The sequence below is a fragment of the Bacillus rossius genome, chromosome 2 (genome assembly GCF_032445375.1).
Source record: "Bacillus rossius redtenbacheri isolate Brsri chromosome 2, Brsri_v3, whole genome shotgun sequence".
NCBI lineage: Eukaryota > Metazoa > Arthropoda > Insecta > Phasmatodea > Bacillidae > Bacillus > Bacillus rossius.
Genome location: NC_086331.1, coordinates 121,483,791 through 121,625,134, shown reverse-complemented (window position 1 = coordinate 121,625,134; position 141,344 = coordinate 121,483,791). Strand labels below are relative to the sequence as shown.

The following is a 141,344-nucleotide window of genomic DNA, read 5'->3' as shown; positions in this document are numbered from 1 at the left end:
CAAACTAAAAGTTGGGTTGTTGGGTGCGAATGCCCCTGTGTGGCCTGCTAGGACCGTCGGCGGTGGTTGCGGTTGGAGGGGTCCCTGGCTACTAACACGTTACAGGCCCTGCGCAGCAGAACACGCTGATTCCTGGCTGGGTTAGGGAGACTCACACAATAACACACACGGATTCGGATTTGTACTGCCGGTAACACGTCGCGTATGGAGTGTGCGGATTGGACATTTAATTGGTTCGAACAGTTACAGTTGCGGTTTACATTACACGATGAACATTGAATTACCCTACAAAAGTACATAAAATTAACAGTGGGTGTTCTGACACATCGTCACTAATCTTAAACCCTCACGCCAGTCGAGGTTAAGGGGGAGGTCGATTGGAGGCGGCCAATCCCGAAAATTGCAAAAGTGGCGGTACCCGGGTCCACCTGTGTGGACCGTGGTTCGCAGTTAAATTAATTACAAGTCTTATGCGTCGTTGTTGCCAGTGCCTGTGCGCTCGACGATTATCTGAACTGTCCCGCATAATGCTTTGTGCGGGGAGTTTACATCTAAGCGGCTGAGTTAGGCCATACACCATAAAAAGGACCGGGTACGCACGGGGAGTTTAAGCAACGAAAAGGATTTGAAGAATGACTATAGTTACCAGTAGTGAATTTCGGTGGAGACAAAGGATGAAGACTCCCCGTAGGACGCACGTCCACCCCGATCCGTGAGTCGCTCGGTACTGGCCTCTGGCCTTGGCGCGAGGGGAGGCCTCAGCGTTCTCTCGCGCCAAATTTTCTAAAGTTCCGTTATTTGGAAATTATTTAATTAACAAGAGATTGAAAGTGGCTCTAAATTCGTACATTAAATAATAAATATTAACCTAATTTGCAAATACTCTCTAAGAATTAGATTTAACAAGTTTACATAAATTAAGTTTGAATAATACGAGTCACACCGGAGACTGTTTGTGACTTGTTGACTGCTCCAGTGGCGAGTTATACACAAAAAAAGGGGAGATCATAATTCCATTACACAATACTCTAATTAATTTAGGCTGAAGGCCGCAAGGGGAGCACTCACAAATGTATTAACGTAAATTCACACGTGAGTGACCCGGGCACTCCTACGTCGCACTGTTCTTGGGCGGGTATTTAATAAAAAGTGGCATTACTATTAATCTGTGTCTGATTTGTAATGAACTGGGGCTCGAGGTGGCTGATTAATTAGGTCATGGTTTTTAATTCTACCTAATGCTCCGGTGCTCGCCTGACTCGGGTGGGCCATGTCTAGGGGTGCGTTCCGTTAGCGGAATCGGATACTGGCAGTTGCAGGTCGGGCTTTGGGGTGGCCTTCGGACGGACGATGTCAGTCTTGTTATGACAATTAAATATTTTAATAGGACAATATAGGAAACTCTACTCAATTAGTATTGGCGAAGCACGAGACAATTTACAACATGACATTTTAGCTATTTTGCACTGTTATGTTGCAAGATGCCACTATTGTAACTAGTTTCATGCACTTAAAAACGTATGTACACAACAGGCTTCCAGGTTCGCTGAAATCACTTGTCTCGTGTATTTCTTAACAGTTTCCTATATTGTCCGTATTACGATATTTTTGAGTAATCAAGTTTACAAAATGTATTCTCGGATAGTATCGTAGATGCTGACAGACATGCACAAGGTACAGGCTCGGCCACCACACCTATGGGTGCACACTAAGTATAGGCCGGGCCACTACACTAATGGGTGCACACCAGGTATAGTCCCAGCCACCACACTGATGGGCGTGCACCATGTGTAACATCAGCCATCATTTTTCGTTTAAAAAGTACCTTTAGAATTTTTTTATACTCGCCATTATTTAAATGCAATCTTTATTAATTATCTTGTTCGAGTTTCGTATTATCAGTTTATTTGCAATATAAAAACACGTGAATTTGCTCTTTACTGTGGTTAGATGTTTACACATTCTGTTGAGTACTGAAGGACACACTCCTTTTTTTATTTAGTTAAATGCATTGGTTTTGATTTTAATACTGCATAAATATGACGCCAACCGCCGGTGCTCCCTCTGGTTCGCACAGGCCGTTATGTCACAAAAAAACTTACTCTGAAGTGCATCGAACACGCCCGAGCGTGATGTCCGCCGAGTGAGTGAAAGTGCACCGCGACGAACACCAAGGCGACGACAGCGCCCGGCCGGGTGTGGCAATGCGCTAAATTAAATCAGTAATTTTTCTTTTAAAACAAAAACAACCAAATTAATAACAATTAAAAGTTAATTAATTTAAGTAAACATTATGTCCAATTGTTCAATAATAATGTATTGTCAAATATGTTATTTAAGTCCAAAACTGGTCGGAGCTGTTTTCCCGCGCTTCACGTGTCTTGGAGCGAGGTCGCGCGGTGCCCTCGCGCGCAGTTGCCGTCGGGAGCTCACAGGGGTCGTTCGCGCCACGAACGCAGAGCCTACAGATTTCGCGCCACATCCAAGTCATCGCAATAGTGTAAGTTTATTAAATCCTCTTTGCAGCTCTGCGCCCGACCCCACTCAGTCGTACATCATTTCGTGCGACTCATAACTTAACGCTTTTATCGCCAACAGGGAGATTTCCATTTACTATGTAATTTTCATGTTCTGAGCATACGGACAGCGTAAATGAGTCTTGCGCAGTTTTCAGGCTTTGAAGCCAGTTAATCATTTTTGTCATAGGCTCTTAGCCAGCCTCGTGTGTCGAGCTCTAACTCTTTAATCTACGTATTTACGATTTATCTTATTCAACTGTGTAACATATAACTTGCAATCTAACCACGTAATAATTGTTTCCAGCTGTAATAAATGACTGTGAATTTTATTTTCTTATCTAGCCGGGCCTACATACATTTCGGGACATTAACGTGTTGTTACAGGTTAGATTGGAAATATCTTTAGAGCATTAAATTGTGTAGTAGCAAACCACGGTCTGATTACCATTTTCGTTTTGCTGGGTGGATCTTTAGGTTTCACAATGTTATTAGTAATGAACAGAAACAAGGTGTGATTCCGTCTGAGTATAATCACGTCAAATTTATTAAAGGAAAATTTATAACAGATAGAAGAAAATATTAATGTACAATATTAATTACATTCTTAAACAGCTCTCAGGTATATTCAGAAAAAAAATTATGGGCCGGCCGTACATGAAATTATCAAAAGTTTCATTTACTAAAAATACATAAACCAATAAAAAAAATACAAATATATTTAAACTATCCCAGTTGAAGTATGTACTTAAAGTCCAGAAATTATGTTTGTAATATTAACTTTGTTTGACGGCGTAATTTAGGAAAGTTTAAAAAAGTTGAACAATACAGTGGCGCCGGATGTCGGAGCTTCGTTTCCCGTAGCTCACGCGGGAACATGATGCCAGGGCGCTTGTGTCCTGTTGAGTAAGGGAGATGAAAATGCCAATTCGGCATCCGGCTCTCGGACTCTGTCTGGAACAGTCAGAATCAAAACTGATCAGAACTTGTACACAGACAGTATACGGGGCAAAATGCCCGGAAAAGTTAAGGGGAGGTTGAGGAAAGTCGCGGATCGTCACTCACCAGACAGGGGAGTTGGCTTCTATTTACCGATGCGTCGCCCGCCAGGAACTGGATCCTGCGAAAACGCGGCTGGGCGCGGTCATTTTCATCATTTCAAAATAAATAATTTAAAAGAAAAATAACTATTACACTTTGTACTACGCAGACGGACTAAACTACTTGAAAAAGATTATAGGGATAGCATCCCTTATTTAGGCGACTACATAGTCGGTTGCGGCCGGATGGAAGTATTGCAGTGTCTCGTCGACTCGCCGATAATCGCAAAATGGTTCGTCTGCAGTCGCGACGCGAAGTGTCTCGTGAAGAACCGCGTCTAATAATTAAAAGTAACTGTTCTATAAAAAGTGGAGGGGGAGGGGACTGGGAGTCCGGACTGAAAGGTTCCGAAGTTCCCCGAGTGGGCGTCATAAAAAAACTGTGACTGATGTCTCGAAGTTGGTAGTACTGGTCGACTTTAGTGCTACCTGTTGAGGGGTGTCTGAAATAAAAATAAGAATTGACTCGCCCAAGGCATCTGCTTAAACCAAGGGTTAAAGGGGCAGTCAGGTGCAACACTCTGGCGGCCTACAGGATAAGTTGGCTGGGAGGTTCGCGAATTTGCCGCTAGGTGTCGTGGGGTGGTCCATCTTGGCACACACATTTTTTATGCAAGGCGTCCTTGGAGACGGTCGCTGTCTGCTGGAGTTTCTGACTGGTAATTGGTCTTAGGCGAATTCCTAGAACCGAGGGAAGGGGGGTGGACAAAAAGTGCAACGATGCTGAGAATGACCGTCCATGACGTGCTTTTCGAGGAGAAAACCTAATACGTATTCGTGACGGTAAAGGCTATGGTCAGCTCGTCTCTGAGAAATGGTAACAGCTCGTCCAGAGCTGCTGTATGCAGTTTTAGTCATGAAGTGAAGTAACGTTACAGGCCTGGGACGTGCCTGTAAGCGAGGGAAATGTCAAACTGGCTGCCAGCAAAGTAATAGATCTGCAAAAGATCCTATAGGTCTCTGGGAAAGGTGCTTCAGACTACTGGCACAAAGTTTAACATAGGGGAGTACACCAGCCTAACAAAGTGTAAATCGCCCTTTACTAACCAAATTATAGAGCAAATAAAATTTCCAAAAATAATTTTAAAATTATAGTAAAATTTAAAAAAAAAAACGTGACGAAATACCAAATTTCCGGCACAATTGTATGTGCTGTTTTACATGTTAACGTCATTGATTGCATAAGCCGTTGCAGCATAGCAGCTCCGCAATTATTTGCCGCATCCTTCACATCGATAACGGCCACAGTATAAGTCCGCACATACCGTTTTGCCATCTATCCTGGTCGCGCGCATCGTCTACATATAGAGACTCGCGTGCAGCGACGGTCAGACAACAGACGCGGCCAGTCCTTGGACAAGCGTGTGTAACGGTTTTTAATAAAGTGCAGTGTCGTGTCAATCAGTTTACCATTTATTTATAAGGCGTCCTGGGTGGCCTGAACAGCCCGGGTAGTTTTCAAACCGCGACACGCTCCTGCCTGCAGCCACGAGGCCAATTCCCCCCGTTTTTGCCCCCTAAGATCATTTTCAACTTAATAATTACTCAAAAAACTTAAACAGGCAGCGGGAGTTGCGTCAAATATGACGTCGTCCGACCGAAGGCCACCCTAAAGCCCGACCTGCAACCGCCAGTATTCGGCCCCGCTAACGGAACGCGCCCCTAGCCATGGCCCACCCGAGTCAGGCGAGCCACCAGCAGACAAGGTAGAACCCGGCCCCATAATAAACAGACCGACATTACAGCCGACCACGTTGCTATAACACACACAGAATATAAACAATATTACGTATGAATTAAAAGTTGCTTAACGAAAGTGCGACGTAGAAGTGCCCGGACACTCACGTGTGTAAATGCGTCTATACGTGTGTGAGTGTTCCCCTGGCAGCCTTCTGCCTAGATTAGTTAAGTAATTCATGTGACATAATTATTAACCCCTTGTGTTTCATTATTACCCCCCACCGGAGCAGTCCAGCAAGAGACGAACAGTCTCTGGTGTGACGTATAATTTAAAGAACATAATTCGTAAACATACTAACTCTAAATTGTAGAAGGGGTGAGTAATGTTAATTTAGCCTTAATAATTAATGTAGGAATTTAGCGCCCTTAAAATCTCTTGTGAACTTGTCAAATTGGAAAATAACGTAATGAGGTCAACCCTGGCGCGAGGGACACCGAGCCTCAGCCGGACGCCATGACATCACGGCAGTACAGCGCGACTCGTGGACCGGGGCGGACGCACGTCCCACGGAGAGACATCATCCATTGTCTGCATTGAACTCACTTCTGGTAATTATAGTCACTTCCTCGAAACCTCTTTTTACTAATCTCTCCAGGCGTACCCGGTCCAATTTTCGGTCCAGGACTTAATCCGGCCGCATAAATTTTAAAACCCCCTGCACCACACTTGGTCAGCAGAGTAGTTTTCAGTATACGAGTGTTATTATTACCTAAAATATGTGTGTTTTCGTGGAAGTTGTATCCAGGGGTGCCCACAAGGGGGGGGTAACGACGCAGACTGCGTCATTAAAATTTCAGGGGGGGGGGGTTGTCAAAAGACGAGAATATATATATATAATTTACATACTTATAGCTTCTAATGTGAAAATACGTTTCTGGTGCTTTGATAATTGAAAGGGATCTTGTATATCAAATTGGCAACCCCGCACTTTCCTCAACAAAAGCAGTTTGGCATCTGTCGGTTCAGGATGGTCCCTATCCCCGCTTCGACAATAAGCGCACACACGCATATGACCAAAATTATTATTATTAGAAAATTAGTTTTAATTAATGCAAAATGTGACAAAATATAATACTAATAAAGTATAATATTAGAAAATCATTGAGAAAATGGCACAAAAAATTTCTGGCGGGGGGGGGGGGGGCTCATTAGGTAATTGGGGGGGGGGGGGGGGGTGGGCACCTCTGTTGTATCTGTGAATTTTTATTCGTAATACAGTGGACATATGCCAGGAATGAAATACACTTCATACAACTTCAGACGTGGTTCTAATTCAATGAATACAATTGAATGTGAAAATAAATGTTACCCAATTATCCATTCCCTATCTTACAAACCTTTAGGTACCTACTTATTATATACCTGCCACGCAAGTGCAAAACGAAAACAGCACTGGAATTATTTTGTTTCCCGTATCCAAGTTCATCCCTTGATCCTATCCGCATGACCCTTTATATGTTGGTCTTGTTTTACATTATACTTGCTGTTTTAATTTAGAATGTTGAAAAATCCTGTAAATAACACAAAATACCTAACATATCACGATACAAACAAATTATGTCAGGTCTTGTAAAAATGTATTTCTTTCGTATACATATTACAATCATAATTATTTCACCAGTGAATATGTCTAGCATCTCTCGACCTATTAAATTAAAACAGCAAGCATCCTATACCACAAACTAATTCCATCAGGATTGGATTAATTTGGATACGTGATACGAAACTATTAGTACAAAAATGAAACCTACACCAGTGAAATGAAAATCGACAAGTATTTTCCCGAAACAGGGCCTATATTATTTGATTATGAAATAAATTTATGAAAGAAATAAGTGTTCTCTAGCAAAAATGTCTTATCCCTATTTATTTGTTTGTATAGGATTACTTCATTTAGTTTTGGCTTAATATATAGGCCTAACCTAACAAAATCATGAGTTTAAAAACAAGAGTTAAGTTAAAAACACACGGTTTTGAATCTTAAATTGTAATTTTATATTTAATACAAAGCAGGTTTGACGTCGAAGTAGTTTTTGGTTAATTTAATTATATCTGTTGCAAGGTAAAGTTCGCGGCATTATTTATTTACTGCAGCTGTAAACATTACGATTGACAATACAAACAAACAGCTGACTAACATTCTACCAGAAAAAAAAACTATCTCGCAACAAAAGTTACCAAATTCTGGTTTATTTCATTACCAACACACCCATTATTACACCACACGCTTTGTCAGGTTTCGGTTAGCCAACTGCAGGCTAAGTATGGGTCATAATACACCCCTCGTTCGTTAACCGGAGGCTAGCCTAACCTGATTGCTAGCTAACCTGAAGATTTAGCTTGGGGTCATAAAATCGGCCCTAACTTGATAATATAAATTTTTCTGTTCTTTAGCTACATACACAGTAACCAGAAGCAAAAACATAACTACGGAAAATAATTTTATATTTAATGGAACACTAAACAAATATTTTTGAAAATGTAATATGTTTCCAATATTAGATGACTAATAGTATTTGGGAGAAAGTTAACTAATTTTAACATTTTATACTTTCTTGCCATCATCACCAAGATGGAACCTCCATCCCTTCATAATTAATGTAAGAAAAACACTTTCACTCTTGCCTCTATAAAAATATCTCGTTTTTACAAGGGATGTTTTTTTTTTAATAAAGTCCATTTGGAATGAGAGTGATAATGATGCGCGATCCCCGCAGTCCGCCTTATGTCTGTTTCCAGAATGCTTTGCATGCATTTAGAAACCAATTTTAGCCATATCATTTGTGTATTTGCTGAGCTGTAGAGGTTTATAATGTTTAAGAAAATTGAATCACCTGCTTACTGTGAGATATGGCCTTTAATCCGTATCTCGAGTGCAAGTTTAAGGTGATAATGCTATGAGTGACAGTAAAGTTCAAACGTTGGTGAGAATGTTGAAGGATGGGCGGGTTAATATGCATGAAGAGCCACATCTTGGCTGACCTCTGGTTTCTGACGATTTGGTTCGTGATGTGGACAACAAAATTCTACAGGACTAAAAATCACGATTCCAACATTACCAAGTAAATTTCCACGAGTTTCGAAGTTCTTTTTGTACACCAAAGTTTCATAGACACTGAATTATGGAAAATTGTGCTTATGGTGGATTGCAAGACTGCTATCTAATGATCTCAAAACAAAAAGAAGTACCTGTGTTTTGTCGTTTTTGACTCGATACTATCAGGAAGGAGATGAATTATTAGACCATATTATTACAGATGAGACTTTGGTGTCTCACATGACTCCTGAGTTCAAACTACACTCAATAGAATTGCGACGCATATCGTCGCCAACCTAAGTGAAAGCCAAATGGAAAATTACAGCATAAAAGATAACGGTAACATTTTTCTGGGACAGGAAAGTGTTTTTGTTAGTAAATTTTATGCCGAGAGGTACAACCATAAATTCAGATGTGTATTGTGTGACCTTGAGAAAACTCCGGCGTGCCACACAAAACAAGCAGCATTGCGTACTGTCTTTTGGTGTGATGTTGCTTTAAGATAATGCAAGGTCTATGTTTCTGCTAAACCACAGGGTCTAATCAGGTCTTTTGGATGGGAACAACTACTTATATAAACCACTTTACAGTTCAGACTCTGTACCCAGTGATTTTCACTTATTTCGGTACTTAAATGAGTTCTTTGGTGGTCAATGGTTCAAAGACAACAAAGAAGTGAACACTGTGGTCAGTGATTGGTTTTATTCACAAGCAGTAGATTACTTTGATGTCTCAATTCTAAAACCTGTGGAGGGGTATGACATTGGTTTGAATAATATTGTAAATTTTGTTTAAAAATAAATAAACATATTAAGACTATGGAACAAATTGCAATGATATTTACAATAATTTATTCTTATTAAAAATGGACCTTATTTAAAAACAAACTTCATATATGTTTTCTTAGCTTGCTTTCTCCCACTTTTTGCACTTACATAAACTGATTTACCCTCAGGGTTGTCACTGTCACTAACAGTTGCAATTTTACAACTTAATAAGGCACACTATGAAGGTCACCAAATCTGTAGAAACTTACAAGAATGTGACATAAGGGTTTTCTGCTCAAATAAATACATTAAAAAAACAACATAAATAAATTACTGTCTCATATCCACCATTTTGGCCTCAGCCAGTGCTTTATTACATTATATATTCACATGTTAATCACAGTCCTTATCCTAAATAACAACAGATTGACCCCAACCACGGGTGCTCTCTCTGGTTCGCACAGGCCGTTACGTCCCAACAACACCTACTCTTAAGTTCATCGAACACGCCCGAGCGTGATGTCCGCCGAGTGAGCGAAAGTGCACCGCGACGAACACCAAGCAGACTACAGCGCCCGGCCGGGTGTGGCAATGCACTAAATTAAATCAGTAATTATTCTTTTTTAAAAGATCCAAATTAATAACAATTAAACGATACTGTAATAATGGGAAATTATGTACAATTGTTAAATTATCATGTAGTGTCAAATATATCATTTAAATCCAAAACTGGTCGGAGCTGTTTTCCCGTGCTTCACGTGTCTTGGCGCGAGGTCGCACAGCGTCCTCACGCCGGTTGCCGTCGGTCGCTCCGCGAATGCAGAGCCTACCGTTTTCGCGCCACATTTAGGTCATCGCAATAGTGTAAGTTTTCGCATCCTTTCATTCAGCTCTGCGCTCGACCCCACTCAGACGTACGTCTTTATGCGCGGCTCTTAACTTAATTCTTTTAAGCGTGATGCCATCCCCGCTGCCTGTCCTGAAATTATGCTAATTAGAATGGTAGAAAGGAAATTTAGTCTCAAGGGCGGGGTTCTTTGCCTCGTGGCTGCAGGCAGGGACGCGTCGATAAAGGGCCCCCCGGGCTGTTATGGCCTCCCAGGATGCCGTATTAGTAAAATACACACGTGAACTTGATTATTTTATTACGGAAACACACGTTACAGAACTTCTAGTCGCACCAGGCACTTTCACGCGACTGGCCGTATCGTCGTCAACCTTCATCCCGCCCACACGGCCCTCGTATGGCGGCACTGATTCACGTCTCATGGTGTTCCGAAGACTACCCCAGTGAGGGGTGCAGGCTAACCTGTGTTACGGTGACGGCGGGTCGTGACGTGGCAAGACTGGTGCCTGACACGTGATAGTCCGTAATACACTTGAGATGTGGATCCGCTAATGTTTATGCGGGTTTACAAATAACACTAAATTATGCACGGATGAATGATGATGGTACACACTGATCTTAACATGGCAATTAACACAAAATAATAATGAGCGCATCCCGGGCTCGGAATGGATTCGGCTCCTAGACTTCTGATGGTCACGTGACGCGAGACTGGTTCTCGCAGTGGTGTGTGCCACGTTTAAACTGGGAACGGGCGCGATGGGACCCGGTGTGGTCTCTCGTTCACGTCCGTTGCACGTCCCAGGGATTGAGGCGTTCGTAAATTGAGTTACGCGTTTGGCACATTCTTTTGTGCGTGTTGTGTGCTTCACCAAGAAATTACAAAATGCTTGGTACTCACCGTACAGCACGTACCAAAGGCATCTGTATCAAAATAATTACACCAAAATGCAGTACTACAACATTCAAATATTTTTTTAACTTTAACTAAACGCTGTAAGGATAGAGCTGATATGTCATTCTTTTGTGCGTGTTGTGTGCTTCACCAAGAAATTACAAAATGCTTGGTACTCACCGTACAGCACGTACCAAAGGCATCTATATCAAAAAAATTACACCAATATGAAGTACTACAACAATCAAATATTTACAAGTTCCAAGCATTTTGTAATTTCTTATGAAGCACACAACACGCACAAAAGAATGACATATCAGCTCTATCCTTACAGCGTTTAGTTAAAGTTTAAAAAATATTTGAATGTTGTAGTACTGCATATTGGTGTAATTTTTTTGATTCAGATGCCTTTGGTACGTGCTGTACGGTGAGTACCAAGCATTTTGTAATTTCTTGGTGAAGCACACAACACGCACAAAAGAATGACATATCAGCTCTATCCTTACAGCGTTTAGTTAAAGTTAAAAAAATATTTGAATGTTGTAGTACTGCATATTGGTGTAATTTTTTTGATTCAGATGCCTTTGGTACGTGCTGTACGGTGGAACCACATATTTATAATTTTTTTGAATTAGCAGACCATGCGCACAAAAGAAGAGCCCAACAGCTCTATTGTTGCAACCTTTATTAATAACGGTACTGTACAGAGATGTTTATGCTGTACATTCATGTTTTTCTTTTAATGTTGCATTTTGTTTGGGTTTGGCTGTACTTCTTTACAACTACAATAGAGTTAACTCAATTGCAGTGTTGCACTTTATATGTTCTGAAAGGTATTCGCATTTCCTTTCTTGTTGCATTTTGTATGTGTAGTGTTGTACTTTTTGTTGAATTTTGTATGGGTAGTCAAGCACTTGTTGCACATTTTATGTGTTGTGCTGTACAAAAAAGTGTTGCATTTTGTATGTGTAGTACTGTACCATTGCACAATTTTTTTTATTTCCGTGTTGCATTTTGTATGTGTAGTGCTGTACACAAGAACGTGTTGTATTTTGTATGTTCAGTGCTGTACCGCTTGGCTCCGCCCACATCTTCGGGTTGGGGAAATGAGGGGAAGGAAAATAATTCTGGAATAAATCCAACTTCAGCCTAGTCTTTTTTTGTCGGTATGCTTATTATGCTCAAACATTCCCGTGCCATATTTATATGTGCGCTGTTTTCAGTCTGATTTTTTAATTTATGTGATGCATTAACAGGATATTCGCGATTTAATAAAATTGCTAAAGCATCTAACAAGTTTTCTACTTACTGTAGCTATATATGGTCGTTGACTGAAGAACACGAATGCTAATGTATGGGTTATTTATTATCTTTAGTTAAAAATCACACAAATATAGGCTTATAGGTTCCTAAATATTTTGGTTTTAATAGCATTTGATTAAACCAATTTATTTTATTCAGTTATCACCTTCGGGCTTTTATAATATACTTAAGTAAATATATTTTATAACCTATAATGTGTAGTTAAGGGTAATTAATGTTTATTTACTGTGCACAACACACAAGTTAATTATGTTGTGTTTATTTTAATATAAATATTGAAGTGTTTAATTTGAAATAATTTACAATTCTACTGGTTAAGTAATTATTTTTATTATGTTATGTTCTGCACTCTTTAGTACTTACATTGTATGTTGTAGGCCTACGTATTACTATTAACGGAAATTTAATAAAGCCTGCTATTATATCTGGCTTGTCATAAATGTAATTTATTGTAAGTGAATGCACTAGGCCTACACATATAATTAGACAGCGGTTTCATTAATTGCCATTTCGCTTAACAAAGTTATTTCTGCAATCTGGCCTTCATTTTATTGGTGGGCTGGAATTGCAGCGCAAAATAATTGAAATAAATTTTGTCCTTTACCGCAGAGAAGGTACAAGTCTTCGAGTTGTGTTGTACTAAGCATAAGCATCATTGGTTTTTCTATTTAAATTAGTTTTTCTTATGCTAAATTATGGTAGTAACCAAGTATGTTTGATTTGGAGAGTTTGACAAAACCTAATTCCATCCATTATATGACAATAAAGGAAACACATTAAATGATGATTTATTAGATTACATGTGTATAGTTATGTAGTGGTAGCAATTTAAATAATGAAAATAAACATTAAATGTGCACTACAAAGGATAATATTGAGAATCTGCTCAAAAAATTACTAGAAATTTTAGAGTATTATTGCACAAAAACATGGGCTGAATTGTAATGATATAACATCACAGGCACTGTTCACACAGACACTTATTAGGAAATCATTAGGATTTAAATTTAAGTTTTCTTTTAAAACTTTGCTTAAAATGTGTTATTATACAATGTCATGGGCCTCTTTGCATTAACCAGACACCATTAAATTGATTATTAGGAATGTAAATAGCATGTTAAGAAATTCCCAGTGAAGAAGTATTCCTGCTTAGTAAGTTTGAAAAAAAAAATGCATAGGTTGCAATACCAATTTGTCCCTTTTAAGATGCTTTCAGTTTTGAAATTTATCATTGGCATCAGAAACTTTTTTTTTCTGTTTGCATGGTAATTTAAAAATAAATAATGTAACAACTTAGTGTCTACATGTTTAAAAATCTCACATACATGTCATAATTGACCTGAAACAAGTTAAAAATAATTGTTTTTTCTTCTTTTTTTTTCAGCAAAAATCTCCAAGAACATCTGCATAGAGAGTCAGTTAAAAGTTTCATGTATTGTATATATTATTTATATATATATATAAATATATTAAAGTCTACTTCTCAGACTACGTTGTTATTTGTTATTGAAAATACCCCTTTGCATCTTTGCCTCTATTGTTAAGTATTCAAATGGAAAGAACCTGGTTTGACCTGGTGTGGCTTTCTGATTATGGTTATACATGGTTCTTAACTTACTTCAGGTGCATTCTTGGCTGGTTTCATAACATAGATCATAGAAGTTACAATCCAAAACCCTATTGTCTGTTTGAATAAGTTTCTCTATCTCTAATGACTTCATTGTTGACGAGTTAGGCCAAACTAGCTACCTTATATTTTGTACAAAGTATAACTCGCCATGCATATTATTTTAAAATTTTGTACTGCATATTACAAAATTATTTATATTATTTGTTTACAATAAATTTGTCATCTCATTTGAATATAGTTTGTGTGGAAGTACTGTTGTGGTAATATTATTTTGTGTATTTACTTTGAAAATTTGAATTTTAGAGACCCTATATACTATTGCCATATTGTATTTGTTGTTTTATCCTTAGGCTATTTAGTCAATTTGGTAGTATTAAAATACAAATATAAAACCTAGCTTAATCCACGAACTTTAGGTAGATTAACATGCTATCTATAGAAAAAATTAAGGAAACCAGATTTTTTATGGACTGCCACTATTGTACCTTCAGCAAGTCACTGGCCACTCAATGTTAGGGAAGCTGGATCAATTTGAGCTCTTGTCTGATACACTAAGTCTTTCAATTAGGGAAAGTGACATTGCAATGTTAAAGAGTATTTCTCATTGCACATTTGTTTCATTCCCATTTATATTCCACTACTACACCACCATCTCACTTCATTTAGGCTGGTCAGACAAGTTTTTTGTTTAGTGAGGACAGCCGATTCTAGTCCAGTCTCATTTATGTTGAGCTTGTGTGAAATGGAAAACAATATGTCGATTATAAAGCTATATGATGAATTTGTATTAAGACTGCTATGTTTCATATTTAGACCCTCTGTAAATTAGTATATGTGTGTTTAAGAAGAAAAAGACATTAATTATAAACATAAAATTGTTACATGTCTTTTGAGGGTTTTCAAGCACACATTTTTTTCTTGCAAATGTCCAAAAAACAAGCACCAGCCATATATACTTACTATAGCATTAAATAAGGAGAAAAGTACATCACAATACGAGCACAGGTCAAGTCTCATGGCTGTTCATTATGTTAATACCGGTTTCCTGTGCAACATACAAGTAGGAATTTTCTATTATAATATGTTAGTGTATTGTATATAGGTATATTAGTTTTTTATTTCTATAACATTTGTTTGAGGTTGAATGTGATTTTTTTTCTTGTGTGTATCAAGTATTTTAAGTTAATGTAATACCACATGATTATCTAGACCACTGATACCGTACACAATAACAGTGTCGTGATTTTTGAGAATGTCAACATCTGGAATGCAATAGAAAACCATACCCAAATTCTCAAGACATTGTTCAAATACAGATAAAGACATCGATGGACAAGTGCTCATTTATGATACTCAAAAACAAACTTGAAGTGGCCATAACACATTGGGTTGTGAAAATTATATTTTAAAATGCTCAGTAATCATGTCTCCTATGCAAGTGGGGTTTGGTTGTTATGGATTAAGTAAATATTAGCATACTTTCTGTGCTGAGCATAAGGAGATCACATCCAGATAGCTTGGGGAGCCTCAATTTAATTTATTCATTACAAGATGACATTGTCATTGTATTTAATAATGGAACCTTTGTGCATTAGCTTTCCCTTTTTCCCCATGTACTGATGTAGATGCATGCCTGCCTGCCACTATATCACATTCAAATTCCCCATTAAAATAAAATGCAATGGACAGGAACCATGGACACCAGTGCTGGGCTTCCTATTACATTCATGTAAGTTTCATTCACTTTGCAAGCATACTGAAGACTTATTTAAATTTTACTTTTATAACCATAATTTGTTTTTAGAATAATAAAATAGTTTGTAAAATTAATGTTAGGCAAGTCTGGTACGCTGACCTGGGAAAACATCTGATGTCTAATTAGATTAATTAAATTATTTCTTTAACTTGGTTCAAACACACACACACACACATTATATATATATATATAAATATATATATAAATTTAGCTCAGTAGGGTGGAGAATATGGTTTCATTAATTTACCTGAATTGTTGGATTTTGTCGGCAGGCCTTTTTAATCTTACATTAGAAATTATAAGTAAATTTTAAATTGGTTTTTCACCAATTGTACAAGCCAAATTATTAAGTAATATAATCAATTATCATTACATTAAAAACGACAAAAATTTACATTCTATGTCCTACCAGAGCACATCTTTAAAATAATTTCAAACAAAATAATATTACAATATCTATTTTTTTATATAATCAAAAAATGACACATTACTATGGACAAGCAAAACTTGACGAAAACAAGAAGATACGAACAAGATCATATCAATCCACCGATTAACACTTTCTAAGGGTGTGGTCAAGGGGCATTATGCAAAAAGTGATCAAGAGGAAGTGTACGAGGGAATGCTGTGATGAATTGGAACACAGTCACTGCAATTCACTGCAACTAGCTGACCAATGCAGCTGTAACATTATGGTATCTGTTAAAGTGCAATACTCTTTTAAATTATAAATATACCCTCAGTCATCCTAATTTACAGAGGTATTTTGGGTCGCATGATACATTTTATATGTATTTCAGAACATTTATGGAAATATTTCGGTTAAATGTTTCAGAAATATTGATGGGAAATTAGTGGAAACATTTCAGAAACATTACCATTTGATGTTGCAGGGAGGTTTCATTGAAATATTTCACAGGGCGGACATTTTGACGTTTCTGAAATATATCCGAGATGTTTCAGGTAGGTTGCGAAATGTTTCAAACATGTTAAAATGTTTCAAAAGTTATATTTCTGAAACATATCTGTAACATTTTGTGCTGTATGGGATGGTAAGCCCATTACTACTAGGAGAAACAGCTATATGGTGGAATACCCATGAAGGGCTGTATGACAACTGGGAAGATTTTACCAGGAGTTTCCTGAACTACTTTTGTAACTAATCAAGGATGGCATAGCTGAGTATGTTGAAAGTTTCTTGCTACATGAAAGGAAAAAACTCTTGAAATGCTTCAGCCAGGAAGAGATGCAAACGAGTTTCTCCCTACCTTACTGGAGCTGGTGCGACTCAACTTACAATCATTTTTGAGGTATCCACCTCCCAAGGATATATCAGAACTCCTTATGTGAGCCACTGCAGTTAAGTGAGATCATATCGAAGCTCAGAGCACCATAGCAAGTAAACCAGGCCCACAATTGAACCAATTAAATAAAAATACGACCCCAAACAGAAGCTTGTCATATTGTTGGCACTGCCTTGAACAACACTTCCAACAAGACTGTAGAGTGTTCCGCCGAAAATATGCTGAAAGGCGAAGACTTGACCTGGAAGGCTCCTGGGGGAAATATGTTGCCACTGGCACAACCTTTGAGTCCAATATAAACGACTCCCATACCCAAGCTCCAGCCAAAAGTAACCCTACCCACAGTATTATGTGCATACAGCACAACCTAAAACAAGAACTGTGATGAGTTGAGGTGCAACTGAACCCACAGCCCATTCATGCCCTTTTATACTCAGCAACCACCACCAGTTACATGCATGAAAGTTTCATTCTCGCAACAGGGAGACATGAATTCCCAACCCCAAACTGCACAAATGGCCAATCAGGGAACCACCCTCACCTTACAAAGAAACCCACAGTGCAATGCTGTATAGCAGACATAGAAATGAAGATTACCTGCCTAGTCGCAGAGGATGTCAAAAAAAGGTCTCATAATGAGCCAAAATTGGCTCATGCAGCAGCAGGCGATACTAGATTTTGAATCTGCCGCAACCCCACTGAACCTAATTAGCTCAGGCAGCGGTATTCAGTGGCACAATGAAGGAGTAATCCCAAAGGTGATATCACCTATGCAGCATGGAGACAGCTGCCAAATATCACATCTCTCAACCGAAGATTCAACTGAACAAAGAGCCCTACCACCACCAAGGAACATAAGCCTGCCAGGAAATGGTTCGCTATCACCCATGTAGGCAGAAAATGGATCTTACCAAGAACTCCAAACCCCATGACCTCAAGCGACCTGCGAGTAAATAGTGCAGTGCAATGGCCTGTGTAGAAGGTCCTGATGGCAACATGGTCAAAAGTGTTGCTCCATGATTTTTTAACTTGAAGGTAGTGTGTTCAAAGACACCGAAAATTTTTAAGTTATTCAAAAGTTTTAGCAATCTAACATAAAACTATATTTACAACAGTAGTATCAAACAACGAAAAGAAATATAAAATGTGGTTGTAGACGACGGTAGTGTGCCTCGCAGGCGACACTAGCTAGCATACTTCAGTTTACAGGCAACAAAATATCGGTCAGGAATGCAGATTTACAAACTGAATGTTACCGAAGATGACCGATGATATCTCGATAAGCATCGAGTGGTAGACCGGCTCGAACATGGCTTTATCGTCACGAATGGCAAGTCACCCCTGAGCAAGGGAAGCCTAAGATGCACATAAAGTTCTACCATTCCCGATTACACCCGAACAATTCACCTTCGGCCAACCTCGGGTTTATTTATATATATTTATATTTCTCTGTTTATTTTAATGTAGCTATACTAACCTAACTAACCGTCCATAGTGTTTTAAAGTGTTTTAATGTAGCCAACCTGACCGACCACTTTTAATATTTGAATTCATTTTCCTGCGCAATTTAATCCTAACCTAACTAAAACTAAGTGTATTTTGGAGGGGTCCGGGTTAGGGAGGGACCTAGGTGCGTCTCAGGCCCAAGCCTATACGCCTAGTCATGCTGGGATTAGCCATGCAGGGAGGTCACATGCATCATGTGCTAGGAGGGGATTGGCCAGCCATGGCAGCGATTTGCACCATGACTAACTCCCCTCTCTCTTAAATCTAGACTATAACTAGAGATAGGTTGGGCCCAGGTAAAACCTGCATAGACACAGGGAAAACCCTGGGCACATTCATGTGGGATGCAAATTGGCATGCATTACGTGTAGGAATATACAGGAGACAGAGGATAGTCTGGATGAAGTGTTGGACAGAGTAGAAAAGAGTCTACCATGCGGGGGTTGGGCACTTGGACTCGTGGTCCGCCTTGCCATTTGTCCAGCACTGGATTTAGTGACCAGGGACGCAAGCGCCCCTGGTGGTGAGTGGTTGCACTGACCACTCACTCCGCCGCCAGTCAGCACCTAAAAAACTAAGAAACTAAGACAGAAACAGATAAATGACTTACAAACTAGGCATTTCGTTACGAAATATGCAAACACCCAACTCAGGGATGGACGTGCAGTGCTTAAGATAAAACTAAAATAATAACTATAAATATATTTTTTTTAGTTTTTTTTAGTTTTTTTTTTTAGTTTTTTATTATTATTTTAGAAATATATATTTTTGATGACTATTACTTAGTATCTAGGACTTATTACTAATTTACAAATCTCTAATATCTACTACTATACTACTAGTAGTGTAGGTGTATAAAGTTACAGGTGAATTAAGTCAAGACCTATTCACATTTTGGTATTTGTTGCAAGCTTGCAATTCAAAATCCCATGTCTTTCAGAAACACAACCGGCACTGGAGGTGAAGCCTGCCAGGCGGGCCATGCCCCATCGGACATAGGGAGTCAGCCCTAACAGCACAGGCAGTGGAACTCCCGGGAGCCAAACCTACACCTGCATGCTTCGGACCATTTTGAATTAGCAAATTATTTCATTAATGTCTATAATTTAAGTTTCAACTCGCGGGAGACTGATTGGCCGATCGCTCAGCCAGCCACAGCACACTACGGAGGTCTGTGAGCCAAGATTGAATTTGGCATTTTATATTTTCCATGCAACTCTGGATCTTGTTCGCCCAGTGATGAAATATATGGGTTTCTGCTTATGGCACATTTATCATAGAATTTTTGCGCAGTTCGGAAATAATAATGTTTTAAAAGTTCGAGTTTAAGCTTTCTGTGCATAGTCCTTACGGGGCAGTACACAGGCGCATCTGTTGCAATACGAATACTCTTATTCTGAATTCTCTGTAGCTTGATTAAGTGAGTTTCCGCTGCTGTTGCCCACACCGGCGCTGCATACGTGATTATTGGTTTTATTAGTGCGTTATAAATTATTGTTCCGTTTTTAACAGAGCTACCTAAACGTCTGCTCATGACGGGGTAGAGGGCCATGAGCCTAGTGAAAGCTGTTTTTCTTTTCGCCTCTATGTGATCGCGCCATAGTAGTTTCCTATCCATGTGCACGCCTAAATATTTAACCACATTTTTGTGAGGAATTTGCTCATTGAAAAGTGTTAGTCGTGGTCTATCTTCGAGTGGCGGGAGATGTTTACGCGTAAAAACTATAGCTTCTGATTTAGTAGGGTTTACCTTAATTCGCCATTTTGATTTCCTGCGCAAAAATAAAACAAATCCCGAAGTTGGCCGAAGGTGAATTGTTCGGGTGTAATCGGGAATGGCAGAACTTAATGTCCATCTTAGGTCTCCCCCCCCTGAGCGAGCTACCAAATCGTAGTTCCATAAAAGAACACATTAGGACTGTATCGGCTACTACACAGCACGTACCTGAATCTGCGGCATAAGAATAGTTTATAATTTATTTTCCACGTATAGTGAATTATTTCCCTTAAATCCGTATTTATGTAAAGGTTTGATCAATATGTTTGCATTATACAGATCTATTTACAAATACATAAACCGTTACATACGTACGTATGTAAACATAAACACACACACACGTGCACATGCACACATATATATACATACACACACACACACACATACATACATATATATATATATATATATATATATAATGTTTACATCGCCAAAAAGGCTGTGCTGAAGTAATTCTTCAACTGAGGAAATGTTTTTTTATATCGTGTTCTGGACTTGAATATGTAGGACTGAAGTATAGAACACAATACCACGGGAAAAATTAATTCGATATCGTGTCCCATATCGGAATTGGTAGGACTGTGGTATAGAATACAATACCCAAAAGTTAGTTGGATAGAGAAATGTGGTTTGTACAATACAAGTGTGTGAATGTTGCCCGCCCAAAATCGCCATATTACCGCGCTTGTCCCGTGAGAATGTAGAGGTTGTAATGACATCAGCGCCACAATCAGTGGCGTAGCCAGGATTTCAATTCGTGGAAGGGGGGGGGGGGGGGGGGGGTCATCCCGAAAATTCATCCGTTCATCCATCCCCACTTTTAGAGCGGGGAGTCGGGGGGTCCTCCCCCAGAAAAATTTGGATATTAAGGTGCTACTTGGTGCTATTTAAGGCCATTTTCGGTAGTTTTGCAGAGGTTTTGAAAATGTTATTTTATAAGCAAAATAATATCGACATTAAAGAATCTACATGATTTTGTCAGATATATTGTTACCACCACGGGTTCGTAAAGAATAGCCCAATTAAAGCTTTTACTACACTACACAGTTTTATTTATTGCCACTACTTATGTCACAAAAATCTTCTAAAATGGCAAATAATTAATTACACTTAAAGAAAGGCCTATTCCCCAGTCACTCGTTCCACACACCTCGCTGGGCCACACATCTGGCGCAACTCTCGCCGCAGCACCCCTCGTGGGTCTCCAAGGACTTCGCCAATCTGCTGCAACTGCGGTACTATCGCCCGGAAACTCCGCCGCGGGAGAACTCCCGACTGAACACTCCAAACTGACTCCCTCTCCGACTGCCATCCTCGGGCATATATATAGGCCCCAGCGCAATTCCAGAACTCACGAGAGCGGCCGGGGCCTGTCGCGTCATCGCGAGCCGTCCCGACGGCAGAAATTTCTCGAAAACACGTGTTGGCGGCTCGCGCAACTCCCAGCTGTCCGGTGTCAGTTACATGTCAAAGGATGGGTGCCTTGCGGGGGGGGGGGGGGAGGGGGGGGGAGCGGAGGGCTGGAGGGAGATAAAGCGGTGACCCAGGTGCGCACGGCACACCTCATGTTACGGCATGCACCTGCGCGTGACGCGGCCTTGCTAACGTTCGTAACAATATTATCATAATTTGAACCATTTCCATATATATTACAGTCTTACTACACTACATTGTATGGGAATCACACCATCACTTTCAATTTTTCGTTCGTAGTCTGCACATTTACTGAAGTACAAATTGAAGTCGCCTAGGTTTTTTTGTTAGTTCATTCAAAATTTCATCCGTAGATATTTGTACACTGCGGTGAATTGAAAGCATTGCCAACCCATTCAATCTGTCCTGAAATGAGGAATCAGAAATGTGATTAACTTTGTAAAAGATACATATTAAAGTCAAACCATAAACAAAGTATTTTTCGCATAGTTATTCTATACTTGAGTTGAGAGTTCATATACTTGGGTGTCTCTTAACATCCAATTTTTTAAGCTGACGAAGATGACATGAACTGATGAGGTGTATATGAAGCAATGATGGAATGCTGGGGTTGGAGGAAATGGAAGATTCCCTAGAAAACCCACTGTACCAGAACGAGTTGAAAAATACACACAAAAATTTTTTTAGCTGAATTGTTTGAGCTTCACAGCAATGGTTACTACACCATGTTATAAAAAAAAGTGTTAAAATACAACTCTTACCTGAGAAACTGTGTTTCGGAGATACATCTTGATCCTTTTAAGGGTAGAGAAGGACCTCTCCACAGAAGCTGTTGATATCGGCAGTGTGGCTAATAACTGAAGTAGCCGGAACACATTCGGAAACGCCTCACGATTGCACTGCACTAATGCAGCCATGGCATTCTGAGGCTTCTTCTCGATATGTTGCCCCTTTATATACCAGAGTCTGATTTCTGCCATGATGGTCGAATTTGGGGCATTCAGATCCCACTGATGGAAACTAAGAAGTTTCTCAATATCTTCCTCAGAGTGGGGATGCAGAATACTCTTGGGGATGTGGTCTGTGGTTTTGACGGCCCGTGGTTCTCGGTAGATTCAACAACACTCCACTTTTATCTGCGATGGTTTTCGCTTCTTCGAAAATGATATGAAAATGGTTTTCTGCTTCATCCCTCAAAACTTGGATTTCTTGAAGAGTCAGCTGAGCCATATCTACTGCTTCTCTCAGGTCAATATCCTTTGTCTGTAAATACTTACTGAATGGCAAACCAATGCTGAATACTTTTTTCAATATCATCAGAGATATCAAAAAATTGGACTTTTGAATGGCACTTTTAAGAATTGCTGCTTGCTGTGATGTATCGGATGAGCCTTGCAAGTGAGTAATTTGATCAAGTGATTCTATTACTGGTTCCAGGAGCTCACAGAAATCACTCACAGCATGATAACATTCAATCCAACGTGTTGCACAATTTCTCTTAAGTGTTCGAGCATGATGGTCAGAATCCATTTCTTGTATGGCATTAGTGAGAACAGCTTTCCTCTTTTGGTGAATAAAAAAGTCATGTGTCTTTCCAATAATCCTGATAAAATTTCTAATATCCTGGACTTCGCAACATTTTGAAATTACAATATTGAAGGAGTGAGCTGCACAATGAATATATATAGCTGTAGGGTGATTGGTCTTCACATGTGCTTGAACTCCATTAAACCATCCTGACATTGCAGCTGCTCCATCATATCCTTGCCCTCGAAGATATTGTAAATCAATTCGAAATGATGTGAGACTTGATAAAATCAGTTCTGAAAGTCCTTTACCTGTGAAATCTGATGTACTGACAAATTGCAGGAAGTCCTCTTTTAACATCATTTCTTTTAGGTCTACATATCTAACACAGAGGGACACTTGCTCCACACCAGAAATATCAGCTGTCTCATCAGCCAATACAGCAAAGCATTTTGCTTCATTGTCCAAGTCAACTATCTTTGCAAAAAGCACAGAATTACACGAATCAATTATCTCGTTCTGAATTGTTTGACTGATGTATTTGTTATTTTCTCCGGGGTTGCTAGGAAAACTTCTTAAGCTGTCGTCTCCTCTGGCTCTAAATCGAAGAAGTGCACGAAAATTGCCCTCATTACCTTCAGGCTCTTCTCCAAAAACGATTTTCCCCGAATCTCCGTGACCACAGAGAGATATTTATTGTCTTCCGCAGAATGTGACTGCTTCAATTACCGGGACTATAACTTTCCTGTTTGCCTCAATCTGCTTGGCACGCTGTTTGTCAATTTGGTTTTGTACCGAAAATTCTGTAGGACTGGTTGAAACAGCCAGAAAGTGCTCCGCATCAGCAACACAGCCAATGTGATACTGGAGAGGTTCATGTTTTGAGAAGGATTCAGTAGCTTTCCTCCAACAATCAAATTTTTTTTTTGCCAAAATCCCAAGTTCTTGTGAGTTGATTCCAGCTCCTGATTTTGAAAAAAGGACACAAAACTTACAAAATGCCCCATTTTCTTTACCTGAATAACATCGCCATGGCAACCGAGTTAACCAATTATGCTGGAATTTCAGAAAATGCTTTTTCTCTGTACAGGTTCCTTTTCTACGTTCCGTTGCAGGAAATTTGTAGGTTTGTGGAGGCACCCAAATATTTTTCAAAACTTCCTCTCTCTCATAATCATTCAACGGTCTGTTCAGGTAATGTGAAATATCTTTTGCATCTACGCTCTGAGTTGCAGTAACATTCGTATTTCTATCATGCATAACATCTGTATCTGAAGCTACTGCATTTGTATGGTGTTCTGTATCATGAGATGTTGATGCGCATTGTTTTTTGGCAAAGAAATTTGAAATAGAAACCTGGCATTTACGCTATTCTTTATCCATAACGAAATGTCCAAAATTTGTTTCTGAAAAAAATTAAGAAAAACTGAATTTGTAGAAGTTTTGAACCTATTCAGTTTATATATTTAAATAAAACAATTGAAATAAACAATATAATCCTACTGTAGTGTGTTATAAATCTTATGTTGAACCAGAAAAAATAATTTAAAGCATAATAGTTAGAAGAATCGCATTACTGCAATACTAGGTCTCATTTTACTTTTTTAAATCAAGAACATTCCTTGTACTCGATTCATAAGCGAAAAAAATTTCTAACTAACCTAGGTAGATTCTGTCAAAGGATGAAATTTACAGAAAGGAAAAACTATATTAATAGTCAGTCGTGTATTTTCAGTTTGCACAGCATATTGCAGTCCAGCAAGTAGCCAGTTTCTCCGCGATAAATCACCACCTCTACAAATAACATTTATTCGAGTGGCATATTGCATGCATGCAATACTTTCATCATTGAATGGTGGCACGAACATCGAACAATTAAAATTATTTTGAATTACTGTAAAAATTACATTCAGAATGGGAATATTGTGAAAGTTCGTAATCAGGGCCTTGGTGTAAGCTGTTTTTAACTAACATGGTCAAGTACGAGCGAATGTGAAGTCCACGGATAAGGCGGACCGACTGAACAAGCAGAGAAGACTGGTTTACAAAGAAATATCTTAATTATATTTATGTTACAGCAAAGGAACTATACCCGAGTCATTCACAAATCATTGTGGCTGAAAAAATTCCGGACAATGGAAGGCACCATACAGATTACAACTGCAGCAGACAAACGCACCCAACACACACTGGCACTGTACTGTTACCATCAAGTCCTTGGCAACAACTGTGTGCTGTGTGAATGAAGGAAAGGAGCAGGTATGCTCTGTCAAACGCACGTCAGGTAGTGGGTGTGTATACTTATCCCGTGACGTCACGGCCGCATCGTCTACCATTAGCAGGCTCCAGGCGTGTAAGTTTTAGGGCAACCTTTTGTGTCACGTTGGGGGGGGGGGGGGAGACATGTCACCCGTGTCCCCCCCGTGCCTACGCCACTGGCCGCAATGTTGGTGACGTCATCAATATTCTTATGGTATCGGGATCTAGACTACTCCCGAAAGTTAAAGAATTACCTAAAGTGTATTCTTATATTAAAGAAAACAATTTATCAAGCACTTTTCCCAATCTTGAAAATACAATTAGAATGCTTTTGACCTTACCAATAACAAACTGTACAGCAAAAAGAGATTTTTCAGTTTTAAGCAGTCAAAAATGCTAAGCGGGCAACCCTTCTAAATGATAAATTCTTTAGTTGTAATGTGCACTGAAATATATGTAACTTTAAAAACTAACTTTTAGACATTGTAAATGATTTTGCTAAGAAAAAATCAAATGAAAAATCGTTTTTGTAAATCACAGAATTGCTGCTACATGTATAGATTTCCAAATTACGTTTTAGGCACTGAACTGGTCCTAAAATATTGTCACGTGGTTAAAAATTGTTACCATTAATTTATTATTTTATTTGTCGGAAACAAAATTTAAATTTTTTCTCTAGTTCGGGACTTGGTTTCCCTCAAGCTCAGATTTTGTAACACCTTTAATGTAATTTGGGTCTCCGCGGGGCTGGAAGAGTGCAAGCCTTGCACGTGTTTGTCTGGGGACGCAGGCGTGACCGCGTTTCAGCCAGGCCAGCTTACGCGTTGTTGTGCTGCGAGTCTGGAGAAATTCGGAGTAAGCTTGTTTACCGTTCTTTTGAGGCCAGCTGAGAGCGTAGATTGTGCGCAGTTGCAGTGCGCAGGCGAGTGTTGCAATCTAGCGGCCGGTTTTCTGACTACGTGGACATCACAGCGCGTGGCCGCGTGGCCGGCTTGTTTTAATAACTTTACGTGTTTGGAAAACACAGGAAAACTTCCCGTCAGGATGTTTTTCCCGTAGGAGTTTTGGGGCCAAGTAATTTGGTTAAAAGGGACATGAAATGTTTCTTCGTGGCTGTAATCCTGTGAAAGGCTGTTATGCTGCCCGGCCGTGCGTCGTAGGAGTGAGGGTTAGGTGAGTGAAATGGCGTCTGGATGATGCCTGGGTCATGGTCTTCCGCAACTTATGTTTCTTCGTAGTTAACGTTAAAATTCACTTTTGGCGTGGTAGTTGCTCTTAAATAATTTTTGAACAATGTTTTACTAAATTTTAATGAGGTCAGAACTAAAGTTTGCTTTTATTTTCCATTTTAAACTCTGTAATTCGTTTGTATCACGATCCTTTTCTTACATGTTTATGATGACGTTATCGAACTAAACTGAGTAATTATGAAAGTCTTTTTCTTGTTGGTGAATGTTTTTGATAATTGTAATACTGAAGTTGCAGAATAACTAATGACGTTTGGCATCACTAGGTGGCATGGAAACTTATGATAAGAATAAATTAAAAATGTTTGTGGGTAGAATAATGTAATCATAATAACTCCTGGTTTACTTTACAGTGACCAAGCGGCTTATTCCTTTTATTATTGTTTTTTTTTTGTTTAGGAGTATTTTCCTATCCTGTTGAAAGGAAAGCTTGACTGTGTTTATTAATTTATTAATTATTTGTTTGTATTTATTTATTGTAGAGGACATGGAAAGTTTCACCTCATTTGTTATCACTATTTATTTTCTTAATAAATTTTATGTGTTCTATTGTTTTAGGGTTATCTTATTTTTCTCAGTATCCTGATTCTTCAGTTCTTGTACAAGGATAAACCTTCTAAAATGATTCTAGTGCCAAGAAGCTCTATGGCTATTTAAAGTTTTTATTTTATTATATATCTGAGCTACACTTTTAAGAAGTGACCCCCCCCCCCCCCTTCCTTCAGAAAGTGAGACGTGACAACATTTTCATTGATAACTTAGAGACTTTTACTAATAAATCTAAACATTCCAAGTTAGATTCAAATCAACATTCCTATGTTACTTGAAGTATTTGCGGTTAAAATATTATTTACTTTTTCTCCACATATTTTTAAAACAATTATAATACTTTATTTTATATTTTACTGCTATACCATACATTACCTTTTTCATAGTTCTATATTTTTTTTACATGCAAATCTGGTTCTTTTTTCAATGGTGTTTAGAATTAATAATAATAAAAAACTTTAATGTCTTTGTTTTTGAAAACCTTTACATAAAACAAAATAGTTTCTTGGCGATTATTTTTTTCATTTTGTTGTTTATATTTTTCGTAAAAAATATAATTTGTTACCCTATAACAGCCCATGTCTTTGAAAAACCATAGTATTTAGTTGTAAAATATGATTATTTAAAACTTATAATAAATAAGCTTAAATTTGTAAAATTGTATGATATTTCGAGGTAACTGGAAAGGAAGGGGGTGGCTAAACGTCATCTGCCCAGAGCGCTGGCTACTTGGAATCGGGGCCTGTACGCGTATTCTATTATTTACTCGTTTAGGTAAGTATAAATAGGTTGTATCCAAGCAACACTATTTATTGGGTCAAAACCTACATATTATTTTTCAAGTGCACAGTTAATGGAATTTTCAGATTATTTTAGCCATTGATATTTTTCTTATTAAGTCAAAGGAAATCCGCTGTAGTTTCAAACTAAACAATAAATAACTCTACAAACTCCGTTGTCTTTTTTTTCTTTTCCTTATCCTTGTAACCAATACAATCAAAATTATATTTTATACTTCAGCCATTGGAATGTGAACTATTGTTTCTTTCAAAAAATTATTAATTTTTACTAAGTGAAATTCATTCGGTCTCAAATGTAATTTTCGATTTTTTTTTTAATTGCCTTGGCATTGTTATTATTTAAAGTCGATTAGAGTTAATTTATAACAATATGTATATATCTTGCAATAAATGCCTTGTTTAGAAATATTTTTCAACAGTTTTTTTAAACTGCTTTGTTATAGAAGTAATAATTCATGCAAGTTTTAATTAATATGATTAATTGCATTAAATTTTACAGTTTGCCAATTATGTTTTGTAAATATTTGGCGATAGAGTCTGCTACCAAACAAAATGCAAGATACCAATCGTAATAAATTCAAAAAATAGCATAAAATAATAATAAGAAAATTAAATGCCCAACACTGTGCGTAAGACCGAGCTTTAAAAAGTGTCAGCAGGGCATTAAACGCATAAGTTTGGCGCTGTCAATGCACCACTGTGTCGCGCTGCAAATACGGTTACTGTGAACGCAGTCTTAGGGAAAGAAATGACATGGGGAAAAAAGATTTCCTCTTTATCATATAAATTTTGTAAACATAATAGAGGTAAGGGATACAGATTTTAAAACTTTACTTTTAAAATTGTTATCCTTGACTTATTACAAATTGCAGATAGGCTACATATGTGTAAAAACACATAAAATTTACAACAAAATAAAACAATAATAATAAATAAGAAAACAACAATTAATTAATTTTATCTACCAGCAAAATAAAAAGTTAGGAAATGAAAGTGCATTAGTATCTAATTTTCTCCCAAAAAATAACTAGGCACTGTTATGTCAGTATTTTTTATACATTGTTAAATAAAAATTGATAACTAAATGTTTGTTCCAAAAAATTAAATCACAATTTTAAAATAATAAAAGTGACTTGCGTAGCTGTAATTTACACTCGATGTGCAAATATAAGTTCACAAATATTTATTGAAGCATTCAGAATTATATACACATAAATGGTAGGACAAATATTTAATGGAGGTTTAATATAAATATTATAAATAATTCACAATTTTCAGTACTTCCGGTGAGAAATAAAAGTAAAACATTTTGTTGTGTTGTAAAACATATTTTTAATAAAAAAATGCACTTTGAATTATTATATAATTAAAGATCTGTGATATCTATTTTAAAACTATTTCACATGTCATAGTTCCGAAATGACATTATTACATCATGAAAATACAAAGGTTTAAGTTAACACTTGTGGTTGCAGTGAGTCAAGAAATGCTTCCAACCTTTCCAGCAAATCAGTCGCGACTCCAGAAAAATCTTCCCATGCTTGAAATCTCACCATAGTTTTCACCGATTCATTTGCCTCGCAACCTTCTTTTATGCCAAACAGTCGTTCCTCATCTAAGAACAAAAGAAACACATCATCAAAAACATTCGGTAACAAAACACAATGACAAGAGATAAAATGTAAAGAAACTAAAAACAGCATGATGATGCTACACCATGTGACATGCTGGCCTCTTTGGATTAAAGGTTCTGTGTACTTGAAATAGGATTCCGGATATGATTTTCGCCATGTTGGTTTAACTTACGCCATCCCAACCTCCCACTTAGCCTCTTGGTATAACGTGGAGACTTTATAATCTTTGTAAATAACATGTAATTTTGCTCGTGCAACATGGATTATTAATTATGCTCACACTGACATAAACAACTATTTAGGGTTTAGAACCACAGCACGGCCATCCAGAGGCTAAGTGGGAAATAGCTACGCCATTTCACTGCAGTCTGGGAGACACTAACTGACAGATGGGTCGAAGAGAACTCCGAACATCCGAACACTCAAGCGCGAACATGTTCCAGATATCCCTTGTCCCGATCCCCATGGTCCGGTCGGGGAGATTCCAACCCTTGCTAGCTACGGAGAAGTGACGCCTCTCACAATGTTGGCCTCCACAGGGGAGGGGATATCTCAGGTCTACTGCCACTACTGAGTGCCCGAGCAAAGCCCCATTTGACAAACACCCTTGGCGCCACAATGAGGTTGAGGTGAACCTGTTGAACTGTGTCTCGGATATTAGACAACTCAAATGACAGACACCTTATCTTGAAAAAATCATACCCACTCCCTCTTAGAACAATATGAACCTGAAATATGAATAAATTTTTTAAAAATCTTAGTTTTGGTTCCCGTGTAGTTCAAATCACACATGCCATTTTAAGCTTATTAGAGCATGACCCTGAGTCGGTTTGATTAACCTTTACAGTGGATACTTTCTAAACATATACAGCACAGACAAAATAATTTCAACTTATTTCTTAATTGATTAACCTCTCTGAATTTGACTCATGTCTTAATAAGATAACAGCTTGAGAAAATTAAAACTGAAAACACCCATGTCAATGACAGGACTTGAACCACTGTACCTGACAGAAAAGAAAAATGAATTTACTCCTACGTTAGAGTTGGTGGTAGTTCTACCTTGCAAATTTCCCGAACAAAATAACTGCATGAAATTACCTTACTGTCTGTGTGAGAGAAGTTTAGTATATGTATGTGATTACAATATGTCTGTAAATTGTTTATAATTTTTTTTTTTACCTTGAGTCTTGAATTAAATATTACACATAAGCTTTGGTTATGATCATTTTAATTAATACTGTTCTCATTTATTGAAATATATATATAGTCTTATCCCTGGTTTCGGGACAAGGCAGTGGTGAGTCTCAAGTGGGGGTAAAACACCCTCTGGGCGCTGCGCTCACACGTCGTCGCCGAACAGCTCCTTGTCTCTCTTGGGGTGCCTCTTGCCTGACCTCTAGCTGGGCATGGTGAAGAGGAGGGGAGGGGTCTGGTAAAGTGTGTGGAAGGGGGGAGGGTAAAGGATTCTAGAACGAGCTCCCGAAGGCCGCTCCAGAGGAAGGGGGAAGGGGAAAGGATTCTAGAACAATCTCCCGAAGGCCGCTCCAGAGGAAGGGGGAAGGGGAAAGGATTCTAGAGCGAGCTCCCGAAGGCCGCTCCAGAGGAAGGGGGAAGGGGAAAGAATTCTAGAGCGATCTCCCGAAGGCCGCTCCAGAGGAAGGGGGAAGGGGAAAGGATTCTAGAACGAGCTCCCGAAGGCCGCTCCAGAGGAAGGGGGGAGGGGAAAGGATTCTAGAGCGAGCTCTCGAAGGCCGCTCCAGAGGAAGGGGGGAGGGTAAAGGATTCTAGAGCGAGCTCCCGAAGGCCGCTCCAGAGGAAGGGGGGAGGGGAAAGGATTCTAGAGCGAGCTCCCGAAGGCCGCTCCAGAGGAAGGGGGGAGGGGAAAGGATTCTAGAGCGAGCTCTCGAAGGCCGCTCCAGAGGAAGGGGGGAGGGTAAAGGATTCTAGAGCGAGCTCCCGAAGGCCGCTCCAGAGGAAGGGGGGAGGGGAAAGGATTCTAGAGCGAGCTCCCGAAGGCCGCTCCAGAGGAAGGGGGGAGGGGAAAGGATTCTAGAGCGAGCTCCCGAAGGCCGCTCCAGAGGAAGGGGGGAGGGGAAAGGATTCTAGAGCGAGCTCCCGAAGGCCGCTCCAGAGGAAGGGGGGAGGGGAAAGGATTCTAGAGCGAGCTCCCGAAGGCCGCTCCAGAGGAAGGGGGGAGGGGAAAGGATTCTAGAGCGAGCTCCCGAAGGCCGCTCCAGAGGAAGGGGGGAGGGTAAAGGATTCTAGAGCGAGCTCCCGAAGGCCACTCCAGAGGAAGGGGGGAGGGGAAAGGATTCTAGAGCGAGCTCCCGAAGGCCGCTCCAGAGGAAGGGGGGAGGGGAAAGGATTCTAGAGCGAGCTCCCGAAGGCCGCTCCAGAGGAAGAGGGAAGGGGAAAGGATTCTAGAGCGAGCTCCCGAAGGCCGCTCCAGAGGAAGGGGGGAGGGGAAAGGATTCTAGAGCGAGCTCCCGAAGGCCGCTCCAGAGGAAGGGGGGAGGGTAAAGGATTCTAGAGCGAGCTCCCGAAGGCCGCTCCAGAGGAAGGGGGGAGGGTAAAGGATTCTAGAACGAGCTCCCGAAGGCCGCTCCAGAGGAAGGGGGGAGGGGAAAGGATTCTAGAGCGAGCTCCCGAAGGCCGCTCCAGAGGAAGGAGAAGAGAGAGAGAGAGAGAGAGAGAGAGAGAGAGAGGATAAGAGTGCAATAACTTTTCCACTGCAGTATTGCTTTCCAAGTTTATTAAACTATTTCACTTGGTGGGGAGCTCTGGCTAGGTAAGTTTATACCAAGCTTATAAACAATTCCCCCATACAATGATTACTGATACAAGAGGGACACATTACAAAAACAGGCCATCATCTGTCACCCAGCAACCAGCAATCAAGGTCATTATTTAACAATTCAGACACATAGCCCTGTCAAGCATTTAACATCGTACATAAACTATACAATATATACACACCGTAACAAATGGCAATAACGATTGGTGCCATCTAGGTTTGGTTGTGGTACCAATCGTCACCTAGACCACAAGGCTTTCGTAGAGAAGCCTGTGGGACACTGCTTGCTTTGGAGAGGCGACCATGTTGGTATCAAAATTGTTTCTCTGCCTTGAATGTCGGCCGAGGCCATAATGATGGACGTGACAATATATATATATATATATATATATATATATATATATATATATATATATATATATATATATATATATGCGTGACAAGCTCATGATAGACTGTAGGGATTCTGATTTTAATTAATTTGAGTTATTTATTTGATTTCACTTTTGTATAGATAATCATGTAAAAATTATTCTTTTGTTTTAATTTCTCAGGGTAATACACTGCAATCTAAGTTTATATTTATGATAGGAGAAAGGACTGCCAAATAATTTTTGCAAGTTATGAAATTTTTTTAATAAAAAAATGTTACAGAAAAATAAATAAAATAATCAGGAAATTTAGTAAGCCCTTGGATAGAGCACGACGAAGTAGAGTCGCTGTTTAACTGATTAAATAAGCGGAATATTATATAGTTCAACGAACATTCATAATCAAAAAAGTACTGGTGAAAGTGATGTGATCTTCAAGATAATATTAACCATATTAGTACAAAAATTTTCTACAACATTTAAGGTTCGTGAATGCATTTGATACATAGGAATGCTTCGACGGGTACTTCAAAAAGTAAATTGTTCAGAGAAAAGATAGTCTACATTCTATTACATCTAAGAACTGATGTCCTGCGGAGATCCTGCGATGATTCCTCGGTTATGACAGCTGTAGTTGACGATGAATAAATGATGATGTCAACTTCAGCAAAATTAAGGTATCAGTCCCATTGTATATGTTGGTATTGTTTGTAAATTGTTAGTTGTAAAAATACTACTTCCAAATTGAATTTTTTGGCCCTTTAAAGTATGTCATGTGTTGACAATATTATTGGCTTTATCAAGGCATTAATCTATTTGAAATATTTTGATGCTTTATTATGATTAATTACCTAACCAGTAGTCCTGTATAATATGCTCTGTTGTCATAATATATTCTCATGTGTTTTTGCTCGGGAATTTAATTTTATGAAGATATTTAAGTTGTATGTTTTGACTTAATGACATCTTACTAACATTCAAGAATTTTATCAGTAATACTATAAATTCAAATTAGTCAATGAATCAATCTTAAATATAATTATGGTTGAACATCAATAAATTTTCACAGAATATGACAATAAATAATCTATACTAATATTATAAAGCTGAAGAGTTTGTTTGTTTGTTTGAATGCGCTAATCTCAGGAACCACTGGTCCGATTTGAAAAATTATTTCAGTGTTGGATAGTACATTTATCGAGGAAGGCTATAGGCTATATTATATTATCAATAACATTAGGGATCCACTAAAAGTCCAATTTAGAATCAAATGCATTGGAGGGGGTTAGATACAACATGCAGTACACGTACGAAGTGTATGTTGACAATGCCGCAGGCGCTAAAAGTTTATTTCCTATTGCCTATTAACATGGTTGCCACACACTAGATGCCTTATCATTCTTAATTTTCCCATACAAGTAAAAAACACCCGCGTGATATTAACAACAAAGCAATCAGTACCCTCATAAGAGTTCAATTAGTATCTATTTAAATACTTTTTATCACTTTAAATCACAAACCTAAACTATTGTTTTTTTCCCTCTCTCTGTGCTTAATTTGTTTTTTTATTGCCCTTTTTTTCAAGTATACATATTTTACACACTTTAAACTTCACAGTAATGTTCCTTATGTTACGCAGGATGACATTTTCCGAAAATTAGATCCCATGGGTGGTTAAAACCAGGCAACAGTGGGTACTTTGTCTGCATGAGAACAGGATTTTGCATTGTTCAAGCCTTCTGCGTCTCCACGGCAACGGGTATCGCGCGGCAGTGGCGTACACTTGAGGAGGGGCATGTATAATGAGCGGCGCAAGAGTGATCTGCCTGTAGATTGCCGTAGCAAAGTACGGGTACATCAGTTGTACGTTGCGTGCACGAGTCGGGAAACCATCGGTACTATTCATTTTCTCTCCGGTACATAATACAGCATTGTAATAAATTATCACTGAATTTTTTTTTTATTTACCATTACTGTAAATGGGAGATGTGGCTTAATTTTTTTCCATTAGTATAGCCGTGCGAAGCCGGGTCGGACAGCTAGTGCTATATATATAGTTTAATTGGAGTAAAACATTTGATAGATTAACCATTCTTGATATGATTTTATTCTGGAAGTCCTTTAATCATAGAGATTTTTAAATGCAAACATTAAATTTGTTATCAAATTTATATATATCATAATACTTTGGTTGTCTTCAACCATTTATTTCGAGAAAAAGTATAGGATATTAACTTCACTAAGACGGGTATCACATATATATTTTGGTTCCCAACTCTAAAGCGTTAACGAATGCTAGGAAGTTATATATTATTGAAGAGAGACACTAGATTTTGCCAACCAATATTTAGTTAATATTTAAATACTCATTTAACTTCAAAAAGGGCCTTATGCTGTCTGTATGCCAACGTATAGTTGCAAGAAATGTTATCTGAGGAACCAAGAGAATACTGTAAAAGACATGGAAACCGGAGCAGATAATACGACAAACGAAAGGAAGATTCTTTCAGGGTCGAGTTACTGTACGCAAAAATGCAATTGAACCGCCATCACTTTCAGATCATTTTTCAGAGTCGAAGTGGAGTGGCTGGAGTCAACCACTAACCAACTAACCATGCATTAAACTGTAGCAACATACTTAGGTAACATCAACACACAAAATACTTAACCATTTATATTTTCGAAATGCCCAGAATATAGCAACAGTCATTAGACGAAATGTTTACCAAACAAGAGAGTTCAATAAGTTCACTGAAAAACGAACTAACAGTTCGTAACAAAGTAATAGAATGTAACATCACCACAAAGGTCACCATAGCTACAGTATAATGTCTCAAATAAACGATGTTAGTAACTGACTAGTTGAAACTACACTAGATTTTAGGCGAGAATTAGAAATTACATGCGAGGATGTTGCACTACAACTGTCTAGTACAGCTACAAAAACAAATAATGTAAAAGAACGGGTAACACAAACAGAAGCAGTGTGCAATGTTATTGCTAAGCAACTTTACAAAGAGAGAATCAATAAGTGCGTAAAAACAGTACAGGAAAGGTTTGAGCGTACTTCTCTGTTACAAAATTGATTGTAAAAAAAAAAATAACGTACAAGAACGTGAGGTAGAAACCAGAGTACATAATGAAGAGGATAAAATGCAACAAATGCAGTCCCGAGAAACTACGCGAGCCGATGTACCGTCAACCACAGAATATACTACAACTTCATCCCCAAATACAGTACGAGAAAGTCCGAGTTGGCATCCCGAACAGAACTCGTCGGCAACTCAACCGTTGATGTATTTCAACTCAATGGCTAATCCGCAACACTGGGTTGAATAACTCCCGACGTTTGCTGGAAAAAGTTTCAAGAATCCAATAAAGTTTCTAATAAAGCTAAGGAATATTCAAGTTTATTCACATTAAGTGACAATGATAAATCTCGCTGTTTATCATGATGTTTGAAAACAACTGCTGATTATTGGGTAAAGGCCTGTCAGATTTTACTGAATTTCTATCTTTATATATATTTATATTGGTTTGAGATGACATTAGAGAGGAAACATTTTGCCATGAATAAATGCAAATACCGATTGAGATTTGTTTGTAAAAGCAAAGCTAAATAACATGTTGCTATGTTGTAATATAATTGTGATTTATTTTGATGATTATTATTTATTGTGTTTTGTTTACGTGAGCGTTTTAATTAATGTATTGTATTGTTTTACCAGATACGTCCATTGTAACTCAATAAGGTTAATTTTAATCAATTTTGTTCAAGGGTACATATTTTTTTGTAAGGCGTCTAGCAATGGCTCTCGCGAGCAGTCCTATGAATTTGGAGGAAGGGGTCAGGTTTGAGTCCCACGATACCTACACTTTACTGCCCTGGCAGGATATTGCCCTAAGGAACCATTTTTTCAATAGTATAGTGGACTATAGGATGAGCAATGATGCTGAAACTGTCGATCAGAATATGGACCAGTTTTTAAAGAGATGTAGGGTTCCTTTCTGCGGCTTTAGTAAGCAATAATTTTTGCCGTTTTGAAATATATATTTCACTGGTGGCATCATTGTCAAGAAAATGGCGGTCATCATACTCACACCCTCCTCAGGACGATTAAATGGAATACCTTCTTGCCCCCTCCTCACCAAAACTATTTATTTTTTCTGTAAGCTTTTCCCTCCGTGCATCCCCTTGTCTTTGTCATTAGGGTTGCAATGCGGCACCAATTTCAATCCGGCATGATCCGACCGGATTGGTCACATCCAAACGATTTTTTTTGTTCCAAAATCAACTGAACAAAGATGTTTAAGTGCGTGTATCGTAAAGTTTGTAAAAAAAAAATTGTGTTTCTTAGGAAATTAGCTCTATTTACTCTGTTATAATACTTATAATTAAGAAATAATTACGAATAAAAACAACTGAACATGTAGGCATGGTATGGTGGCTGGTGGCAGTTTAACATTTTGACTTCATCCACGAATTATTTTCTTTGCCCAATTCTTTGTTTATTTTTTTTAACACGTATGTATGTACAAGTTTTTACAAAATATTCAATGATTTCTAAAGGAAATTCTACGCGTCTGCTTAAAAACTTTGCCTGTAACTTTCACGAAGATTTCTGTTTCTCAACTTAAAAAAAAATATCGCAATGAAATTCTATAAAATTATTTTTAGAGAATTTTACTGCATTCATAAAATTTTTACTTGAAACGTTATCTGTCCATGTGAATCAAATTCAGTCCATGTTTCTTTTCGTTACTCATCTATGTAGAAACACAAAAGATTATAATATTTAGCTCTAAGATGATGCACTACAAATCCAACCACATTTGCCAAAAATTTGTTTGTTAGTGTATACGTGAATTAATTTTTCTCTCTGTTAAAATACGAATGTGTTGTTAAATCAAGAGACGGCACATCGAAATCAGGAACTTCCGTTCCTTAGTCCTCAACAATGGCGTGTAAGAGCTGTAGCTCTCAGTATCAGTTTCCTCGTTGATTTCTGTGATTTTATTCATTACTATAATCCTAGATGAATGTTTTCCTAGTACATGTGATCTCAGACGGTACTTAAAATACAATGGCGTAGGATGATCATACGTATGACTTATGCCAAAGTAGCTTATTTAATATTTATTACACGTCAATAAGTAACTGACACTACTTTTCTTTCAAATGTGAAAACAAATTTTGAAAAGGTAGTTTGGATTTGCCAATAGCCGCTGGAATTTTTTCTACTACAGTAGAGCACCCCTCAACCGGAATCATTGGGGGGAGGTCTATTCCGGTTATAGGAAAATTCCGGGTAAGGGGAGTTGCGGTAGGGCCGGCCTCCGGGACGGTTGAATGACCTTCATTCAAGCAAGCTGGCAGGCACGTGTTTCTTATCACTGTAGGCGGGTGCGTGCGTGAGCGAAGAGGACAAGAAGAGGGATCGGGGGAGGTAGTATGACTACAGCTGCAGTGTTGTGTTACTTCTGTGTTGACGTGCTAGTGATTAACACTTCCGGAGAGTGTATAGTCACTGCCACGCACAGTTTACATTTCACTAGAGGTGTAAAAGTAACGAAAAAAAAGCGTACCCGTATGTATTCGTTATTATAACAATTAGTACTAGTTACTATCGTATCGTTACGTTACTCGTTACTTCTGATACCGCATAACATGCTATGTTATGTTGCAGCAACGAATCGAGTCTTTTGCGTACGCGTACAGTATGACGTCGCGTAAATAATAACAAATAGAATATAAACAATTAACAATATTTGATAATTAAAAGTTTTTGTTAACCAAGAAACAATTATAACTCATTAAAGCGGCTTTATTATATTATCTCTTTTAAGATAACAAAAAAAAAAACGTGAAAATACGCAATAAAATACAAAAACATACATATTTCTAATTTGTAAAAAATACTTTCTTACGTTGTTTCTCTTCCAATCTCAAACTTTGTCTACACACAATACCTTTAATAAATAGTAAAAAAACTTGGACGAATTTTCAAATTATACTTTACTTAATAAACAAATATCGTTCTTTGCAACGTAAATTCATCTAATATGCACGCGCATGCGTAAAACATACGAAAAATGTGAGTAACGAAATGCAGCCGTGTGTAACGTTTCGTTACTCGTTACTGGATGGCGCACCCGTTACTCAGTACCGAATACATACGGTTTGCTACAGCTCTACATTTCACATAAACAAGAATAACACTTCAAGCATCTCGTTTAAAAACAGAGATAGAGAAATACAGGTCAATGTAGGCTGTTTAACCATATATTAACGTATAAATATGTACACAATACATATTTGTACTCTAAATTATTGTCTACAAACTGAAAGCAATACACGTTGGAAGTAAATGTTACTCGCTATCACATGTGTCAGCGTGTGTAGTGGGAGTCGGTGTACATACTCTCGGGCCGGCCGGAATTTTCCGTTTACTTGACATAGTGAAACAATAAAACTACTTATAGCATAAACATCTTTATAGTAATTCACGTCCGACGTGAAAACCAGCTGTATATATACGCAATGCGCGGGAAAGACCGGCTATAATTAGCTCTCTGACAGACCTGGGCGCGCGCGCCTACAAGACATGTACAGTCAGGCAAAAGCAAAAACGCCTCGTTCCAGTGCGGAAATGTTTTGGAGATGTTTTTTAATGCTTTAATATTTTTTGGAAAATTAGTTCCGGATATCGGGAGTTCCGTTTGTGGGAATTACGGTTGAAGGGTGCTCTACTGTACTTCGTAAACATTTTTCAAAACTATATGTGTTTCATCTGAGTGCATTTCATTTCCCTTTATTGTAGGGATGACTTGAATTAAATACGTTTAACTAATTTTTGTAGTGATTGGAACATCGGTACACAGCACAATTTGGCAGTTTACCTACATAAAGTACTCACGATTATGCACCAACAATAGCAAAGGTTCGCGCGAGACGTAAATGAAATGGGTAGCGCTTGGAAAAAGAGCGCTGGCTACTACTACGTGACGTAGTAAGGAAGCGCGTGGAGGAGGGAAACCTGCGCATGTTTTCACCTCCCCTTCTTTCCACCACGAATGGGGCATGCCGTAGGCGGGTATTTTTACCGGATCCGGTACCGGTATTGGATCCAGTAGACGTCTGATGATGCCGGATCCACCAACGGATTACCGGATCCGGTTTTCCGGATTGCAATCCCTATTCGTCATATATACTCAAGATTCAAAACACATAATTTCAGCAATATATAACTTTTAAAACAATATCTACTGTTTTTTTTGCAGTTGGTCCCTTGTTTTTGTGAAGTCATCGCCATTTCCTTCCACAAAATGAGATTTAAGTTTGCTAAAATTAGCTATAAAATAAAAATAAATTAAAGCTGAAGTAAATTTGTTGATATCATTGGGTCGAGCTAAAACTAGCTAAAAAAACTGGAAATTTATATCTGGGCCATGGCCACAAGTCTCCACGTCCCCTGTGGCTAGCCTGGGCTATCCCCCAGTGGGGCACCTGATATCCTCATTGAATGGGAATGGCCACAGTCTCTCGGTGGGTGATGGGGGCTGGGACCAAGCATCACCATGTAAGGGGAGGGAATATCACGTGTTTTGGAAGAAATGTTCTCGGATACCCGCTCGTTCAAGTCAAAGCTTGGACAAAAACTAAAGGTTTTCGTGTAAAATATTTTATACAAATCCTATGAGATGTAACAATTTTTTTTTCCAATTTAAGCTTTATGACATTTCCAAAGTTTAAACGTTATTTTTTTATTAATTCACTCCAAACTTTTTAAATTAATTTTACTAGAATATTTTTACATATAAACTAAAATAATGTTTTCCAATAATACTACAACGTGCTTTGAGTCATTCTAATTTAGTATTTTCCCATTATTATATTTTCTTTGAGATCCAGTTGAAAGACTGAGAAATTAATGTTTTCATTTTAATTATAAGCACTCGTAGATCAACTGCCTTTTTTCAAATACCTCCCGAAATAAAATAAAAAAATCCACCACAGATGAAGATATGATCGCGTTGGCTTTAACAGTTTTGTACTGTAAGAGTAAGGTTAAAGATATGCACAAACACTACTCAAACTATTGCAGTTACCTGGAGGGGGTCACAGCCATATGGACCAGCAGCCTTTCTTCACACACACGACACATATACGCACAAGTACACACACTTACAAACCAATACGCACATGCACATATCACGTTTCATCTGATGCCAAAGTGATGGCTGAGGAGAGGCCGGGATGTGCATGGATAACGTCCTAAAGTATTCGCAAGAAAGACTGAACCGCTGGAACTGGCTGTGTATAGAGAAAACTTACCAAGAAAATCTGCCAACAATTCAAGCAGTTCGTTCAGTTCATCCGCAGTAAATGCTGAGTAAAGATCGACGGCGTCGATAGAGTAATTCCAAAGAGCTTGACAAATGAAGGTTGCTAATAGCCATTCATCTTCTCCATGTTTCCCGAGTGCATCTATCATTCTGCGAAAACACAGAACAAAACACATTTTGATAAGTTTAATTTTATTTTTAAAAATTAATTTTAAACATTTTAACATACAAGTATTCTTATACATGGACACACTAAATTAGACCTAATCTGGTTGTTATTCACTTTTGTGAATAAAGATTCTTAAAAAATAACCACCAAACAGTAAGATTTTGATCGATTATTGACTGAATGACATCACCATGAAATTATTCAGGCAGGGCCCATTTATTTGCAATTTGGATACAGATGTCCTGAACATATTTTTTAATATGTTAAATGATGGCATTTCATGTTAAGTTTCAACAAATCACATGAGGATAATCGGAAATAGTTAAGTTATAAGTAGTATATAATGGTTCCTCCTGCATCTGGCTTCATAGCTGACTGCCATCTTGACATTGAGCATCCCAATTTCTGAATGTTACAATTTTCGTTACAGCCACCAACTTGAATTCTAAAAACATGCCCGCCATCTTGGATCCAAATTTCAAAATAATTTTTAGATTCTGACGACATAGCCGCCATCTTGTTCTCTGTTGGAGGCCACCATCTTGGACTGTGATATCATGGCGGCCATCTTGTATTTGTTGTAGTGTAGTCATGAAGTTGGTGCCACTGTAAGACAGTTGTGATGATGGTGTCATGGAGCTAGGATAAACACGGAGTGGTAACAGATAATAAATAGAATAGAAGCAGTGTATGTGATATTATTATATGTCTGCCCTTACCCTGAATGGGCACAAAAACATGGCGCAGTCGGTAGGATCAATAGTAAAAGACCATTGTATCAAGAAGAATAAATAACACAGTGCCGAATAAATGGAAAGTGCGGGAGGAAACAAAATAAATGAACTCGTGAACCTAAAGTAACAGCACGGATTAATATGTCGATAAGACAAGAACAAGAAAAAAACAATCCATAAAAAGTGAACACCAGGCTACTGCAAACGTCACATAACCTCAACATGGCGGGAACTGTTAATTTGCCAGCTGCATTGATACTTTCAGGAAACGTGGCAGCACACTGGAAAACCTTCAAACAAAACTTTGAGATTTATATTATTGCCAGTGGAAACGATAACAAACCTGATAATATCAAAATAGCTCTGTTGCTAAACATTATAGGTCAAGAAGGTGTTGATCTGTACAACACATTCAATCTTAACAATGAAGAGAAAACAAAGTATGATAAGGTGATACAAGCATTTGAACAACACACAACCCCCAAAAAAAATGAAGCATTTGAACGATACATTTTTAATCAGCGGTGCCAAGCTGAAGGTGAAACTATTGACCATTTTGTCACTGATCTGAAAAGACTGGCTAAATCATGTTCATTTGGGGACCTCGAAGAATCCCTGATTCGTGACAGAATTATTGTGGGAATAAGTAGTACCACGCTGAGGGAGAGTCTCCTGAGAATAGAAGATTCAACACTTCAGCAAGTAGTCAACCATTGTCAGGCATCAGAGAGAAGTCGGGAACAAGCAACACAGATGCAACAGGGCCAAGGTAGGACCAAACAAACTGGTGGAGAAGAAACAACCTCAATTCCAGTTGATGCCGTTGCTCGAGGAAAATATAACCCTAAAAGAACAATTAGGACAACTATGCAACAAGACAGTCAAAAACAACACGTACATGAACGTGCGAGATACTATGAACAACCAAAACATCTTCAAAGCATTTCAAATTGCTCATATTGTGGCAGAAAACATCCTCCAAGACAATGTCCAGCTTATGGCAAAAAATGCTCTGCATGCCAGAAATATAATCATTTTGCGGCTATGTGCCGAACAGAACAACAAATCCACGAAATTAGTACAAATGAACATTATAGTGAGAAAAATAATGACAGTGAAGAAGACGTTGCATTTATGTATGGAATTGTGGCTAAACAAGAAAAAGAAATTGACTCATTGAGGGCGAAACCAACAAAAGAATGGAGACAGGATGTATGGGTAGAAAACAGAAAAATCAATTTTAAACTGGACACAGGAGCAGCTGTTAACACTATACCAAGCGAGATATTAGATCAAATAAGACCAGAAGTGAAAATTAAGCAGACAAACATAACACTGGAAGCATTTGGTGGATCTACAATTAAACCAGAAGGAACTGTCACACTCAAATGTGAAGTGAAGGGAAGAAAGGTAGATTTGAAATTTGTTGTGGTAAATTTACAGACAACGCCACTACTAGGCTTAGAAGGATGTGAACAGCTTGAACTAGTGAAGAAGGTACAGTCAATTGTGGCAGAGCCTACAGACAGCATTACGAGAGAGTTTGTGAAAAACAATTCTAAAATATTTCAAGGCTTAGGTAAGTTTCCTGGCACATACACAATTAAGATAAGAAAAGAGGCTAAACTAATTAATGAGCCCCCGCACAGGATTCCAAGTTCAATGAAGCCAACTTTCAAAAGAACTCTTGAAACAATGGAAAAGAGAAAAGTGATTGAAAGAGTAGAAAATCCAACACTGGAACATTGCATTAATCAGTTAGTAACTGTAGAGAAACCAAATGGGGAACTAAGGTTCTGCCTAGATCCACAAGAGCTAAACAAAATCATTGTCACAGAACATCATCTAATTCCAACCGTGTCAGAAGTTGCTGAAACATTGGCTTTTAATGAGTATTTTACGGTGTTGGACTTAAAAGATGGGTATCATCAAATTGAGCTGGATGAAAAATCAAGTAATTTGTGTAGCTTCTCAACTCCGTATGGAGTATACAAGTTCAAAAGACTTCCTTTCGGCCTTATCTGTGCTAGCGAAACTTTTCAAAAACAAATGGAAGGCAACTTCAATGATATTCCCAATGTGATGGCATATCAGGATGATCTCATTGTGTATGCAAAATCAGCAGAAGAGCATGATAAAGCCTTGCAACAAGTACTTCTTAGGGCTGAAGAGAGAAATATCAAGTTTAACGCAAGGAAAGTGCAGTATAGAAAAAATGAAGTTACATATATAGGCTTCAAATTTAGCAAGCAAGGAATGAGTATGGACCAAGATCGAGTAAGAGCATTAGTCGACCTCAAAGCTCCAGCTTCGAAAAAAGAGCTCCAACGATGTATGGGAATGTTTAACTATGTTCGACAATTCATTCCGCATATGTCTACCATAACAGCACCCTTGCGGCAACTTTTATCAGACAATGTATGCTATCAGTGGCTACCTACACATGAAAATGCTTTTAATGAAATTAAAACGTTGATATCCAATGCACCAGTATTGGCAAACTTTACACCATGCAAAAAGATAGTGATTCAATGTGATGCCAGCAAGGATGGATTAGGGTGTGTGTTACTGCAGGACCAACAACCTGTAGCCTTTGCATCGTCAAGCATGACACAAGCCGAACAAAACTATTCACAGTCAGAGAAAGAGATGAGAGCCATTGAGTTTAGCCTGAAAAAATTTCACAATTATGTGTATGGGTATAAGGTCACAATCATGACGGACCACAAACCACTTGTTGCCACAATGAACAAGCCTGTACACAAAATAGGTTCATCAGTTCTACGCAGACTGAGGCTAAAAATACTAAAATACAACATAGAGGTAAAATACTTACCTGGACCTCAAATGTACATTGCAGATCTACTGTCCCGGTCATATCTCTTAGGTCCTACTGAAGAGGACCCAGAAATGAAAGAACTAGTTCATGAACTAGTTAGGCACTTACCCATGTCTGAGTCAAAGAAAGAACTCTTTATCAAGACCACAGAAACAGATAATGAACTTTCAGCTCTCAAGGACATGTATGGCAAGGGTTGGCCTGAACATAAAAAACAAGTGCCAGAGTGCATTAGGTGGGCATGGCCTATGAGAAATGACATTTATGTGGACAATCAGTTGCTCTTTTACAATGACAAACTCATTGTACCTCAAGCACTGAAGAATCTTATTTTGAACCTGTTGCATGAAGGTCACAATGGAAGGGACAAGACTATAGCCAAAGCCAAAACTGTGTACTACTGGAAAAATATGTATTCAGACATTACAAGATGGGTGAGTGGATGCCATATATGTGAGAAATATCAATCAATGAAGAAGAAATCACCAATGATTGCACAAGAGATTCCACAACTCCCTTTTGAGCAGGTTTCAGTGGACATTCTGGATAATGCAGGCAAGAACTACTTGATTGTTGTTGACATATTCTCAAAGTGGCTGGAAATAATACCAATAAATCATAAGACAGCAGAAAATGTTTGTGATAAACTGAGGGATGTGTTCTGCACGCATGGCATTCCAAGAGTAATTAGAGCAGACAATATGCCCTTTCTATCGCAAACGTTTGCGAGGTTTGCACGGACCTATGACATTGAATTGAGAACATGTAGTCCGCACTATCACAGAAGTAATAGCCTGGCAGAAAAGGGATGTCACACAGCAAGGACAATACTAAAGAAAAGTATGGAGCAGCAAAAAGATTTTAGAGATCTGCTAAGAGAGTACAGAAACACGCCACTGTCAAGCTTAAACATTTCACCGTGCCAACTACTAATGAGCCGCCAGATAAGAACATTACTACCAGTGACAAGTCAAATGCTTCAACCCAAAGTTGAAAAAGACGCACATAAAAAAATGATATTAAATCAAGAACGGTGCAAACAACAGTATGATAAGACAGCCTTGAAACAGGCTAGCGAGTTTAGAGAAGGAGACAAGGTGGTGATAAAAACAAATAAGAATGCACAGTGGGAACCTGCTACAGTTGTAAGGATACACGACGCTCCACGATCCTACGTTGTAAGGAACCAGAATGGAAGAGAAGTGAGAAGAAATGAAACACACATAAAAGCGTCTTCAAAAACAGAAGAAAGTGAAAGACATCAAGAAGTCATATTGCCAATAAACAGCGAAGAAAAGGAAGGAAGAAGTAAAGAACACCACAGGAGAGCTCAGGAAACATCAGACGGTGTAACAAATGGTTTTGCAGGCTTCGAAGTGAATACTTATAAAGACCATGTAGTGAATGATGAAAATGGTAGTGCAAATAGACAATCATATAAATTTAGTTTAATGGAAGCTGACAGGAGTGTAGGGTGCACTAGAATGCAAGATACTTCTATCAAACCAGCTGGTGTTAACAGAACAACAGTAACAAGATCAGGGAGAGTTATAAATCCTCCCAAGAGGTTGAACATGTAATGTATGTACAGTGTATTTGACAAACAACTTTGAAAGGGGAGATGTTGTAGTGTAGTCATGAAGTTGGTGCCACTGTAAGACAGTTGTGATGATGGTGTCATGGAGCTAGGATAAACACGGAGTGGTAACAGATAATAAATAGAATAGAAGCAGTGTATGTGATATTATTATATGTCTGCCCTTACCCTGAATGGGCACTAAAACAGTATTACCTTAACATTTGACATTGACCTTTAACTTGAATCTGAACTTTGACCTTTAACTTGATATTTAACCTTAACCTTGACCTTGACCTTGAACTTAACATCCGACTTTGAACTAGACATTTCACCGTGACCATTGACCTTTAACTTTATGTTTTAATGTGACCTTGAAATTTGAACTTGACCTAGACCTTTGACCCCAGTCGCCAACTTGGATTCCGACATCTTGTCATTGAGCACCCCAACCACCGAATGTTGACATTTTCGTTACAGACAATAACAGACAATTCTAATAACATGCCCAATATCTTGGATCTGATATCAAAAACCTTTTTCAGATTCTAACGACACAGCTGCCATCTTGTTGTCGTCTGCTGGAGGCCGCATCTTAGATGATGTCACAACCGACATCTTGGTTATTTATGTTCTGCTGGAGGCCGCCACCTTGGATTCCATCATATTTGTTTTTCTTGTTTGTTCCTATAGAGTGCCAGTATCGCTGTCTCATGCAGGGAAGGTTTATGTTCCATTGCCTGCTAATGTTGTGGTCCTTATTGACATATTAAATTTAATTTTTATGCAAAATACATTTGAAGCACAGTGATTTGAACCACGACAGCCCTTAACTCTGGTTTGGAAAACATACGCCTTTAACCGAATGACTATAGAGACATTTACCAGACCAAGAATTAATTAAGGTATATACGAAATAACACACACAATAAAACTTGTATTTTTTTAATTTGAAGGAATAACAAATATCAACACCTGTTATAAATAGATCCGTCATATTTATTTGTTCAATACATGCTACCAGGAGAGATAGTTAACACACATTACCTACTAGAGAGTGCTGTCACCATATTGTTTTCAGTAACTGATTCAAGGAGCGCTAGTGTCACACAGTACACGTGCTATCTGGCAAATGCGTTGCCATCATATTAATTACTCTTTGCTCGCTAGAGTGCAGGAATTATTTATTACTGTGGCGTCCACCATATTGGCGACCGTCGTAACTGCCATCTAGAGATTATCTAATTAAGCTAGTTATTCGGAAAAAGTTCCAAAATTCATCAAAAATTCAGAAATTTAATTACTGGCTGATTAAATCACCTCAGCTCGATACTTCTCTGATGAAAAAAGAATGATAATTTAATTAAAATTATCAAAAAAAGGTGACAGGTTCGAGAAAAAAAACTAAATTACAAAAAAATTTATAGAAATTCTACAAGTACAAGAAGCAAACAAACTACTAACGTTTCTCGATGTCTACAGTCTGCTTAGAAGGCGAAGCAAGTCCATTGCAAGCCTTGAATTGTGTTTTCAGTGCATTTCCACATGTAAGTTGATAAACAAGCTAATTACAGTCGGTGACCAGGCAAATCAGTCGGTTGGCCAGACACACTCGACCAGTCAATTGGAAAGGCTATCATGTCCAGTTGGTGGCAAGGTACGCCAAGTCGGTGGCTAGACACGTCTATTCAGTGACCAGGAACGCATGTCCAGTAGGTGGACAGCCACATCCAGTTTTTGTCTAGGAACTTCAGATAGGTTGGTCAGGCACGGAAGTCAGGTCGGTTGGTTAGGCTAACACTTCAAGTCGGTGGCAATTTATGCCCAGTCGGTAGCTATGCACGTCTATTCAGTGGTCAGGAACGCATGTCCATTTGTAAACCAGGTGCCCAGTAAGTTGTCAGAAACATCCAGGCAGCAGCCAAGAGGTATTGTTCGACGATACTCGACGAACATATTAAATAGTTCATGTACAATGTTAGGCGTATAGGCCAAGCATCTCCGAACCAAGAGGTGTTATTCGCCGATACGTGACGAACATTTTAAACAGGTCATGTTCAATGTCAGGTGTACCTATAGACCAGGCATATCCGAACCACAAGATCAATCATGGCCTTGACTAAAGTCATGTTGATGCATATAGAAAAAAGGAAGTTATTAAAAAAAGAAAGCACAATAATGAAATTTTTTTTACCTGCATGTGTATAAAAGTGAAAAACAAGAAACAAGATACCCATATTTTTTATTTAATAAATGCTTGTTTAATTTCTTGAAAGCTCATTTATAACTTAGAATGAGTTTTCGTAATACAACTTTTAACTTAAAGATGTAAAATTCGTCACCAATGACTAACAAAATTGAGAGTTTTAATAAAGTTATTCAAGCAATGGGGCCAGTTCAAGCAAAAAGCAATTGAAAGCATTTGGAGCCAAATTCCGATGGAGCTATTGTAGCCAGACGGAGCCATTTTCCGATGGAGCTATTGAAACCAGATCAAGCCAAATATAGATGGAGCCATTGTAGCCAGATGGAGTTGGATCCTAACGTATCCTGTAATTGTATCCAACCAATTGTATCCTACCGATGGGAACATATCCCTTTGATGAGGTTGTATCCCTTTGATGTGATCGTATCCCTGCCGATGTTATCATATCCATACTGATATTACTGTATCTCTAATAATGGTATAGTATCCCTACTGATGGTATCATATTATTTTGATGGGATATTATCTTACTGATGGTATCGTATGCTACTGATGAGATCGTAACCTACTAATGAGAATGTATTCCTTTGATGGGATTGTATACCTACTGATGGTATTGTATTCTACTGATGGTATAGTAGCCCTTTTATGGGATCTTATCCAACTAATTTTATAATAATGATGGTATCGCATCCCTCTGATGAGATCATATCCCTACATATAGTATAGTATCCTAGGTACTGATAGGATCGTATCCTACTGATGGGATAGAATCTTACTGATGGTATCGCATCCTAGTAATGAGATCTTATTCTACTGAGTTGAATATTCATACAAAGGAACATCCTTTACAAGAAAATAAGTGTGTTTTTTTACTGTGCTTCCAAATCTGAGTCCTTTTTATCAAATGTGTGTCAAAATTTATGTTCTAGATTACAAATTTGTGTGTCCAGATGTGTGTTTTAAATGACAAATGTGTGTGTCCACATGTGTGTTTAGAATCAAACATGTGTTCAACTGTGTGTCCTAGATGATGAGTGTGTCCTATTTTGTTTACTGGTTGACGAGTGTGTATCCTAAATGAATGTTCGTAGTCAATTTTGTAGTTGAGACTGAAGATTTAATGGTACAGAACCGCTTGTTCTTGCGTTAAGCGTAAAACATTTTACAGGGATTGTTGGTCTTATGGTAAGTGTAAAACATGTAAGTTACCTGGTTGATCTATTTGCTTGTAACAGATTATATCCATACTGATGCTCTGACAGTTTGAAGACTGGCCACATGTCTCCATGTCCCATGTGGCTAGTCAGGGTTATCCCTCAGTGGGGCACATGATATCCTCTATTTCTAGGAATGGCCACAAGTAATGCATTTTTAATCTAGTAAGTATATTTTTCTTTGTAGGTTTGCACTTAATGCTTTTAAAACCTAATTCATTTAATTAAAAAGTTTTATATTTGTAAATTTCAAAATTGATATTAATGTTTGCAAATGATTTTTTTGGGGGGGGGGGGGGGGTGGCATTTTACCTCTCGCCAAGAGAACATTTTAAAGCAACGAATACATAACAAACAGGACTTATCCGTAGCTAACAATTAAACCATTCTATCTATAATTGTCACACCAGACTCAAACACAAGTCTCTCTATAAACTAATGCCCTACAGCCTTAAGTAATATATATTGTTCTTAGAATTTATGGTGAGTTACTTTACAAAACATTTTCTTTTTTCTCGTAGTTGTTCATTTTAATAAAAAGATAAATTACAAATATTGTTATAATTCTTCTAGCACGTCTGACAAGCGAGTAACAGTAATTTCATAACACTACAATACACAACTGTCTAATGCAAACACTACTAATGGTGTGGAATAAAAGCAAAGTGCTTGACAGGTTGATGAAAATGAATTCTTACTTTCGTATTCCATTCTCTTGCCTGAAAGCAAGTCTCTTGTCCCAATCCGCCATCATGTTAATAATGACTCCCACTGTAGTACACAGAAGTTCATGATCACTGCTTTCCAGAAATGTCAACAATCGTTCCATGCCTGTTGAATGACACAACAAAGTTAGAAATTCATTCCAAAGAACTAAGTAATTAAAATATTTATACTGTTGAGTAAAGCTAAATAGGCAACCAAGAAACTAACATAACATATCTGAGACAAATAAAAGTCGGCGAATAAACGTATTACAGACTAACAGTATCAAATTGTTGAAACTATTTTTATGGAATTGTATTCATGAAATTTATAATCTTATTACTAAGAAAAGATCTCTGAACGAGAGTTTATTTGGAAAACGTAATATGCATTATAATTGCTTAAATGACTGCTACTATGATGGATTTATTTCTAGTCGACTAAGATTACTGTACATAATGCTATTTAAAGACAATAAGTATTTAAGTTTGGGTACGATAAGACTGTTGTGTATAATACCAAGTCTATATGTAAATACTTGCTGTCCGAATAATATAAATCCAATTTTAATAAAATGTTTGATTGACACTTGACCAGCTGAAATAAAAATTAAGTGAAAATTACATGACGATAAAAATGATTAAGACAACAGTAATGGTTCATGTAAGAAAAGAAACTCAGGCATAAATGGACATAGAGAGTAAAAGGCAGGAGATAGTAAAAGAATTTGTATATTTGGGTGGCAAGGTCACTATCGATGGTAAGCGTAAGAATAAGATTGTGTGCCACATAACTAAACAAAGACATTATTTAACAAGATTTTTAAGTTTTTTTAAATATCTAACAATATTAGTTTAAAGATGAAAAAGCCTTTGTAAAAACATTTATGTGGCATATTCTCTTGTATGGCAGTGATTACTCTTTGGGGGAGGGAGAGCAAAGATAAGTTGAGGCTTTTGAGATGTGTTGCTATATTAATATGCTCTAACCTACATAAAATAGAGGAGGTAAAGCCCTCTTATTACATACAATCTTAGCAAATTCCAAATTTATTGATATTTTCATATGGCATTGTTACATAGAATGATTTAATGAATAGAGATGCATTTCTTGTTGCAACTACCAAGAACACATATTTTAAACGTAAACCACACACAAAGGTACCTAAACAATGTAATTGTTTAGCATGAAACATTTGCGCCAATTAACCAACACTTAGGATTCAACTGGTTACTGGCAATGACTCAACCAGAAGGCCATCATACATAATAATTTTCTATGAAACACATCCAGCTCTTTACTAAAGAAGGTTTTTCCTCGTGTGGCCCCTGACAGATGAACTGCTCTCCGCTGTACCGTAGGGTGTACCTCTTGCTGTGGGGGCAGCGCCAAAGGATGGTCGCGGAGTGGAAGGCTCGTCTGGAGACTCGGGGCCTCCAGTCCCTCACCGCCACATCCGAGTCACTGTGGTCCTACATCCGCTGCCTCAAGTCCATCCCGACATCCAGCCCTTTCCTCACTATCCCCGTGGGGGTGGCGGAGAGATCTGAGGTGGACGTCCTCTGCCTCGCGACCACCTTCGCCTCCGCTAAGCGACCCACCCTGTCCTTCAAGTCCTCGGTTGATGAGGACGATCCTTCCAGTTTATCCCGTCATGTGACCCTCCCGCCCCTCCTCGACATCAGCCCCTTTCCCCCTCGTCGACCCCTCCGAAGTCCGATTGCTCCTCACCAAAATCAAACCTAAATCCACCCCTGGTTCCGACTTTATCTCCTCCTCCATCCTTCGTCCCTTCCCCGAAAGGCCACCGTGTTCGTAACTTGTTTCCACAAATCCATGTTCCTTCTATGTCATTTCCGCTCCCCCTGAAAGACTGCCACAATTTCCCCATCCCCAAACCAGGTAAACCACCATTTCTCCCTTCCTCCTATCATTCCATCTCTCATACTGCTTATCCTCTCCAAAGTTGCAAAGAAAGCTACCCACAAGCGCCTCATTTTTTAAGCCAACTCCCTCAACTTTCTCCCCCACAATCAGTTCGGCTTCCACCCCCAACCACCCACCACCCATGCCATTGCTCGTGTGAAGCTCCTGGTGGTCCAAGTATTCGCCAGACAGCAACACACTGGCATGTGCTCCTTGACCTCACCCGGGCATTTGATTCTGACCCCCACTCCTAACTGGTCCAGCGCCACTCATCCACCGACCTCGCCCCCCACCTCGCCCGCCTCTTCTGCTCGTTCCTCTAGGGCCGCACCTTCTAGGTTCGGGTGGAGGGAACGCTCTTCGCCCATCGTCCCGTTACCATCGGCGTCCCTCAGGGTGCCATCCTCCCCCCTCCTCACCCTACACATATCGGACCTCGAGTAACCTTCTGGTACTTGCCTGGTGCAATATGCCGACGATACCTGCCTCCTCGCTTCCTCCGTCTCCGAGAAGATGCTCGGTGATCACCTCGGCCGTGGCCTCACATTCCTCAACAACCAATTCCTTGCGCATGTCATCGGGCTGAATCACTCCAAGTCCCAGTGCATCCTTTTATCACATCTACATCCCCACCAAGTCCACCCGCCCATCATTTCCACCTGGGGGTCACGCTGGATCGAACCTTAACCTTCATCTCTCACCTGGACTCCACCCGATCCAAGTCCCGTGTCGTCATGGCGCAGCTGGCCACCATACTCAGGCTATCATCCAGCACCCCACTGGACGTTCGCATCACCGCATATATTCCGTACATTATTTCACATATCATATACGTATGCCCAGTTTGGGTTCATTCATCTCACTTCAGTCTTCACCCGATCAGCCACTCATACTTCCTTGGCACTCGACTGCGCCTTGAACTTTTCCGTGTGAATCTACGAAAGATCCTAATGGACACACCTCTACGAGACACTTTGAAAAACGACCGACATGTTTCTCCGACATTGCCGACGAAACAACCCGCTGATCCGACAGCTCGCCGAGTCACTTCCCGACGCTTCACACCCTAGACGACCACTCCTCAGCACCGACCATCTATGAGACAACCACCACGATGACGACGACGAAGTCTCGGTGGCCGGTGGGCCCGGCGGATGACATCGGTGACCACCACGTCGCCTAGCAGCACTGCGGGACTGTTACCGAGACCAGTCATCATCACCATCATAATCCTCTTTATTGTGTACATAATCGCTGAACCTCCATGCTGCCCACATCAGCAGCAAGGCACCATTAGCGTCCAGAGCCACCCCCAGCAGCACAAAGAAGCCATCACCAACCAACAAGAAACTGAACTTTAAGGACGGTGTCGTCGGAGGAGCTCTGTTTCATAAATTTGAAAATCTCCACGAAGCCCTTGTGGCCATGTATTGTGTTTTTATTGTGTACTCTATGTAATCTTTATTTTATTAAATTATGTATTTTTGGCGAGGGACCCTAAAATGTGATCCTCCATAAAAAATAAAAAGATTTTATAATGTACATATTTTATTTTTTAATTTATATGTCAACTGGATAAATATTATTGAGAATGTCAAAATAAATCAGTGATTAAATGCATAAGTTATTTGGTGTTGGATATTTTCTGTAGAACTGGGTTTGATGGTTTGAAACCACGCACCAGTAATTACTATAACTTTCTTTGTTACAAAAAATGTTGATAATGACTATAATATCCTGTATTTCATATGGAAATATAAATTGTATTGAACTGCGACACTACCGTCACTTGCCGGCAAACTTTGGAACCGTCCGTGCCTTTCATTTGTTTTGTCGGCCACCAGCAGACATGTCACCACTCAGCCGTCTCCTCTCCTTGTTTCATTTGATACCCCACTTACCATATCACACCCCTCCACGCCCCATCTCCATTCCTCACTTAATTGTGACGTCATTAAGGTAGTGGCCAGCTACTGGCTCCTGCCCCTTCCTTTATTTCTATCATCTCTATTCGTGTAAGTATGAATGTGGCAATAATGATGAATTATTATTTACGAGATCTTTAGTGCTACTGATACATTTGGAATTTGGTACCAGTACAGGTATGTTATTATTATTATTTTTTGCTTGCTTCTCTGTCAAAAAATTTTATATGGCTTTTCTTGTAGGTGAAATAAGGATATATGTTATATCAGTTATAGTATGAAGTTTACTGATCATAATCAATTACAAGAAGTTAATTAGAGTGAAGAAATAAGTCAGTCAAATAAAAGATTATATATAAAACACATTAGTTTTTTTTCTTTAGGATGATAGAATACTAATTGCATAATAGGAAACAAATAGGGACAAAAATGGAAGCATGTTTGAAATAATATAAATAAATAAAAAAATGTGCAAACAAATAAATGTGTAATTGGAAAGAGCTGACTCATAAAATTGCGATGATGATGGAGATTCAATTGCTTCAAACATCGAAAAAAAAAAGTATTAAATGGAAATTATAATGTCAGAGAATATTATAGCTATTCCTTAGCACCTTCCAGTTGACTTGTAGTTTTGTGGGGTACTAGTTTAAAGGACCTAAATGTCGACCATAGAAAAAGCAAGATTGTGCAAACCAATTTCTAGACAAGTAAGTACATATACTAGAAAAAATTATGTTGACGATATAAAAAAAAATTGTTGTGGGGGCACTGGCAACAAATATACAGAAACATCGAGGTAGTCTAACTGATTATGTATCTGTTGATAAATACATAGATGGTGATGTACATTATATTCAGTATATTGAAAGTAAACATTTAAAGAATGGTTTGCAGCATAAGCATTTGATTACGTATCAAGAAAAAATCTAAATTTATTGGTGGACAACCAACGACTTTTACATGCTATGCAAAAGGCCGGCGACTTATCTGAATAGCTCAGCTATGCGCTATAATCTTGGTACTCAAGACAGGCTTTATAAAATAAATGTCTGCATGTATCTTAAAAATTATATGTTAATATTGTGGTGCAAAGTGTTTAAGATATTTACAAATTCAATAATTTAGTATAATTTTAGTTAAATAATGCTCCACAAATATGTTGTTGCGAGTGTTGCAAAATTAATATTTGAATTTTTAAATTTTTGTGACAACTATGAAATGTGTTTGACATTATCGTGATTGTAGAGTATGTGTTTGTGTTATTATAGAAAAAAAAAAATAAACCAGTGTGCCAGTGTGTCGATATTATTTGTATATTTATACTGTCTACGCTGTGTGTAATGTACAAAATATTTATTAAAAATAGTTTCTTGACTATTTTTTTACATGGCCGTATTATTATTTCATCGGTTATCATAATAACATAGAAGTAATTTTTTAAACATTTTTGAGATAGCAAATTATAACTTTTTGTAAAGTGCTTGCGCAGTCCCACATATAATTTATTGTATTACGAATTTTGAGAAAAAACTTATCATCTTTGCCAAATATCAGAACATATCAAACACAAATAATAAACTTACCTCCACTTTGAAAAATAAAATCACGAACATCCTTGGATCTGGTAAGGTTGCCACAAATCCTAGTTGCCTCAATGAGACACTCAAGGTTAGTCGTTCTTAGTAGTGAGTACAAAACTATGAACAGATCAAAACATAATTAGTGTTTTTATGAACATTTTAGCCAATATCACATTCATGCATAACGTACCACTACAATGCATTTTATTATAGTTTTAACTAAAACAATAAATTTACTCTAATTTTGAACAGCAAACAAAATTAAATTTTGAAGCTGTTTATTTATTTATGTTGTTTGGTTTTAGTAACCATCCAACAGCTGAAGGCCATTAACAGAATGACAGAAAAATCAAATATACAAACCACACTATTACACAAAAACACTGTTAAAAAAACAACCAATTTAAAAACCCATACAGTGACAATAAATGTGACAACATAACACACAGAGAAACACATAAATGTAAAAAAACGTTCATAACAATTTTTTTTAAATTTTTTCCACTTTAAAGTTAACCCAAAATTATGACAAGAATACAAATATGTTTAACATTCTTACGACAAAAACAAACTAAAATATTTACTATAACAGTTTAAAAAAAACCTGTATTTTCAATTCTTTACAGCTTTCTCAAAATTATACCAATACAGATATATTATTAATTACAACGACAAATAAATAAAATATATATGATTATGGTTAAAAGATATATTGTGTTTAATTTTATTTTTAGTGAAATTCTCTAGTTTGTGTTGACGTCGTCCCGACCATGGCCTCTAAGCCTGTGCTCCGCACCGCTAGTACCAGATCCCGTTTTCGGAGTGCACCCCTAGCCCAGCGGGAATGAGTCAGGCGAGCGCCTCGGGCGTGACCCCACTAGACTCAAATAAACTTCAGGGCACGAAACCTCGGGGGCTCGACCCCATAAAACAATTAAGGAACAAGACATTAGGACACAATTATTAATTCACAGGCATTAAACAAGTGCGTCGTAGCTACTCCGTGAGAGCACCGCACGCACGGAGCAGACAACGAACCTCATTACCAGTCACCGCGGCCACTGGCCTTAATTAAAGTGCCAGTGACAATGATCGAGTCAGATTAGGAGAAATCCAACCAAAACAGTTCACAGTGAGACAACATGTTAATGAATTTACAGTCGCCAACTTGATGCCACAATTCAAATAATTAAATACTATAAAACAGTTGTTAAGCCTTAAGCACCCACTTATCAGGTGCTATCCTTTAATTGAGCACCTGGAACATGTTTTTTAGCTTATAATAGAGCAAACTTAAGTTGATATAAGTTTTTGGCACCGACTCACAAAGGAGGTGAAAGTTTCCCTCCCTTGCGAGGCGGCCATGTTCGGCAGTCTCCAACCACTCCGCGCCAGGTCAAGACGTGTGTCCGTGAGCAGCCTTCAATTTTGTTCCACCGATCGTTCACTCTGTACTTGATTTAATAACCAAACCTTTTTAATTCATTGCTGCTCACGTAGACTCGGCGTGTATTTCGCGGACCCGGGCTTATCTCGACCGTTTCCTTGGTGATTTCGCACCGCGTTGCGGACCACGCAATTTACGGCACTGGCCGACTCCAGCCAACTCGTTTTCGTTAAGATCACCGCGCATACGCCTGCCGGCTACAACCTCACGTAAGTGTAGACTAGAATTTAGGATCAAGCTCATTGAGCCCTCCTAAGACAATTAACTTTCGGCGCTGGCCGTCTCCGGCGAACTAGTAATCACGTCCCCGCGAGACTGCCGCGGCAAATTCACAGTGTTATGTTAGTGTCGTGTTTTGTTTTGTAATCAGAGTGTGTTAGTGTAATTGTACAACGGCTCAGATGCCGCATAGCGCATTATCATAGCTTTTAGAGCAGTTCTGCCACCGCGTAGTGTATGTGTAGGGAGTACAGCGTACCCATGCGTACCACCGGAGAAGTCCGTGGATTAAAGCCAATTTAATATAAACTGTGTCGTCTACGATTATTCCGCACCATTCCGTCCTCCACCCGGCCGAGCGGCCTCACAACCAAGTAAGGAAGTTCAGGTTAGACTTCAAGCCGTGTACATGGCGAAGCACGCGGGGCAGAGTACCCACGACCCACCATCAACGGCCTAGTGAACAGCAGCACCGCAACGCCCGTAGCGCCTGTCAGGTACTTCCCAGGCCTTCCACAGTGTCAACTAAATGTTAAAGTTTTTAACACACCTATTTATTAAGCTATTTTGTTTACATATATTGAAAGTGTCATTTATTATATTATTTTAATATGGAATTTTTAAGCTAATCAGAGATATTAAAAATATGTGCAGTCAAAAAATCATAGAGCCAATAAATAAGAAAAGTGCATTGGTAGAACGCCTAATGGATAGAGAATTTAATATAGAATTAGATAAAAATGTAGCATAGTCAAGGGGGATTTTTTTTGTTAAAAACTTGTGTCACACAAAGAGATAATGTGTTTGTGTTTGGAGAAAAATGGTTATCTGGTGAAACAGATGTTAGGGTGGTTTTGGATGGACAGTGCATTTGATCACGAGACATGTTGTGTGAGTTGTGATGATTTTGCAGTGCCCAGGTACTGTTTATTTTTACCTATACAGGTAGGTTTTGCCTATACATGTAGTTGTGTAGTTTTACTGGAGGATATCCTTGGATAACATTTCGGGATAATTTGTAGTACAAGGATGGGAATGGGATATCTGATGGTTGCAATTTAATGAATAATTATTTTAAAAAATCCCAAAATCAGATAATACTTTTTAGGTTTCTAAAACTTAAGGTACCTTCGAGAGGGTCTGGATAAAAAAAAAATTCAATTCTGTGTACAGTGAAGTTTAGATGCGACATATTTTTTGAAAAAAATTTTTAAAGCTCAAATTTGTTTATATTTTTTATAAAATAATAATATAAAACCACATTCTTCTATTTCAGCCGAACATAACCCTTTCAATCCCACTAAAAATTCTAAAAGAAATTTCTTAAATATTTACTGTTATTAATGCTGATGACACTTTTATAGAAGTATTTTAACATACATCAACAGTAGTGTACATATCTACATTAGTGACTAACCTATAATATAGCCAATATTGAAAAAGAAAAAAAAAATTTCATGCGAAAATTAGCTTACCAAGCTAATGCAACAACCATATTACCTTGTGCAATTTCAAGTTTTCTGTCACTTAAGCTGCTGGTGCTGTTACATGGATAGTAGGAGAGATTGTTCAGTGTACTCAGTATGCTATGGACCAATTCTTCACTATCTTGTATAGATTTTCGGCGCAATAAGCTCAGAAGAATATCCAGCAATTGGCCATCTTCCTGGAAAATTCGAAACATTTATTAATATATTTTGAATAATTATTTACCACTATAAACACTTTTTTACCATTTTATATAACTTTAATTTAATCACCATTATAAATATTTCATGTTAAATAAACAAAGAATGACTATTAAGAAAGAGCTAGCATGATACTCTCTTCCTTAAAACATATATCAAAATGAGTTATTTATAATATAAAGTTTCTTGAAAAAATACTAGCACTATAAACTTTTATAATAATATATTATAGCATTAAAAATCTTCATTTATTTTACATAAAATTATAATTGTCACTAAAATAACTTTTATTCATTTATTTATAACTATCAATATTAGTACACAATTTACATTATATCCTTATGCATTTCGCATGTGCCATATATGAAATGTAGCTATATGCACTATTCCTGCAGCTATTTGATAATGATACCTTTTCATTAATCCAATATGGCTGGTGTAGCACATTAAAAGATTTCCTGATGTAATATATGCACAATATGGAATGATGCCTTAGGTACACCATGCCTACACATTTGAACCCAAGATGGTGGTTACTGAATCCATTATGATGGCTATAGCACCGTAACATATTTCATCGTGTGCTGTTGCACATAAATCAATGCATACCTTAGGCACAATGTGCAAGCATAGTAAGGACAAAAGGCAATTCCTCCTTCCAGACTACTCTTGCAATGCATATGGTGGTCAAACATTTGTGAGTAATATCCTAGTGGTGCTCTCTACCAGAACCTTTTTTCAAAATTTTAATGTGGCACCCGTTAGCTACTTCTTTTTTTTTTTATTTAAAAATTGCACTCTCTACCTGGCAACACCAGTAAGTTACTTACGATTCCCTGATGCCTAACATATAAAAAAAATTTGTGAGCATGTATGGTTATTTTTTAAATTAATTATTTTCCAACTGACCTCTTAGCCAAGTGACTAAAATCTCCACTTTGTAACCTCAACATTATCTGCATCCTTCAGTTTGCTCCCGAACCAATGTGGTTTCTGTACAAAATAAATACATTCGGCAACACCAGCAACACCTATTTCCTAGCTTTGGAACTAATATGGTGGCCGACAGCAGACGACCAAATGGCCACCTACTGTAGACAACACAATGATCATGTACTGCAGATGACAACCATAGTTCTGGCATGTAGTACGATAATTCCATGGTATTTCCTACTTAGTTACAATAAGTGTACCATAATTTTTTCCCTAACTGTCAGTGTACTGTTGAAACAGGGAAAAATGTCCCATGCTCCCTCTACTCATATGGTTTCACCAATGTTGATGTCATTGTATGAATTAAGGTCTCCTCTAGACGACTGTATAATAAATTCAGACGGTAGTGTTGGAGCTGTTAGCTTCAAGATCGCATAAAGTGTCAGCGTAGCTGACATCAGTATCTTCGATGATGATGTTACAACTTAGATTTAACTTGACATTGACAATGCTGATTGTCCAAAAAAACATACTATATACTGAAGAGAGCAGATTCACATTCTGCCTAACAACAGGAGAACTGAGGACCCTGCCATCTGATCCCCGTGTATATACTCATAGTCACTGGTATAATATATGGGATAAAACATCAACCAATTACATTATTTTGAGTATAATTTTTTTGGGCATGTGTCGTTTTGCTTAAAGGCATTTTGCCTAATTGTAGGCAAAACGCCGTTTAGCAAAATGCAGTTAGGCAAAACGCCGTTAGGCAAAATTCCGTTAGGCAAAACACCGTTAGGCATAACATCGTTAGGGAAAATGCCGTTAGGCTGATCGCCATTAGGCAATTCGCCATTAGGCAAAACGCTTTTTCCTCTTTTAGGCAAACCATTAGGCAATTCGGCATTAGGCAAAACGCCATTAGGCATATCGCGGTTAGGTGAATCGCTGTTAGGCAAACTGCTGATAGGCAAAACGCCGATAGGCAAAACGCCGATAGGCAAAACAAAGTTAGGTTAGGTTAGGCAAAATGCCGTTAGGCAAATCGCCATTAGGCAAAACGTCGTTGGCCAAATCGTAGTTAGGCAAAACGCCGTTAGGCAATTCACCATTAGACAAAACGCCGTTAGGCAATTTGCCATTAGGCAAAATGCCATTCAGCAAATCAGAGTTAGGAAAAACACAGTTAGGCAGAACTCCGTTAGGGAAAATGACATTAGGCAAATCGCCTTTAGGCAAATCGCATTTAGGCAAATAGCCGTTAGGCAATTTGACGTTAGGCAAAACGCCTTTAGGCGAAATGACTTTAGGCAAATCGCCCGTCACTCATTTTTTTCAGTTTCATTTTATTTTGTATTAATTTTATTTAAAAACTGTTTCACCAATCATGTTCACACATTGCTCCATTATGCTATGTATGGCTCCAATGGCTCCAACTAACTACGGTTGCCTGAAGTTTCATTAGGCTCCAACTGGCTACAAATTCTCCAAATGACTACGATTGTTCCAATGACAACAATAACTCCAATGGCTACCGTTCCTCCAATGGCTACAATCGCTCAACTTGTTACAATTGCTCCAATGGCTTCAGTTTCATGTTTTGATTAGTTCAATTATAAGAACTAAGCTGGTACCGTCAATAATTGTAAGTTGCAAGCAAACTTAAAATACGTTACACATAACTAAACATAAAAAATATAAACTATTGTTAACAAAGAGTTATTTTAATAAGTACAGAATTGAAATGAAGAAGGTATTGTGAATTAGGCATTCAAATTAAGTATCTTAAAAGCATGCGTGCACAATATAATATCACCCATATGCTAAAGAATTCAGCCAGTGGAGAGAGCAGTAGTACATTTGGAAACTAATACGATAAAAAAAACACATATTGAGAACACATTCGCTAACTGTGCTGCAGGTTAAGCATGGTTCAGAATTGCAAATGGATCAAATGTGAGGCAAAAGCTTTCTCCAAGTTTTAAAAAGAAGTCAAAAACATTTACTATCTTACTTTCACACTGGAGGATCCGCTCTTCATTGACATGTTGCATTTGAAGTCCCATGCCAGTTTGTTTCCCACGATGGCATTAATGCTCATATTTGCAATGATACGGACAGTCTGAAAACACACAAAATTGTTAAAAAAAATCTTTTAGCTTAAGCTATTGCATGCCAGCTATTAAGATATGTTATACAAGTCCCAAATAAATAGTTTTCTTAAATACAAAAGCTATTAGAAGAGAAGTAAAATTGACTTTTGTACTTGTTAAGGTCTGTCCAAAAATGTAATTGGTATGCTACTGTACAACAATTTGAAGTTTACAGATGACCAATTGTGTCTAATGTAAGCTCCAATGTGCTGGGAAGGACGTCACAAACAAACAAGCAAAAAATGTATATGTATTCTGAAAATAAAGTGAGAAACAAAATGTTAGAAAAATGGAATTAGGGTTCACTTACTTTATTCGCATAGTCGTGCCTATCAGAAATAGTTTTATAAATGTTGATAAGCACGAAACAAAATAAATAAATTGAAATCATAAAAATAGTTACAAATATATTACAGATAACCATCATCAAACATGCACGGGCACATTATGTGAGGATGTTTACAGATTCATATAAAACCATTTAAATGTTGTTATACTAAACAGTGGTAACACTTATGCATTATAACCTGTTTCTCAAATTTTGCATATGACAGGTAACAATAAAAATATTGATAATATTTCAAATAAAAAACACAACTAATTGTTTTAGGATACAAGTAGGGGGAGCGCGTGGTTCTGGCTCATTTAAAAATTGATACAAGTAATCCAGTTGAGCAAGTCTCCTTGCCTAACTCTCACTACTCCTTCTAGTCACCCCACACAAATGGATCCAGGCATTTAACTCCCTCCACCTCCTTTTCGACCTTAACATGCTGGTGTCATCTACAGTAGATAGCTGTTTTGTTGTCTGCTGTTGGCGGTCATCTTGGATAACAACACTGTTGGTTCCGAGGATTGTTGGTATGTGTTTCCCGTTTCTCCAATGATATTTATTTTGTACAAAAATCTTGAGTTTGGTGGCTCAGGATAGAACAATCATCTTAAAGGTCCATCCCGAGGTTAGAAAGCAGAGACCTTAACCAGTAGGCTAGCAGGTCAGTTAAGAAATAATTAAATTAATAATTAACATATACTTTCAAATAATGTGTTGAGATTAGTCCTGGGGTATCTTTAGTGGTAGTGTTGTTTGCCAGGGGCAACATCTTTAGTTACAACTATTATTTTTAGAAGATACCATCTTTAATTCCATCAGTGGTTGCGGCTGCCAGAGAATGTCACATTTAAATTTCAAAAAGTATCTTGTAGAGCAAGCCACTGTTGGCCATTTTTGATGTAGGAGTCGTCTACTAGGTAGTGCAAGTAATGCTTCACCCCACCGACCCATCATAATGGATCCATAAAAAGAATAATCTTGGATTCAAATGTGAGGGCACGATGCACCTAATGAATTGTTAATTCTCTAAGAATGACATTGCAGTACTGCCATGATGTAATTTCTTCCTGGACCCAAATACCTAACTTGCTTTTTCTTAACATCCTAGCCTAATTTATATATATTTTTTATTTATAATTCTTTCCATTTAATTTTTTATTTATCCATACATAAACACACTGCAAGTTACCCACCATTGCTGCTGTCAGGGGGTGATGTAGAATCTCCCCGATTCCCAAAACCGATTCTGCTTCTCCTCTGAGAGTCGTATGAAACCTCCAGTGATATACATGCCCTCCTTATGATCGGAGGGCTATCTGGATTGAAGGCACGAACATTGATTCACTGCCTCCCCAAAACATGCACTGGATATGCATAGTCTTCGAGCAGGGTCGTAGGAAATCTTCAGTGATTCACCAGTTCTTCCCCTCTGGGAAGAACTGGTAGAAGGCACACAACAGCACTTTATTGCCTCCCCGAACTTGTATCACTGGACACTTTAAATATGCATTTGGAAATAAAATTGCAAAATCATTTTAAATACTACCTGCTTTCATGTTGCAATTATTTAATCCTGTTGCTACAGCGAAGTAGTTTTGATAATCCATTTTTAATATTTTGACATGCTTCAACTGGTAGCATTATTTACTATTGCTAACATGATTTGATTTCAATTTTAATTTAACATTATTATGTGTTGTAACTGCTAGCCATTGATATTTCTCATTCATTTTTATCACAAACGTCTGTATCTCTCGTATATTATGTGAGTAGGTTGCTTTAATTATGTGTTGTTTTACAGTCTACCACAATGACTATGGAGAACATTCCAAACGAATCTGTGGCATCACTCTTCACCAAAGAGGTGGAAGAGAACTCTGTCTCTGCAGAGCAAGGCATGCCTACTGAGTTAGTAGTCAGCTTCTGGGAGGAGGCCTCTCGAAGACCAGAAAACCGACCGGCAGTGGCGTAGCGTGCCATCTCGGCGCCTGGGGCGGGAAACCCATTTTGCCGCCCCCATTCTATAGGTGCTTAGTTAAAATTAAATTTCACATGCAATGAGGTACCTTTTATTGAAGTTAAAATAGGATGAGCGGTTTTACAAGCGGATTCTACGGGCCTTATGAGCAGCGAAGTCAGAAATAACTTTGTCAAAATAAATATTAGCAGCCAATTCTTGTTCAATCGACAATATAGTCAAGTTTGATAGTCTATCGGAGTTATGTTCTTATATATTTTTAACGCCTTTTTGGTAATTATATTTAATTTTCGGAGCTCCGAAGTATATGATCAAATTATAATTTTTCGGGGGAATTGTTAAAGTATTTTTTTAGTATTATTATATAGCTATTTTTATAAGTAGTAATAGGGTATGTATTTTATGATGGATGCACCGATTTGTGATGAAACGATTTTATGATATATATATATATATATTAAATGTTGTCATATAAATTTTGTGTCTTTTTAACTTGCTGCCTCCTCTCACTGTTCGCAACCTTATTAGTATTTTTTAAGCCTGCTATTAGTTTGGGTTTTAATATTTTTTTGGGTTTACCTGCGCCCGCGGTACGGGGCAATATATGAGTTTTACTGTGTCCCGGTTTGCGGAAGTTGTTTGGTTTGCCCTGGGTTAAGGTCAAACTTTACAGTACAATGCGTAGTACTAAATTCAATGAGTGCGAAAGAGAGGCATCGACACGGGCCGACGCGTGAAACAAAACATTTTGTATGAGTAATTAACATAATAAGGAGTGCCGCTCAACTCGGCACGCGCGCGCCGGGCGGCGCGGCGTGATGCGATGTTGCAGTTCCTATGTAAACAAACAAACGTTATAAAGAGCTCTGTCAGTGATTTCGCAGTTTTTCTTTTAAATAAATATTAAAAAATAGTTGGTGCGCAAAATTCTAGATAAAAATGGAACATTATAGTGTGTCTGACACATGTAATGAATGAATCATAGATCAGATCTCAACCCGCTTCACTGGCCACCCGCCCCCGCGGGCTGCCGCCCGGGGCGGGCCGCCCCCTCCGCCCCAACCACGCTACGCCACTGCCGACCGGATTACAACAATCTGGTCTGTGTGAAGCAATTGGTTTGCCAGACACTTTGGCATGTTTCCTTGGGGAAGTGCTCCCAAATGTGAAGGTGTTCTGCAGCTACCACTGTGATTTCCTAAACCACCTCAGCTGAAACCTCTACGATCAACACCTAAGGTATTGGCTCTATGAAAAGGGAGATAAAATGTTGAAAACAATAATAACAAAATTGATGATAATTAATCTTCTTGTGCCACCTAGATTGTTTCACTAACATCATTACTGAAGTTTTGTGTACTCATAAAGGTTATGTGAAAATACCAAAAAAAAATTACCGGTTTCATCAAGATGGATCGCTTTGTGCCTAAGACATGCACTATTGAGCCTTTAGTACTTTCTTCAAGAGTCTTTCACCACTTCAAGAGAATAAGAAGAGAGATAGTCTGAACTTCACAATTAAATATTTTTTATTTAATGCTGTAAAAATACCTATATAATATCTAACATATCGCAAACCGAGAATAATAGGGCCACATCTCAACAACAAATTTTTTTTACATTTTTGTATATTTGTAATGTCTATGGCTATATCTATTCGGTATAACAAGGCCATATATGTAGTACAATAAATATTTACCTGAGATGAGATATGTCCTTATTACATTTTAGATTTGTAAAACAGAAATCAGAATAATATAGCCACATGTTGACATGCGGCCTTATTATTCGTACAACTGAGGGTGGGTTGGAATACACCATGGCCATATTTTGACTTGTGCCATAGAAACAGTGCCGACATTATGAACTTCCTGATTGCTGAGGCTAAGAATAAACTTTCAATTATTCACTCTCCTGTAAAATGTAGTTTTTTTGAGATGTGGCCCTATTATTCTCGGTGTGCGATATAACACTTTTATTAAATAGCAATAACACTACAGCATAATGAGAAAAAAACACTTAAAAACTAATGCTTGTTGAGATAACGGAATACACATACCTAAAAATTTCTCTCCCTATAAAAATATATGTAATTTGTTTTATTTAATAAATAAAGTAAACTATTAGTGAAGGAGAGTAAGAGAACTAGCACTATAACAGTTAGAACTATAATTAAGATGTAGCAATGTAACTGAGATCTGGCACTATAACAGCATATTTTATCACTAATTTAAAGACATAACATTTAAGCAATAAAAAGCTCTGAAACATTCTTATACCTTTCATGCATGCATCTAATGCATTCAAAATAATGTTTGTATGTTTCCTCTTTACCTTTTCCTGAATATATTTTGGCAGGTGTAGCCCATATTCTCAAAAGATTTCATCATGCACTCTAAGCAAACATCTAAAACACAATATGGAATGATTCTTACGACACATAGTACCAACACATTTAAATCCAAGATTGTCCATTTCCTGAATCAAATATGGCTGGTGGAGGACATGTGACTGAAAACTTACCTTATACACTCTATGCATGTCACAGGATGATTACTTAGGTGCATTGTGCCTACACATTTGAATTATAGATAGTGCCCTTTCTAAATACATTGTAGTGGGTTGGTGGGGTGGAGCATCACTAGCACTCTCTAGCAGATGACTATTGCATTAAAGATGGCTGACTGTGGTATGCTCTTCCATATTATTTTTGAAATTTAAATTTTGTACCCTCTGGCAGTCATCACTGGAATTAAATTTGGTACACTCTACCAGCATTAGTTGGAACTAAAGATGGGGCCCTCAGCAGACCACACTACCAGTATGGATTCAAAGATGCTCTTAACATACTTACAACACAATAATTGAAATCAAATATTTATTTATTTATTTCCTTTTATCTTAACAAACCTCTTAGCTAAGTGGCTAAGGTCTCTGCTTTCTAGCATTGAGATGGACCTCTATGCTGATTGGTTGATCCTGAGCCACCATACTCAAGATTTTTATACAAAATAAATATAATTACCGAAACTGGCGACACCAATCTGCAATCCTCGAAAACAACAGTGCCGTCATCCAAGATGGCCACAGACAGCAGACGTAACCAGCATACCACACAGGAGAAGGAGATGGAGAGAGTGAAACAACTGTATTAATTTGTGTGGGATTACTAGGAGGAGAAGTTAGGGGTGTGAAAGGAGGCTTCATCAAGTGGATCCCTTTGTGTTTTTTTTGACATGAGCCAGAACTGCTCTACTCTCACCACTGATGCATAGGGATTTAAAACTGTTATGCATGCTCATTTTGACCCTGGGTGCTGGGCAAGGACTGGGATGATCAGCCACCATCTCGAATTTTGATGTCATGGCCACCATATTTCATGACCTCGACCACGAAATTGACCTTGGCTGCTATAATCGATGACCTTGAAACTAGCTACAAGCTTGGATTCCGCCATTTTTAATTCTGCCATCTTGTATTCTAGAAACATTTTGCCATATTAGATTTTAGAACATTTACTCATCTATGATTCAGCAATTTGGTTTTAGTTTGCTGGAGCCCGCAATTTAGTTTTCATTCACTAAATGCCACTTTCTTCGTTTATGTTGTTTGTTCCTAGTGTGTGCCAGCATCGCATTGTTTCATGCACATAAGATCAATGTTCCACTACCTACCAGTGTTATTATGGCACTTGTATACACATTAAATAAATTTGTTTAACAAAATACAAAGGAAGTGAGGTAATTTGAACCATGACAGGTCAGACATCTGGTATGTAAAATTTAGTCTGTTGACCAGATGGTCATTCTGACATATACCAAACAAAGAATCAAATAAGATATACATAAAAATTACACATATTCCGCTTGTTGTTTTTTATATGAGTTAATATATATTTGTTACTAGAAGCACTATTATCGCTTGTTGTACACGTCACCTGCTAGAGTGTAATACTGTCATCTTTGTTTACAATGCTTGCTACTAGGAACTATGGTGTCGCGTAATGCACACATCGTTTACTAGAATGCCCTACCACCATATTGGTTTATATATTAACCGTCAGTGTGAAGTAGTGTTAATCATCAGATCGTTAGCTGCTGTTGTGTCTGCCATCTTGTCGACCATTCACCGCCATGTTGAAAATTTGTAATGATCAAAGAAATATTCCAATGTCAAGAATGTAGGCCAAGCATCTCCACAACACCAGGGCTACAGTATGTGCATAACTTACAATATAAACTGTATTACAATCATAAAGACAAAAAAAATCTATGAATTACAAGAACCAAATTATTAAAAAAAATTACTAATCATATTCAAACATTGCTCTAACTAGCTCCAATGCTTCAAATTCATTTCGCTCCATATGGTTCCCAAAGCTTTAATTATTCCAACTGCTCCAATCGATCTGTCAGGTTTCAATGACTCCAATCGACTTCATTTGCTGCAATTGCTCCAATAGCATTTGGTCTCCAAATTCTCCCACTACTCCGACTGCTCCAAATACTCCAATTGCTCTAACTGCATTTGGCTCCAACTGTTCCAATTTCATTTGGCTTCAACTGGTTTCAACAACTCTAATGTATTTCTCTCAATTTTATTAGTTATTGACAGTTTTTTACAGCCTTAAGGTTGGGTTTGGAGAAATAAAACCATATTTTAGTAAATTCAAATTTTTTTCAATTTTATATAAATGAAGAATATGTGTGTAACCCGCATTTCTTAGTTCATGAAGTATAGTCCATGTTTCTTTGGGATTGATAAATTTTCGGCATTTTGTAAAGAAAGTATAAGTCTTAACCTATCGACCAAAGTTTATTTAGTAGAGAGGTTTAGCGGAACTTTGCGTACCAAAATGTAGCGACAGTTCGTGGCTAACGGAACATAAAAGTGATGGGATATCTTGCCAAAACAAATAAGTGTATACAATTCCACTGTGAATTCTACTACGAAAATGAAGCCCAAATATGTAAAGGACAGTCACCTGCCTGTGTTTCCCAGCACAAAGATGAACGATTCACGAAAGCATAAAGCTAAATTTGATGACATTGTGCGGATCTCCAATCGGAAAAGTGTCTTAGAGAAAGATTTTACTGCGAATTGGAGTCCAAAACTTTTACGTGTGGCCTACATTCGCGAATCGGAGCCTAGGGCTTACTACCTCGAAGATTTGGACCACAAGCCTGTTCGTGGTGGCTTCTGTCCCGATGTATCTCGACATGTATTTGGTGCTGAAGAGTCTTAAATGAAGAAATGGATGATCCTACATTAAGTGATGTGGCTTCCAATTATTTCGTGGGTAGCAGATGCAGATATCGATAAATGCTAAACACCTTAGTAGTATGCTTGTCTGTACTTGTAATAGCGTAGAATTTATATGATAAATAATGTTTGTAAAATGTGTTTTCTAATTGCTTGAACTTAATTTTATGCTAAAATGTAAAATTGAGCTGATAGGTATCTAATTAAATAAATATTTTAAGCTAAAATAATGTTTTTTGCATCGAACAATTAATTATCAAACCAAGTATTGAAATCGAACGAATCAATCGCTATATTAATAGATACGTTTTTAATGATATTTCCGAATAGTTACAGATTAAAAAGATGATGGTCAAAATGGCGGACAAGATGGTGGTTGATGCAATGGTCTGGTGGTTGACACTATTGATTTCTAGCGGGTAAAATTAATCCAAAATAGTGGCAGCACACTCTAGCAGATATAAACAAGTTGGTGGATCTAAGATGACTGTCATGATGTCATACTGGTTGGAATAACACATATTCATTGGTATAAGTGGTGGGGAATCAGTCTGTTGGTAGCCTCCATAGAGGAATGACCCATCGCCATTTTTCTTTGCTCTCGCTGGGTTTGAACAGAGGAGTCCACTATAATTTTTTATTGTAATTGCAATTCAATATTTTTTAATAAGTTTCCTTTTTTCCTTATTTTTTGATAATAATTACGGATTTTCAAGGTGGCGGTCATAATATAATACAAAATTACAGAATAAAATTTGGTGGAAAGTCCTACAAAACAAAATGAAGGCTCTGATATCATAATTAAAAATTGTGGAATTCAATATGGTAGAAATGACATCACAACCATAATGGCGGTCCCCACAATCACAATCCTTACCAAGAACCCAGCCCCTGGAACTAAGTTTATTTTCTACCTACTGTTATTTTTAAGAATTTTAGTTAATTACGCAACACGTAAACATTTAATATATGAATTAACCTATTTGCTGCAACCACTCTTTAGAAGAATATAAATAAATAAGTACCATTTTTCTGTCTTGTTAAATTCCAATTTAATTCCAGCATTTACTTGGAGCAAATATTGTGGTCTCTCTATGACACACAGTGTAAACTAATAATGGCTATGCCCATAAACATGTTTTAAATAAATCTTCCCCACTGCAAGAATAATTTAAAGAACATGCAAGAACTAATAATCTAAAAAGCTTTACATTGAATTATGTTATACCTTAACTGTAAAACAATTGAACTTCCTTACCTTTATAATTACATCTTCAACAGAGCCACTTGAGCCAGCATTATGTTGAGCATTATTACTCGGGCCTTTTGGTGAGTCAACCATTTCTTGGTCTTTTTCCAAATAAATAATTAGAAGACCCAGAAGTGAATTCATTGCACCTTCTTCACTGAAGAACTATAAATAAAATATATAGATATTTTGAGTAAGTTTTTTTAACACTTTTATGAATAAATTATTTGAAAAATAGTTTTTTTAGCACAAATTTCATATCCATAACTATTAATTGTTCTGGTTACCAAGAGAATATTACAACCATCTATACACTAGAACCAATGTACAAAAAAAACTTATTCTCCATATTAGTGCTTATCATCTCATCAACATCAGGATACTAAGAAACTAACAAAAGAATCAAATTGCATATTGCAAATAACCATTATAACAGACGCCTCTTCCTTAACATCATATTGAGTTGAAAATTCATACATAGATAGACAAGGCTTAGGAGGTCCGTGTAACCAAACATTCCCAGACCAGAATGAGACATTAATTTTATATTCAAAACAGTTAAGCACTAGACACACATCTGACTTATCATTAAACCATGATCGATGTTCCAGCTCAATCAACATACATCTTTTAAATTTTTAAAATGTCATGTTAGTATTAACACAGTTTGAATATATATGACGATGATTATTGTCATCAACAATCATATTTTGCATTATCACAAAGTTACTGTTTTGGAACGCACGAGAATATCTTTCTACACTAAATAACAATTGAATACATTGCTTCTTCTCACAAGCAACTTCAACGAAAATTAACACAGACTTAGGCCAAGCATTATCACTAAAAAAGACCTCTTCATTGTCACTGTATGGAAAACATTTAAAGCCATCTACTGCATGTAGAATATGTGTTAAATATTTAATCTATAAACTGTAGAGTTTCAGAATACGTTCTACTATTCTACATTGGACTTGGCCACAATAGTTTATTTTTTGCTTGTAACAGAATTCATAACAACTGTTCCTAAATGGATTCAGTGGTGCCTTTTCTTTGATATAGGCATTAGACTAATCATTTGTGTCCATGAATCAATCCAGAGGGGGAAAAAGAATCATAAATATGATATTATTACGCCATAATTTTTATAATTTGTATGAAACAAGACAATTTTCGAAATATTAATATGACTCTAATGCACATTTGTATCTAACCTGACAAGCTAACTGGCTTTACGAATGTGATAGTGTTAACTAATTCACAATTGCCTGGGCATAATTATTTTCCTAGTTAATTTATGATCTAAATTATATATTAATGTTTATTTTAATATATTTACCTTTCTTCTTGCAGCATCACTTTTTGCCATTAGATTTCCAAGTGTATAGCCAAGTCTTACAATGATATCTTGATGTCCGGGGTACTTCAGAATAAGCTTGACAAACACTTTGAAAATATGATCTTGATTCACAATGGCTGCACAACACTCATCTTGTGCTGAGATAACGCTGAAATGAAGATACACATTTATTATTAAATATTGATGGAAAAGATATTGTGATACGGCTTTACATTGATGTTATCCATTGGCTAATACACGTTAAAAATGAAAAACCATTTAGTAAAAATTGATAACAAATGAGCAAAAATCAGATACAATACAAACAAAGACATAACAGTATTAAATTTTGAAATAACATTACAGAGAAATAGCAATCCAACAAACAGACAAACTATATCCTAGAGATAGCACATTTAATATTTATGTTGCTTATTGTATTTTTAAATTATTTTTTTCAACACTTTTTACATCAGAATCTGTGTAGCATGTGGATGAACTAGTTAATTTTGTGATTTATTTTGTGTTTTTTCTTAAATTTGTTTGACAGTTATTTGACTCCTTGGTTCTCTGGGGAATTCCTGTGTGTATTTTTGGTTATTTGCTATGCCTTGTTGTACATTATATATTTTTTGTTGATTCATGTTAGAAAATAGAAAACATCCATAAACAAAAATAAAGTCATTAGCCCCACTCCCATGACATTGTCACAAACAAACAGCTAATAATACTGTGGCTGGCTCAGCAATATGGAACCCCAGAAGCATAAAATATGATTCAAGAGAAAACATCACATGAGGCAAAAAATTAAGAGGTACAAATAAAAACAGCCTATATGCTCCTTGAGAAAACTGAAACACCTATATTTTCTCGTCACTAAGGTCTTAATCACCTTCGGAAAACTCTTCTAATAAACCTGGAAATGTTCACCATGCTTTCGATGAATTTTATTTACAAAATTCGTGTAAGGGTATTTCATAATTTGAAATTCTGGAGCACATGATCCTTTTTATACCATGTTACTGTCCAGATCAAAATTAAACATTCATGGATAATGGTTCCTAATTCTCACCACTTAAAAAAAATTATGCGACAAATTAATAGAATACTCCTTTTCAAAAACAGTTCATAGTCCCTAAAAGGAGCTTTAGTACTCTGGGATCAATTTATTTGATTTCACTATATACTGCTTGTAGCAAAGAGTCATCGTTCACTTGGTTTGGAGTCAAACCAATGGTGTGGTGGAACTTATTATTGTAGATATGTAAAACATCGGGAAAGAGCTTTAGCCACTTGTAATTTCCATGGGCTGAAAACTCACGAAAAAGATTTCAGAGATATGTTAAATCTATCAACCACAGTTGCTTGGATCTCACTGTTAATGTGAGTGGAATGATTTATTCTACTCACTTTGGATATTTTTAAAAGACCTTATATCTTTCAATTTACATCACATGGCAGCTTTAACCATAACTACCATCGTTTGTTTAGTTGAAATTGCATAGGAATATTTGCTATACACATACAGAGCTGTCATGATGTACTTCAAATCACTGTTTACACATGTATATAGAAGCATCTCCACTAAATCAATCTTAAATAGATTATGGAAGCAATAGGTCAATATTTATTTTTCCCTCACAGGGTTTGAACCAAATACTCCATGATGTAGGTGCATTTTTTTAAAAAAATTATTAATGAATTTTTTATGAGTTTTAAATTTTCCAATTTTCCAGTTTAATATTTACAGATTTTGATTTTGGTGGCTCCTACGATATAATCCAAAATGGCAGAATGTGTTTTATTAAAATTTTATTGATTACATTTGGTTTAATTTTTTTTCTATTTTAGCCGATAATAATTACGGATATTGGGGAATTTTTTATGAGTCTCTGTGAAGCTCATATGCAATGCTACGCTGAGCACTGCTCATTTTGCAATGTAGCCTGATTCATGTAGTTCTTCAAGGATAGCTAAGACCATCGCAATATATGAATTCCTTTTTTCAGTGTAAATTCAATGTTTTTTTTTTTTTTGCTGTAAAGTCAATATTTGGAAACAGTCTAATAATATCTTATTTTTCATGTGATGTGCTTTTATACAAATTATTCGTTGGATTATATCTTATAAAATAAGCATTGTGATCTCGAGAATTTGTCCGTATTGTTTACATGTAGATTCTGAATAAATACGTGGTTCTCGAAGGAATAACAATTTGAATAATCCAAAGGCAAGTTGTATTATTTCTTTGTTGACATAGATTATATTGTTCTGGTGAAAAAATACTTCTGTCTACATTTAAATGTTTACAAATACGGGGTGCGTTTTTAAAATAGGAAGGTTTTAAGTATGACTATCAAATTAACGACTGAGAAAACACTGTAGTTTTGACTGTACGATTTATTATATTTGAAATCCAGGGTTATTATTGTAAGCTACAAATAAATAAACGTTTTATGATATATAACGTTGCCACTACAAGTGATCGAAGAACATTCACAAGCTCGCTAACAGGCTTACCTGAAGGTGCGTGAAATGTTGCTGACAACATCGAGATCAGACGAGAAAAGATCCAAGGATGTGCACAGCTCAGCAACTGTGCCTGTTTCAATGAAGTTTAATAACATATTTTCTTCACCAGCCACATTTCGTAATGCTCCAGTCAATTGAAACAAAGCATGGTTTGTCTGTTCTGGGATACTTGCACTTTCCTGGCGCTGTGTAACATACAAAATAAGCAAAGTTAGTTAAAAAAATTGAAAGGTAATAAAATGGTTAATAATCTCCAAGTACCTAATGTTTATTTTCATGCAAATATGCTGTGTTTGCTTATACACATACTGTTTAAAGTAATCTAATTTAATAACCTATTCAGATATTTAAATTTTATTGTTTTCATATTTGCCTAGTGCGATCCATAAAAATGTACATTTTATGCTTAAAATTGGTTAAAATATTAAAGAAAAAAGTGTGTGCGTGGAGTCCACACGCAACAGGAGTGGAACTTCTTGCTCATTAGTTATAGATAAAGATAAATTGTAGATAAGTATTTCTAATTGAACAAAGATAATAATTGAGAATAGTAAGGATGCGGGTATTATCTAAAACAAACTGAGGAGACAGACACAAGCAGCATTACTAGAATGCAGTGACATCACTGCTGCGTCATTTCTACCTCCCCTCTTGCCATAAAAGTTTAGTATGCACCAGAAATTCAATTAAAGAAGCGCGCATAACACAAAGTAAATTTGTCAGGTAGAGAGTCCAATGTGCATGCATGCAGAAAACTCTATGAGAAGCCTTCTTTTCACAGATGAGAGAGCCAAACGCCTGATAGTGCATCTTCGGTTTTTTTTTGTTCATTGTAACTCATGATAACTAATGGTCAATTAGGTTAGGTTAGTTACATTATAAATACTTTAAAACATTATGGACGGTTGATTTGGTTAGGATAGCTACATTAAAGATACTGTGAAATCATGTAAACAAAAAAGCGAGCATTAACTTCGGGGAACTTCGGGTGTGGCTCTCTCGTCTGTGAAATGAAGGCTTCCCAAACTCTATAGCCATGAGCCGAAGTCGTCAAGATGGCGAACCCACGTGTGGCAGCATACACGCGTGCATGTTTCCCTAACATCGGGGGATGTACAAAGTGTTTTGGTGTGCCAAAATAAGCTTCATGGTAGTAAAACTATTCTGGAATACATTTTGTAAACTTGAATAATCATACCAAAATACAATAGCATCTTTAAAAAATACCTACAATTTAATAGCCAGGAAAATTGTGTCAGGACAAACATGGCATCAAAGATATTTAACAATTTGTTGGTTCTCTAAAGCATTACGAAAGTGACGCAAGTACGTTTCAAACTGAAGGTTGCAGTCCAACAGGTGCCGGCTTTGGAGTTGTTTTTTGACAAGAAAGTTTACTAAAATAATGCTCATCTTGTTAAAATTCATTAAACAGTTAAGATTATAAACTTTCCACACACGTTAGAAATTATACTTCTATGGCATTACTAAAATATTAACATGAAACATTAAAAAAATATATATATTATAACACTAAGTATCTTTGTATACTTTATGTAGTTTTTTTTTACTTAAACGACAAATAAGTCTGTAAATATTTCCTACATACCAATTTTAGCCTTATTGGACTGATCCAACATTATTACATAATTATTATATCATAATGTTATTTTAAAAAGTAAACAAACTTTTCTAGTGATGAGCTTCGAAACACGTTCCTTGAAGTTAACAAGTGCGCGTAATATCACTGCACCATTAGGACTACTAGAAGTTGGTAGGGGAAATATGTATTCTCATCATTGTAATGCCAGATTTCTTAAGTTTTTTTAAACTTGGTTTTTTTTTTTACTATGACTATTTTAGTTTACCAAATCTATTCCAGGGTAGTTTTACTATCATAAAGTTTAATTTGGCACATCAATACAGGTACAGTATGTACCCTAATTTTAACGAAAGTTATTATAAATGGGTTTATGTTGCTACATGTGGGTCTGCCATCTTTGTGTCACATTTCCGTTCATAGACTTCCGTTCCAGTTTTACGAAATTACTCCTACCAAATTCCGTAATTCGAGAGCTAAGATGTTTACGCATCAAAAATTTCAAGGATTATAACATTATGTAAAACTGTATACATGTTTCGTCAAAAATCTGTGTTTATTATACGTGAAAATCTCTTTCATGTGTAAAAAAAAATTTGCATTGTTCTAAAAAATTAATGTAAATATTTACATAAGAAATTCAGTTTTATCTAGCATGTATGCTTGAAAGTTTAAATTAGTATTTAATATTAAGAGTTTACTTCAGTCTTTCACTGCTGTTCTTGTAATCTGGTTTGAGCCATGACTTGGCGGTTTCTTTACTTTCGTACCTGTCTGCAGGCAATTTCAGAATATGTTGCACTAAAATGAAAGACATGAAGCATTAAGGCCCTAACCTGTCATTGGTTGTTCATGTGGACAATCAACTAGACCTTTCTTTGATTGATTCCTGTTATCGGAATTTTAACGAACTACAACTCCTTAACTGTCAAATATTTCTAGCTTTAAGTGAGGAAATCTGTTTTGCAATAAGTTGTAAAAACAAATTGTAAAATAAACAGTCTCCGGTGAAATAATTCAATCTATCCCATTTTTTTATTATATGTGCCAAAATGATTTTATTTGTTATTATTACTATTAAAAACTTTTTAATACTTAGTGAGGGTTTTATATTCTTGAAGTTATTATTAGATGTATAATTTAAGTTCTAAGAAAAATTGAATGTCTGATTGAAAATTATTACAAATAATAATAAATTATAATCTAGATTATTTTAGAGTTTCTTATCTCAAATGGCAAATATTAAAACATTTGTGTCTATTAGCCGTGTTAACATAAGCCAAACTGTCATTATTTAAATCTTACAAAAGTGTGTAAGTACACTTTATAAACAATGTTAACAGAAATAGCCTCTTTAACTCGTCAAATCCTAGAAAAAATACATATCTATTGTACAATAATTGGCCACATCATGTATGTAATAATCTTCTAATTAACATAATAATGTTCAAGTAAGCAAACAAATTTGTGGATTGTGTATTTTTCTAAAAATAAAAACAAGTAACCTGAACATTTACACAAAGAAATTCAAATATTTATATTATGTTCATAGAATTTTCGAAAATTTTAAAATTGCATAATTCTTTTCATTTCTTGTTCAGCCTGTCATCTGCATAGTTTTTGAACCAACTGAGATTTTAAAATTAAAAACAGATACTTATATACTAATTTCAGTAATCTATCAGCGAGTGTTAATTTTTAATTTTGAAAGATGCATGGCCAAGTAGTTCTGATTTTCAACAACAGATGTTGCCACATGTTGCGTGGAGGTAAATATTATTTACTGTTCATGTGGGATGCTTCGCTAGACCTCAAGCAGAAGGAAATTCTAGCATGATAATGTCTCTCAACTGTCTCAAGACATTGTAATCATCTTAGGGATGAATATTTTGTTCAATGTGTTGTAACAAGTGAATCACTATCATGGTTGACACTAAACCCCTCTACCATAAAACAAGATAATCAGACATGGCTGCATCCAAAGAGGCTGACATAACATCTCGTTTGTGGGACTAATGTATGTCTTGGTAGTAGTGATGGGTTAGTGTGACTAACAAGATGTTCACAAAAAAATATCATTCATAATTTTGTATGGTGCACAAAAATAACAAGAAGAATAAAACCTACCGACGCATTGATGATTTTCATGTGCAGTACCATTAGTTCCAAGATGCCCAAATGTATGACTTTCTCCAGAAGGACATTGTTCATTGTTAGGAACTTCAGGGCACCATATCCATACACACAGGCCTCAGCATCATCCAATGGACTGGCAGAGCCCAGTGCTTCAACAAACATTTCTAAAACATACAAAATTAAAATCAGTTTATTCCATATTTACCAAAGACTATTATCCAATTAAATGTTAGCATTAAAATAAGGGAAAAGGCCAGCTAAAATGCAAAAGATTGTTCTAGAACAGTAAATGGTAAAAATGTTACCAAAAAAACTAACAATTATTCAAGTCGTGGGCAGCCAAAACCTTACCCATCACCTCAGATATAGCTAAATATTGGTAAATCTATGACATGTTTGCATGTAAAAAAGACTACACAAGTCGAGTTTCCACCTCCTTAAGACCTAGCGAAATCCTACTTTAGCAACTGGAAAGAACATACTACATTCCACTTAAAATAGTGAATGCTTATTCAACAAAAAATAATTACTATTTGTCATGTGTACTATTATACTCAAGGTTAATGCTAGGTTGGATTCAGATAATATTTGAGATTGTTTCATAGCCCTATAGCTAAAAACATCATGACACGAAGCAAAATCTTTTGTTGAAAAGTAAAACTACTAAGATCACATATTTTCTTAAATGGAAAATTAAAACTTTTCAATGGATTATTAAACTATAAACAAATATAAACCTGTGATTATACCAAAAGCTATGAGTTGGCAATCAATTACAAGCGAATATGTATTCGGGATTGTTAGGCACAGTGGTGTCTAAAGATCATCGATATGGTATTGAAGCAATGTATTTTCCTTGAGAAAAATGTGAAGTGTCATAAGAGTAGAAAGTGTATGATAGGTCCTTTCCAAATACCTTTTAGTTTCAATCAGTGTCAGAAATATTTTGGTGAAAGTAATACCTCAAAAATTTATAAAAGACCTGTAATACCGGGATAAATTATGATAATACAAAATAGGAAGCTACAATTGAAAAGAATTGGAATGAAGGTGATAATGCTGATGCTAATATATTTTCTCAGATTTAACAATGAGTTGAAATTGAAAGCTGGCTAAAGGTTTAGAAAGAGAATGAAGATAAAAAAAGAATGTCACTTGGCGGGGTGGTAGGGGGGGGGGGGGAGAGAATAAAATCAATTTCTAGTAATTTACATGAACTTGAAAATAAAAAAAAGACCTTAAATTTGTTTAAGATCGGATAATAAGGGAGAGATATGAAATCAAAAAGTAGAAATGTCGTTGTAATAAAGGTGGAAATCGTAGAGCCAATTATGGTGGTGACGGTGACAATTGCTATGAGACAGGTAATAGCATTAAAAATTTAGGGCAAAAAGTTATATACGAACACTTAATGCCTGTTCACAAATCACTAAGTATCTGTCAAGTCCACAGTTCACACTACTCACTGAAACTAGGCTAAACAGTGGTTTGCCCTTAACCTCGCACCCATCCACACACACAGTCTTCTGCCCCTCTGTCACACACACATGGTCCCGTCGCACCATATCTGCGCCATTCGCCGAACTCGCACTTCACTCAACTCGCCTGTTGGAACTACCAGAGAGGCAGGCGTCGCCGCTTTTATACCCGTTGGCCATCTTTCTGGAACTGACTGGAGTGGTTGTGATGTATAGCGTCATCCTGGGCTGACCCTATGCTCGAAGCATCCAGAACAGTGGTGGATTATTAACTCCAAACTCCACTCCACGTGATGACCACAGTAAGGCCGTGGAACTCCCAGGCCGTTAAAGGTTAGTTGACAACGCCGAGGAAGGAGGATGTGGGGGCAGGGGGTGGCGAGGCCTAATCTCCGAAGGTATGCAAACATTATGTCAGTGGCCATGCAGTGCTGCCAGGCCGCTCAGGTACCAGGCGCACATCGTGGCCTTGCCTCCCACATACATAACACTGTCCATCCTTAAACCTGTTCGTCCCGAACAGGTAACACATCTCTTCTGGCAACCCATCTCCGCTTGCATCTGTGTCGAGGATATACTCTCCGTATTTACGGGGGTAGGCGAGTATGGGGCTAGTACACAGGGATTCTTTGAAGTCTTGAAAGGCAGTTTCATATCCTAAAGTACATAGAAATGGTCTCTGGTCCTCGGTCAACTGATGTAGTGGTTTTGCGACTGCTAAAAACCCAGGCACAAACTACCTATAGTAGGCACAGAGTCCCAAGAATTTTTTTTATATTGTGCTTATTCTTAGGTTGAGGCCACATCTTAACTGACCGGACCTTCTCAGGGTCTGTTCACACTCCATCCTGCAATACAATATGTCCCAGGAATATTACCTCATGTTGGAACAAGAAGCACTTCTTAGGTCTTAACTTAGGTTGTGCATGATGAAGCCTGTCGAACACATCCTGGAGGTTTGGCAAAAGTTCCTTCACTGTATTTCTCACCACAATAATGTCATCCAGGTATGCTAGGCATGTTTTCCAAGTCAAGCCATGCATCACACGTCCCATAAATCTGTTAAAAGTTGCAGGAGCATTATATAACCCGAATGGTAACACAGTGAACTGAAATAGCTCACTCCCTGTTGAGAAAGTAGTCTTCTCTTTATCATCGGGGTGCAGCTCCACTTGCCAGTAACCTTTCTTCAGGTCCAGTGTAGAGATACTTCCGGAGCCAGAGAGTGTATCAAGTGTGTCATCGATACATGGGAGCTGCTAGCGAGCTTCTGGTAGTCCATACAGAATCTCAGTTGGCCATCCTTCTTCGCTACTAAAATGACAGGGGAAACCCAAGGGCTCGCTGATGGTTCTATTACACCACCCTCCATCATACCTGCAATCAACTTCTCTGCTTCTTCTTCCTGTTTTGCTAGAGGCAGCCACCATGGTGCCTGCCAGATTGGTTCTTCATCACTTGTGTTGATGCGATGGTAAACCAGGCGTGTTCTCCTAAGTTCTGTATGCCCTAGGGAAAATACATCTTGGTTGCTTACCAAAAAAGCAGTAAATTCTTCTATTTATTCATCTGTGAAGTTATTTTAGCATTACCTTAATAAATGTTCTATATTTGGGTTCAGTGGCAGCTCAGTATGTCTATTAGGTGGTGAGAACTCACATTGGCCTACCTAAGAGACTGGTTCACAGCTAGGTATTATGTCTCCCTGTTTCAGAACCCTTGTTCGCGAATTGAGGTTGACCATCCTGACTGGTAAAAAATCACAATCCTTTGCAATGTATCGAGGAGCATCTCCAATCCTAATGACATATCTAGCTCAATCAAGTAGTGCATGTTTCCCCTAGGGTCTCCTATTATCCTACCTGCTATTTTCTGCTCAATGTTTGCTGGAATTGAAAAAGATTTTCGAACTACCACCTGCATTACAGGAACCTCCAATTGATCGGGGGTAAACAAAGCTACCTCTTCTCCTCTTATATGCAGTAACTGATCTTCAATATCAATAACACATTCATATTGATCCATTACGTCTACTCCTAGAATTCTGTTGTATCAGCAACAAGAAAAGTCTATGATAATGTCCAAGTTCCAATCTTTACCTCGAAATCAAGATGCCCATGCACAGGTGAATTGTCTTCAGTGGCCGTTTTAAGTCTGTTTGGGATGGGTGTTCTAATCAGCTTTTCCCTACTTAAAATGTCTGTGCGAACTACAGATGTTGATGCCCCTGTGTCTCCAGTAAGTAAACACTGTCTGTCATTGATCCATCCACTAAGCAACAAACTGTCATAGTATCTACGAAGTATGGATATAGGAAAAACCCTAGGGGATACCATTTCCCACAGAGCTGGCATACGCCCCCTCACACAAACTACTGCTTGTTTACTTGTTGTCCTTCCTGCTTTTCTTCCTGCTACGATGTCTTCCTGCATGTTGGGCATTATCCTGCTCTTCTGATCTGGGTACATGGAGTCTCATTCTGTAACTTCTTCAATGCCCTGATAATATCTCCTTTATTATTGCTGTTTATGGCATTTGATAAATTGTAGGGCTCCAGTCCAGCTCTCCTTGTACTGATGCTTGTGTTTCTTGATACACTGCATGCTGCATGGATTTCCAAGGCGTGGACCAAGACATCGAAGCTCTTCTTGTGCCGGGCCAAACTAAGAGTTTGCTGAACCTCAACATCTCTGAGTCCGTCTATAAACGCACTGGTGGCTAGTTGCTGGCGGAACTCTATTGGTGCTTCTGTGTAGGCGAAGCGCATGAGTCGATCAATGTAAGCTTCGAATTCCTGGAATATTTTCGAGGATCGCTGTTGCTGTCTCTTGAGGGCCGTTCTATACATCGCGCCTATGTGTCGGTCGCCATACCTCAGCTCAGGAGCTTCTACTAGTACAGCATAGGTCTTCTGCTCCGTAACTGGTATGGTTTGAAGCAGCTCAAACGGAGATCCTCGCAGGGCCATGACAAGTGTTGTAGACTTCTCTTCCTCGCGCCAGCCCTTCACTTCAGCTGCTGCCTCGAAATTTAGCATGTAGACAGCCCACGACGATTGGCCATCAAAGGTGGGTGGCTTGAATTTTGGGTGGCAGTTTGCAGTGCCTTCCACCTTCACTTCCCTGGAAGAACTTCTCCAATTCGTAGCAGCTGTAGCTTCCTTGATCATTAGTTGGCATTTTTAAGTTATAGCTGCTACTCGCTGTTCGGTGCCCTGTTTGAGTTGAGATAGCCACTATGCCATCAGTTCTTCATGTTCAGTTAGATGCTGTTCGAAACACTACACTTTCCCTTCCAACTGAATACTGGTTTCATTCATCTTCTTCTTTAATTCTTCTTGAGCTGCCACGAGTTCATTACTTATATCTTCCTGACCCCTCTTCATGTCATCAATTTGTCTTCGTGGAATCCTTCATGTCTTCTTGGTAGTTCTTCATTTCAGTCTTTATCACTTCTTGGCTATTATCAATTTTATGCTTCATCACTTATTGGCAGTTCTTCACTTCACTCTTCATTTCTTCTTGGTTATTATCCATTTTATTATTAATTTCAGCCTAGAATGCCATAAGTTCATTGGCAGCTATCTTCCTTATCCACAGAAACTATTAATCTGTCACTATCACTACAGTCATATTACTACACTATAACTTTACCTATGAGATAACCTAAACTTCTATTCAAAACTAACACTAACTTTACTACACTCACAACTAACTACAATTTCTAACACTATTTTTAAGCTCGAAAATATGAATTCTAAATATTATTTTTTTAAATCTTTGTAACATTTTTTTTTTAAATTCAGTATTAATTATTCATAAATCATTTCATTAGGGCTATCCCACTTCTGACCCATAAGGTTACGAGTGGGAGAACACAAGTTCGTGAAGATAGCCCAATTAATTTTATGCAGTTTTATTTGCTACTAATATTTACATTACTAATTAAATCAACACGATTAATGTATGTTCACAAATCCCTAAGTATCTGTCAAGTCCACAGTTCACAATCCTCACGTAGCTAGGCTCAAAAGTGGTTCGCCTCTTACCTCGTACCTGTCCACACAAATTGTCTTATGCCACTTGGTCACACACGCACAGTCCCGTCGTTCCGCATTTGCACCGCTCGCCGAACTCGCACTTCACTCAACTCGCCTGTTGGAACTCCCGCGTAGACCGGCTTCGCAGCTTTTATACCCGTTGACCATCTTTCTGGAACTTTCTGGAGTGTTTGTGACGTGTCGCGTCATCCCTGGCTGAACCGTCGCTTGAAGCATCCAGAACAGTAGCACATTATTCAATCCATTCCAAGCGGCGGCCACAGTAAGCCTGCGAAAATTCCAGGCCGCTAAGGGATAGACGACCATGTCGAGGAATGAGGGCGCGGGGGCAAGGGGTGACGAGGCCGAGCTGCCCTAATCCCCGAAGATATGCACGTGTGACATCAATGGTCATGCAGTGCTGCCAGGTTGCTCAGGTACCTGGCGCGCGTCGCGGTCCTTTCTCCCATGTATGTAACAACATAGAATGTATTTTTATGTGCATCGTGACTACACACTAGAATCCAATATGGTGGTTACTGAATCCAATACAGTGAATTTATTTGTGCATGCTATGCATGCATTTAAAGCTCATCATAAATTAATTCCTAGTGTGCATTGTGACTATACATAGATCTAAGATGACACTTTTTCTAAATCTAATATGACAGATAGGCGGAGCAACATTAGCACTATTTAGCAGACGTCTCTTGAATTTAATATGGCCGACAGGAGTGCTCTCCACTGAAACGTTTTGAAATCGGGAGCCACCTCTGGCAACCATCACTGGAATTAAATTTGGTGCCCTCTAACAGCAACAATTGGAACTGTTGGGGACGACACTAGCTCTTTTTGAAGACAACATTAGTACTAAAGATACCAAAAGCCTAATACACTTTCAAAACATTATATGAATGTATGTATTCCTTATTTTTATCACTATTTCTTAACTGAATTTATAGCCTGGTGGGTAAGGTCTCTGCCTTTCAACTCCAAAATCTTTAGCATCCCTTATTTCTCTCACAACAACCCTCGATTGGATATTTTTTATCAGAATATATAAATACCACTAGAATTGGAAGGGGTATATGGATTATGAGAGGGTATTGCATGGAGGAGGGGTAGGGGAGCTGTGTGGCCCGACTGGATCCTCTTTTTGTTGATTCTCAAGTGAGTCAGTTCAGCCATACTCCCCCTATTTATCTAAAGACTGGTTATGCAGAAATCAGAGCTTAATTGATTGCGAAATTTGTAGAAAAGCTTTCATGGAAATGTTTCAAACAAAGTATTGTGAAAATAATCATTGTTAATTTAACTATGCAGGAAACTCTCAGTTATGTGACAGGAGTGATGAAACATTCTGCCAACATGATAAACTTTAAAATCTGAAAAACCACAAACAGAAAATTGATAAATTACAGAAAAAATATGATATTACCTAAGAAATATTTACATATTTCCACATGGCAATATGTTATGGTTTATGGTCATGAATGTCCTGCCTTAATTGTGACAATCAGTTTTCCGGTAACTATAGATTCATTTGACACTGTCATTATACATGGTTTATTAATTTTTTAACAGTATTATCATCTCTGGTGCATGCAGTAGCATCGAAAACCAATACTTCAATGGCATTCATGCTGTCTCCAATTGCAGTTCCTATAGCAGAGTCAGATATATTGTATGCAACTGTAAGTAGGTGTGATCTCGTGGGGAAAATCTGAGATAACATCACCTAATACACTGTCGCCTTCTGAGAGGACATTAATACCTAGAGTACCATCAACATCGCCTACCCTGTCATCCATGGCACCTTCTACTGTAGCTTAAAGAACAAAATTAACAAATTATGTTATAGCTACGATCAAATCACACACCTAAATACTATTGCATATACAGCGATTCAATTACAAGAGACAAAAAAAAGTGTGAAAACTCATCTTATGTGGCATACAAGTGCGAAAGATCTAGTAATTAAGACTCACAGTAATGTTCTGACAATACATACCAATACATACTAAGAACTAGTTTCCCATTACTGGATAGTTAAAGAAATTAATGCTATTGTTTTTTCTTAGTTGCATAAAGTTCACATAGTGAACAATGTTTTTAAAAGTGTGTATATTATAAATTATAGATGATAAATGCAATTTATAGTAATTTTTTCATGAGTATGTTGTCATAGAGCAATAAGTGTTGTGCATCTGAAAGCCAAATGGTATTGATAATATTTGTAAATAGATATGTTTGTAATTGGATATGTAGTAGGCGTAAGGAGAGCCAAATATAGGCCTAAGATATGTATAAAAGGTACCGAGTATGGACCTATAATATCCGTAAAAAATATCTAATGTGGCCCCAGGGTATACCTAATGGTGGTAAATGACATCATTGTTAATCTGAGTTACGAGGATACGTGTGATTGACGATTTGGTAATGGAAAGATGGAATTCAAATATTTTATATTTGATTTGCCAAATTTAAGGGGATATGTCGATTTTCATTAAGGGAAACCATATTCAAATAACAATCTGCTATAAATTTAATTAATAACTTATTTTATTGACGTATTGAACCAAAACAGTGATAAAGTATCATAAATAAATATTATACATTTATGTATATGTTGGAAACTTTTAATATTTTCCACATTTTAATGTATGCTATTTTAAAGTTTTTAAATATTTTGATGAAAAGGGTGGAATAAATATCAAACAAGACAACTGAAGATTTCGTGATTGTGAAAAATACATGGTAGTGGATACAAGCATACGCAAACAGGGAGGAGGAAAAAATATGCTGAATGATATGGTTTTTGTGATGTCATAAAGGTGGAGGTATGCATGTTGCAGTTGACATGCCAAGCCATATATGTTCGCACATGTGTCACACAACATACTTCAGCGCAGTGAGTATAATGATAGGTAACATATTAAAAAGATTGCAGGCTTCGCGTCCATTATCTGAAGTAGCTATGGTGATATATTCGCCTTGGACGCGGCTACAACCCAGAAGCCAAACATAACAGCACTCCATATCCATTTTAACGAAATTTATAGTGAATGATTACAATGGTAGCCAACCCACTCTATCCTAGTTGTCATCGCTATTCTCGGATAAAATAGTCTCAGTTACATTGTGGGGAATATAGGCCTTGTGCACTTATCTACCATACCCAGGTGTTTGTTATGATTAATTTTGAAAGACAATTTATACAACTTTTAATTTTTACTTTAAGAGAAATATTTTGATGACATTTGTAGGATATTCACACAAAAGGCATTATTGATTTAAATTAAGAAAGAACAAAACATTTTTTATACAAAATAAATATTACATTTGAATAAAAGATTATAAAATTATAAAATAATGTCAATGTGCGCCTTAAATCCGCTAGGGTTTTTGAAAAATTGTAACTTGAAAACTAATTGGATATATTCGGTATATTAAATTAAAACTCTAGAAGATTTTTACTGCCTTGTAGTCTTTGACAATATTCCAACTCTTTCATTGATCTGATGATCATGTCTGCTGGAATAGTCGAGATCACATTTCTGATACAGGACTTCAGGTCACTTAAGTCCACTAATCGTTGATTGGAACATTTTTTTTTGGCATAATCGCACAGGAAAAATCTAGATGTGTGATGTCAGGTGAATTTTGATACCAAGGTACAGTGCCAGCTATCCAGCTTCCTGGTAATGTTCTTTCTAGGTAAGCATGTACCTACCTGCAAACCCCAGTAGGGTGGGGCACCTTCATGTTGTAGAATGATGTTAGGCTGAATGTGCTGAATTTTTGCATTTGTGTACAGTTGCAGCATGTTTATGTAGTTATTCACTGCGTTAACCATATGGTATTGAAAAAAGAAGTATTCAAAATCCTAGTCATGCATAACCCTACACAACATATTTCCTAACACCTGGTATGTGCTTTCTAAAAACATGTAGATTATAAAGACTCTGTATGCGTACAAAATGCACGTAGACTTTACCTGATAAATGAAATGTCTAAATGGTTAAAATTATTTTGTTGAAAATATCATTAATAAGGGCAATGTAGTCCAGTGTTTTCGCTACAAATTTTCAACAAACGATGTGGTTACTATGACTCAATTTTTGTACATAACCTCAAATTCTTATACAAAATTATGTGTACGTACCGTAAAATTCGGAATTATCCATTCTTGCGAAGCTTTGCATTTGGACTTTGTAGGACTAACTACGTAAAACTGTTATCTCAGATGCTTTCAACATATCAATCACTTAACACCTGACCGACCACTGCTTTTGCCAGTGTGGACACTAGGTACTCTTATCTAGGAAACGATAATTGCCATTCTCTTTGTACATATTATTTAGATTTTGCCTATCATATTTTTTGCGGTTATTTCTTTTAGTGTGGGTAGCAATCATAATCTGGGTGACTGATTTTTTGTTTGTTTTAAAGCCATGCTACACAATGTGCACTCTTATAAACAATCACAATTTTACAAAACAATTGGTGAAAAGAAATTATGCCACCTATTTGTGTAAAATGAACGTTCAGAGTTTAACTTCAATGTGCCAAAAACTGCATATATTATAGAATTTGTCTTCCTACCATACATTTTCAAAACCCCTAGCGAACTTTCTTACCTAAAATGTTTCCACTGAGGAAGTATGTGTCATTTTTGTCATTGCGGGAGACTTTAAAGATAAGTTTGCAGACGCCTGTCAAGTTGCTGCCAGTAACTCGAAGCTGAAATTAAGAAATCCAGGTTTACACAACACAGTACCTACCAATGACCAAATAAAAAATACATGAACCAACTTTTTAGATTTCTAAAAGTTTAACTTAACTTGTTATTGTATACAGCAGAAACTTTTAGAGACATGAGTGATTAAAATACATAAATCTTAAGTGCTGTGTTTTCTGAGCTTTTATTTTTTGCATGTAAAAAATAAATTTTGTATTTTCATCAAGATAAGCTGTATAAATATCTATGCGAATAATAAAACTATTCGGGGCAAAAAGACTGTATAATGGATGAAATGATTACAAAACTATTGGAAATTGCTATTAACAATATTGAGAACTCAAAATATAGATCGGAAATGTTTGTGTGTTTGTCTGTTTTTCTGTTTGTTCGAGTATCTCTCGAAAACAACTTGACGGATTCTGATGAACTTTTTTATCAGAAATATTTTTGGCTAACTTAAAAAGTAAACTAAGTATATATAATTACATAATGCAACAACTAAGAAGGTGAAAGGTGGTTGAATATGGTTTTAATATAATAAATTAAATGTATGAAACTAATGAAGCCAAAGAAGATATTTAGTACCAATAATAAACATATAAATACTCCCAAACACAATTTTTATATTTTGCAAAATTCAAACCCTAACGCCCTTGTAATCCGGCCAAGTATGAGTGGTATGCCTTACGTCAATGGATGGCGCGTGACGTCAGTGGCCGTGTGGGGCCACCAGCCAGCTCCGAACCTGGCATCGCGGTCTGGTCTCTCACGTTCGTAACAATATAAGTATAAGTGTTATGCTACGCCCGTGCTCGAAGCTGGGCTCGTAGCGGGCCGTGCCAGCCAGACCAAGTGGGGACGTGCCGTCTATTGACGTCAGGAGTGCCATGCGTGCCTGGCCAGATTAAAAGGGTCCTCGCTAACCGCCCTCCACTCCTCGCTCACCATCCGCCTCGGACAATTCTCCGGGCCTACAGACGATGCCGCCCTGTTTGGAGTATGTGACTTGGGGCCATTTTCGATGTTCCGGGCGTCGGGTCGGCCCGGGATGATGCGACACGTCACAGCCACTCTCGTCCGTTCGAGAAGGACGCCACAGGTATATAAGCGACGACGCCGGCCTCCACGGGAGTTCGGAGAGTTCAGAGTATTCGGAGAGTATTCGGAGAGTTGGGAGAGTTGGGAGAGTTGGGAGAGTTGGGAGAGTTGGGAGAGTTGGGAGAGTTGGGAGAGTTGGGAGATTTGGGAGAGTTGGGAGAGTTGGGAGAGTTGGGAGAGTTGGGAGAGTTGGGAGAGTTGGGAGAGTTGGGAGAGTTGGGAGAGTTGGGAGAGTTGGGAGAGTTGGGAGAGTTGGGAGAGTTGGGAGAGTTGGGAGAGTTGGGAGAGTTGGGAGAGTTGGGAGAGTTGGGAGAGTTGGGAGAGTTCGGAGAGTAGCGGAGAGAGTCTCCCCCTCGGGGAGTGATACTAGCTATACCCGTGCGATCAGCGAGAGGTGAAGAGGGCAAGTGGCCCTTGCTGAGCGAACCGGACCTATCGGGAGGCGATGCCTGCGAGTGAAGGCCTGGCGAGCCAGTCGGGTGCGATGAGCGATAGTTAGAGTCTGTACTGCAGCATGTTGTGGGTGAGTGTGCGAAGGAAGTGGACAGAGGCGGGCAGAAGAGCGAGCCACTGTCGAGCCAAGCTCCGGTGGAAAGTGTTAAGGTTTCAATGATCACTGTAAGACTAACTGTTGTGGACAGAGATATCGAGTTCAGTAATTAAGCTTATAGTGTAGACATTAGTAATAAATAAAACTGTACTAATTAAACGGACAGTATTTTACGAACCCAGTTTCCTCCCACTCGTAACATTATTTTAATTATTTTGGAGTTCACATCTGCAGTTAAAAAAAATAAAGCATTAGTTTGGGTTTTTGTTTGGTTAAACAATATTGCCATATTTATTTAGTTCTGAAGTTTTACATTGGGATCAGTGTGGGAAAAGTGGAGAGGGGTAAATATTTGGGGATTTTATTAAATAAATACGAAACAAACTTAAAATCGAATAATACGTTGGATAATGAATTTGATATCTGTACTCTTTAATTCAAATGAAGATGCGATTGTATTAAATATCCTGAAATAATGGGATGTATTTGTAATAATGTGAAATTATTTAATTATTTCAAGCATATATTTATACTAAGTAAATGAAAGTGTTAGTATGAACGATGACATACACAAAGTTTAAAAGAAATAGGTTAGTAGTAGTACAGTAAGTCCTCTATTTACGTCGTACCGATTTACGTCGTTTCGGATTAACGTCGCTAATGTTTGAGTACTCATGTTTCAATTTAAGTTGTCGCCGATTCACAATAACGTCGTTTACAATTACCGTAAATCTTTATTTTAACCAAAACACCATATTTAATTCGTTTATAATTCTTTGTTTCCTTCGGTAGTTAATTTATGCTATGTAGCGTAAGCTACACGTTCACCGCCTTATGTTATCATACTTCATGAGGGACGCTTCCTGCTCTTATGTACAGTATGTACTATATATCTGTTTTTATATTTCAATCAATAAAGGTAATAAAGCAGCTGGTTAAATAACCATTCTATAAAGCTGAGAAGTACTAGTTGGACTTGTTTCCCACGCTGTCGGTTGTTATTTGCTGATAAAATTGCCCGTTGTCACATCTGTATGCCAGCGCTTCTGGCCGACCTTGGGCCGTGGCCGGCCGGTGGCATGAAACATGGCTCATTTTGCGTCGTTTCTATTTACGTCGCGGTTTTCAGGAACGTAACCCTGACGTAAACCGAGGACTTACTGTATATAATGGTTCCTTCTGGCGCTGGTGTCAGTGCGAGGATTGAGGATGGGGTCAATAACCGACCGCTCTGTCATCACGGCGGCCATCCTGGACTAAAAACTCCTCAAAAATTACTCGAAATTCCTACAAATTCCCTATTTTGAGGGGAAAAAATCCTGTTGTTAGGAAAAATGACCCTTTTATTTCCCAAGAATATCTGTAGAAGCCAAAATTACTCAAGAAGGGGCAATATTCCTCGGAGAGGGACAAAATTCCTCAGAAGCCTTATCAGAGATCATCTATCACCTTGACCTTGTCAGTAAACTTGAAATATTTAATTTTTGACCGAAACATTCCAAAAAAATTCCAAAAAATATAAAAAAATTGCTTACTTCAAGCATCGTATCCCTGCGATGATATTGTATCCCTGCATGAGATAGCATCCCTACGATGAGATTGTATCCTACTGAGTTGAATTTGGTATCAATATGTGTCCTTTTTGTTAAATATGCTTCCTCTATGTCAAATATGCTTCCTTATTTGATTGCGCTTCCTCTTTTTCGAAGATGCTTCCGGTTGTGTTTCCTTTTCGTTGATTGAGCTTCCTTTTTTAGAATGTGTTTTCTTTTTTTAATGTGCATCGACAAGACTGTAGTTAGTGCATGATTTACCTCGTGGTTCGAAGACGACTGGTCTATAAGCCTGACATTGAATATGACCTATTTAAAATGTTGGTCGCGTATCAGCAAATGGCACCTTTTGGTTCGAAGACGCTTGGCCTATGCGCATGATTTAGTACACAATCTGTTTAAAATGTTCACTGAGTATCAACGAAAAATACTTCTTGGCTACTGACTGGATGTGTCTGGCCACCTACTGGATGTGGCTGGCCACCTACTGGATGTGGCTGGCCACCTACTGGACATGCATTCCTGGTCACTGAATAGACGTATCTGACCACCGACTTGGCGTACCTTGCCACCAACTGGGCGTGATGGCCTTTTCAACCGACTGATTCGCCTGGTCACCAACTTGACATGAATAGCTTACATCAAGACGTGGTTGTCGCAGATTGGATGTGTCTGGCCACTGACTGGAGGTGTCTAGTCAACCACTGGATGTGGCTGTCCACCTACTGGACATGCATTCCTGGTCACTGAATAGACGTGTCTGGTCACCAACTTGGCGTACCTTGCCACCAACCGGGTGTGATAGCCTTTCCAACTGACTGATTTGCCTGGTCACCAACTTGACATGAATAGCTTACATCAAGACGTGGTTGTCGCAGATTGGATGTGTCTGGCCACTGACTGGAGGTGTCTAGTCAACCACTGGATGTGGCTGTCCACCTACTGGACATGCATTCCTGGTCACTGAATAGACGTGTCTGGTCACCAACTTGGCGTACCTTGCCACCAACTGGACATGATAGCCTTTCCAACTGGACATGATAGCCTTTCCAACTGACTGATTTGCCTGGTCACCAACTTGACATGAATAGCTTACATCAAGACGTGGTTGTCGCAGAGTGGATGTGTCTGGCCACTGACTGGAGGTGTCTAGTCAACCACTGGATGTGGCTGTCCACCTACTGGACATGCATTCCTGGTCACTGAATAGACGTGTCTGGTCACCGACTTGACGTACCTTGCCACCAACCGGGTGTGATAGCCTTTCTAACCGATTGGTCGTGTGTGTCTGATCAACCAACTGATTTGCCTGGTCACCAACTTGACATAATAGCTTACATCAAGACGTGGTGGTCGCGGATTGGATGTGTCTGGCCACCAACTTTCCACAAAAATAACCTTAAAAATCCTTCATATAATTACACTTGAAAAACTTTATGAACACAATTTCCATCACTAATATTTCCAATAAATAAATGTTTTTAATTATATGGACCAGCATTCAATATCAATCACTAAAGAATGATTTAAAAGCACATATGTGAGTTTCAGTCGTATGTAGCCTTTTTTCAACCCGTCAATGTTTGTGCATGCTGCGCACACATTCTCATATATGTATTTTTTTTCACAACATTCTTAAAGAAGTATAACCTAACCCCACTTACATAAATACACTTAAAAATACACTCGAAACAGTTTATAAACACACTTTCTATCACTAATATTCACAATAAATAATGGTTTTAATGATATGGATCAGTATTCAATACCAATCACTAAAGTGTACGATTTAAAAGCATGTAAATAATTTTTATTTGTAAGAAGCCTTTTTTTTTGTATCCTTTTTTCCATTCTGTAAAAACTTTGTTGCATGGTGAGTGCTAATTGTAAAAAAATTTAGTCCCATCATTTTTTTCATAATGTGCCTAAAGAAGTATAACTTCAAAAAATCCTTACTAGTCAGCTGTTACTAAACTGCAGTTATTTTAATTTTCTAATACATTTTAGCGTTAAAGCTATCAACTAATTTGCCCTTGACTATGAATTATGTTTTTATGATGCACTAGTGAACGTGATATTTAGTTTTATTCTTGAATAATATTTGTTTGCATTGGAAATATCTGCAATTTTAACAATGACCAACAGTTATTTAATTACTTTTAGCTGGTCGTCTTGTTACAGTTCGCCGAGATGCGGGTAAGTCAATGCGATGCACACCCTAGTCACTTCCCAACACACCCTAATGTTAAGGCCCCAACATCGTTGATGACCAGTCAGTAGTGGAGTACCTACTTTAGTGAATATTTACGGTGCGTTTTATTTATTATAATTATTTTGAAGAAAGTTGTGGTAGTGGTGGGGGTCAGTTTGCTGGTGGTCATCATGGAGGAAAGATATATCCATATTTTTATAGAAGTGCATTCATCGAAATCAAAACCTAAACTTCTGAATCTCATGATGTAGTGATTTATTATTATGGTTTATATATATAGAATTTGTCCATTATTTTATTAAATAATATTTTTTCCACATTGAGTTCAAAACCAACTTCTTTAAGTTTGATGACGTTAGAACTCTTTCATCAATTTTTTTACCATTATAAATTGTTTTCATAGTTAAATTACATTTTTAAAATCCAAGATGGTGGCCGGGATGGCGACATATACTACATTATATAATTTAAAATAATGGAATTCATAATGGTGGGCATGACATTTTCTACAATCCATTATAGCGGAATCTAACATCGTAGCCAGAGTCAAGGTCATACAATATGGTGGCCAAGGTCAAAGATCATTAAATATGGCAGCATGGTCAAGGTAATCCAATATGGCGGTTGCAACGTCAGCCAAGATGAGGCTGGTACATTCATCACACCCTGACTTATTTCGGAGTGACTAAACTAAACAACCTAAAAAACATAAATTTGTATTAATGACTAGAATTATGTAACTATCTTGATACAACATTCAATGAATAATGCGTGACGTATAGTCAATCAAACATCAAAACATGATGATTAATTACATATAAATCCTGACTTTTTCAAATGTATGTTGCAGTCTAAAATAATACTAACTTTTAATTCAAATAAAGATTATTTATTTATGTGTGTTATAAAAAACGAAGCATAACTCCGTTCAAGTTTTCATTTTTTCGTACTTTCTTCTCAATTATCAAATATTTTGCGTGCACACAAAAGGGAATTAAATAAAACCTAGTTCGATGAACAGAGAAACGAAAGTAATATTTCATTTTTTTATTTTTTTATTTAAGTTATTTTAATATTCACAAATATTTTTGCAAGATTCCTTCAAATTCATTGGCTCTAACAGTTCATATTTTATCTAGAAATGTCTTTTCTTCTTGCCACTTGGTTCACTGTTTGGCTAGCTGTTGCTATGCACTTTGTCATAGTGAAACTTGAGTAGGTGATATTTCTAGTGGTGAATGGGCTCTGTATATGTATATATGTATATATGTATATATATATATGTATATATGTGTGTGTGTGTATATATATATATATATATATATATATATATATATATACATATACATACATATACACACACACACACACAGACACACACACACACACTCACACACACACACACTCACACACACTCACACACACTCACACACACACACACACACACATATATCCTGTACTTCAATGCATATTTTTCATAGATATTTGTTAAACTATATTTAACTACAAATTATTAAAAAGTTTGTATGTTGTACCATGTATTTTTTTAATTATTATCTTATACAAACAAAATTATATTTTACTAAAAACAACTGTAAATACAAAACTCCATTCCACGTGAGAAATATTTTGTTGTACTTACCGCAAGCATTATTCTTGCCACTTCTAAGACCACCAAATCACTTGAAGATTCAACAAGTTTATACAATACTTTCAGAACTTGTGGTTTCACTTTTCTATTGCAAACTTTACTTCCAATAACTCCTTCTGATTCCAGACAGATGAACAGCCGTTTCAGCATTTGTATCAGTAAAGATTCTCTCTCCTTTTCTTCTGCTGGAATAAAATAAAAATTGTAAGAAAGTTTATATATAAAGTGTAATTTTATTACATATCACGTAACAATTTTGTGAAAACAGCTTGAATGAAAAGGAACCTAGGAATATAAAAATATAATGTGCTACAAAAGAACAGTGGATCGTGTTATCCGAAATTAAATGTTTAGCCCACCGCTGATTGGTTAGGCCCCTAATTCTGCCCGCAATGTCAAGTCACAGGAAGGTCGCTCCCAGCATGCACCTCCCCTTCTTTCAGCGACCCTTTTGACGAAAGCTGATTAAGCTTCTTGTCACTTACGAAAATTAATTATATTTTTTTCCTAGCCTATATTTTTGCCATGGGAATATATGCATTAAACCCAGTGACGTAGAGATATAAGGACTGCTAGTGGGAGGCCATCTTTGATTCTAATTGAACCCTCGCCAGCAGCCGTGTTGGTGACGCAGTTTGACGGCTTGGTGGGCAAAACAATGTTTCAATGGCAATCGCTTCCGGCATAAAAGAGGCAGCCCCGAGCAGATAACGCTTGTAGTAATGCGAATTGTAGAAAGTTGACGGAATAAATGAACAGACGATGTTCAGAAGTGATTGATGATTTGGATCATGTGAAGCTTCTGTACAGGGTCAGTTAAAAACTTCAAGAATATGCCAATTTGTTACGTGGCACACAGTTGCACGTACAGAGCATTGCGTGGCAATGACTTCTGGAATAATTTTTCGCAATGCACAGAATTATATAGTTTTTCTGCAAAATATCGGAATAAAGTTTATTTTCTTTTGGGAGTTTTTGTTTTATTATTTTTTAGGTGTTTGCTTACATTAAGAATCTACTATGCTATCGCAGCTCTTTACGAACATGAAAAAATAAGCATACAGTAATCAAAATAACAATTTTTGATATCGGCTGCAAATAAGTAGTTTAGCTTTATTTAAATATTTTTATGTGTGTCGAAAATTAGGGATTTGTATTACGAATTATGTGACAAGTGCGAGTGTTGGGTGGTCGCGATGTTACGTACTCACGCAAGTTTTCTGCAAAAGGCAAATCGTGTTTTCAAATGAGCAGTAAAGTAATTTTGCTGTACATAACTATAAGTAGTGGCCTACAATAGCTTTAAAAATTCGAACACCTAAGTAATAATTTGTTTCAGTTGTATGCCTAGTTACATTTTTCCGTAAAAATTCCGTTTTAATATAGGCTACCTATACTATCACAATTACGTAGTAGCTTGTATAGTTTGTGGATAACAGAAGCAGAAGGGGATAAACACGCCCACCCCCCTCCTTCTAAAATCCTTAATGAACTATATAAATCTATCACATCCACCCACAAAAGAAAAGAAAATGAAAGTTAAACCGTGGGTAAAGTTGTTCTATTTCCCACACCCCCGGGGAATAACAATTCTGTGTATGCTTCTGATCAGAAACTACCTTGTCATGGTTGCAACCAACATGACCGTGGTAGAATTTTGAAGTACACTAAACTGTCAGCAAAGAAACATTCAATTCCCTAATTTTGACTGTTAATTGGAGATAGTGCTCAATGGAATTACAATTGGTATTGGAAAATTAATTACTAAATTTAAAGTATTTACAACAATTTGTGTTGCAAGATGAACTGTTATGATGTAACACATGTTGCTTTCTTAAAATACAATTCACATAAACAAACACTGTTGATGAGATGGTTAACACTGTCACCAAATTTCTAACTATTTACCTACTTTACATTAACAAAATTAAAAAACCTAAAAATTCTGAATAACGTATCCAAGTTTATCCGTTGATACTAATGGATTTATCCTGTATACATTGACCCTGTGGTACAATATGCTTGCTGTTTAAAAATTTCCACAAGACCTGGCATAATTTATTTGTATTGTGATATTCGAGTTTTTGTGTCCAGGATCTTTCAATGTACTAAATTAAAACAGCAAGAATCATGTACCATAGGATCAATTTAAACAGGTTCATGCCATCAGGATCAAGAGATAAACTTAAATACGTAATACGGAACAATTACCGCATGGTATAATAGGCCTACTGGGTAAACTCACCATGTCAAAAATTGCGTTAACACATTGAGCACTGCACCTCGTGAGACCTGTTTCATAGATGATTGTAAAAACCAGTACATTTCTCCAGAAGTACAAGCAAAGATGGTATGTACCGTTATTTTATTTTTACTCATGTAAATTTCACATTCTTGATAGACATTTCTAAATTGAATCCAGTGGATTTTTTCAGTATAAATGTCGTGCCAGTCTAAAGGAAAACTTTTTTTTTTAATAAAATTATTATTTTTTTTTTTGCATCCTAACATGTTGTATAAACATACTCTAAGAGGGTGTTGTGATACCTTCAATAGTTCACCATTTTAACAAGTAATTAGGCTAGGTACATTAAATTAAAATAAATTTATCACCTTTAACACCTCCAATATTGACTCTATTCTCTCCCTCTATACAGCTCTAACAAGATCAAAACTTGAATATGGTTCTATTATATGGAATAGCATCAATAACACTGATATTGAAAAGCTTGACAGGATTCAATCTAAAGTATCTGACTATATTAACAAAAAATTAAATACCATCAATAACATAGATTTAAATTCCCTCCTTGGTTCATTATCAACTAGAAGAAAGATCTTAGATGCCATTTTTGTCTTCAATTGTTATTATGGTAATCTTATATGTCCTCATATATTTGATGTTACTGGCATTAAAATTCCTTCTTTTAATAGCTGTAACCCACCTTTTTTGTGCACACTTTTAAATACAAATTATATTATATATAGAATTGTTAACAATTTTAATATGTATCTTAATCACAACCTACCAGAGAGAAAAAACTTGTTAAAAAAATTATTTTTTCAGCATCCAAAGATTAATTATCTTTACACTATAATGTTATTACCTAAATTATTTAATACCAGATATATTAATCTAAGGATACTAACTGTATTTATCTACATAATATTATATGTTCTGTACTTACACATTTATTACTCTCATGAAACATTTTTGTTATTTTAAGTAATTTTTAGAAGTTAAGCACTCATATGGATATTTGTATGTTATGTTGTCTTGGCTTTGTTTTTGTCCTACTATTTGTTGTTCTTATAATTTATTGTTTTGTTCTTATTTTTGTTCTGTTACTGTATTTGTTTTTTTTACTTGTCTTACATGTTGTGCACACCGTTGGAGCCTTGTGCTGTTGGTGTGGCATGTAACAAATTAAATAAATAAATAAATAAATAAAATAAATAAAAAAATACTGCGAAATCATACACACTATAGGTTATGTTATTTCAGTAGTAGTATATAACAGGGGCTAAGGCTACTGTGTCCTAGGTCCTGATTATGGATGGGGTCAATGACCGAACTATATCTGACGTCACGGTGGCCATCTTGGTGTCAAATTATCTAAACATGCCTTAAGAAATTAATAAAAATCCTCAAAATTTTAAAATGTCCCTATTTCGATGGAAAAATTTCCGCTGTGTGGAACAACTTCCCATTTTAGTTCCCAAAAACTCCGATGACATGAAATGTCCCCAAAGTGGCTTAAATTCTTCATCGGCAAGCTGCCCTAAGCCACTGAAGACCTTTGGCCTTAAAAAAAAACCTTTATCTTGACCTCAGCCGCCTATTTGGATCCGCAATTACGGGATCCGATATCTTAAATTCTCGAATTGGATTATGACATCATGAATTATAGTAATATCCACCATTTTGTTGTACGACATTTTGAATTATGATGTCATGTACGCCATATTGAACATCTGTAATTATTAACAAAAAATGGAGAAAAATTAAAATATTTAAAATTATTAAATTAAAATTTTAATAAAAAACACACATAATTTAGTCCTCAGTTCGAACCCAGTGATGGAAAAAAATTAATCCTTCCATCACAGGAGGCCACCAGAAGACTGACCCCCAAACTAAAAATGCCAAGAGCAACCAGTGTGACATCATGGCGGCCATTTTGGATCGGCCATTTTGTTTTCTAGAACATTCCATAATATTGGATTATGACATCACAGCAAACTTTTTGGTTGACCTTTATCCCTAACATTGACCTTTGAACTTCGAATCATGACAGCTCGGACCTCTGGGTTGGAAAACATACGCTTTTGACCACTCGGCCATCGTAATATTAAACAGACAGAGAATTAAAAAAAAGTATATAAAAATAACACATATATTCTGGATTGCATTTTTTCTAATTTTTAGGAATAATAGCAATACCTGCTAGAAAGTGCTGCCGCTATTTTGTTTGCAATACTTGCTAGTGTCATGTAGTTCACACATCTGCTAGAGAGTGCTACCCTCATTTTGTTTTCAGTACTTGCCACTAGGAGCGCTAGTACATACAAAGTCAGCTGGAAATTAAAATGTGAAGATCACATTTTAATATCACCAACCGCTTACACAAAGGTCACGGTTCAAATGTATGACAAAGTGATAAAAAATTATAAAATGTTAAACTTACAGCTAGTGTTTTAATGCTAGTTGCGTTAAAATCAATATATAATGCGCAAACTGATTATTTATTGTGTTGTATGTTACAAAGCACTGGAAATTAAATAAATATTGCTACTCACATAAAATCAAAATTAACTGATTAAAGAAAATATTCTTTTAGGTACTTACCATTATCAAGTAGGCTGGTCACTGCCCTCAGGATAGTTTGAAATGTTTCTTTTTCATCTTGTACCATTTTGGGTTCTGGTGAAAGTGTTTCACCTTTTTCTGATGCTGTATTACTTTTGTTAAGAACTAACCCCATTTGATTCACTTTTTTATTTACAGATTTTTTTACTTGTATATTGGAACAACCTTTATCAACTACAGCCGATTTGAGAAATATGTCAGAATCTTCTGTTAGGGAAATGGTCGAAATGGATAATTTTTCTTTTTCTTCTAAATGTTTATGGTCTCTATATACATCTTTTACTTTTGACAGCGAGGACATTTCAACATACATTTGTGAGTGGGGGATCACTTTATCATCAGAGTTACTACCTGATGTTATTCGTTGGCTGTATTCATCAAGGCACTCAGCACTGAAACTTGAGTTTTCAATGCATGGGGTTTCTTCTTTATTAAATACTAATTTCCCAATGTTCTCTTTCAATGAGGGTTCTTCTTTGATGTGTATTTGTTTCTGTATCTTTGGTAGTTTACTTTTAATTATAAATAATTCATTACAATTATCAGAATGTTTTTCTTGTGACGAGTTTACACATGGATAAACTTGGTTTTTAAATTTTACATTTTGATGCAGCTTCTTAGCTGTCGTTGGCTCCTGCACAACACTCACATTAGCGTTAAACTCTCCATCGAAAACATTTTGTGTGCGCTGTGTTGGGCTACTGTAGGCCTTGCGGGGAGGTGGCAATTCTTGGTGATTGTCATATTCAAATGCCCCATTTTCATCCTCTATTTCTTCAGGTACTGAAAGTAAAATGCACATTCTGTAAAAAATCTAATTTACATCGGTGAATCAGTGATTAGATGTTTTGTGGAGGATGGAATCAAATAAGTATGACAAATGAAACAAGTGGCTAAGATGAAGTATTTTTTTTAAATATTGGAATGAATTAAAATGCTTTAAAAATATAAAATTAAAAATTTCACACTTTTTCGTGTATGCATTACTAAACTGTTAAAATTTTAACTGCAGTTTTGTATATAGTCTATTTAAAAGTAAATTTGTGGCATTTGTAGAAGAAGGTATATTAAAATAAGAAATTGCATTTTATATTAAAATTATAAAAACGGGGATAGTTTTGTATATTCACACCATAAATATCAAACAATTTTCTAATATTTTTTTATTAAAATATATCATTGTGTAAACTAATGTTATATAAAATAAATTCTTATCGCAGAGATTCAAAACACGAGCTACAATAAAAATATATGTGAGAACTGTTGTACATCATTGGGTTTTCACATGGACTGAGAATAATATGTGCAGAGATTCATTTTACTGGGCCGTTCACATTAAGGGCTAATGGAATATAATGCTAGACTAAATTTATTTCTGTGTAGTTTGTAAAGTAACACCCATAATATGTTAAATATAGATACAAATTCATTGATACACAAATGTAGTGGTGTCGTATGAATGTTGTTTCTCTGTTAATATGTCAGGCAAAAAATTACACTTCTAATAGAACTGAAGTGTTGTATGAAATTAGTTTTCAAACCTGGAAAGAACGAGGAACTATAGATGTTTCAAAATTTTTAACCATTCCAAGATGGTGATTGTTTTAATGACTTTCAGATCAAACAAATTTTCTTCTTTGCCAATATCTAGCAATACTAAAGACAAATCGATGAAAAAACCGAATTTGGAAACTACTTTTAATATTTTAAATTAAATTCCCCACAATTTTTTTTTGTATTTTTCAAAATCTCTTATGGATATCGAGCGAAAGCCGTTTAAATAACTTCCAGTGAACAACAAACTAATGTTACTTGCCTATATTTAATGTAACTCTCTCTCCAAATTAGTGATCAAAATGTATTAAGAAATATTTAAAATAATGAATTCTCTCTATTTTTTTTTATTACATAGGTATGTGATGATAAAAGTGATGTTTCCGCGTCACAAAGATAACTGGCTTCAACTTAAAAATTTATTTATTTGAAATCATTATATACATTTTTTTAATTTTGGAATCAGGAAATATTTAAGGAATGGTAAAAATAAAATAAAACAATCTTTAAGGCCGTGTTTTCTGTAAAAATTCGTGAATTTTGAGTTAAATCGTTCTACAACTTAAAAAAAAATAGTAAACTCATTCCACTGATTCTCGGTTAGTGCTAAGAGCCATGAAAAAAAACTACATTGTAATATTAAATAAGTTAATTCAGTGTATCAAAGATATTCCTTTATCCAAAACACAATAAAATACAGAATCCTAAAACTGGCAGGAAATGTAAACGAACCAAAAAAAAAAAAAGACATCGAGTCCTCTCCTTTTATTTGGCTGTGTCTCAACGAAAGTATTGATATAACTAAATCTTCTCATTTAGGGTTTTTGCTCAATATTGTGAAGCTAACGATGTCAAAGAAGAATTAATTACGTTAACATCGTTGCCGACAACTTCTACTGGTACAGATATTTGTACGGCTGTTAAAAAAATCAATTGCTGAGAAATAAATTGATTGAAGTAAAATTGTTTCGATAACGTCTGATACTGCTCCCAGTATGGTGGGCAAAACAAAATAATTTTATCAGTACATTTCAAACACACATAGGACATTCAATTCTTGAATTCCACTGCATCATTCATCAACAAGGCTTGTGTGCTAAGGGTGGTTTTGCCTCTCTTGAAAATATAACTACATAAGTTACAAAAATAGTGAATGTTATATTGTTGCAGGTTTTAAATAAACTAAAATTTGGTGCTTGTTGGATGACGTCAACTCAGTGTATATTGGGTTGCTGATGTATAAATGTTCGCTGGTTGAGTCGCGGTAACGTACTTCAAAGATTTGTTGATTTTTGGAAGAAATCAGGCTGGTTTTTACAAATTGAGGGGAAAATTGAACAATGTCCTCAATTAATGGATGTTATGTGGCTTTCAGAATTAATGTGTTTTACAGACTTGTGCCAGCATTTCAGTGAATTGAACGTAAAACTTCAAGGTCCAAATAAAACAATTATCGTCATGATAGATCACATTTGTGCTTTTGAGGCTAAATTGCAAGTTTAAAGTAAAGATATTGCAACCAAAAAAAAAAACAAGTATTTCCCAAACTTGAACAATATCACCAAATATTTATATTTACACAAAAGCTAGACGAAGAAAAAGTCACTTAAGAGTTTAATTCGGTAATTCATTCATCAATCGAAGAATTTTCAGCAAGATTTTGCCCATTCAAAGAATTATCGGAAACATTCAAATTTATTACGTATACAGAAGACTTCGGTGGATAAATTTAACTTGTCTAGATTTGATTCGATTGAGATTGAAGAAATTGAAATGCAGCTGATTCACTTCCAGTGTAGTTAAATATGCATTCAAAAATTTATCGAATTAAGGAAAGAGTTGGAATTAAATGAAATAGAAAGACTATCAGGCAATATGAGTATAAATTCCAATACCAAATTTATGTAAATGTGTAATTCAATTCCAGACATATTTAGTTTTCTGAAGATGGCTTTTGATATTTTTTGATACCTATGATTGTGAGTCTTTTTTTTTATTTTTCATAAATGAATAACATTAAAAACTTGCATCAAAACCATTAGTCAGATGACTCCAGTTCAGCTTACATTCTGCTAAAAGTAACAACGTACCTAATAGCCTAATATAATATATTTAGCATCTATTTTGCAACAGCAGAAATCACACTAATATTTAATTTTATTTAAATTAACATAAAATAGTAAACATTCATTTGCTGTGCAAATTTCGATTTTCAAATAAAGAGTTTTTAAGTTAATAGCACCCAGTTTTATTTTTATCCATTATTATTATTATCATTATTATCATCACTAAGTGAAGATTCTTTGATAGCACGTCATAGCCACATTATTATTTTTCCATAAAAAATGGAGCGTTCACCAATAAAAGTTTGCCATCCCTGCCCTAAATGATAAGCATTGCATTGACACTATCACTTAGAAGCGTACTAACTCCTGCCATGACCTTAAATTTGGTTTTTTTGCAACCCCATTTATGTTGGAAAGGAAAATTAATTTGGTGGCCATGGAGAACGAAAATAAATCGATAAGATGGCCGGAAGGTGTCTCAGGATCCGGTTATTGGCACTACTGCGATCTAGCAGATAACAGGGGAATTAAGATGATTGTTACTAAAACACACTAGGAGATGAAAAGGAAATATAACATGGTGACTAATATGGCTTCCATGAGGTCACATCGATGGGCGTAATATACGTCCTGGTATAGTTGGTGAAGATCAGTCTGCTGGAGGAAATATGTGATAATTTTTACAATTTCCCTCGTCGGGTTCTAACCAGAGACTCAAAATTATTTTACGTAAGCGGTTTTTTTTTTAATTATTGTTTTATACATTTTCTATTTTTTTCGAGTTTTTTTAATTGCATGTTTACTCTCACCGAGACTTTAACTAAGGACTGCTGTTTTATTTTTAATTTTTTTTAGATCTTTTTGTAAACCTTTAAATAATTTCTTTTTTAGGTGAAAACGTAATTGGGGTGGCGAATTATAGCCTAGGTAAAGGTCAGGATTCAAGTTCAAGGTCATTCACGATGGCGGTCGGTAGCACAGCACCACACCCATTTACCTGGCCAACGGACTGGCTGCTGTCGGAAGGAATCGCCATAGATTGGTAAGGAACCATCCCAGTACTTCGAAAACCATGGAAAACATACTTCAGGACGGCCAGACCGATGCTAACCCGGGTCATCCATAATGCAAGTCTAATGTCTTACCACTATGCCACCTGACTTTGTTTTCATCTCGCTCTTTCTGTACAAAAAGTATCAACTTTCTTACTAGTGATGGTTTTTAGTTCAGAGTTTCAATACTTGTGAATGTGTTATATTTGAGATAAGTTAATTTATTTTAACAGACCACTAAAAAATTAAGTAAAAAGGAAAATTGTTGAAAAACAATTCCTTCATGGAGTTAATTGATGATACTTATCTAATCATTTAAACGTTAAATAGTAACTCAAATAAAAACTCACAGTTTCTAAGAGATCCGGTTGTAGAAAGCTGCCTCGACTTGCTTTGATGTTTAGCATCCCATTGAATGGAAGGTAGTCTGAACTTAGATGCAGCAGTACTGGAAGCAGACATCGGTGGGGCGTAATAGGACAAACGGAGTGCTGCGCTATTGTTGCGAAACCAATTTTTCCACATCACGAAATCTGCTGAAGATGAGCTTGCATCAATATCAGAAGGTAAAGATGAGCAGAAGGTCAGTGGATTAGGTTTCTTCATGTGCGGTGAAGTTATGGGGGTGTGGTCTGGTTCTTGAAACAGCAAACAGTCTAAGCTGAAAAAAATAATTGAACGAAGAATAACTTAAGCATATTGATATCTGGTCAGAGTATAATTAAAAGTTAAAATTTCTTTCACACACAACATACAAACTATAACAGAAAAAGTGGCTTTTCATTTCACCATACAAATACTAAGCAAAACTTAGTATTTCCCATATTAAAATTCTTATGTTTATTTAAAACTATTACTGAATCCACTGGATAAATGCTGTACCATTGTGGCAAGTGCCACCATCTACCTCTGTTTTTATTTGGATTTGCTTTTATGTACGACTTTTAAGTTTAAATAAAATGCCACTTTAATATTTGCAATTAGATATGATATTTTTCTCACAGTTAGTTACACTTTGGCTTGAATTTTACTTTCTTGTGAACGTTTTAAAATATGTTTCTGTATTGCTGTCTGGTCAGCCTAACTAATGTTGCATTTTTTTTTAAATTTTACTAGCATTTTTAAAGTTGTTAAATTTCTGTTTCCAACAAGTATCTTTCCAGGAACTGTTTACGTAACACGCCCCCGTGAGGCGCTGATATCGGCGGCCAGCACCGATGAAGAAGCGTGTCGCGCCGCGTGCAAAGGCAGTTCAGTAAAATATAAGCAAAAAACGTTTCAGATTAGTTAAATGGCGTCACACTTTGCCTCAAGTCACGACTGTGCAAGCCGGCCTTAAGGTCAGTTACCATTGGAGTTCAGATGTGATCTCGAGTCATAAGCTGGTCTGATCATCGTTCGATTACATTTTCTGTTGCACCGTTGTGTTTTGAGCGCTGAGCAATTATGATCATTATTAGGTATGTCCACACTGGTGCGTTTTTACATGCGTCAAAGGCATGCGTCTTGCGCACGGAGGAACGCAACTGACAAATGTGTTGCTGCATGCGTCATCGGAGTTGAACGGGGTGAGTGAACGTAGCGCACACAGTGTCGAAAGCCGATTCGTACAACTCAGGGATTTTGTGCGTCTTTCCTTGCGCTTTTGATATTTTTTAAGCCTTGTCGTCCGCGGTTCAGAAGACTTTTAATTTTATAGACGACTATAAAAAGTTTCCTGCTTTGTGGAATGTTTCCTCAAAGTTGTATACAAGAAAACCGTTCAAGACGACGCGTTAATTATCTTGGGAAATAAATATAACTAATCTTGATATTCAGGGTGTAAAAAATAAAATAAAAAGCTTGCGCTCACACTTTTCGAAAGAACACAAAAAAGTTTGCAAGAAAAAGACGGGTTCTGGGGCTGATGAGAGGTACAAATCACCATGATTTCAATTTTCCGCTGAACCATACTCAACAAAGTGTCAAAGTTGGCTTCTGACAACCTTGAGAAATTCCTGTACAGGCCATGATCCAGACGTACTTCCTTCAAAATCTTGTAATCCTGTTTTTCCAAAAACGCCTTGATCCATATTGAGCGTTGCCTGTGGTTTTTCTTCTTTTTCTCACTATTAATTACTAACTAAGTTGCACTTATCACTCGCGTCCGCAACATCCATCGTGAATGTTGAACGAAACTGACGCACCAATTAGGACAGGTATAGCTTGCGTCAGAGGCATGCGTTAGACGCATGCAGTTGGAGGAAAGTTGAAAAGAAAGAGGAATTGCAAGTTGAAAGGAAAGAGGAAAATGAAAGCGCATAAGTGTGGACATAGCTATTAGGAACTTCGATGTTAACAGACTCTCGAGTCGGTTCATAGCAATTATCTTAGATAGACACTTAGCGAACAGACATGGTCGGCATTTTACGGACTTTAAGCAAGGTTATTAAATCAGAAGTAAATATTAGAGTATTGGTTACCAAATTTCAGGTCATATATAATAAATGTACCAACATTTTTATTTATTAGTGTTACAACATCTTCTCACGCGAAATACACATATTTTAAATGTTGGAAATGCTTGTAATTTTAGTTTAATATATTATTTCGTCAGAATTACTTTCCGTATTAAATACAAACAGTTTTTTAGTCAAAAAATTTTCACATTACCGACTGCTTCATTTTGTATTAACTTTCAAATACCAGTACCATGTGTTTTCAGTAGTGTTCGGCTGATTCCTAAAACATACCGATTCCGATTCCGATTCCATTTTCGATTCATAAATTAAAGGGCCAATTCTTCAAATCTGATTCCGATTCCTTAATTTTTATCTGACAATGTTCAACAGAGTAATATACTCAGAAAAAAAGGTTGTTTATGATTTTAAAAATGTAATTGCATTGTGTTTCATTTTCTGTGCATAAATTAGCATTATATACAGCTTATATAATGTTAAAAAGCATTTTCATTACCCTCAAGTTACGCTACCTTGAATTTCTAGAATAATTTGGCTTTTTATCCTTGCATATAGTTAGACTAAACACATGTTCAAACACTGCCAATAAGCAAAGATGTCTTATGACGTAAATTGTAAATAATGTTATAACTTAACCAACTTTAGATACCTTACATTATCAACTCAATTTATTTATTGTAAAAAAAAAAGAGGGTTTGTACGGTTAGGTTAAGAATTTTATTTTTAAGCACAACTAATTAATGATCCAAATAAAATGACAATATAACCTCGTTTTTACATATTTCAAGGGAAAAGGGCCAAAAAAAATAAAAAGAGGGAAATGTAAAAATAAAATTTTATTATCTCATTATGATGGAAACAAATATGCACCACACTAAAATTAAAAACAGAGATGATTACTTTTTAATATATTAACTTAATTATATCACTTGGTGAAAAGAATAAATCCATCCAGTCTTGCTGTTCTTCACAACAGTAAAGAGAAAATAAATTTTCTGTTCTTGAGTAAGAAAGATCTGTGCATGTTTAAGCATCTCAATATTTCCACATTTTATGGTGAGATTTTCGTATACAAAATATTTAAACTCTTTAAATAATCGCGTGTTAACATTTAATTCATTTCAGAAATTTATCGGAAACAATTCTGTTGAACTAACACAACTACTTGCAAAAGATTGTTTATGTTTAGTAATAAACATTTACGAATGTTTCAGCAGAAATGTTTGGAAATTCAGATTTGCCAACTGCCTTTCCAAAAACTTTCTAATGTAAAACGAGCATCGCTAAATACGCACAAGAACGCCGATTTACAGCAATTTGGTTATGTTGCTTTAAACTTATTTTAATATGGTCGCAGTAATCCACTGTGAAATTTAGTAAATTCATGTTAAAAAGTTATTATATTTATAATTCTTTAAAGTTTAAAGTGCAGACAAACATATGTTTGGTTTGCTAAATAAATTAAACAGTATGTGTTATATGTTTAAAGTACTTTCTCATATAACTACCAAACAATGCCTATGGTCTGCCTACTTTGGCTATGTTTATTCTTTAATCAGCTATGGAATTATGTATTGGGGGAGTAATAGACATCATCTACAATCAGTTTTTACTATACAAAAAAAAATTAATCAGAATTATACTCCACATGAAACGTTTGGACAGTTTTCGTGACATTTATAAATCCTTAGGTCTTCTTACTGTGCCCTGTATTTATATTTACAAAGTATTATTGTTTATTCATAAAAACAAATTAATTTATTTAAAAAATACTAATATTCATGAGCATTTCACACGAATTAATGCAGATTTTCATCTGCAAAGGGTTCACAAGAAAAAAAACTTTACAGTCAGTTAGAAATGTTGGTGTTAGATTACTCAATAAATTACCATCAGTTCTAAAAAAATATGGACCAATATAATTTATTTAAAAAGGAATTATTTCTTTATTTATCACATAAGGCTTTTTATAATATAGATGACTATGAACAGGAGGTAGCTTCGTAACTTTTTTATGTATGACTTTTCTTTTATATATAATTTATTTTATATATAATATATAATAGGTGCTTATTCATGGAGGAGCAGCTGTTATATTTTATTATTTTAATTTTGTAATGCTTTTAATACTGTTCTTGTACCTGTTTATGTGTTTGTATTTATGTTTATTTGTAATTTTTTTTTGACATATTCTATAACATTGTATGGTCTATTGAATGAAATAAAAAATAAAATAAAATCTTAATTTTCAAGTTCACGTCACCAAAGATTTGGTTCATGGCCGTATGGTTTACCATGGCAGGTAGTACGAACAAAAAATTAGGTTATTTACAATGGCAAACGTAGTTACACTTTGTACTTTTGGTGTTACTTTGTAGATTTCTTTATAGATGCTGAAATATGGAGGCAACGTTTGACCTTCAAATGTGAGACTAAGTATCTTTATAGGCACCCGAATATCCTGACCATCGCGTTGGATATGCTTGGTGAGGCGTTCCGCATGCAGGAGTTTGTGGGTTGCGCTTTTATAGTCGTCGAGAACTTCATCCATACGAACATCCAAAGGAACATCATATATTATAACCTGTTTCCTCGTTAGACCCATAGGGATGCTCGCGCGCAGGATCATCTTGCCTGGTGTGTCAGAGTCCAGAAATTGATTGGCTGCTTTCGCCGTACTAAAGTATATGTTCAGCCGTTTTGGTCCTGCTTGTTGTATTTGCAATATGTAACGATTAGGGTGCATTCTTTTACCTAACGCAATCGGGTGCAAGTTCCCTATGTTACCACCAAAGGATTCTACGACTACAATGAATGGGCCGTTACAGGAGTCAGGGTAACGTGCGCTCCCACCCGGTACGTACCCACTTCCACGTTGTAGGTCGTCCACTCGCGGGATAACTTCTATGCCCAACTTAAGGATCTTAACTTGCCATTGCCAATGGCGTACCCCTCCTTGTTATATACGTCTACTTGTGAGGACTGTATAGTGCTATCTAATTTCCTACTAGAGAATAACATCCACATATGAGTAAATGGTAACTCCCTTGGGTCCTCTGTCCTTGGTGACCGGTGTATTATACTAACATTTGACCTTATTCCATGGTCTTCTTTCCATTGGTCGATGGGCCTCGACCGAGAAGATAGTTAGAAATGAATAGTTCCTGCTAGGTAATCCTACCATGTCCCTCCGCCTACGTGTGCTCCGCCCGGTATAGATTTCTGATGGACAACACCTGTATTGCTCTCTAGAAGAGGCTTCAGCGGCGAGACATTGAAGATGTTATGGTTGTGAGGGACCATAAGCCGTGTTGACCATGTACGAGTATAGTTCTGGTTGTGGACAAAAGCCGTTAACCACCAAAAAAAAATAGAAAAAAAAATGGAAAACGTAGCTGCCATGATCAAATAGTTAACATTTAGTAAATAAAATTTTTGTTTTGTCTAATTTTAATATTTTTTTACGTTGCGTAGGAGATGTATTTTGCAAACTTACAAAAACAATCCAGGAATCGGACATCGGACATGGTCGATTCCAAAACCATTGTATTCTGAATCCCGCGATTATGGTGGAATCGGTGGAATCGACCCATCACTAGTTTTCAGTCGTTATTGAAATTCAAAAGATGATGCAGCGACTATATGTGCTGCTATCTAGTGGCAATCGCATCAACCATTTACTTGCCGGTTCACAATCAATTGTAGCGACATCACATCGTTCCAGCACCAACAGAAATGCAACTAAAATTTCTTTGACCGTGGGCTCTCAAGGCATCCCACACGCCGACATGCAGAAGGTGTTACACACGTGGGTGGTCACAGACGAAAACACTAAGTTCGAAACAAGATTTATTACACGCCACAGAGCCACATACCTCTTGTACAGCAGTTACGATTAAAGAATTAAGTAGAGGAGATCAAACGTCTAAACGGCTCGGCTGGTTTAAGTGAGGCCAGAGCCACGTCGTGGCATGGAGAACTAGTTCGCGGTTATGTCCGAACTCCGCTACACGAATTACCTACTATTTCAATTAATAGACCAGTCGCGCCCCCGAGGCAAGATCCGGGAAAGACGACAAGGTTTTAAAAATAATTCAGCGACGGAATGAACAGATCAGTGCAACACAAGTTTAAGTCCGCGAAGTGCTGAGAGAGTCTTACCTCGGGTAGCGGTGATGAGCGACTGGGGAGAGACATGACCGCCGAGGTGGTTCGTCAGTGCAATCGCGCTATAACTGCGAGTACCATTATCAATTCCAGTTCGTGCCGCTAACGTATTTATGCTTAATCAATTATTACATCCGCCACAAAACGTATAATAATTTTATGTATCAGATTTCAAGGAAAAGTACTAATTGTGTTGGCCTTCGGAAAGTATGGGTCCATTTTGAATATTTATTTCCACTAAATTTATTTTTATACTGACACATATACACTATGGGGAAAGCAAAAGAAAAGGTTTACAATGTTAATTAGTATTTATGGGTACGGAGCACTAACTCTACCTGCGCCCTCTTGCGATAGTCCGTGGCGCGCTATTCAAACGAGGCGCACGCACGTCGCCGGCGGGAGATTCAAGTGCCATGAGGATAGGTGGGGTTGAGGGGTGGTGGCATATCGGGTTCAGATAGGCGCAGCCCTGGACGATGTCACTGGGGTGATCCCTTGTGGGCATGCATACAAGCAACTGTTAAAGCAAATAAAACCAAAGCAACTGTTAAAGCAAATAAAACCATAGTCTGTATGATATGAGGCTCTGAAATATGGTGTGTTCAGCAAAAACAACCATTGTCCACATATTTTCAGCAAAAAGAATCATTGTTCACATAATTTTAAATGAAAATAACCAATGTTAACTGTATTTTAAGAAAAAAATAACTATTGTGCACAGTATTTTAAGCAAAAAAAAACATTGATCTTAGTATTAGTAATTTTTTTATATTTATATGTAGTATGCAATCCTATACATGTTGAAATTCCTTTTTTTTTTTTTACATTTATGTTGTTTACTTGTTGGTTTTTAACTGCTTCTGTTGTATCATTAAAAAATCAATAAAGAATTATCTTTTCATTTTCGTACAATCTGATGAATTTGTTTTGGCAAAAACAACCCTAGTCCAGAACCAAGAGAGTTTCAAGCCGACATGTTAAGTTTCACATAATTTAAATACCTATGAGCAAAAGAGGATTTAAGTATTTTTTTTTGCTTTTCCTGAAAAAGCTGCTTTAATTGTTTAAGTTGTGCCATTTAATGGTAAAATTTCATGGCACCAGTAATTTAGTTTTTTTTTTAAAGAGTTACTATTTTAAGATTAGTTAATAATTAACAATTATTGTCACGGAACATTTCAATTTTTTGGGGGCATTTTAAAACTTAGCAGAACCTTGAATTTTAATTTATCCGGGCCTCAGGCTTTACAGTTTCATTCCTTTTACTGGCCAAAGTGGTGTAGTTCACCCACTGTATTCATGGACTTCCCATTCATACACTTTCATTAGCAGCAGGGACCGATATCTTACAGTTGACTATCTGCAGGATGTAGTCCCGCGAATAAGGGGATTTCCTTCTTCGTACGCTACAGCGGCATTATGTAATTTGTGCTAGTTTTGTGTAAGTTTCTGCTTGACTGTGCTTCTGTTCTCCGCATCCATGAAGTAATCCCTGGATTACCCCACATAGTGATAAGTGGTAGTCACTCTTCCTCCTCTGTTGCCTACAAAATTTCTAGATCTAGTTTATGTCATGGTATTCACTCATTGTTTTTTCTATATTTATCACTGTGTGACCTTCTGTTACGCAGTGGAGTCCCAGTGTCGGCTCCTAGTTTCAGCTCCAAAAATTATCTGCTCCCTTCTGAGTCAGCCTCAGGCCTACAGAATGTGTTTAGTTCACATGCAGGCAGATAAGTAAAAACAGGAATATAGAACATTTGTTTAAGATAACCTGTACTATATTGCAGCCTCTTATTTAGACACAGAAAAATAAATCAAACACAGTGAAAATTCCTCAAAAGAGACTATGTTAAAGCCAACTCTCTCTCTCTCTCTCTCTCTCTCTATATATATATATATATATATATATATATATATATATATATATATATATATACATATATATATATATACATATATATACATATATATATACATACATATATATATGTATATATATACATATATATACATATATATATATATATATATATATATATATATATATATATATATATATATATATACACACACACATAAAATTATTATTGCTGGATTAAGGAGTTCATACATATATTCCTACATAAATTAGGTACCATAAAAAAATTGTTATTGTTAAACTTTAATGTAATCTCGGCAGGCCGTTTTCTTCTAACAGTTTTTTTTAAACAGTTTTGTCTGTCTTCAATGAGCATGTAAGTCACAGATTTTTCATAATTTTAACCTATTTTTTTATTACTTATATGATAACCAAAAAGTACACATTTGTTTTTGAATATTCTTGTCTCCATTAATATCTTTATTAAATTAGTAACTCAGCAACCAGATCCTCTGAATTTATAGTCTTTTCTACTATATGGTCTACCTTTACACTCAACCATTGTTGTAGGTGTAATAACAAAATTTGTTGTGACCCTTTCAGTGTTCTGCCTTCGAGTTTTCTTTACCTAGTATGTTTCCAGGCCTTACTACTACTTAATGTAGCTTTATAAGGAGCAATGAAGTGTATCAACATGACTTATTGAACCATTTTTAGTGAGTACAAAAAATTAAAATAAGGTATTATGCAGTATTTGCAAGTGTGTCGTGTCTTGTGGTGGTAAGGACAGATAAGGACACACTGCTACAAAACAAAAGAGTTAAACTTGGGTTCACCTTTAAAAAACATGTAGAACTTTGGCTGAAGCTTTGGGTTATGAAAGCATGGGCAATCAGCTGTATAAAAATATGTCTCTCAAAACTGAAAGCCATTATTTAAAAAAATCAGGAAAGATCAGAAATAACCTTTCCAGTCTTTGTGTAAACTGGCGAAGGCAATAACAAATTTGGTTAGGAAAATTATTTGCATAGACTTTATCACTTTCAGCTTTGTAGTGTCAGAAGGTATGTTAAAACATTTTTTTTTTTATGTTTAATGCATATTAAAGTAGCATAGGCCTAGTGCTGTTATTCTGCTCTGAATAAAAGTTGATGTTTAGTGTTTAGATATATTTTTGTTCTAAGTGAAGCACCGACATAAAATTATATATATAACCACCTCTTGAGAAAGTTTAATGCAGTAGGTACTTTCTACTAATTGATAGTTAGTTATTACACCTTGCATTAATTTCATGAAAGTTTAATCAACCCAGTTTGTTTTCTTTTTCAACTTCACAATCATATATTTATTAGCATAACCGTCTAAATTCCAACCACTAGTTGATGATAAGTGTGGCTACCTTAAATTTCCACCCTATTGAACTCTCAGTTTAAAACAAAATATATGTATTTTTTTAGGTTTTACCAATTTGATGCAATATTTAGAACCATAATAAAAAATTCCATACAAAACCACTTTCTTATCCAGGCACATAATTTTTGATTGGTACAGTGTTGTTAATGAACAAGTGAAAGAAATTATAAAGGATACAGAATCACATAATTTAAAAGAGAAAAAAAATTAAGTGTGAAAGTTGTTCCATTCCGTTATATGTGCCACACTGGAAACAGCATGTGATTTTATGATGCAATGTTTTAAACATTGTAAGGGCAAGGCAGCATGCGTGCGAGTGACGTATTAGACATTTGTAGTGCTTGTTGTACCGCTCACACTTAGCAGCTTGTTAAAAAGGATCTTTACTTATTGATAAAAGAGTATCTTGATTTTACTGCAAGGTTCGTCATGTGGTGAGACATTTCAAACATTCAATTTTAGCAAACTAATAGTATTCAATGTCACAAATTAAAATAGGACTAATTTACCAGATGGAAAGGAACTTTCATACTTTTGAAGAAAGACTTGGAGGAGCAACAACGTAAAGTTTAATGTATTGAACCAGACACTTAAGTTCAAAGTGACTGGGATTTTATAAAATAAGTTTTTGTACTGTTAAATTTTTTTATGATTCCACCCTAACTGTGAGTAATGAAAAAAAAAAACTCTAATTTCTGAAGTCATGCCATTACCACTTTTACCAAAGCCAGGAAATAAACTGAAATCTGTCTGCTATGCCACGTTGAATTCTTTATACACTTGCTATGTAAATATGGAAGCAAAAGTTTATTTCAGTTTCAGTATACTTCTTGGTCCTTGTTTTAAACACTAACGTTTTATACGATTACAAAAATATTGTTCACTGTGCGACTTCGCCGCAAATCTAAGCCCGAATCGTTCGCACACTCTGCATACTTCACGCGAAACGTAGCCTGGGTAGCTCCGGGCTGCCGGGGCCATGTGAGTCTTCGCTCACTCAGCGCAGAGGTCCGATGCATCCGCACACCACGGGGTCCACAACATCTTGCCATCTCCGACTCTAACCTCCACAGCGTAAGTTCTTAAATCCTTAAATCTTAAATCCGGCCCCGTTTTTGTGCAGTTGTAAGGAGCCTACCGCATAACGTAATTTTTTCATTCAGAGTAATGCCTTCTCAAGTTTTACGTTTCCTACCTTTGTAGTCGATGGGCTGCGTTTGCATACCTATGCTCGGGTAGGAGGTACTGTTCCTGAGCTTTCTCAACTTAGCCTGCGCTGAGCTATCTATGGACTAAACATGCCAACTTTCTACAAAACTAATTCACTAACCATGAGAATCTATGGTAGGTAGGCCATGTTCGTCCAAGTGGGAAACATGCTTGTGAGGGCCCTCCGCCCATGCTTAACTTCAGGAACTGTTCCTCTTTCGTGAAACCTCGTGACCACTCAGACATTAAACATAAATGAACTCAACTACTCGCGAGGTATATCAAACTGCCAACGTCCCTGCTTCATTGTTCCCGCATAGACTCTCTACCAGCTGTGAGTATAGTATTAACATATTTGTGTAGTGACCCATGTTCCATAGTCTTTCGCTCGTACAGTGTTTGCCGTGTTCTAAATCATGGACATGACGTATCAGTGAAACTGCATCCTTGTATCATACTTCACGGATAACCAATGGACACTCATCTTCACTGTCGCACCTCCGCTCGAGCCGTAACCGTAACGTTTCCATTACATAAGCACGTAGAGACGTGCTCTGGCACTGACATGACACAGGCTGAGTGCTGCGGTGTTATCTCTTTTGTAATAAATCAACATCCATTCGGAGTACCTTCTTTCACTAGCAACGAACCACTGCCGTCTCCAGCCACGTGACCTGAATCCCCCTGAGAACTCACCGGGCATCACTATGTCTACTTCAACCACTATGTCTACTTCAGCCCACACAGCAGCACATTATTCACTGTATCATCATAGAGGCTGCTAAGTACAGCTGGTGCCTAATGTATAGCCTAAAGAAGAGAAGTTCCATCAATCCAGAAAAATTTAGAAAACAGAATTTTTGTAATATATTAACTTTTTTGTTGAAACATGCTGCGGTTTAGTGAAAACTTTGTTCCTTTATGTATTTATTTAAAAATTGCATTACTTGTCTTTGTAAATGAGTAGAATTCTTGTTTTATTCTTCAGCAATAAGAGTTTAAGTAGTAATTATTTTATATTCTTAGATTGCTTTTTATGAAAAAAAATAACAATATACACTTTGCTTTTGTCTAGAAATAGTCTGCCATGATCGGTAAGGAAATATTACTTAGTGCCAGTATCATTAAAAATCAGTTTCGGCTCAAAATATACGTAATGTAATTTGTTATATTCTTAATTTTATCAAATAAGAGAAGCATGAACAAGCTTGTATCAATATAAGCCCCTAGTATTTCAAAACAAGTTCTAATACAATTTAGTCCAAATGTTAAAACAATTATTGAACATTTGCAATAGGTATATTTATATATACACACACACTATGTACACACTTTTATACCAACATATTGCAAAGTATACTAAAGTAAACCACTTACCTGAAAGAACTCGGTGGACGACAGGTAAACTTCTTGGACCCACCAAATAGGGTCCGTTCTCTTTCCTGTGGCGTGAATGGCCGCTTAGTGTTCACTGGTCTGATTCTGGCTGCCATTCTCGAGCTTCTTATGCTTTGATTGGTTGCATACTCATGTGTCATGGCAGCCCGAGCTTCACTGATAATCTCTGCACTGGTTTTTTTGCATCCTCGTGGAGGGGCATAGAAAGGAACTGTTATCTTGTTCGAGCTTGATGTAGTGTACAAGGAACGATGTGTTGTTTCCATGACTCAGAAAATTTCAATCATATATCATTGTATCACTGATGCAGCTGCAGCATTCAATAGAATAAACATATTAGAAATTATGAAAAAAATGCTTAAACCCAGTAATATCAACAAACCCAGTAATATCTTCTAAATACTTAAACAAAAACATAGCCACTTTATTATTCACATAAAAGAGATCAAAAAATACAGTGGAATCCTGGTATAAAATTTCTGAAGGGACAAATACAGTGAAACCTTTTTTATTTAATTTTCACTTAGTAAGTTTTGCTGCATGATAGTTTTGAATAATTTTTCACTTCACCTTTAAACATAATGTAGCTGAAAGCTTTAAAGGCATTTTTTCTGGTCAATAAGCTCAAAATTTTAAGTCCCTTGAAAAACTTCTGACCAGAGTTGTAATTAGTGTACAGATACTGGTTAAAATTAATCGTAATTTGCAAACAATACCTATTGCTGAATGATCACAATCACAGATTATTTAAATAGTTTTTATACCAATTACTAGACACAGTGGTAATTCTTAATTGTGATGTAATCGTGAATAAGCATGACAAAAGCCCTTTCTGGTGATAAAATGCCATACTCTCAGCATCATTTAGAAGTAAACAAACAATTGCTGTTTTAAAATGCTGTCTGAAGAGGAAGCACAGGAAGTAAAAAATGAAAGGCAGGCCAGCATAACCAGACAAATGACTGGTGCCTACCCTCCTCCAGTGAGCCCACAATATTCATTTAGAAAATTTCCCTGAGTTTTCCCTGTTTCCCTGGCCAACCAATCGTTATTACTCTCTCATTAATAAATCTTGCACAGTAACAAAAATATATTACATTACAAATACATATCTGATCACATATAAACCACACGATTCACTGACTGTTTCTCTTAAATTTAATTACTGATGAAAACAAATAGTTTCCAACTACACAAGAATTAGTGATTAAAATACGGGCTGGTTTTAAGACATTAGAGGAACACACTAGTGTTAAAACTTAATAACCCAGTTTGGTAACTCATATTTTACAATTTCCCTATGTTTTCCAGATTTTGAAGATAGCTTTTCAGTTCCCTGAAGTTTCCTGTTTTCCAGATTTTGATTGTCTGCAGGAACCCTGCTCCTCTATACAAAAAAAAATAGCAAAAAATTTGACACATTTTACCAGTTCGGTTTATCCTAATGAGTACCTAGGGTTTTATAGTCCACAGCCAAGTTCTCACAGTTTGTTATATCAGGGGTGCCCACAAGGGGGGGTAACGACGCAGACTGCGTCATTAAAATTTCAGGCAGGAGGGGGGGGGGGGTTGTCAAAAGACGAGAAAATATATATATAATTTACATACTTATAGCTTCTAATGTGAAAATACGTTTCTGGTGCTTTGCTAATTGAAAGGGATCTTGTATATCAAATTGGCAACCCCGCACTTTCCTCAACAAAAGCGGTTTGGCATCTGTCGGTTCAGGATGGTCCCTATCCCCGCTTCGACAATAAGTGCATATGACCAAAATTATTATTATTAGAAAATTAGTTTTAATTAATGCAAAATGTGACAAAAGATAATACTAAAAAAGTATAATATTATAAAATAATTGAGAAAATGGCACAAAAAATTTTGGGGGGGGGGGGGGTGAGTCATAGTGTTTGGGGGGGGGGGGGGGGCGGGCACCTCTGGTTATATAGCCAAACATATATTTTAATAGTGAAGACAACAAAGTGTAAAAAAATAAGCAGGAGAGTAGTTTGCCGCAGTGAACCTTCCCTAGTTTATCATATGCACCCTTGGCTGTATGACCTGACAATGCTAACATCCATAGAATACTTCATCTTTTGGAAACTTAAATTGATGTCATACCTTTTTTATTAACAAAACAGAATCATATTAGTTAAAGTTTGTTTTTTATGTGAACTTTCCTGCAATGAAAACATTTTCAGTAAATTTGTCATGGTCTTTTAACTTCAAAATTATTTTTATATCACTAGTGATATTCCTAGCCAAAATACTTTCAGGAATTATAAATGCTTTTTTCTACTCACAGTCCCTACTGACTACCTGTTCAATAAAAACCATATTTCTATCACATTCAACATAAGTACTAGTATAATCTTTGCATTTTTTATACACAATATAATTTTTTTAAATTTAAATAAGTGGAATAGAATGTTGCCTGAAAAAATTAAGATACATTTTCTTTCTATGAAAACTTAATGACAGGGTTAAATGTTATTGAAAAAAATATTTGGATACTAAATAAGGTTAACTTATGAAACACGCAAATTTTATGAAAGGGAATTGTTATGTTTTACTGTACATTCTTTAGCACACGTTTTCACACTATCTGTAAGACATCATGGCAGTACTCATTGTATTCCTATCTCCACTTGGCTAGCCATGCAGGCAACCTGAACTAGCCAAATATACCACAGGAATGTTAACACATTTTGGACCCAGACTCGGGCAAGGTTAATTACATGAGTGGACTAATGCCAGAGTCTGACTCGGACCCATGAATAATAATTTTCACAAAATGCTGCATGAGTCATACTTAGGTAATGTTATGCATGGCACTAGCTGGCTGGTGCTGCTATCTGTCATGTGTTTATACAATATTTTGAAGTTGGTAATGCTAGAACAAGAAAATGTGCATGCATCTTCTTCTATTGTAACATATTCTAGCTTTTCAATGAATAATATTGCACCCTCACTTTCTGTGACCAATAGTGAGATTTCAATGAGTCATATTTTTCTGAAAAAACATTGCATATTTTATATTTTTTATAAATATTGTGATATTCCTGTTAGTGTATTTCAATAAATACAAGTAAAATTTTAATATATTTTAGATACCATACAATGTGTTTATCGCAGACAAGTTTTCCCGAGACTGTTTTATGTTTTGCGGTATGATTTTATAGAGTCAGAAAGCATCTTGTAATAAGCAATCAGTTTTTAAAAATAAAATGTATTTTCTTTGTATAGAACATGTTTTGTTTAAGCTTTGCCTCATTTACAAATATTATTGATGCTATTTTGCTCTACAAAATAAAATTTTCATAATAATTTCACCAACAATTGAAACAAGTGAAAATTTGGACATTTTAGATTAAACTTTTGATGATTTGGGATTGGAAGGAGAAGAAAATGATTTTGATTTGGATCTGAAGCAGCTTATCAAAACTAATTTTAATATTTTATGTTTTGGATTTCATAAAAAAAATTATTCACGACTAGTGTAAACATGTTTACTTTCAGCCAAAGAAAACTAAACAAATCCTCTAACGTCATCCAAATCTACTCCAAAAAAAAAGAAGTAAGTGGGTGTCACACGATGCAGTTGAACTGGAGCATTTGCCAGTTTCTTCTCTGTGATTTCTTTCAAATAAATTGTTTACATATTCAATTTTTATAAAATATTTACTTAGTGCATTCTTGATAGATCTCCATCTTGCACTCTAAGGAAAGCAGTCGAAAAAATATTCAGCCAAAAAAATGCTGCAGAAGATTTAGCAACAACAGAAATAATGCATTGTGTGACGACAACCTAAAACCTTAGGATGCTGAGCTTGGACGATTATCAGGGAAACATGCCAAACTAGCCTGTGTTTCAAGAAAACACTGGTGTTACAACACCCATGGATAGTATATCCACACCATATATATTGTTTTTAAGTTTTCATGCTACTAGCAATAATAAAATTATTGAAAAGTAAAACAAACCATTATGCTGGACCACAGTGTTGATGCTATCAAAATGCTATACACCATCTACAACTGATGTTGTGCACTCACGAAAATCAAACAAGATTACAACAATCATAAAATCAGATTACCGGGTCCATACCTAGCATTGATACGTTCTCTGCATGAATCATTTAAAGAACATAAAATCTGAGTTGATATATTGGACCACATGATTGTATATTATCCATTAGAAAGGAAAAGAGCTAAAATGGTAAAACAAACAACTTTTTCACTTATTTTTAATCAGTGTTACCAAATTTTTTAAATTAGTTTTGGGATACAAGAAATCCTGAAGACCGGAGAAAGTGTATACTGGTGCCATTTCTGGTAAGAGTAGTGAAATGCTTTCGTGTCAGAAGGCAACAAGGATCTACCAACCAGCTCCTCCTTTGCCAGCTCTCAGTACTAACGGGGTAACTTAGAAACATTTTCCTGGCAAAATTACACCAACAAAAAAAAAAATTCAAACCCAACTCAGGTTTGCAATGTCTGCACAGATGTCAGTAATGTATATTTTGTTACTGTAGTACCTATTTAGTTTTAATGTTAAAGATTTTTTCTGTGATCGTTGTTAAGTTAGTCATAGGAGTACTTAATAGTATATGTAGATTTGTATTTACTTATTAAAGTAGTATACTTCCATGTTATTTATTTTAGAAGATATATTTTTTCTAGTCACCTCATGTATTCTGGGTTTTAATGATTTTAATTATCAATGCAATTTACTGCCACGATTAAATGTAAATTTTGTAAAATATTGTGTTTAGAAGAAAATATATGCATGTAAGAATTTTCAGTAATCCTCTAATAAGAGCATCATGTGTTCCTAAATATTTTTTTTATATCTGCTCTAGTAATTTTTTTTTAAGTTTCAACACTATCAGAAGTATTTTTCAGATAATTTATTTTGGGCTTGTTCCTTAGTTTCTTGGTTACCTTCTTGGTAATGTTTTGTAAGTTGTGTCGATGCTCTGAGTTAAAGGTAAAGCACAGAAAAAACTTGCAAAACTCTGCTAAGAGGAGTCAAATGAAAATCATGAACGAACGTTGGATTTACAAGTTAAATAAGGAAAAGTTATTCTTTAGATTCAGAATTTTTTTTCAATTTTGGTAATTGTTTTTGGATAATATACTAACTTAAATATGGTACCTATCATAAGTAATTTTATTTAATATTAATTACTATATATTTATTTAAAAATAATAATTTGTACAAAAACTGTAAATAATTTTTTTTTATTCCAAAAAGAAGTTTGCAAATTTAGTTAGAAACAAGTTTTAATCCTATTTCAGACTTTTAATTATCACAAAAATTAAATTCATATAATAAACAAAGTAATTGTATCAAAGATGTAAATACAGGATTATTCTAAAATTTTAAAACTTAAATCAGTTTACCCTATCCTAGTAGATCGTATAGACATAAACACAGCACTTATTCAATGAGTTAAAACTTATATTTTACAGAAAATTTATTTATTAAATATAAAAAATGTGATGATGTACCTATGTCTATCACACATTCTAGAAAACTAAGGTTAAACCCCAAAAAGCTACACTGTGAGTAGTAAATCTTCTTTTATTCCAAGTGAATTCTGGTGTGGTTCTTAACTTACCTACTGTCTCACCAATTCCCATTTCTTAGATTCCAACTAACTAACCACAAATAATTAAATATGTCATTACCAAATGTTACTGCTATATATGAATTTGTAGTATAACCTGTTTTAAAACTCTCCATGTATTTTAACTTTAAAAAATATATTAATTGAAGTCAACAAATGTTCTTATTTAATTGTCTGACCAAAACAAAATATTTGTTGGGTTATTTATTTACTTAGATCAGCATAGAAGTTATATTTGTTGATTAGATTCCCCATAAGTAATTACTGTTAAGACACTATTGCTTAAATAATTTAGACGGATTTGTAATGAGGTTAGTCAAGCATTAACTTGCATTACCTCAGCAAGTTAATTACATGAGGATTTAACCATTATAATAATAAGATAATCATAATTTTAGTGGGCCTAGTTAAAAAAATGCATACTAAATTTTAAACTTACTTGTTTCTCTCATCCTGAAATTTGATCCAACACCAGAGCTGATAGTATATGTAGTCAGAAAATGATATGCTTTCCGACTGCACAAAACTATTTGCAGTGCCTATTGATTTTCAGCACTTGAGCCGTGAGTCACTGGCACACACTTCCTGGAAGAAGAAATCAATAGTGCCGTGGAGATGAAGCAAAAATGTGTTGAATGCAACAAATTGCATTTATTTACAGAATATGTGGTTACAGACTTGATTCCCCTATAATTGATTTATATTAAATGCTTTATCTTTACTGGCAAAAAATTTAAGCAGCTTCTATTTTATGATCTGAATACTGTTTGGTTAATACAACTGTTACAGCTGGAAACAAACCTTTATTTAACTTTTTCACAAATCATCACATCAAAGGTGGGTACATCCTTCATGGCATTAAAAGACACAGAACCTAAAACAACATTCTATTTATTGAAATCATATTTCCTATTAGCTATTGGCAATGCAAAAAGAGAGGTGCAATATTTTTGTCCCAATAATTTTTTTTTTAAATCTGTAGCAGAAAACATACTTTGAACTGTAAATTAAGTGTTTGAGCAGCTTATTGGTGCAGCTGATATAAAAATCTGTCAGATTATAAATTCTCAAAAAAATAAAAAGTGTACTGGAAAAAAAAAATACTTGTATATATGGCCAGTTGTCAGTTATATAATTTTTAAGTATGACTCAAAAATATTTTATATACCTATTTTAACATTTCATTACACTCAATCTCTCACAGCTCACAAGATTGTATGCAGTTTTCTTCAAACAGGTAAATAGAGCAATGAATGGCATATAAAGAAAAAAATAAGTCCTTAGTTTGTATAAAATATATTCCTGATTATCCAGGTGCTGGCTAACCAGTTTGCAGGTTAACAGTGCCATATTTTACTTCCATAAACCATAAACTCATAAAAATTTTTTTACTATTTATTATTTTAATTTTTTGATTGATTAATGTGACAGAGCTGTGATTCAAGATGAAAAATGCTGGAAACAAAGTGCTCATAGTTGGTAAGTGTTAGTATGCATCATGAACTTCAAAGCTGCTAGAGCAAATGATAAACGCATCCCTGCATGCCGCGCGCGCTCGTGTTCTACTGCCCTTGTGAACCGCGCTCAGATTGGCACCGGCATGACACGGCTGTTCTGTGACTCACACGAGTGATAAGTGGTCTGCATAGTTTCAAGGTAGCAGTCGCAACACAGTGGTATTTTTTCTGTCGTAAAAAAAAAAAGCAACACTCGGTAATTTTGATTTCTTTTGGCAAAACCGAGGTATCATAAAAGCCAGTCTGGAGTGAAGTTTTGTTCATAAAACATAAATTAATTACATTATATTTTTTGAGTAAAACTTTTTATTTTGTTGCCACAAGCTAGTAACATGGTTGCTAAAATGGATTTAACGCTACCCACTTCCTAGAGCTAGGTATCCATCATTATTTATACGCTTTATTTTTGTCACAAGAATAGAACAATTTTGCACATATATATGGTAATATTTAATTGACGTATACCTAATAAAATTAATTCATATCTCAAAAACATGTTTACAAACTTTTCTGTAAAAGCTACTGAAAATTTTGCTAAAATCTTTTTCATCATTCTGGTTTTATGCTTTTTTTGCGACAGCAAGACATTGAACTATCCCTTACGTAGTATCAGTTTATTTTTAAGGCATGTGACTAATGAAATAAGTTACTATTAAAACAATAAACTCACTCATTTTCTTGCAACAAGTCATTGAAGATGATTTGTGTAGGCCTCTTGCTGTTAAGTTTTGACTGGCTCAATGTTTAAGCTTCCTTTGATGATGAAGGTTGAAAATTTTAAACTATACAAAATATGTTTGGTGGACTTCAACTATTTAATTACGTTAACGTTTCACTAACAAATCTTACAACATTCTCGCAATAAGCTGCTCAACAACCATAATAAGAGCAGATTATCTATGATTTAAAATTATCCGATGCACCCTCCTTGATAAGGGGGGATAGGGCGATGAAGCTTTATGTCTCCTAGACATTGATGGTGAAGTAATATGGGTAGAGCAGGGGTGAATGCATTGGTGGTGGAAATTGAAGCACCTGGAGAAAACCCTCCCACTTACTGTAACGTCTACCATGTTTCCTACTTGCAAAAATTTCTGGGTGAACCCCTACTGTGTACATATTTTATTTTTTTATTTACAAAGGATATGTAAAATATGTTATGTAAAATACTGTCAGCAATATTATGAAAGAAGAAACAAACTTTAACACGCAAAAACTATTAAAAAAATTACAAAACAGACCGAACAGAAACTGTTTCCAACTAATGAAGATAAATCACGACAAATAAATTTTATTCCATCTGATTAAACTGCATATTATAGCATCCAGTCCACAACTGTCTCAATTTGCCAATAGTGTGTTCTTCTGTGCTATCACTCTTGTAGTACCCTATGTTAGAACTATGAGAGAGCCCTCTCTCACAGTCTCAGTTTGAGTGTGTGCGAAAGAGAAGGAGCACGAGAAAGCACAAAACTGTAGCCTGTTTGGTGCTCTCTAATGCTCCCTAACTTTCATTACAACAGATGTGTGAATTGGTGAAATGTAGCATTTAAGTGATATTCAAGCACAAGTACGTGATTTATTTAAATTTCAAATAATGTTTAATTAAGACAAAATTGATTTTTTGGGCTATTACGAGTGTTTATTACACATGCACAACAAAATTTGCATATAGCCATTTAAATTCTAAATGATACTTAAATTTTTTGGACAAAACATTGTAGTGCCTGTATTTGTATTTTAGCTATCCACTGATGTATAGTCAAAGACTATACCTCTAATAAAATGTTCTTGCATGATCTTCAAATATTATGTTAGATTACCAACAAGAGAGTGCATCATCCCAACTGGGAAGACAAGATTACGAGAGAGTACAATATATTTCTTTTGCGAAAAGATGCAAAAGAGCACAAGCTCGCCAAGTACTACAAAACGCTCCGGGGAGCTTCAATTAGTTAAGTTACACAGTCTGCCGCCAGGGTAGGCCTCGAAGGATAATTAAAAAAGGTTTGAAATAATTACGATGGCAGATGATAACGGATCAGTTGAGAGCAATAGTTGAAGTCGACGAGGTGCTGAGATACGTCCTACCCCCCACGGCGAATGGAATAGACTGCAGTGGGCCATGTGTCATGGCCGCAGGAAGTGCTAAATTTACCTTTAGTATATTGATATAACAGCACAATTAAACATAACATATTTAAACCCTTTAAAAATTAATTTAGACTTAAGTATAATGTAGTAAAGTTATTTAATTATTAAGTACATTATTTAAAAAAATAAAGTCTCCACTGCTCAAGTTAGGGTGGGTGCCGAAAAGGTTCGCGCCGGGCAACCAGACACATGCACACACACACGCACTTGTTGGCAGGAGGTTTGAAATAAGAGGGTGTCTGTGGGAGGAAAGGGGGGTCGGCTGCAGCGTGAGGCACATCAGGTTTAGAGAGGGTTAGCCCTGGTCGACGTCAGTATAATAAGTTTACGTTTCAACATTTCCAAATAAAAATATTGCAATGTGTTGGCCTTCTGCAAGTCCGGGTCCATTGTAAGTATTCATTTCCCTTGAATATACTCTCATATTGTTTAAGAGTACCTGAAACACATGTACACTCTGGGTAAGCAAAAGAAAAGGTTTACAATATTTATTTACTATTTACGAGGATGGAGCACTGGCTCTACCTGTGCCCTCTTGTGGTAGTCTGTGGCACGCTATTCATATTATGCACACGTACATCACCGGGGAGGGTTCAAAATGCCATAGGTACTAATTGGAAGGGTTGAGGGTGGTGACACATCGGGCTCAGATGGACGCAGCCCCGACTATGTCAGTTTTATTAAGTATTTCTTATATTTTTGGTATATATTTTGTAATGTTTTGTCTCTTTAAATGTTGTTTTTTAAGAAACTTGTATCTATTTTTTCACTTCTGTATAAATTAATTTTTTATGTCTACTCATGTTTTGTTTCTGTAGACCTATATAAAAGATTATTTAAAAATATTTATTTTTAAAATCTTTTATAAGACAAGCGTGTATGATTATTTTCAATAATCAGTAGGTACATAACATAAACTTTTGGGCTGTTTCCTCTGCAATGATGACTAAACCTAGGAAGACCAGCTCCGGTACCCAGGGGCCCAATTCTTCACACTGTTAAAATAATTCCACTAGTGGAATGATCCGCCAGTTTAAATCCGATAGACAAATATCTATTCTTGAAACTGCTATAGTGACTATCGGAACCAACATTGTCGGGTTGACAAAAAGTCCTTATGGAAGTGTGGCAATGTTGCTTTTAGTGATGATGTCACTGGTAGAAGGCCTATCACAATGAGGGAAAGACCATATCTCATAAAATTGTGTTAGTTTTTTCATTATGTTCATCTCTTTTCTCTAGTTGATGGACGTGGAAGTTATTTGTATAAATACATAAGTAATAATTAAAAATGTTTTGTAAAGTTATGCCCGAGAAAAGGAAAATTCTATCATTTATATGAACAAAAAAAATGCTTCAAGCAGAGAAAATTATTATTGTGTAATGCAATTGTAAACTTTATTTCTTGTTGGAAAAAATAAAACAAAAAACACAAATATTTACGAAAATGATTACACATTCATGTTTTTTTTTAGTATTTCAAAACTTATCACTTAAAAATACACCTTTTTTATTTTATAGTTTCTGCTTAATTGACTCCAACTCGTATCATATTTTTGTGAATACTTAGAGGTGAAAATAAATTTTATGGAGTGTTTCTTGCTTCAGCAAATCATTTATGAATGTGTACATTAAGATTTCTATAGGTACCCAACTACTGCAAGTCATTACAAAATGATAACTTTTATGCACAATTTCTTAGCAATTACTTCGGGGAGAAATTTTTTAATTCTTTGGAGACAATCTATGTATTTATCAAAATATCTTTAAGCAACTTTGTCTGTCATTATTTATTTAATAATACTTGTGTGGGTTTTTATTGGTGTACCTATGTAGTTTACTGCATAGCAGAAATGTTGGCTAGGTTTGCAAGATAGGAAAAGGTAAAAAGGATAACAATCAATTTTAATTGAGCGAAATTCATATATAAATTGACTCATTTTGATTGCATTTCAATTCTGTAAGAGATGTACTTTTTTTATGAATAAATGTGCATAGCCTATATAAGCCTGCCAATCTATTTCTGACTCATCAAAACATGACAAATTTTTTGCAATATTTTGGAAAAACGAAATACGTTATACGGAAACTATTTAATAGTATCAACTTATCACAAAACACAACAAATAGGTATCAAATTTATAAACTGCAAAAATTTCAATAATTTTCATGCACAGTACGTAAGATGTTAAGTAACGAATTGAAAATATAACTTTAGTTACATAAAATTTAAGAATTTGACATTGCCTAAAGGCCTTTTCACAATACCGCGATGCGACACGATCTGGCGACGCGATGTAGCGAAGGCAGCGACGTAAATATATGTCGCCAGCTAGTGCACTTCATAATAGCGCGACGCGATCGCCATGCAGCTGGCGAAAAAAACCTGCACTCTGCTGCTGCTCCCCAGTGGGGATATTTTACAACATGGTTGTAAACAAAAGTTTTTGGCGGTAATATTCAGATTGTTATTATATTTGTACACTGACTGACTGGTAGAAGCATTTAATTATGGATATGAATCGCGAAGCCTATAATATATTTCTAACCAAGTATTATTTTTCTCCGTCTAATTACAATATTTGTTAGGTACTAGAAACATCGTACAAACACGGCTTTTTCTGAACTTCATCAATCAGACGCTCTTCAAAACTCATTTCAATTGAACAAAATCCACGTGTTGTTTACTAACATTACTTAGATGCATTAATACATCGTTTCTTAACTCTTGTTTTCAGTTCTTCTTCTTCTTTACCACAATCTTGTTTCTCATTGGCTGTTATTTCTGACGTCATTAGCGACATCGCCGAAGCGACGAAACAGCCTCGTCGCCAAGTGAGCTGTCGCGCATCGCGGGCGATGTAGTTGTGATTGGCTGGTTTGGTATGACGTCACGTCACATCGCGCCGCGTCGCGTCGCATCGCGGTATTGTGAAAAGGGCTTAATACAGGAAAAAAATATATATATATTCTTTAAGCCCGGGCTACATTCGCAGTAGCACGCAACCAGCACACAGATAGCACACACGCACAGTGATAGCACAGAGCTTGATGCTACATTCACGCACAACACAACACAAAATAATACCGGAAGCATTCAAAAACGTTTTTTAAATGTATAACTTCCGTTAACAATTTTTGTCACTAAAGTTGGCATAAGTGACGTTTGTTTAGATTCGTGTGTTGTTAATGTGGTACGGTTTTCGTTAAACCCAGAAATATTTTTAATACTTCAAAGTTTACATACAAAACACAATGAGCATTTAAATATATATATATAACACTGTTTATTTCAAATCCGGCTTTTTTAACACATTCATACACGGACTTCCAAGCATTTAATTTAGCTTCTTCATTTTTGTATCCTGCGGATCCCCTGTCATACAAAATATTTTTACTTTCTATTACAGCTATCAAAAAGCTATCAAATGTGCCTTCCATTTTTATGTTATCGCGTGTTTGAAAACAATAACAAACTACTCAAGTCAACAGCACCAATACTTTCGTGACAATCGTTCTTTTATAAGCCCACTAGAGTAGTACTTAAACTGTTTGCTGATTGGCTACCACCAGGGTCGCGCACAGAAAATAACCTAAAAGTTAAAAGTTAATGAACTTTCTGTGCGCCGATCCTGTGCTATTTTTCTGTGCGCGTGCTATTTGCCAATGTGGCAGCTCATATCTAATAGTGTATGTTGAACTTCTGTGTGTCTGTGCTGTTGGCGTGCTATTGCGAATGTAGTCCGGGCTTTAGTTCAATTACAGGCTATTTCTCGTCACGAACACACAATTTTTAAAGGTTAGAATGGCACGCGTGTTGCAATTTTTAAATACAGTAAATTGGACTCTTGAACCCATCACATGAGTACATATAATGTTTTTGTTTCCTTTAGGAATATATTAAATTTCAATCAAATAATCTTCTACTGTGATAGGGCTGCCTACAGTATATGTCGCGTATTTATATCTGAATATACATCACATAATATAACGAGGTGAATAAGTTATTCCTGGTTTTAAATGTAGCTAACCTGATTTAAATAGTCATCTACACTATTTCACAACATTTAAATGCAGCTAAACTAACTTAATTAACCATCCACGTGATTTGAAGTATTCCAGAACCATATAGTGATGGGTCGTTCGTTAACGATTCGTTCAAAAAGAACGAATCTTTGAGAGAACGAAATATTGCGATTCGTTCGCGATGTAAAGAACCGGCTCTTTGAGAGCCGGTACCTTGAAAGATTCGGTAGAACGAAAATGCGGAGAGAACGAGAGAACCAACCGGCTCTTTGAGAGCCGGTACCTTGAAAGATTCGGAAGAACGAAAACGCGGAGAGAACGAGATGAGAGAACCGGCCACGCGCCAGGTCTGATTCGTTCGTGAAATGATTCATGACGTCAGGAGTCTGAAGAATTAGTAATCACAGCGTGAGCATGTTCATAAGAGCAAACGATAACTGATCAAATAAAATAGGGTAACATGAAAAGTATCTATACCTGAAAATGTCAACTGTTAAGTAGTGGTTTAAAATTGCGTTTTCACATTCACATACACAAATTTGGGAAAAAAAAAAAAAAAAAAAAACATGAATTAAAAATAACAGGGAAAGTAACTACAATTGTTCACACTTACCATTTAGGTGTTAATTAATGTACCTACTTCATTTTTCTCTCTTCATACTGAATCGCAGTACTTAGTAGTATTCAATTTTTGTCTTTTTTTCTCTAAATGTGTTGGTCTACATGTAAACACTTTACTCTCTCTAGAGTGTAAATAGCCTGTATATTAATATTTGTAACTTAAAAAGTAATACAATATAAATAATCTTGTTTCATATACGCAACTGTGATTCACTGGCTACGAAAAGCGATGTTCAAGTACTAGCTATAATAGTGCGATTACAAATTAAAGTTAAGAAAGATCACTTTCGTACCTAACATTCTTAGATTTAATGCTCCCGTATTATATAGAATCACTGCATGAAGCATTTGCAGCGATCAACAGTCAATAATTTTATAACAGTCAGTATACAACTAGACGTTTGAAATTTCATTTACCCATGCAGAGTAGATAAAGATAACCACCCACGCGATCCAGCCTCCTCTCGTTATCGGGTCACGCGATAACGAGGGGAGGCTGGAAGCAAACACGTAGCCAATACTCTAAAGGATGAACGAGTTACGACACCTGATAAAAGAGCCAGATCCTATTCACAGAAAAGAACGAAATGACCGAGATGAACGAATCGTTCTGAACGAATCTTTCACGGAACTGATCCGAAAGTACCGGTTCGGTCAAAAGAACCGTTCTGCCCATCACTAGAACCATAACAGAGCGTCCATTTTCAACAAATCTAAGTTCCAAAGAACAATAAAATCCCTTATTTTTTCTCTGTAGCCTACACAGATTACGCAAACAGCTAAAAGGCTCAACTTGACGTCGTATCTCCTCTTTATTAAACAAAAAAACCCGGGTCACAGTCCTGTCCGCGGCGCAACACTCCAGCCATGGCCCTGGTAGTGCCACGACTCGCCACCAGATGGCAGTTGTAAATATAAAGAGACAATGTATTATAGTTATTTTATATATGTTATTATTGTAAATATTTGGGTAGATTATTAAGTGTATATTGTAAGTATGTTTTGTAGATGTGGAAATAATATTGTAAAATGCAAAAGATCAAAAGAAATAGAAACATGTAAAACTTTAACACAAATGGTTCTAGAAGAAACTTGTATAAATTGTGCGGGCTAACAAGCTTAGACAGCTCTCCTCCCCCAGGTAATCTGGGAAAATAAATTTTGACATAGGCAAAAGTAGCAATATAGGCTTGCCTTCCTCAGCTAGCGACTCCTTGTGACACCGTGGGCTTCCCTCTCTCTTTCTCTTTCTACCTCTCTCCGCCTATCCATCCGCTAGCGACTCTTCGACAGACCGCGGGCATTCCCTCTTCAACTTCCATCCCTTCCGCTAGCGACTTTTCTAAGAAGAGTCTAGTGGAAGCAATGCTACCCTCCTGCAACTGGCTGCAAATGCCGCACCGCTCACGCTCGTTCCGGGGCCGGCAGCACGATTATATATGTCATCTGAAACTTCTAATCATCAAATATGGCCTCGTGGCTGAGCGCTCAGCGGCGCTATCATCTAATCGTATGATTGATGGTTTGAATCCCGGCAGTTGCGAATTTATTTTTTGTACTTGTAAAAATAAATACGAGCACGTAACATTTCAAAAGTAATAAATATATTTCAATAATGAATGCAAATAAAAGTAAATTTATTAATTAAATTGTAATTTTCAGGTAAGGACATGATAACTAATGGTCAATTAGGTTAGGTTAGCTACATTATAAATACTTTAAAACTTTGTGGACGATTGATTTGATTAGGATAGTTACATTAAAGATTCTTGGAAATCATGTAAACGGTTTCCTAGCGCTGGATAGTTACATATTAAAAAGTTATTTGCTAAGCAACCATAAAATGATTTTACAGTATTTTTAATGTAGCTATACTTACCTAATATAACCAACCATCCACTAAACTGCCTGTGTGGCATTTTTATACTGGAGAGAAAAAACGTGCGCATAAAAATAAAAAAACATCCAAGGGGTAGGCGCTCCCGATCGGCCAACTTCGGAGAGGATCGGCATTTGCAGCTAGTTGCAGGAAGGTAGCATTGCTGCCGCTAGACTCTTGTTCTCTTCTACACCCAATCCTCCTGCTAGCTACTCCTTGTCAGCATGTCCTCGGTCAGCTGCACTGGGCCGAACGGTCCACTCCCGCCTCCGAGTGTGAGGTTGCTCTACCCAAGAGCTGGCGCGGGCAAACAACACAACAACTGAACGACCGAGCGACGTCCACCCCGTCTCCACATCTTCACCAGAGACGAGGCCGCGCAATTTGGCGCCCGAACGTGTGGCACTTCATCATCGAGACTACCAGAGTCATGAACAGTCAGCAGCATTCGGCAGAGTTACCAACTGGTACATTGGTTTGGGATACAATAGCAACACCAAGGCCCACACAGGCACCAACACAGAAGGCAGGGGCAAACCTCATAGACAGGGAGGTACTTGCAAGCCCAGCAGTGCAACCAAACGTGCATATGGGGCGGACAGCTTCCGCAACAGGACACATAGTACTACCAGAGTTCAGTGGGCTAGCACATGAGGACCCATGCGAGTTTGTGCAGTGGTGTCAGGGACGGTTGACACAATGCGGGGTGCAGATTGAAGAATGGACACAACGCACGAGTGAGCAAATACGCGGGAAAGCTCGTGAGTGGTGGAACCTGTGGGGATGCTATGACATGCAGTGGCAGGAGTTCGCTACCCGCTTAACACAGCGCTTCGACGACCGCATGGCAGTCATGAGCTGTAAGGCTTGCTTCTATGGTGAGACCCAAAAGGACTCAGAGTCAGTCGAGCAGTTCGTGGCAAACAAGCTGCGGCTGTACCGGCGCATAGCCCCAGGAGAAGACCCCGAGCAAGCTTTGCCAAAAGTTACTGCATTAATGCGAGAAGAATTGCAACCATTCCTCAGACCATACTGCAATGGGACGGTAGAGGACTACGTACGACAGGCAACAGCTACAGAAGGCAACCTACGACACCTCCTGGGACGTCGAACCGGGACAACTATCCCCGAACGAGGACCCAGACATCAGGTTGGAGCACCTGCAGGGACAAGCAGGGCCATACCGCAGGAACGTCCATGGCGGACAGCAACACAGGCGATCAAGGGCCAACCTGGTTGGACAGACCAAAACACATCTCCAGGATGGCGGAATGCAGGCAATCGGCGCGATGGAGGCCGACCACCACAATGCCGTCTTGGATGCCCACAGGGCACATATCACTGGCATCAAGACTGCCAGAGACACCAACAGCAACAACAACCGGCGGGAAAACGGGCAGTAGGGGGTTAAGGACCTACAGACTTACCCCTCGCGCCAGCCAATCCCCGGCTGCAAGCCACAGAGAACAACATTGAACAACTGGGGCAGCTCACCACGCTAGAAAACCGACTGATGCGGATCCCCATCACCCTGAACGGGAGACAGACTGCCGCACTTATAGACACAGGGGCGAGCCATGTGTTCGTCGCCCAGCACTGTGTATCACCTGCAGAAGTCACACCCAGACACTGTGCCCTGCGCCTTGCTACGAACACTGGAACAGGGACAGCTATTGGAGATGCCATCATCACAGTGGGTATACGAGAGATGGTGACCCAAACTCCAGCAGTCGTCGTAGAAGGGCTCAGAGAAGATTTAGTACTTAGACAGCCCTGGTTGGTAGAGCAGGACGCCTTGATTTCGCCAGCATCAGGCCTGGTAAATTTAGGAAAACGTGAGAGCCTGGCAGTATACACACTAGGAAGCATACCACCACCCCAGGAGGAGCCCACAGGGTTGGAAGACCTGGACAATCAGGTACCCTCCGAATATCAGGACGATTTTAGGCGACTTCTGTGGGAAAGACGAAGCATCTTTGCCACTGCAAATCCCCTAAAGCGCACCACAGTGACAGAGCACAAGATTCCTACCGCACATGACGAACCCATATATGAAGCCCCCAGAGGATATGGGTTCCGGGAGCAACGGCTGATACGAGAGCAGGTGCAAGAAATGTTGCGAGATGGGGTCATCGAGCCTTCAAACAGTGCATATAATTCACGCATTGTCTTAGCGGCCAAGAAGGATGGAACCATGCGGTTCTGTGTGGATTTTCGCCCGCTGAAAAGGGTTACGATCAGTTCCCCTCCACCACAGATAAGCGTAGAAGAAGCCTTGGTAAGACTAGGCAATGCACGGGTATTTACAACTCTGGACTTACGCTCTGGCTACTGGCAGGTGCCAATCACCCCAAGCCACAGAGAAAAGACAGCATTTACTGTACCCGATGGCAGATGCTTCCAGTTCTGTGCCATGCCATTCGGCCTCAAGTGCGCACCAGCCACATTCCAAACTATGATGGTCCGCGTACTAGAGGGATACATCGGCCAGTTCGTGGTGGCCTACCTCGACGATGTGATAGTGTATTCCCAATCCTGGGATCACCATGCACGCCACCTGTCGCTGGTCCTAGAACGGCTAGAAATGCACCACTTGACCTGCGCCACTCAGAAGTGCCACATCGGACTAAGAGAGGTTGAATTCTTAGGACACATGGTGGATGCTGAGGGCAACCGACCCCACCCGGTACACTTAGCAAAGATTGCAGGGACAGAACCCCCCAGAACATGCAAACAGCTGCAATGGTTCCTGGGCCTCGCCAACTGGCTATGGAACTATATCGCAGACTTCGCCACGCTCGCAACCCCACTGACAGACCTGTTGTCACCTCGACAGCACTACCAATGGACCCCAGCTGCTCAGGAAGCACTGGATAATCTGAAAATAGCCTTCTCCAGATGTCACACACTATCCCGAGTAAACCCCGAGAGTGTGCTGTATGTCCAGACAGATGCAAGCACTGACAGTGTGGGGGCAGTGCTATACCAATTAGACCAAAAAGGAGACAGGTGCATCAATGATTATGCTAGTGCCAAGTTTGGACAGGCAGAAAGGAACTACCACAGCAATGAGCAGGAGTGCCTAGCTGTGGTATGGGCACTTAAGAAGTACCGACCCCACCTGGAGGGGAGGCCATTTGTACTATGCACAGATAACCAATGTCTCACGTGGTTACGGACACTTCAGGAATGCAAGAGCTAGCTCGTAAGGTGGGCCCTGTTCCTACAATCCTTCGACTTCCTTGTCGAACACATCCCTGGGGTAGAAAACCAGCTACCGGATGCCCTGTCACGAGACCCCGATGAGGACTCCCACCTGGAAGATGACGTGTCATGGGAGGAAATACTGCCACCTTCCCATAGGGTACACGACCACAGGTCAAGTAACACGACCTGTCGCCTGCTCACTGTGGGAGAAGACGATGACCCACCTCCAGCGGACATGATCGAACTCAAACAACGGGTTCTCGATGCCCAACGCACCTCCCCAGATGCTGAGCGTCGACGAGCAAAGCAAGCAGAAGGACTGGATGAGATATGGACCATGAGAGAGGGCATGCTGTGTACGAAGGGGATAGGAACCAACCAGGATTGGCGCATCTATGTACCACTGGAAGCACGGGAAGCCGTTCTGCGCTTCATGCACGATCATGACCTGGCAGGACATCCAGGAGCGGACCAAACCCGACGGGCAACCAGCCAAGCACTACCACTAGCCCGGCATAGCCCGGGACATACGGGAGTATGTAAGGACCTGCGAGAAGTGCCAGGAGCGAAAGGCACGGCGGAGTGATGGGACCGAGCAGCAGCAGCCGCATCTCCCCACTACCCCATTCCAGTCCATCGCGCTGGATGTTATGGGGCCGTATCCCCATACTGCCCGAGGGAAGAGGTTCCTGGTGGTGGTCACGGACCTCTTCACACGATGGGTAGAAGCATATCCTACCAGTAACATCCGAGCCAAAACCATTGCAAAAATCCTGCAGACGGAATTCTTTCCACGATGGGGATACCCCAGGGACCTCCTGACAGACAATGCCAGCCAGTTCATCGGAAGGCAGTGGCAAGAATTATGTCAGTCATGGCAAGTGGAACACCGGACTACGCCGGCTTACCATCCACAAGCCAACCCAACAGAGAGACGTAACCAGGAGCTGAAAGTCCAAATGCGCATACGTCTGGGGGACGACCATACCACATGGGATGAACACATAGCGGAGGCCCTGTTCTGCATCCGCCGCAGGACCAATGCAGCCACAGGGATGTCCCCGGCACAAATGGTCCAAGGCCACAATCTGCCCATGCCCAGGAATGGACGGCCCACGGAGTGACAGATGAAGGGTAAGACCCCGAGGATCGCTGTCGGCGGCAAGCGATGGAGCTGACAACAGCGCGAGAACACTAGAGGGCCTACACTCAGCAGATAACCCCGCAGACCACACGACAACCACCGGAGCTGCAGCCCGGTGACCACGTGTATGTCCGCACACATCCCCTGTCCAATGCAATTAGGAACTACTGTGCTGGACTGAGCCCCAGGTGGTCGGGACCACACCGCATCCTGAAGCGGCTAAGTCAAAGTACTTATTTGGTGCGCCGGGGTAGGCAAAAGCGAAAAGTACACCGGGACCACATCCGGAAAACAGCACTCCCAGAAGGGGGCAATGCCGTGGAGAATCCTACGCCAGATGTGGCAGGAACAATGCCGGACAACCACCAATCTGCCACACCCCAAGGAATACAGCATCTGTTCGAGGGATCACCGAGCCCAAGGACAAGAATGGAGACGCCAGCAGAAGTCCCTGCCACGACCCCGAGGCGACAGCACCAGAGGCACCCGGCACGAATGCAGATCCTTGATGTCACGGGGACACCAGAGGCGGGCATAAACACCACAGAGGAGCAGCCCCTGGTGACAGAAATGGAAGACATTGAGACAACAGAACGACCCTCCCCTACCCGAGGTGGGTGGGGTCATGGAGCCTCCCTCGCCGATGCCGAATTCCGGGTCAACGTGGAGGAACCAGCTGAGGACAACCAGAGACACCGCCGACGACGCCGCCGGCCCCCACTGTACCTGGCAGATTACGTCACAGGCAGCGAACTGGACACACTGGTGAATGGCGACCCAGGGAATCCGGAACTAGCAGGCCGGCCCTGACGCTCGCAACAACGAGGAGAGAAGGCATCATGTGCCTGCTGGAGGGCGCGCGCTTACGGCCTAGACCCGGGCTTTTCCAGGGGGGGGGGGGCGTCTGACGTCGTACCTCCTCTTTATTAAACAAAAAACCCGGGTCACAGTCCTGTCCGCGGCGCAACACTCCAGCCATGGCCCTGGTAGTGCCACCACTCGCCACCAGATGGCAGTTGTAAATATAAAGAGACAATGTATTATAGTTATTTTATATATGTTATTATTGTAAATATTAAGGTAGATTATTAAGTGTGACGCCGACCGCCAATGCTCCTCTGTCGCATAGACCGCTATGCCTCATCAACGTCTCGCAAAAGCGTGTGCACCGAACGCGCCCGTGCGCGCAGCAAAGTGCAGTTCGTGCGACGAGGCGAACGCCATACAACGAGTGCTACACCGGCGCAAGGATCCGGCCGGGTGTGGCATATCCTTCCGCCGCACTACAACAAATTGTTATAATTATGTTTTTCCACAGGATTTTATTAAACATTGTTTTTTATTAATTAATAATTAAGTCTTTGCAAAATCATGTTTCAATGTGCGATTTGTCCCGAACCTGGCCGGTTCAGTTTCCCGCGAAATTCACACGTTTCCGCGGGAGGGCTGGCGGGGGAGGGGGGTCGTGCGCGGCGACACCTGCAGTGTCCTTCGAGAGCTCAACCAGGCCGGCAGCCTGCGCGCAACGCGGAGCCTTCAACCTTTGCATTCACCGACATGTAGTTTTCCATAGTGTAATTTCTTTTCAACCTTTTGTACAGTTCCGCGGTCGGCCTAAATTTACCATGAGGTACTTAACTTAATTCAATCAGTGCTCCGAGATGAGTGTTTTACGTCATACGTAAGTACTGTGGGGAGAGTATGTGTTTTTACGTCGGCGCTTCACGCCCAACCTAGCCTACAGGCTACTTAGTTTTGGCCCGCACGGGGCAGCCAGCAGGCGACACGTGCCATCCAACTTAATAACGATTCAGTCCCTGGGACACACCTAGACACCACGTAGAGTCGCCGGAGACACGGGCCTACGTGTTGCTAGCCCAGTTTATCAAGTGTAATGTGTTAGTGGAATAGTTGTTCGCCTAAGTGTAATTCGTCATGTCAGGGCTTATGTATCACCGTCGTACGGCAGTGCGCCACCAAACTTAATAACGATTCAGTCCCTGGGACACACCTAGTCACCACGTAGAGTCGCCGGAGACACGGGCCTACGTGTTGCTAGCCCAGTTTATCCAGAGCTAGGTATTAGTGTAGTGTATTGTGCTTCAAAATATCGTGTGCCATGTCAGTGTCTTTTGTAACTTTCGCGTCACGTATACGAGTCTGCCCCTCACGCGCATAAGAATCGTGAGCCGCCACTGAGGAAGTGAGCTGCGCGTGTGACTAGTCGCGTCGGGCAAACCGTTACGGCCAGAACGGGCAGCACCATGTATTGGGCTGTGCTGTATTAAATTGACCAACTATCTGAAGAGGTTTTGTGTTATTATTCAGGCGTCCCGAGTGGCCTCAACAGCTCGGGGGGCCCTACTGCGTTGACCCCTACCTCTAGCCACAAGGCCGAACCTTCCCTGAGAACACGAACCTAACAAAATCTCGTCTAAATAATCAGAGGTAGCGGGGACGGCGTCAAGTGTATATTGTAAGTATGTTTTGTAGATGTGGAAATAATATTGTAAAATGCAAAAGATCAAAAGAAATAGAAATATGTAAAACTTTAACACAAATGTTTCTAGAAAAAACTTATATAAATTGTGCGGGCTAACAAGCCTGGCTGGACCCCCGCCGAATTAGGTACACGTAACTTTTCTAGCATTACACAACTTACCCAACAAGACACGCTCCCCGCCCGTTGATCCAAGTGATTCTACAAAAGTGTGGGGTGCACCTGATTTACTATGCACTTAGCGAGTTATAGAAACTTCGGTTTCTGGTCTCGCACACACTAACTGCCCCGGATGGCAAAATGATGGATCGGTGGCGGCCTGGCTGGAAACGACGAAAGTGGCCCATTAAAAACCATTCATGCTTAAACCAAA

General features: G+C 37.4%; 1 protein-coding gene across 8 annotated transcripts; it reads right to left on the bottom strand.

Moving 5' to 3' along the window:
- Window positions 1-29,322: 29,322 nt before the first annotated feature.
- On the bottom strand, window positions 29,323-132,444 carry LOC134529707 (armadillo repeat-containing protein 2). Of its 8 annotated transcripts, none has more exons than XM_063364076.1 (17): window positions 130,583-132,444; window positions 124,363-124,508; window positions 118,273-118,603; window positions 106,134-106,444; window positions 101,091-101,894; window positions 96,233-96,426; window positions 89,074-89,176; window positions 78,908-79,080; window positions 75,169-75,365; window positions 72,649-72,817; window positions 71,319-71,474; window positions 62,348-62,455; window positions 59,210-59,375; window positions 56,047-56,160; window positions 50,603-50,735; window positions 41,153-41,313; window positions 29,323-29,630 (listed from the first exon to the last, which is right to left on the bottom strand). In XM_063364076.1, exons 3-17 carry the CDS (start codon window positions 118,557-118,559, stop codon window positions 29,467-29,469), a joined length of 3,240 nt encoding a protein of 1,079 aa, XP_063220146.1. In that variant the 5' UTR covers window positions 118,560-118,603; window positions 124,363-124,508; window positions 130,583-132,444; the 3' UTR covers window positions 29,323-29,466. The 8 variants fall into 8 exon arrangements, with proteins under 8 accessions (XP_063220146.1, XP_063220148.1, XP_063220142.1 ...); XM_063364078.1 differs by lacking the exon at window positions 130,583-132,444 and adding an exon at window positions 129,863-130,558 and having other exon boundaries at window positions 96,233-96,423; XM_063364072.1 differs by lacking the exon at window positions 130,583-132,444 and adding an exon at window positions 124,725-130,557.
- Between the last annotated feature and the right edge of the window lie 8,900 nt (window positions 132,445-141,344).

Excerpts from the sequence above, each read along its gene's own strand:
- LOC134529707 (XM_063364076.1), bottom strand. The coding sequence starts at position 118,559 with ATGGAAACAACACATCGTTCCTTGTACACTACATCAAGCTCGAACAAG. Across the intron at positions 106,445-118,272 it reads CGTCCACCGAGTTCTTTCAG|CTTAGACTGTTTGCTGTTTC; the intron begins GTAAGTGGTTTA and ends TATTTTTTTCAG. Across the intron at positions 96,427-101,090 it reads GACCAGCCTACTTGATAATG|CAGAAGAAAAGGAGAGAGAA; the intron begins GTAAGTACCTAA and ends ATTTTATTCCAG.